The sequence below is a fragment of the Peromyscus californicus genome, unplaced genomic scaffold, assembly GCF_007827085.1.
Source record: "Peromyscus californicus insignis strain IS unplaced genomic scaffold, ASM782708v3 Scaffold_6__1_contigs__length_162567912, whole genome shotgun sequence".
Lineage (NCBI taxonomy): Eukaryota > Metazoa > Chordata > Mammalia > Rodentia > Cricetidae > Peromyscus > Peromyscus californicus.
In genome coordinates this window covers 39,686,424-39,830,602 of record NW_026294584.1, presented here as the reverse complement: position 1 = coordinate 39,830,602, position 144,179 = coordinate 39,686,424, and positions in this window count along the sequence as shown.

Genomic DNA, 144,179 nt, shown 5'->3' with positions numbered 1-144,179 from the left:
AACAGTTAGCAAGAAGCCTGCCACGGCCATATAGTTTGTAACCAATATAAGTCTCTGTGTTTACTTGGTCGGGTCTGAGTGGCTGTGGGACTGGCAGGTGAGAGAGATTTGTCCTGACTGTGGGCCAGGCAGGAAAACTCTATCTACAAATGGTGTCCAACGTGGTGGCAAGAGTTTCCACCTAAAAACTGAGAAAAAAGATTCTAAAACGGAGCTAAAAACAGTTCCTAATTATCTCTCTCAAATGAGTGGCAGCTGCTGGTTTGAGCTATTGTGGGTTCCTAGCATAGGCCCTGTGGCGGGAATGAGGCCTCTGCAAGTGGCATATTAAGCTGCATGGTGGATTTAGACTTTGCTAGTACAAAGCAAAAAAAAGAGGTTTCTGGGCTATACGCTGCTTGGCTAAAAGCATAGACCCACGATAGCACCCAGAGCTGGCAGTAAACCACCGCCATGTTGGGAAGCTGAGGTGGGCAGAGCCAGCAGCCACAGCTGCTGCAGTTTAAGGCAATAGATTCACAATAAGACAGATTCAGATGTAATAGTTTACAATGTGTGTAAAATATACATAGGCTTGAAAGAGACAAAAAAGGTGATATATACAGTTATATAAACAAATACATAGTTTAAAAAATAAAGTCTTTAAAGAGACAGTAAAATTAATATAGAAAATAAGCCACATAAAGATGAGTATTACACAGAGAATCTGGATTGTGTTGTCTTTGGGATTTTTAACTGCAGAAAAACATTTGATTGTAAAAGTTGTTGAGTTATGCCAAAATATATATTTTAAAGATACCTTGACTTCAAAATTTGGATATAAGGATATGTTGCTTTGGAAAAGAGTCTCTTTTGTTTCCACAGAAAGCCAGAGGCTATGGATTTGTTCAAGATTAAGATACATCAGGTTTGACCAGCCAAGACCCCCTGAAAGGTCTCCGATGACACCATGACCCAGATGATCCAACATCCAGAACAGTTTGAAGGCATCTGGCTCAGATGATACAGCCTCATGGACTATTCCATAATCCTAAAATTTTCTTTGTATCCCCATAAAATACAGAGCCCCCCTCCAGCAGGAAGTAGTAAGAGAAGCTACGCCCAAATTCCCAAATTATATGTAATTTTACTTTGTTAAGGTTAAAACCTTCCTTTTTGAAAAAAAAAAGGTGGGGGGGAAGTGCTGTGGGATGTTCTGTATGGCAAATGTGTTGCTAATTAGTCAATAAATAAAACACTGATTGGCAATTGGCTAGGCAGGAAGTGTAGGCGGGACAAGGAGGAGAATAAAGCTGGGAAGTAGAAGGCTGAGTGAGAGAGACACTGTCAGCCACCACGATGAGAAACAGCATGTGAAGATGCCGGTAAGCCACGAGCCATGTGGCAAGGTATAGATTAATGGAAATGGATTAATTTAAGCTGTAAGAACAGTTAGCAAGAAGCCTGCCACGGCCATACAGTTTGTAACCAATATAAGTCTCTGTGTTTACTTGGTCGGGTCTGAGTGGCTGTGGGATTGGCAGGTGAGAGAGATTTGTCCTGACTGTGGGCCAGGCAGGAAAACTCTATCTACACTTAAAAACTGGATAATCCACAAAGAAACAAGCCCACACTGTACAATGACTAAATTTCCTAAACTGTGATCTGAGCTCTGAGCGCCTAGACATCCTATCACTTCCTAGATCTACACAGAAAGAAACCAAGTCTTCAAAAACATGAACCTTTGAGTCATATAATTTGCAGAAAATAATATCTTTATTCTATAAGATGCTTTAGTCATGTGCTTTATCATCGAAAGAGAAAAATAACCAATAAAATATGTATATCAAAAATATCTTCCACCATGATCAAATTGTCTTTATCCTGGAGATGGAGTGATATTTCATCATATATAAGTCAATATATGTAACAAATCATATAAATGTACTGAAAGATGAAAATCACATGATCATCTCAATGGATTTAGATAAGGTTGTTGACAAAATCCTACAAGCCTTCATTGTGCATTTCAGACATGCTTAAAATGTAATGTTTTGGAATTATTTGATGATAACTTTACCTCCCCAAAGAATATACTGTTTCCTCTGATATCAACTTCCTCTCAAGATGATTCCATTTACCTTTTCTTGTTAATTTCTGAATATCATGTCACTTCTGCTTTTCAATGATTTCTGTCTTTCTTCTAGTCCCAGGACCAAAAAAATCATCCTCAGTATGCAAGTGTGGCCCATCTCCAAGAACAGTTAAAATTATCTTGTTCCAGTCTACATAATTCAACAGGAAATTCTATTCCTTTAAAATAGAATGTACTCCAGAAGATAAAGTAATATATACTTGTGTTTAACCAAATATATATGTTAAGAGACGAAAGAAAGCATTTGATAATAAAAGTTGACAATTCCTATGAAAGAGTAATGCTCTACCAAATATAATCGTTTAACTCTTTGTCATATAAACATCTGATCTACTTTTCTTTGGGCTTCTGTATTTCGGCTCCAGCTCTCAGCTTCATTTTTCCCCCAGGGTCCCTGAATATGTCAACATTTAACACAAAAATTGATTGAGTGCTACCTTTCCTCTTACAAAGTCAAAAATTTTGTAACTTTAAAAAATTAACAGAGTTGAAGTTTATTAAAAGAGACATGAATATAGCTTTTTAGTGTAAGGTTTGTTTGAGGAAAGAGAAGAACTTCAGAAAGAAGTAAGACACACTCTGTAGATGGGTGTGAACAGACTCATCAGAAAGTCACCAGGACTTGATGTTCTGTAAGAACATGAATTACAGGTTGAAGGGATACCTTAGTTGTTAAGAGTGGGTATTGCTTCTATAGGATCTGGGTCTGGTTCCCAGAATCCACCTTTGGTGGTTCACAACAGGCTGTAACTCTAGTTTCAGAGGACATTTTAACCTCTTCTTGACTCTATAGGCACCTGTACTCACAAGGTGCACATACAGACAAGTAAGTATATACTATTAAACATAAAACAAAAATTTTTACTAATATTTATATGTGACATGACTCACCTTTGGACTCATGCCTGATATAAATTTTGGTGTATCGGCTATGTACAACATATTCTGATTCCTGTGAAATCTAGTATACATAATAATATCTAGTACAGAGTCTCTACCGTTGAGTAATTTTGTCTGAAGAAAATCTTCAACAACCAATAGCTGCAATGCAGTACACTTGTAATCACCTGCATGAAAAGTCATCCTATCTTTCAGTTTTTTGCAGTCATAGAAATGAATATGGAGTTGCCAGTTATATGTCAACCTGGATACAATGGAATACTCAGGAATTTAATCAAACACAAAATCTAGATGTTGCTTTGTTGGTTATTTGTAAATAGGGTTAACATGTTCTTCAGTGCTAATGTTAATGCTAGTTGACTGTGAATAAGGAATATTGCCCTCTAAATTCAAGGGTATTTTTTGACAGATTTGATATTCAGTAAATGAATACACTTGTTATTTCCACTTAAAATTAGAATATTACCCTTAATACTTTAAGTGAGATATAGCCCATCAGTTAAAAGTTTTAAAAGAAAAAGCAGAGACAGAATTATAATATTTTCTATATTTATAAATATATTAATACAAGTAACAAAAAGTAGTTTTCTTTTCCAAGTTTGAACACAAACATTCTATCAATGTAGAGTACATTGAAGGCAAGGGAGTATTGTACTGATTTAAAAAAACAAAAATATCGTATAACAGACATATGGTTTGTACTTCTAAAAGCCAAGAGATTCATGATGAAATGGGTCATAGATGAATGGAATTAACTATCTCTCCAGGTAATAACTATTTCCTCAATTAATTTAAACAACTAATCTAATGCTGCATGTCTTCTTCTTTGGCTAGTATTATTAGGTATGCAATAATCACACGATGGATTAAATTAAAAAATTATCAAGAGAATTTTAATATGGACTAAGTAACAGGTAAATGACTATAGCATGGAGTTAAAGCTTCCAAATATGGCTGTTATTGGGCATCTCTTACTATTTAACTCAACATGATTTTATATGTGATTGGTTAACCATGATACTGCAGTAAAAGACTTTTCTTGTTTCCACTTAAAGGAGTTTTAATAGCATTCATGATAACACAGCACCATCCAAAGAATGTATCTGATTTAATTTAGGCATATAAGAAATATTAAGATCCTCAAAGCTGCATGGCTGAAAAATCAGTCTTTGCAAATCTAAGTTATTTAGTTATGTTTTCACATATTTATTTCTATCTCAATGCAATGATAAATGTAAATTCATCAACATTACTAGTGGAAAACAGAGAAGACATAATATCATTACCCACAGTGTAACATTTATCTTCATTTAGTGAATGGTATTAGAATGCAGACAAAGCACATGAAATTTATATAAAGTATCAAATTCAACAGATAAGCTATGTCTCTCCTTAGAGAAAAAAGAAAAAAATTCCTTTGGAACATGGCTCGAATTAAACATTTATACATTATAGCAGTCTGAGATTTATCTATCACCTCTACCCCTCATTATCTCTTTGGTGTTTTAGCCACAGAGTGGATTACAGCAAGAATCACCAGATGAATTAAATCACACCTGTGATAAAATGAAAGTCACAGATATTACGAAGGAAATGAAAAGAATGTCTTTCCCCAGAGAGTCTCTGAATTGCTGGCCTGAGACTGCTTTTTCTGTGCTGATTACCCTGTCTGTCTTTCACTTTTTGATTCAGTAGATTTCTGACTGTTAGAATCACACTTGCCAATGAAAATCATTAAAATACTCAAGGAAAAAAGATGCCCAAATGAATGAATGGAATTTGTAATTAAACTTTTATGACTAATCTAAAAACTTCCTCCTGCATAGATCTGATCTCATTATTCTGCATTGCAGCTGACTGCCACTTAATTAATTGAAATTCCCCTGCATTGCTGGTATTGGTAGACTACAGGACAGCATACTATTCAGTATTTTTACTGCACTGCCAGATATCTCTATGGATCAGTATAAACACCATCAAAAGGACTTCTTATAAACACTTCTCATTACTACTTGAAAAAAAAAATGACATACTAAAGCTGTATATGTAGTAGTTGTGTTTTTCTTTAGAATTCACATTTCATAAACTCAAAGTCTGGAAATTTTTTTTCTTTCCCTTTCTTACCTATATCTTCTATTCTCTCCTTTCTCCTTGCTCACACATATATACATTCATAAACAGCCTTGTTTTGTAACTGTCAACGAAATCGAAACCTTATCCAGGTGTTGTGACTCATGTCTTTTAATTTTAGCACTTAGAAAGTGTAGGCAGGTTGATCCCTCAGTGAGGGCAGGGAAATCCTGGTCTGTACAGTGAGTTCCAGGATATCCAAGGCACATAGTGAGCTCCTGTCCAGAGAGACAGACAGATAGATAGAAAGATCTATCTAATCTATCTATCTATCTATCTATCTATCTATCTATCTATCTATCTTTCTCTCTCTCTGAGAGATTCCTCTGAGAGAGAGATTCCTCTCCCCACACCCCGTGCCCCGTGTGTGTGTGTGTGTGTGCATATTGTGCACCCTAATAAACTTATCTGGGGTCAGAGAACAGAACAGCCACTAGATACAGAGGCTAGAAAATGGTGGCACTCATGGCTTTAATCCTAGCATTCCAGAGGCAGAAATCCATCTGGATCTCTGTGAGTTCAAGGCCACATTGGAAACAGTCAGGCATGGTGACACACGCCTTTAATCCCAGGGAGTGATGGCAGAAAGCAGAAAGGTATATAAGGCGTGAGGACCAAAAACTAGAAGCTTTTAGTTCATTAAGGTTGTAGTTGTAGGCTTTTGAGCAGCAGTTCAGCTGAGACCCATTTGGATGAGGACACAGAGGCTTCCAGTCTGAGGAAACAGGATCAGCTGAGGAACTGGCAAGGTGAGGTAGCTGTGACTTGTTCTGCTTCTCTGATCTTCCAGCATTCACCCCAATAACTGGCTCCAGGTTTGTTTTTATTAATAAGAACATTTAAGATTCATGCTACAGGACTCTATTATGGTGACAATATATAATGGGGTATGGGAGAGAGAGAGACAGAATGACCCATGTCTGGTGGAAAGAGGTAGATCCAAAGGGGCAAAGGCAGTGAAAGAGTGGGCTGAGGTGGGTGGTCTGCTTGCCACCCAGGTCCACAGTGATGTCTGGGCCTGAGCTGCAGCCAAGGGCCATGTCTGCACCCACGGCCCTGCAGCAGCTGTGGTCTGTGTTCATGTCTGTGGCTCCTGTTACCACCGAAGGCCTAGAGGATAGGGGTCCTTAGAATTGAACCCATCCCTGGGTAGCTGCAATACTTAGGAGAGCTGGTCTTTTTTTTTTTTTTTTTTTTTTTTTTTTTTTTTTTTTTTTTTTGGTTTTTCGAGACAAGGTTTCTCTGTGTAGCTTTGCGCCTTTCCTGGAACTCACTTGGTAGCCCAGGCTGGCCTCGAACTCACAGAGATCCACCTGGCTCTGCCTCCCGAGTGCTGGGATTAAAGGCGTGCGCCACCACCGCCCGGCTAGGAGAGCTGGTCTTATACCTCACTGACTACCACACTCCAGAGATTGGATCCTGAGCCTCTCCTTTGCAGTATGACAGAGCTGACCCTGTTGGCCAGCTCTTACTGAGGGTCTGAGAGTGGATGAGCTGGTTCTGCCCCCCTTGTCTGCAATGTGGTAGCATGAGCAAGGGAAAAATTACCTCCCCACTTGATCCTTGCCACCTGTGGCAGGAGGGAAAGCTACCCAGCCCCCTTACCGACTGCAGCGCTCAGGAGAGCAGGCCCCGCACCTCACCTAGGCAACACAGTGGAGCTCACCTGTTGATGGGGGCATGGGTAAGCTGGCACCAAGAATGTGAGCCTAGAGATCTGGCCTTGCCCTCATCTGCCATAAGGGGGTGTGAGCGAGGGGGAGATGTTCCCCCAACCTTTTTCACCAATGGCAGGTGGTAAAAGTGGCCCTGACAGCATGAGAACAAGTGAGTTGGGGCAACACAGTAGAGCTGACCCTGCAGTTGATAGCATTGGTGATCCAATCCTGAGGGCATGAGCATGGGAGAATTAGTACCACTACTCATCTGCTAAGCAGCATGGTGGTTGGGGAGAGGTGCCCCTGCTTGCCCCTCACTGCTGGCAGCAGGTGGGAGAGTGGGCCCCTAGGTCGTGAATGTGGAAGAAAGAGCTGGACCTGCCCCTCACTATCTGCAACATTCAGGGGAGCAGTCACTGCACATTGCCTGGGCAGCGTAATAGTGCTGACCCTTCTGCTGGCGAATCAGGGAAGGCTTGAGAGCAGGAGAACCAGTCCTGCCCCTCATTGCTTACTGCATAGAGTGAACTAGCTTAGGTGGTGCTGGAGAGCTCACCCTGGCATTGAGAATGAGGGAGAGATTGCAGGGTGACCAACCCAGAACCAGCGCTATGAGTTGGCCCATACCAGCATCCACCCCATCTATGATCTGCTGTAGCACGTGAAGGGCCTGGTCCTTCAGACCTAAGGTGGCAGGATCTCCATGGCACAGGACAACAGCAGGATATCCAAGAGAAGCTCTAGTGAGAGCCCAATATTGATGGTGTAGCGCAAACCAGAGGCTTTGAACCAGACCTATGACTCATTGCAAATAATACTTAAGTTATGATGTGTGGACTAAAGAGAATATGGTTTGACTCACTGTGTAACACTATAGCTTCCGGGATGGGATTTTTCTTTTCTTTTTCCTCTTTTCTTTTAAATTTTTTTTTTTTTTTTTATCCTGGGAGTGGGGAGGAGCAGAGGTTACAAGGGTAGAGACTGGATGAGAAGGGATGGAGAGATGAGTGGGATCGAGATGCATGATATGAAATCCAAAAAGAATTAATAAAAATTAAATTGGAAAAATATTTTGAATGGTCCATTTTCTCATGTTTTTTTTTTTTTTTTATTTTGCAATACAATTCAGTTCTATATATCAGCCACGGATTCCCTTGTTCTCCCCCCTCCCGCCCCCCTCATCTTCCCCCCAGCCCACCCCCCATTCCCACCTCCTCCAGGGCAAAGCCTCCCCAGAGGACTGAGATCAACCTGGTAGACTCAGTCCAGGTAGATCCAGTCCCCTCCTCCCAGGCCAAGCCAAGCGATCCTGCATAGGCCCCAGGTTTCAAACAGCCAACTCATGTAATGAGCACAGGACCCGGTCCCACTGCCTGGATGCCTCCCAAACAGATCAAGCCAATCAACTGTCTCACCCATTCAGAGGGCCTGATCCAGTTGGTGACCCCTCACCCATTGGTTCATAGTTCATGTGTTTCCATTCGTTTGGCTATTTGTCCCTGTGCTTTATCCAATCTTGGTCTCAACAATTCTCGCTCATATAAACCCTCCTCATTCTTGCTAATTGGACTCCCAGAGATCCACCTGGGGCCTAGCCATGGATCTCTGCGTCCAGATCCCTCAGTAGTTGGATGGGGTTTCTAGCACGATAATTAGGGTGTTTGGCCATCCCATCACCAGAGTAGGTCAGTTCGGGCTGTCTCTCGACCATTGCCAGCAGTGTGTTGTGGGGGTATCTTTGTGGATTTCTGTGGGCCTCTCTAGCACTTTGCTTCTTCCTATTCTCATGTGGTCTTCATTTACCATGGTCTCCTATTCCTTGTTCTCCCTCTCTGTTGTTAATCCAGCTGGGATCTCCCGCTCCCCGAAGCTCTCTTTCCCTCGACTCTCGCCCTTCACTACCCCCACTCATGTTCAGGCTGTTCATGTAGATCTCATTCCATTTCTCTGTCATTGGGCGATCCCTGTGTCTTTCTTGGGGTCCTGTTTTCCAGGTAGCCTCCCTGGTGATGTGAGTAGGACTGCTACTCACATTTTCTCATGTTTTTAATAATTTTGGCTTACATCGAATATTTTATAATTTAGTTTATTTGTAAAATTAGTTATCTGTTATGTGCTGTGGTATGAGGAGAGGGGACCAAGCCGGGACAGGTAAATATAGGACCTCTCTCAAAGACAGCAGTGGCAGCACCTGTAAAAATTGTCAAAAATCAACAAACTGGAGAGCCCTGGAAGTATTCCCAAAGCCCATCAAATTAAATGGGAGTTGTTTCAGAAAAGGAGCAGTAGTGCATGACATGACTTCTGCACATTGAAACTCCCTATTCACGTGCTTAGCTTTTCACCTTTTTGCTAGGGTAGGGCATAAAAATCTTAGCATGCAAGGAAACTAAGGAAATCCGAAGCCAGCAGATCCAGAAGTAACAAATAGACCTGGAGCTGAGGGTTGCTGTTCCACATGTCAGCTATTCCCTTTAGGGATCCCATTGTTCCTTTGATCTGATGCAGATACAATCCAATAGGTCCACCCTATTTCTAGCACACTTCTTACTCCTTGGTAACAATCAGTACCAATTGTTTAGCAACACTGTGTTACTTAAACAATGACCCCAGTTGGAGCTAAAAATAGGTAGCTGACCTAATGTCATTAAATACATATCTGGAGAAGAGTTTCAGATAGGTAGCTTAGCAAAGCCCAGATATATCTTGGAAACATTAAGGTCACATGAATACTAGGCTGTGTGTGCACATGCCCAGGTAAAACCTGACCTGGAAGACATGCGCAAGCTAACAAACTCAGGGATGTAAACTCTGGGTTGGAGCATTAAGTTTAGTAACTGAGCCAGGTGTGAAGACCCACACCTGCCATAATCCCAGTATTTCTCAAGCTAAGGCAGAGTGATTGCCCTAAATTCATGGCCAGCCTGGACAGTATAGTAACATAGTGAGTTAAAGCCTAGCTTGGACACAGTGTGTTTGTGCTCTCTCTCTCTTCCTCCCTCCCCCTCTCCCTCGCCTCCCCTCTGGCTATCTCCAAAACACAAGTAAACAAAAAAAGTGGCTAGGCAGTCAGGCAAATGTGGCACACTCCTTCGATCCCAGCACTTGGGAGGCAGAGACAGGTGGATCACTGTAAGTTTGAGACCAGCCTGGTTTATGAAGTGAGTTCTAGGACAACCAGGACTGTTACACAGAGAAACCCTATCTCAAAACAAAAACCGAGCAGAACAGAACAAAACAAAAAAGTGGCTAGGGTGTTGTGGTGGTTTGAAAGAAAGTGGCCCCCAAAGGGAGTGGCACTATTAGTAGGTTTGGCCTTGTTGGAGTAGGTGAGATCTTTTTTTAGGAAGCATGTCACTGTGAAAGTAAGTTTTGAGGTCACATATATACTCAGGTCATGCCCAGTGAGATAGGTTACTCCCTGTTGTCTGCATATCAATATATAGCAGCTATCTTTCTAGGATCATGTCTGCCTCCAGGACTGGACTGGACCTCTGGGACCTCTGAAGTGTAAACAAGCCATCACAATTTAATGTTTTCTTTGTAAGAGTTGCTGTGGTCATAGTGTCTCCTCATAGCAATAGAAACCCTAAGACAGCTCCAATTCAAATCTACTTCAAAAGAGCATCAATAAGAGTAACAATGTAAGTCATTGCTAAAAGTGTGTGTGTGTGTGTGTGTGTGTGTGTGTGTGTGTGTGTGTGTGTGTGTGTGATATTTGTATGTAAACATGTGCATACCCAAGATCTGGAGTATATTACTTAGTCATTTTTCATCTCATTTGTGAGACATAGTCTCTCACCACCTGAGGGCTCACTGAATTGGTTAGCTGCCCATCAGTCTTCAGAGATTCCCTTGTTTATGCCTCTCCAGTGCCATGATTTTGTGAAACATTTTACAGAAACATGGGACCATGCCTGTTTGTGTGTGTGTGCTGGGCACTTGAATTAGGATATTCATCAATGCATAACAAACACTTAACAGACCAAGCTTGTTCCCTGACCACACATACATATTTTTATTTATTAAATTTTCAATTTTGTCTCTGTTATAAAGAGCATTTATATAAAAATTATAAAATAAACAATAGCCTTTAAAGTGTAACATAAAATTTTAAGATAATCATACAAAAAGGGAAAAGCTAAGATGGAGTGAAATTTTACTATTGATGAAATTAAGTTTGTCTGAAATAAAATTACACTCCTTTAATTTCAGGTGTTAATTGCAATCTACAAAGCAGTAACAAATTATGTAACTTTAGAAACATACTAAAAATATTGTGAGAAGGAATTGATACTTACAGAGAGGAGAAAGTTGGGAAGACCTATTTGACTTCTAGTACAAATTGCAAGATCACTCTCAGGTTTGATAATTCACTAGCAGAATGAGTAGAATCCTGCAAAAATTTACAGGTCAGTGCAATGAAAGTATATAGATTAAATTTTCCCATCACAGACATGTGTGGGCCACAGTTCAGCAGCACTCCAATTAGAGAGCTTCTATTAGTTCTCTTCCAGTACAGTCATGGGAATTGTGGGTCCCTCCTGACAGCATTATCTGGCAATATTCATGAATCAGTGCCAACAAAGTCGGCTCAAAGGAACTGAGTTTCTATGGTTTTTATTGAGCCTTTGCCATGTACACGTTTGATGGTTGTGTGTGTGTGTGTGTGTGTGTGTGTGTGTGTGTGTGTGTGTGTGTATGGTTTTAGTGTTCACCTACTGCAGAGGTCAAACTGATGCTGCATGACCCAACATCCTCATGAAATCTCACACTGATAATGACTGTTGAGTCTCAAAATTCCCACATGAATGAAAATACTCTATTTCAGAATACCTAAAACCTTCAAACTTTAACTCCTAGGAATGAACAATAAAGGGTAGATTGCTCTTTGGGAAAACTAAGTTGTTGACTACACAGATACATTAAAATAAATTATTTAGTACAAAGAAAGGCAATAGTAAAACAATTGAGGAACAAAGATTCCCTAAGTCATATAGAAAATATACATCAAATCGCTGACAAAACACATATTTACCAGTAACTAAATTAGAGGTAAATGAATAGGGTACTGAGTCTGGAGATTAGCAGAATGAAAAAATTCAACCAACTATTATACAAGGTTATATGGCATGTTCCAGGGACAAAATAAATTGAGATAATTAAACTTAGAGAAATAAGATGAATAAAGATTTGTTATGCATGCTATTGATCTTCACTGTTAACCTCACTTGTTTAAGAAATGCCAAATATACATCTGACAATGGGTCAGTATTGAGAATAAACAAATATGTCAAAAACCGAGCAAGAAAAAATTACAAAAATCAAATAACCTAATTAAAAAGGGAGTATCGTCCTAAACAGAGTTCTCAAAAGATCAAACACAAATGGCTGAGAAACTTAAGAAATTTATAGCATCCTTAGCCATTAGGCAAATGCAAATTAAAACTACTTGGGATTTCATCTTACCCGGGTCTGAATGGTCCATATTAATATAACAATAACAACACATAGTGGTGAGGAGGTGGGAAAAAACAAAACATATTCATTGCTTGTTCAAGTGCAAACTTATTCAGCCACTATGAAAATCAGTGTGGAGTTTACTCAAAAGCTGAAAATAGAACTTCCACAAGATCCTGCTTTGATACCCTTAAGCATACACCCAAAGGACTCTGTGTCTTACTCTAGAGATATTTGCTCAACCATGGGCATTGTTGCTCAATTTCTCATAGCCCCAAACTAGAAACAGCCTAGATAAGTATCAGCTGATGAATGGATAATGAAAATGTGGTAGATTTACACAATCAAATATTACTCAGTTGTTAAGAAAAATGAAATTATGAACATTTCAGATAAATGAATAGAGTTTGCAATAGAATATAATGTTCACTTGGGCTGGGGGAAACTAGAATATAAGGAAGAAGTGGGGAAGGAATGGGAGGACAAAGATAAGAAGGGAATATGGGGAGGGTAATTAATGTTAAAGGCCATTAGAAAAGCCTTATGGGAATCTCTATGGTTATTCCTCTAAAAGATGGGAATTGATCTATCACAAGCTATACCATTGCCATTGTCTTAGGGTTTCTATTGCTGCAAAGACACACCACGACCACAGCAACTCTTATAAAGAAAAACATTTAATTGAGGTGGCAGCTTATAGTTTCAGAGGTTAAGTCCATTATCATCATGGCGGGGAGCATGGCAGCATGCAGACAGATATGGTCCTGGCTACATCTTGATCAGAAGGTAATGGGAGATGATCTATGACACTGGGCAATATCTTGAGCATAGGATACCTCAAAGCCCACCCCCATAGTGACACACTTCATCCAACAAGGCCACACCCCCTAATAGTTCTACTCACTATGAGATTATGGGGGCCAATTATATTCAAACTACAACAACCACTCTTGAGCATATACCCAAAGGATGCTTCATCCTATGGCAGGGACACCTGTTTAACCATGTTCATTGCTGCTGTCTTCATAATAGTTAGAAATTGGAAGTGACCTAGATGTCCTTCAATGAAAGAATGAATAATGAACACATGGTTCACTTACACAGTGGACTATTATTCAGTTCTTTTAAAAATATTACATCATTAAATTTGCAGGCAAATAGATTGAACTAGAAAAAAATCACAATGAGTGAGGTAACCCAGACCTAGAAAGATACATATGCTATATACTCACTTATATGTGGATATTAGCAATTAAGTAAATGGTAACCAGTTACAATCTACAGACCCACAGACATTAGACATAGAGAAAGGGACTCGCAGGGACACATGGATCTCCCTGGGAGGGGGAAGCAGAATAAATTGAGTTGTTGGCTGAAAAGGTCCTGTGGTAACCCCCAAACAATCCAGGCTGTTGCCAAGTAAATATTGTTTGGTCTCCTCAAACTGACAGCAAGGCACCATTGCTGAGAATGACACCCACACAACTCACTGAATATGGAGAGGAAGATTTGGTACCTACATAGAACCTTCTCTTCCATGTTCCAATGTTTGACATGGAAAGATACTCTGTAGACTCCCAAAAGAGAAAATAAAACACTAACCCATCCACAAAACCTTGGATCTGAAATCTTTCCTTCCTGCAAAATATGGTAGGGCAATGGTGTCACAAATTTTGTGGGAGTAACTAATATATGTCTGAATTGATTTAAGGCTCTCTCCATGAGATGGAACCCATAACTGACACAGTTGGAGTGATCAAGAGCCAGAGTCCAGGTATTCCAGAAACTTAGGGTAAGACAAAACACTATTGCTCTAAAAAAATAATAATAAGTAAAGTATCAACAATATGACTCCTAATTATATTCTGCTATACTCGTACATGAATGCCTTATTCAGCCATTAACAGAGATGCTTCCTCCTGTAGTAGATGTGAATAAATACAGAGACCCAAAGCAAGACATCACACATACACACACACACACACACACACACATACACACACACACACACACACACACACACACACACACAGAGAGAGAGAGAGAGAGAGAGAGAGAGAGAGAGAGAGAGAGAGAGAGAGAGAGAGAGAGAGAGAGAGAGAGAGAGAGAACCCTTGGAACACACATAGGCAGTGGTAGCACACGCCCTTAATCTTAGCATTACAGAGGCAGAAATCCATATGTTCAAGGATAGAGCCAAGTATGGTGACTCACACCTTTAATCTCAGAAAGCAAGCGAGCCTTTAATCCCAGGGAGTGGTGGTAGAAAGCAGAAAGGTATATAAGGCGTGAGGACCAGAAACTAGCAGCATTTGGCTGGTGAAGCATTTGGCTGGTGAAGCATTTTGGCTGGTTAAGCTTTCAGGCTTTGAGCAGCAGTTCAGCTGAAAGCCATTGGGATGAGGACACAGAAGCTTCCACTCTGAGGAAACAAGACCAGCTGAGAAGTTGGCCAGGTGAGGTTAGCTGTGGCTTGTTCTGTCTCTCTGATCTTCCAGCTTCACCCCAATACTTGGCTCTGGGTTTGTTTTATTAATAAGACTCTCTAAGATTCCTGTTACACACATCTCTAAAGAAGATGTCTCTATCAAATCCCCTCAGAGCTCAGGGAACCCTGCCAAAGAAGATGTGGAAGGAGTTGAGGAGACAGAGGGACAGAGGACACCAGGAGAGCAAAGCCCTCTAAAACGACTAAGCAAAGCTCATGTGATCTCACAGAGACTGAAGCAACAGTTCCAGGGCCTACATGGCTCTGCACCAGATCCTCTGCATATAGAGCTTTCAGTTTAGTGCTTTTGTAGGAATCCTGAATGTGACCTCTCCTGGGGCTCTTTTATTATTCTTGTCTTGTTCATCTGTAATATAATGGTTTTCATTTTATCTTATATTTTATTTTATTATGTTTAAAATGTAAAATAAAATAAAAGAATTTCATTAAATTGTTATAAACGTGTGTACAGTATCTCCTTGTTACTAAATTAATAAAGATAAATAGTCCTTCCATGGAAAAAAGCTATGGCAACCTACTACTCTAGACGATTTCTCAAACATATAAAAGTAATTAAAATGGAGTTACCATTTAATCAGGGAGACAATGCCCCAACTAGAAATTATATATTACTCAGTATAACTCCAGTTCCAGGAGTGGGATACATATTGCTAGGTAATTGACCCAAGGGCATCCCATATGCCCCCTCAAATTTTATAGGTTATTGTCAGCACTATTAGTTACCTTATACAACATCAAATTATGGCCCTACTGCTGAAGATGCAACTTACCTAAGGTGTAACATGGAGAAATTATAACAATGCCCTATTAGAAGATTCACTTCCACTGACTAGTATTCATAGTACTGAAAAGTATTATTCATGCTCCTGAAGGTGATAAGTAGTCTTCAGTCTCACCTAGTTATGAATAGTATGACTAACAACATTCCTGTAATATATACAGGTACAATAGAGACATAAATTTTATGGGAGTAATTGATTTGGGTGTAAAATCTTTCCTTCCTGCAAAATATACTAGGGTAATGATGGTACAAATCTTGTGGGAGTAACCAATAGATGTCTGAATTGATTTAAGGCCCATTTCATGAGATGGAATCTCTACCTGTTACTGTTAATGAGACCAAGATCATGAGACTAGATTGGTCAGGCCTCCTTGGGTGCACCTACTATTATTATTCTCTTAAAGAACACAGCAATAAAATGACTCTTAACAAAATATTGCTATACTCATAGGTTAATGCATCACTCAAGCGCCATCAAAGAAGCTTCTTCTTATAATAAGTAGTATTTACCACAGAGACCCACCACTGGACAATGTATGGGCAGTGAGAGAGACCTTGGAGCACTTAACTCTAAATGGGATAGCTGGAGCAAACCTCTCCACTCAAGGCTCAGGGAACTATTCAGAAGAGAAAGATTCTAAGAGCTCCAGGCGGTGGATGAGTCCAAGGTAACAGTCTCTTCCAGACACAAAAGGAAAGATGTATATTTGAATTATCAGAGACTATGACAGTGTGCACAGGGTCTGCACAAATTCAATCCAGCAAAAATCCTAGCATGGAAAAAAGGAAGTGGGTGCAATGTCCCACTCCCAAGCAAGAAGATATTTGCAAATGGTACTTGCTGGGAAAAAAGAAAACCAGCTTTCCCTATTGGGGTGATACTGGTTGTATCAAGGTCTCTGCAGGGCTGGCCTTATTCTCAGGAGTAAATGACAAACACAAAATTACTCAGTGTATTTTGTGTGCTTTTTTTGCTTGTAATTTGGTGTTTGTTTCTTTGCTTTGTTTTTCTTTTTGTCTTTTTAGGGTTTGTTTTTCTGGTTTTTGAAGGAGTGGTGTTAAGAGAGAGAAAAATCATGGTTTTGGGTAGATAGGGAGGTGGGTAAAAGGAGTTAGGGAAGAGAAAAGAATATGATTGAAATATACTGTATGTAAAATTTAAAGAACAATAAGAATGTAAGAAAAATAAAATAAAGTCTCAAAAAAAAGGAAGAAAGAAATATCTAAGACATAAACATTCTCTTTAATGTGCCATTGTTAGGGTTCTTCTAGAGAGAATTCCATTAATAGGAATGGAAGATTCTGCAATAAGACTTATGTCATGATGGTAATAGTTGAGCTACTAAATATTGAGAGATGACTGACTGTCCTGAGCTCTAATCCTATTTATCTCTTGCTTGCTACATAGTCTTAGGCAGTTGTCATCTTATATCTACCTAGGAAGACAGTAATCAGTTGAGTGTGATAGTGATTCAGTGCTTATATCAAATAGTTTCCATAAAATCTGTCAAGTACTAAGTGCTCAGAAGTTAAAATGTAATTGTTATTATTGACTTCCTTTATCACCATTCTCACTAGTCTAATATCTAAATAAACTGACATCTGACACATCTTAATTTTATTGAATGACCATGGGAACTGAGGTTTTGAGAAGTGAAAAAATATGCAATTGTGTACAGAACAAATGACAGAATACTAGAGTTACTACATTCTCCTATGTTCTCGAGTAGCTACTTTACTAGTTTGTAGTTTTAATACACTTATAAAACTAACATTAATAAAGGAAATAAACATAAATGAGTACAATAAATACCATTTTTTCTTGAAAATAGTTGTCTATATTTACTTCAACTTTAGATTTCCCTGTAATTCAATTAATAAGCAATGAAAAAAACATAAATATTCATTCCTAAACTCCTTCAGCCTCGGTTTTCACCCATCTTACTTTGTACCTATAATTTAGTTGTCTGGATTCCTGAAAAGAAAAAGATTTTTAATCAAAACTGTCCTATCCAAATGAAAAATTCTACCGGAGTAGGAATGGGCCATTTCAATTAATTTTCTGTGTGTTTTAGCTACTTAATTTTAATTAATTATGACTTATTTAATTTTTTACAGTATATTTTTGTCATATTATTTTCTCTCCCCCAACTCTTTCCAGATCCTCCTTACCTTTCTATCCACACAACTTCGTGTTCTTTCTCTCAAATATAAAATGAAAAGAAAAGAAAACTGACAAAATATTAAAACAAAACAAAAGGCACACAAAGATAACATGGAGTCCATTTTGTGTTGGCCGACTATACCTGGGCATGTGACCTGCCCTGGAGTGTCGGTGATACACATTGTGACACTGCATTGTGGAAAACTAATATTCTCTTTTTGAGAAGGTATTAATTGCAAATAAATCCTTATTAGGGATGGAACTTTGTGTCCATCCCTCCTTCTCAGTGCTTGGATTTTGTCTTGTTTGAACCAGTGCAGATCTTGTTCATACTGTCACAGTCCGAGAATTCATGTGTGTCTAGCATTTTTGTGTCAAAGCTACTTGTTTTAAATCCATCAATATTCCCTATTCAGTTATACAAAAGGTTAACCTGTGGATAAGTTCCTGAGTACAGACTCCATAGTAACTTGTTCACTGTTTCAGACACATAGTTATGATAAATAATCCTTAGGGCTATGCTAGTTCTTTGATCAGCATCCACTAGAAACTGACTGCCTAAAAATGAGCTAAAGGTATGTTATATGCAAAGGCATGAATACAATGAAGGTCAGAAAAGGACAAAATATAATAAAATAAAATGATCTAAATATTTAGTGTGTAGAAGACTACCAGGAAACTGATGCAATAGATGTTCTTTCATTCTTTGTCAAGAGGGCTTCATATTTAGAGACATGTACTGAGAGAATCTAAAGCTTGAAAATGGTTGAATTTACATTTAAAAATCCCTGTAACCAATAGTTACAGTAAATTTGAAGATTGTCTCCAGGTAAGGCATAAAATTATCGACTCTTTCATTCCCTCTCCATTCATTCCTTGGCTCACATACATAGATTAAACATACTTAATCATTTTCTAAGAGAAGTTCGTGGGTAGCATGAAAAAGATTCCAACACAGGACAGGAAATAAAAACAATTAATTTTCCTATTAAAATTATATAAGGATTTTGAAAAAGCAAGAATATAAGTGATAGGCTACTATTTATTCATAATATAACACAATTCTGTCATTTGTGACACTATGAATGAACTGGATGCCATTGTTATAAAGTGAAACAATCCAGGTAGAGGGAAAAATATTGTAAGTTTTTTTATTACTTATTTATTTTATTGAAAATAGATTTTTCTCTCATATGATACATCCTGACCACAATATGCCCTCCCTCCACTCCTACCCGGATCCACCCTGCCCCATCTCCCCGAACCTTTAGGCAGAACATGACAAAGTTGTAAAGATATGGAAAATAAAGAAGGGTTTTTTAAAGAGCTTGAGAGGCTAGAAGGAAACAAGCATATGAAGAGATGGTCATCAGTTCTAAATTATAGCTGGATGGAAGTAAGTCGTTCCAGTGCATAGGTGGATGTGACGATGGTTGCGCTCTACATTTAAAAACTAGGATAAAAGATACACAAAGGTTTTCATCACAAATAGTAGATAAACATATTGGAGAAGAGTTTTGAGGGTGGAAATTTTGCTGAACAGAAACTGATAGTTAACAAGAATCCAGACACAAGAGATTTATATAATAATATTATATAAATCCATAAAATGAGCTGTGTTGAGTAAGAAAGTCAACAGAGTTCAGAAAGACTATTAGTCATTTTCAGAAGCTTGGCAAGGGGACGTGAATAAAAACAGTGAGTGCTGATGGGCTTGGGAATTAAGGCATCATTAAATGTTATAACTTAGAAGGTATTGATGAAAGTTCAACTCAGAAAGTATACCCCCAAACTCTGAATGGAATATTTTTTCTTCTTCTCCAAGGAGGAGCCACCTTGGCTACCAAACTCCAAATGGTCTGCCTGAAATACACATACATACACACATACACACACACACACACACACACACACACACACACACACACACACACACACAAAACACATACACACACACACACACAGTGCTGGGGGGATGCCATGAATTTGACAGGGAGTTTGGGGAGCTAAAGAGAGGAAGGAAGGGTAAATGATGTTATTGGGTTTAATATAAACAAATATTTCAAAATAATGGAATTACAATATTTCTTAACGGTCAAGAAAGGTGAATTTTATAAACTATGAAGCATTTCCATGGAGAGATTATAAAACCATGCTTATGTGCATTGCTACAGTTGACACATGTCTTCTTAAGAACCCTGTAGGCAATGTGTGCTCCCACTGTTTTACCAGTTTTGTCACCAAATAGCTTTATGGAAAATCACCAGGAAGTTATTCTTTTTCAAGAGAGGCCTTAAAAAAGACATATGACCTTTCATGGATTGCTCTTCTTGACAACCTTTCTTTCCTTTAAATAGAGTATAAATACCTAAGTTCTCAAAACTAGATTTTAAATTGGATGATGTTGAACTATATCAATTTTTATTACTGTGTAAATATCTTCAGCCATGCTATTGTGCCCCACCACAGTGGTATTTTTCTATGAAGTAAGGTAATGCCTGCCTAGAGGTTAGATGTAAAAAACTCTTCACAGTCCTTCAAATTGCTACATATTCATAAACATGCCTTTTACTGCAAGATTTATGTTAACAACACTCAGTTTGATGCTTTATTTTTTTTCTTTCCCAAATGAGAGAGAGATTTGGAATTTTCACTTGCCTAAAAAGCTGTTTTCAAAGGAAGTGGTACTTTACTCATACGCTTCAGTTACTTTGAATAACAGCAAGGAGGAATTTAAAATGCTGGGGAGAAAAGCTCAGCAGGCACTAATAACAAGAGGCAAGTCCTATGAAAGCCTTGTGAGAGCAGACAGTAGGATGTAATTACTAGTGGCATTATTGTGGTAGGTGGGTTGTGTTAGAAAGAGCTAACACGCCATAGTGGGAAAGTCAGGGACACCACAGGCTCACAGAGCTTTAGGAAAACAGTGTACCCTTCGCACTAGTTACTGTAAAACCGAAATGGAATTTTAATCAGCTTATTTCACAGATGCCAGGTTTACTTCAATATAATATTTACAACCTTAATTTTCCGTTAAGAAGAGGTTAGAATTCACTTTGCTTTTCTGAATGCTGTGTGATATTTCCTTTAAATACAGAAGATACAGTTATGATTCACACAGCCAAAGCATCAGATACATAAGTATTTGTTATAAAACCATATGGCATTAAAATAGTAATTCTTCTTATTTTTGGAATGGAGGTACAGGGGTGTAAAATAGAATAGTCACATTAAAAATAACTTTCTGTATTATAACAGCTAAAAATTATATATTATCAGTATAGAGAAGAATAGAATATATGTAAAATGATGAAAAGCATATGTAACTCGGTGGGAAATGGAAAACAGCAAAATCAAGAGAGATCTATTTTGTCAGAAAATACATGTTGTAAGATCCAAGCTTGGGAAATTGCAAAAAGACACAGCCATTTATGAGAGGGGGAAATTATAGTGATTGTGGCAATGATTATGCTTAGACACATATGTTAAAACTTATCAAATAAAAAAAAAAAAACTGACAAGCCGGACGGTGGTGGCGCACACCTTTAATCCCAGCACTCGGGAGGCAGAGGCAGGCGGATCTTTGTGAGTTCGAGGCCAGCCTGGCCTAGAGAGAGGTCCAGGAAAGGCGCAAAGCTACACAGAGAAACCCTGTCTCGGAAAACCTAAAAAAAAAAAAAAAACTTATCAAATAGTGTGTTCTAATAATGGTAGTAAAAATATGCCAACTACAGTTCAGTGCTGTTATTCACATATTTATTGGCTAAATATGAGTACATTTATGTATGTGTATGTATATACACAACAATTCCTAGAGTAACTATAAAAAAAATCTCAAAAACAAATGAGAGCAATTAATCACCCAAGTTAAAAGACAGAAATCTTCAAAATATATTGAAAATCAAGACTTTCACAGATATTATCTGAAAAGTGGCACAGATTTTAATTCTGAAGCAAGAAGACATTGAAAGTCAAAGGCTGAGGGATAGATGCCATGTAAACAGAAACCCTAAGAAAGTTGGAGAGCCTGAATTAATGTCTCACAATGTATCATCTCAGGAAGACAAAATTCTAGAGACCAAGAGAGAAGTCTTCAATGAAAAGAGTCATCAGATTATGAATGCTTAGAAATTTTTATGTATAGTTACCTAAGAACACAATTTTATAATACATAATGGAAAATTAGATAAAATTGACATAGATGGTTCAATAATTCTATACTTAAATGTCTCATCATTAATAATAACAGATACATTTGATAGGAAGCAGCAACTTAATTTATGACTGAGGGGTTCACATTCTTTGGAGTATTCATTTCTTTGCACAAACATACACATGGACATTATTATTGAATTTTGGAAATTCATAGAATGCATATTAGTTTTGCTATTGTAGACATACATAATTTCCTAACATACATAATAGAAACAGGTCTCGCTCAGGTAAAAACATGATACAGAGCTGGTTTGTGAGAATGTCTAACTTTGTTGTTTACTTAGGTCCTGAGCCCAATCCAGAGATAACAGCATTCTATGTGACAAGTAAAAATAATCTCTTCTGAGAGTAAAATCAAGCATTCATCATAAGGTTTCATGAATTGGCACAAGATGACACTATGTTTTTTGGTATCAACATTTTCTAGAAAAAAAACCTTAAAACAATGGAGAAAATATAAAGAATATTCATATAAAATTATCATTTTCTTTAATGGAGTATCTAGAAAATTGCTCATGTAAGAAAATGTTTTCTATATTTTTGTTTGTTTGTTTAATTTTGAATTATACTTTGTAAAAATATGTCAGAAGTAAACACAAATGTATCATTGTCTTGACTTGCAAGAGAATGAGTAAATATAAAGAAAATTTAATATGAACAGAATCCACCTCCTTATTCAAATCAAAGGCTTCATTGACTTACTCCTGAGCAGAATTTGAGATAATTTGGAAAATTCTATCTCAACAGAGTCCCACATATGTTTCTATGATTATTAAAGGATGTAGAAGTTCGATTATATTGAACGTATCCTTTGAGATCTTTCTTATGACTTATTCTTCAAAATATTTCTGAATTAATTTTCATTCATTATTCCTCTCTCACAGAATTTTGTCTGGAAACATGGGAGAAAAATGTAATAAAAAGAAAAGAAAATCTGTTTGTAAAGTTTTCTAAGCTTCTTGCATATCACTGAGGACCTCAAAGGCAAAATAATTGGAAGTCACTCTACATACCTGCATTAATCATCTGCCCTAGGGCTGAAAATTTACGGACTGAAATATCTCTTTCCATTTGTTGTATCAGAGTGTCTGAAATCTGTCATTCTGTTTAGCTTTCAAAACTGCATCACCAACTGATTATTAAGATTGTTTTTTCAGCTGCTGTTGAATACTGTGAAACAAACATAAACAGACTTGTGTTGCAGGATATGTGATTGCACTGTGAACCCGAAGTTTGTGTTTGTGTCAATGAAGTAAAATCAGCCTTGGGTCAGGAGGTGGAGTCAGCAAGCAGTTGACAGAAAGTAATCAGACAGAGGGAGTCTGGAAAACAGAAAGACACACAGGAAGTAGGAAGGAGGGACTTTGAGGTATGACAGTCCTTTTTGGTTTGGAGCAATAAGAGAGACTCTCCTTTTCTGAGACACCAGTGAAGAGGGAAGGTCAGTTGTTACTCTACCTCTCTGAACTAGCAGATTTTTAATCCTAGCCTCTGACTTCTGAGTCAATATTAGTAAACAGAATGATAGGGATTTAGTTAAAAACTATGTTTAGTGCCAGAGGTAGGAAGCAGATCCAGTGGGACATCAAAATCCCTCCAGCCACTGCCTGGTAACTGCAGAGCCACAGTTACTGGCTGAAAGAGCAGTAGATTCAGATGCAGCCGTAGTGCTGGTGATAAAACAGCCTTGTAGTAGTAGAGATAGAAGTCTGGATTCTAGGTGAGCTTTATATAGGTGCAGAAAGAACCCCTGTGTTCCTGCTGTGTATTCTGCATACTCTGCTTTAATCCTGTGGGTCTGTGAGGTAGCTCCCTTTACTCTAAAGTCAACATTGAGTAATGAAGGAAAATGCACAAACAAAATACTATCTAATTCATGAGAAACATGTCAGCTAAAGCAGTACAAATGTTAAAGTGTGATATAACTGGCTATGGCTGGAAAATTAAGAAACAACTTCTACCTGTCTTTGTCTAAACAGAGATTCATTTATTTCTAGTGGATCTTTAGGAAGGATTGGATCTGTGCCAAATGTCACTAAATCCAAAAAAAAAATGTCTAATACAAAATTTGAATTTATTTTCGGGTAAATATTGATTTTTTAATACTAGTCATGAATTTATAATTTTATATTAATATGTAGTTCTATTAATAGATGCATTGCCATCTTAAATGAATTAACTGTTAATGCATTACAGGTACAGAAACTATCTAAACCAATTTTATGATTTAAGCATGGATAGTGCAATTCCAAGAGGCTTATTTGAACTATGGGTTAATATATATTAACCCATATATATAGTGGATGAGGGCAAAGTTTTGAACTAAGATGTTTCAATTTGTGTCATTTACACTTCAAAACACTTCAACTTCCTTTATCCTGTGTCAGAGATTAGATCTTCTAGTTGTCAATTTGAGATAACACAACTGGTTTTTAAGCATGATAGTTACAACTCACAATGAACTATTTGGATTTATATAACAATGATCTGTCATCCAGTATTTTGTGTATGAGTATGTTGAGTATGGCTATTCTATTTTCACCTTTGGTGATAGTAGACATGTTATTCTAACTGTCAATATGTACAAAGTAGTCCTCACCCTAGTGATGATGGTTGGTGAAATAGTGACAAAGAACATTCATTTTAATGCATTAAAATTATTCATGTGTAGTCAATGCCTAAGTCCCTAACTTGCAAATGATTTCATACATCAACATCATTAGAATGTATAGCTCCTGTTGAGACACCAAATTCTCTGCAAGCTACCTTACCAATCAAATGAGATATTTTTCTAAGTCCTTCATACCTTTCATGAAAGACAAGCACAAGTGTGGTGATATTTTATCTGTGTACCCCAATAAAGTTTATCTGAGGATCAGAGGAAAAAGCCAGCCACTATAGAGGTCAGGCAATGGTAGCACATGCCTTTAATCCTATCACTCAGAAGGCTGAGTTCTGTCTGGATCTCTGTGAGTTCAATGCCACACTGGGAACAGAGCCAGGCATGGTGGTACATGCCTTAAATTCCAACACTAGTTAACCATGAAGGTCTGAAGGTCTGTATAGACATACAGGAAATGACAGAACTGGGCAGGAAAAGGAAGTGATGTAGCTGGATGGAGAGAGGAAATGAGATGGCAGAACAGAAAGGTATATAGGCGTGGGTATACAGGAAGTAGATCTCTTTGGCTGAAGATTTCCAAGTGGTGAGAATGTGGCTGGCTTCTTTCTGCTTTTCTGATCTCTGGGTTTTAATTCCAATATCTGACTCTGGGTGTTTTTAATAAGACAGTTTAGCAATTCTTCTACACACAAGTGTTTTGTTTTGATTTATTCATTTAGTATTCAGTATTTTTTTTAGTGTATATATATTTGTGTGTGTGTGTGTGTGTGTGTGTGTGTGTGTGTGTGTGTGTGTGTGTGTGTGTTTGCTTGTACAAGGCCATGATTGCAAGTGTGGAAGTCAGAGGTTGACTGAAGACTGTAGGTGTAATTCTCAACTGTCCCCCGCTTTACCTTTTAGAGATAAGGTCCCTCATGGAAGCTGGAATTCACTGATTGGTTAGATGTTTTGCCTAGCAGACCTCTAGGCTTGCCTGTCTCTTCCTCTCAAATCTTGGAATTATAGACATGATCTGCTGCAGCTAGCTTTCCACATGTGTACTGGAGATTTAGACTAATTTTCCACATTTATGAAGTAGTAATCATTCTATACACTAAGCCATTTAATCAGTCCTCAGAACAGGCATTTTTAGAGCCAATCTAACTTCATAAGAAATGTTTGCAGAGGGAAGTCATGACTGGAGCTGGAGTTTTCTCCAGTCCTGCCCATGCCAGCAGCCACTCAGACCAAATAAATACACAGAGGCTTATGTTAATTAAAATTGTATGGCCTAATGGCTCAGGCTTCTTGCTAGCTAGATCTTACATCTTAAATTAACCCATAATTCTTATTTATGTTTAGCCACGTGGCTTGGTACCTTTTCCCAGTTCTGCCTTCACATCTTGTTTCCTTTGTGTCTGTCTGGAAACTCCTGACTCAGCCTTCCTGTTCCCAGAATTCTCCTCTCTCTTTGTCCTGCCTATACTTCTTGCCTGGCTATTGGCCAATCAGCACTTTATTTATTAACCAATCAGAGCAACACATTCATAGCATACAGAGTAATATCCACAGCAGATGACCTCTCAGGGATATCAACTGAATATGGCATAACAAGATACAGTAAGACTAGGCACAAAACCTCATATTAAGGCTGGATAAGGCAACCCAGTAGAAGGGAAAGGGTCCCATGAGTAGGCAAAAGAGTCAAAGACATTCCTAGTCTCACTATTAAGAGTCCCACAAGAACATCAAGCCACAAAAATCACAGCATGTATGCAAAGGGCCTAGCATAGACACCTGCAGCCTTGATGATTGAGGCTTCAGTCTTTGTGAGCCTCTATGAGACCTGCTTAGTTGATTCTATGGGCCCTGTTCTCCTGGTATCCTTGACCTCTCTCATTCCTACACTCCTTTCTCCCCTCTTATTCTGGGTTCCCTCAGTTCCACCTAATGTTTGAGTGTGGGTCTCTGTATCTGCTCCCATCAGCTGCTGGAGGAATCCTCTCTGATGACAATTTCACTTTGCTCCAATCTATGAGTATAGCAGAATATCATTAGGAATCATTTAGTTGACTTTTTGTTTGTTTGTTTAGTCAGTTATGTTTGGTTCTACCCTAGTTCTCTGAGCCATCCAGCTTCTTGTTCCTGGTCATCCAGGCTGGGGCATGGGCTTCAAGTTAGGCTAGTCATTGGTTAGACATTTCCATAAACTCTGAGACATGAATTCTCCAGCACATTTTTCAGGCAAGATAGGTGTGGGTCAAAGACTTTGTGGCTGGGTTGGTGACCAAGAACCTTGCTTGGTCACAGAAGGTGGCTGGTTTAGGCTTAGTAACCTTCATTACTAGGCATCCTCAGTAGTCACCCTTGTAGGATTCAGGAGGTTTCTACTGTACTAGGTTTCCATATCATCCTGTAAATGCCCACCTATTCTAGTCCTCTCTCTCTCCATTTCTTCCTCCCCCACCTGATACATAGGATATCAATAACACAGACACAGGATCAACAATTCATAAATAGGGCCTCATGAAACTGAGAAGCTTCAGTAAGTCAAAAAACACCATCATTTAGACAAAATGACAGCCTACATAATGAGAAAGATTTTTATCAACTCTATATCCTATTGAGGACTAATATCCAAAATATTTAAAGAGCCCAAGAAGCTAGACATCAACAAACCAAACAATCTAATTAAAAATGTAGTATATATTTAAACAGAGAATTATCAATAAAGGAATCTCAAATGGCTAAGAAACACTTAAAGAAATATTCAACACCCTTAGCTATCAGGGAAATGCAAATCAAAACTACTCTGAGATTCCATCTTAAACCTGTCAGAATGACTAAGACCAATACCACAAGTGACAGCTCATGCACGTGAGGACATGGAGCAAGGGGAGCACTCCTCCACTGCTGGTTGGAGTGCAAGCTTGTATAGTCACTATGGAAATCAACATGGTAGTTCCTCAGAAAATTGGGAATTGATCTACCTTAAGACCCAGCTTTAGAACTCTTGAGAATAAACCCCAAGAATGTTCAATCCTATCTCTAGGACACTTGCTCAACTCTGTTCATAATGGCTTTATTCATAATAGCCAGAAACTGGAAACAACTTAGATGTACCTCAACCAAAAATATGGATATAAAAAAGTGGTATATTTACACAATGGATGATTACTCAGCTGTTAAAAAAAATGAAAATATAAAATCTGCTTGTAATTGATTGAAACCAGAAAAAGTCATTGTGAATGACACAACCCAGATCCAGAAACATAAACATGGTATGTGCAGTGGGTAGCCGTTCCAGCTTTGACCTGGAAATACCACCCCCTTTGAGTTTTGGTAACTGTCATGCATACAAGGAGGAGCTGAGAGAGGACCCCTGAAGCCCCAAGAATCAGGTGGGGGAGCTCTCTTGGTTCCTGGACCCTAGATGCTGGAGGTAGACCGAGCAGAGTTCTCCTGACAACACCACCAGACTGCGCTAAACCTTTTCCAGACCCTGTTACCTAACCCTTCACTTGTAAGTTACCTCACAAAATAAACCTCCCTTTTAACTACGTGGAGTTGCCTTAATAATTGCACCAATAGGTATGTGCTCACTTATAAGAGGACATTAGCTGTTAAGTAAAGGATAAGAACAGGAGGGATTTTCTGCTTTCTTAATCAGTTACTGTAGCTAGAGTTTTTTGCCCAGCCCACGGTCAGGACAAATCTCTCTCACCATCAGTCTCACAGCCACTCAGACCCGACCAAGTAAACACACAGAGACTTATATTGCTTACAAACTGTATGGCTGTGGCAGGCTTCTTGCTAACTCTTCTTATATCTTAAATTAACCCATTTCTATTAATCTATAAGTTCCCACGTGGCTCGTGGCTTACCGGTATCTGAACATGTTTTCATGGTGGTGGCTGGCAACTTCTCTCTGCCTCAGCCTTCTACTTCCCAGAATTTTCTTTTCTCCTTGTCCTGCCTATACTTCCTGCCTGGCAACTGGCCAATCAGTGTTTTATTTATCAATCAATCATCAACAGCAAGTTAAGACAGAAGAATTGTAGTCCTCAAAGTGCTTTGACAAAATGTTGGAAACACCAGGTAGCAGACTTTGGTTGACATATTGCCTGGTACCTTATCTCTGTTGAGTCAGATGTTCCTACTTTTCTTCTACCTGATGTAAAATTAAGGTGAAGCATAACGGAAGGTTTTTAGAAGCAAACTTCTTTCCTTCTGGCTTCAAGTAGGGGTAAGAAAGTCACCCGCAAATATTCAACAAAATATCAGTAGAATAAGGTTCTCAAAAGTAGACTTAACACCTGACAAGGAGTCTTATAACATTCTCCTGGTACACGATTTTAGTTGCTCCCCAATTAGGAATAAGAACAAACTTTGAATTAGAAAAAGTAGCTCAGAAATGCCAAAAAATATTTTGTCAGTGTATATGGCTCACATTTCAGTGACCTTTCTGTTCCTTTTTAATTGTGGTAATCTCTTAGGTGGAGGTCTTATCTATTGATGTCCTCTGATGTATAAATAATAAAACAATAATGTACTCCTTATCTCATTATAGTTGCAGTTATAAATACATAGTCTTATTCAAAGATATAAGATTCTCATTGATAAGTTTACTTTATTGAGAAATAATGTTAAAATTGGCTTCAAAATTCAAAACATTTTTAATATGTTGAATTTTCCCAAAAATAAAAGAAAAATGTAGCACAGTGTTCAAATTCTTAAAAAAAAAATATGTGCACTCAATTTTGTAGCAGATGAAAAGAAATTTGATTAAAGGTTATTGGTATTTATATAATTATACATTAAGGACAGGGTGTTCTTTAATAGTAGTTTATATCTTTTATGAAAAAGACTAATCAGATAATATTAGAGATCAAAGAAAAATTGGAAACAATGTACTTATTATTATGCAATATGGAGAATATTTTTCTTTTGTCAGAATGCTTCTACTCCTTTGTTCCAAGTTTTGTATAATCCTAAACTAAAAAAGGAAATATTAGATTAATTTTCATACCAGACACATATAATAATGAACACATAATCATTAATGATTATTGCATAATAAATTTGAACTTTCTTGTCATATTCATATACAATTCATGCATAATTCATGTGGGAATCTATGATACAAATACATTAAAATAATATTAAGTGATGTTTTTACTAAAAATTGAAAATAATTGTATTTTATAAACTATAGCTAATTCACCTGAATATTTTTTTCTAGTGGGGAAAGAAAATAAGAGACACGATCAATGTATTATCTACCTGTATCATGCTGCCTTTTGTAAGTATGTGGAGGTATATAACATAAGTGCTTATTTTTATCTCTAAGATAATTTTTGAGATGTCTTAAAAATCTGATTACTTGGGGCCTGGAGAGTTGGATCAATGGTTAAGAGTATTTTGTACTCTTATATTTCCCTCTCCCAGGGAGATCCATATATCCCCCCCTTGGGCACTCCAGGGTGGACTAGGGGTGGGTGGGGATGGCAACTCCAGGGATGGACTGGGTTAGGCGTGGATGGAGGGGAGAGTACTGAAAGAGATAACTGGACAGGGGTGCATTTGGGGATCACGAAGAAACTTGATGAAAGGCAAACTTCCACAAATCTACAAGGATGACCCCAGCTAACACTCCTAGCAATAGTGGATATGTGGTCTGAACTGGCCATCTTCTGTGATTAGATTGTTCACTACTCCATCTGCCATCAGTGAATGAACCTTCATCCAATAACTTATTGAAACAAATGGAGAAACCCACAGTCAAACAGTAGGCCATGCTAGGGGAATACTGCTAAAGAAGGAGGAGGAAGGATTATAGGAGTCAGAGGAGTCAAGGACATCACAAGAAAACCCACAGAAACAACTAACCTGGCTCATGGGAACTTTGAACCAACAACCAGAGAGCCTGCATGGGACTGATCTAGGCCCTCTACATATATGTGACAGTTGTGTAGCTTGGTCCACTTGTGAGACTCCTAACAATGGGAACAGCGGCTGTCCCTAGTGCTTTAGCTGTCTCTTGAAAACCTATTCCTCATACTGTGTTCCTTGTCCAGCCTAAATACAAGGTGTGTTGGGGGGAGTGCTTAATCTTACTGCAACTTGATATATTTTGACATGTTTTGTTGATACTTTGTTGACACAAAGCTTGTCCCTTTCTGAACAGAAACAAAGGAGGAATAGAAGGAAGGAGGGCTGAAGAGGATGAGGGAAGGAAATGGGAGGAGAGGAGAGAGAGGAAGCTGTGATGAGGATGTAAAACAAACAAACAAACAAATAAAAAAGAGTACTTGGTGCACTTCGGATGGACCAAGGCTCAATATCCAGTAAACACATGGCACATACAACCATCTATAACTCCAGTTCTAGGAGATCTAACACTCTGTTCTGGCTTCTTGAGCACCAGACACTTAAGTAGTGCACAGACATACATTCATTCAAAACACCTATACACATAAAATAAGAAAAATAAATAAAATATGAATACATATATGAACTCAAATATGTATATAAAAATCAGATAGTCAAAGCTATTTTAGTAGTAAATATGAAAGATAAGAGACAATTTTTTTTTTTGGTTTTTTTTTTTTTTTTTTTTTTTTTTTTTTGGTTTTTCGAGACAGGCTTTCTCTGTGTAGCTTTGCGCCTTTCCTGGAACTCGCTTTGTAGACCAGGCTGGCCTCGAACTCACAGAGATCTGCCTGCCTCTGCCTCCCGAGTGCTGGGATTAAAGGGGTGTGACACCACTGCCCGGCTGATGAGAGACAATTTTACCATTTGATATTAAGTATGGGCACATGGGTATGATAATGATGCATTTATATTTAAGAACATAAAAAGAATTGCAGATTGTTGGGGTCCAGGTAGTTGGCTGCTCCTTTCTCAGTCACAAACCCTGACCCAAATGTCTTCACAGGACTTTGGAAAACTGCAGGCAAGAGATAAAGCTGAGGAGGAATATCATCTGGGACAAAACAAGTCCATGTGTGCAGGAAAATACAGAAGAAAGAATTCAGGCGAGGGGGTAAAAGGTACTGATTGCTCAAGCTCTGTTTCCTATATACTCTTCTAGGTAGCTAAACAATACATGAACAACAGTGAAAAAATGTTCATTATTCAGGTGAACCCAAAATCTTCTGTCTCTCTCTATCATTACTCTCCTTTCTAGGTCCCTGTGATGCCCACAGCCTCCCTGCCTTCAGCAAAGATGAGTAACAAAGTATTTAGAAATTGATCTATTGGAATATTGGTATTTGAGAGTTGGCAAAGTTACACACTAAATCCAAGGGAGAAAGAACAAGAAAGGATCAATAAAGTAACAGTTGGATAGATGCACAAAAATGGACCTTGAAATGTTCAAACCTTTACCCAAATTCACTCCAAGTGGTCATTAGTCTAAAAATAGGAAACAAAATCATTAGGCATAAAAAAGTAGTGAATTTTAGCAAAACAAAAATTTCTTATGCATGATAGAAAACACAAAATCACAAGAGAAGAGTAGCGTTTCACCAAAATAAGAGACACAACAAAATAGACAAAAGTGACACTAGTCAATTTGAGAAGCTACATGGATGAATGATAATGAACATTTAACAACAGTGCTGATGAACACCTATCAGAATAGTTATAATAAACAAAATCATCAACACGAAGTGCTAGCCACAAGATAAAGCAAGAGGAAGTCTCAGCTGGTTAGTATAAATGCAAGCATGTCACAGCCTCCTGGGAAATAGTTTCATTATTTCTTGAAAATTGACACAATAGCACTCTTCAACCTCACATTTAGGTGTTAGTCCTAAAAAAAAGAGAGTCAGAGAATGAGAGAGCTTTTGCTTAAGCAAAAACATCAAGGTTTTTATTACTGGCTTTGTTATTAGTTGTTCCTGTTTAATTTAAATACCATCAGTGAGTGTTTAGGCAAATTCATACAATGCAAAAACCATTCAGAAGTAAAAAGTAATGCCATATATATCCAAATGGCATGGCTATATATCAAACGTATGATATTGAGCAGGGAAAAGCCAGTCTTTGAAGCTTATATACCATATAATTCTACAGATAAGGAATTTAGTGAACAGAACAACATAAGCAACAGAGAGACGTTTGTCATTGCCAAGCATTGAGGTAGAAGGTCATTTGGTCACAAAAGACATAATCTTGAGGGAGTTTGGGGCACAGTGACATGATTATTTTATATTCATGCATTGGTGGTATTTACATAAAAACACAAATGTGCAAAATCCATAGCCTATAAAAACAATGTCAGTTATGCAGAATAAAATGAATCACAAATTATGATATCATTGATATTAAATTGGCAAAGAAAAAGATTTATTCAGGCCATTGTTCTTGTGAACTTGACAAAATCTTAGACACACCTGTGAAGAGGGAAGTTATCAGATTGGCCTGTGGGGCATTTTCTTAACTGCTGACTGATGCTGTCCGACCTAACCCTCTGTAGGCAGTGGCATCCTTGAATAAATGGGCCTGGAATACATAAGAAAGGTAGCTGAATAAGGCAGGAGACATAACCTGGGAAACAGTGTTGCTCTGTGGTATCTACTTCAGTTTTTCCTCCAGGTTCCTGTCTCGTGTTTGTGCCTTGGCTTCTCTCCACAAAGGACTATAACCTATAAGCCAATAAACTCTTGTCTCCAGAAGTTGGTGTTTATCCCAGCAGCAGGGAAGCTCATTACGACAATACACATCTTTTAAAAAATGAGGAAAAGTGTGTATTCTAAGAAGATGTAAATAATGAAAATGTTATTTATTTTAAGAGCCTTTGAGAGCAGAGTGTGGAATTTAATAACTGACATATTCATACTCATCTCTTCAGACAAATTTTTACATAGGCATATCTGGGAGCATGGTTCAAGGTTTCATAGATGTGTAGTGTGCAGTACATAGACTTGGAAATCAGTTGTTTCACTTCCCTCAGTGTAGTGGACTTGAAATTCACTCAGTTGTTCAGCTAGGAGTGCTTTCCTCCTTTCCGTTTTTTAGTAGTTTTGCATAGTATGGTTTACTACAGTTTGTTTTCCATTCATTCACTGACAGTGCTTATTTAATTAATAAAATAAAATAAATCTTACATGCTCAATGAAACAATACTGAATTGAAATAAATTCAGTCATGGAAATTTATTGTAATCATGAACATACTACTGAGCTAAATAAAAGTTAAAATGAGCCGGGCGGTGGTGGCGCACGCCTTTAATCCCAGCACTCGGGAGGCAGAGCCAGGCGGATCTCTGTGAGTTCGAGGCCAGCCTGGGCTACCAAGTGAGTTCCAGGAAAAAGGCGCAAAGCTACACAGAGAAACCCTGTCTCGAAAAACCAAAAAAAAAAAAAAAAAAAAAAAGTTAAAATGAAATAAATACAGGACTAATGCATATCCCCAAATATTATTAAGTAAGGCATAGGTATGAAACTCATGCAAAAAAGACATATATGATACCCCCAACTATAATGTTGAGCATGGATGTTACCTGTAGACTATGGGATAAAATATGGGCATACTATTAAAACAAGGTAATCAGAAAGGTTTACATACTTATTCACATGGTGAATATCTGATTATTATCACATAAATTAACAACCTAAAATATTAAATAAAATGTTTTAAAGAACAAAATAACATGTATTAAGCTGCTAATCTGCTAGTGATTTACTTCTCAAAAACTGCTTAATTTTAAATACCTATATTAGTAGAACCTTAGGTCTGTACCACAGAGCCCACCCAAATTCCAAGGGGCCTGGGAGAAGGGGCTCAGGAGGGCAGATAGCAGCAGTTTTATCAGTTCTGGAGAGATCTGAATGGGTGAGGGGAAGAAGAGAAGGGCAGTCTACCTGTGTCACGTTTCAGTGTGGTGGCTGTTGGTCTCTGGTAGAGAGTGGGTGTCTGAGTTGGAGGAGAGTTACAAAGCAAAGGAGATGAGTTAGAAAGCAATGCTGAAAGGCCCATTGGGGAAGAACTAAGGAGAACGTAGGTCTACACCAAGAGGGCATTTCCAAATGGTCTTGTATTGTTTATGTTAACTATTATTTATATAACAAAATTTCAGGAAAAAGCAATAAGAAAACAGAGGAGAAATAATTGAGGGAGAGATTTCTTCACTTGATACTTATTATAATCTAGTAATTATTTTTCTAAGCTGCATCTGCAAGGAACAGGGTTACAGTAGTATAATTTGCACATTGTTATAAAAAAAATCCATGTTTTCTTTTTTATTATCCATAAGGACCTAGAGACTATTGGATTCTAAATATGGCATTTTCAGTTCTTTGTTACCATATATTATAGTTTCTTATTACATGTACCTCTATTTATTTATTTATTGGATATGTATATGTGTGGGTATGCATATGTAGATCAGAGGTCAACTTGTTGAGGAGGCTGTTTGATTCTGTCCTACCATGAGGGTCCCAGCAACTGAACTCAGGTCATCAGGTCTGGAGTCTTCTACCTACTGAACCATCTCATTGGCATTCTTATGTATTCTATAGGTTGAAAAAACAATTAAAAAAATCATTTTTTTCCTAGCTAATATTTCATGTCTCTATGTGTTCCCAATAAATCTCTTCTGAATTACAGACTTCATTAATACACATGAAGATAAGCACATTCCTTTCTATGTATATTTAACTGCTTACACTACATGATGTTGAAATAATGTAATAACAATGTAATGATTTTCCTATGTTGCTGTGACTTTTAAGATTAAAATGAATGATTTATTTTCCAGGAGAGTTTTATAATATTTTATAAGATAAATAGTATATTTTCTTCTATATGGGGTAGAAAAGAACTTGGTATCAGCAAATTCTGCCCCAATACAGACACTAGAAACTTGCATGTATTTTATTATTAGCCAGCTTTAAATAATTTTACTGTCATATAAAAATGAGTATTTTTAATTTACCAAAATCCCTCATACAGGGGTTCAATTATGTAAATGGTCTTTTAATTGAATTCAATAATTTTCTTTTCTTTGTTGTTCTATTTTCTTGATGGACCGAAAATGGGAAGAATTGGAAGAGGCAGAGAACATAGCTATACACAATGTATGAAGGGGGTTATAAAAACCAACGAATGATAAAATGTTCTTGCCTGTGGAAGCTTGTAAAACAGTAACATAAAATATATACTTTGTGCTTTTAAACTTGTGTATTATTCACCTGAATGAAGGTGATGAATAAAAATTTCAAAGATACTGAAATTGGTATTTTTACTGCCCTCTTGCAAAAATAAAGGCAGACAATGGAAATCCTGGCATAGGTTCTATGCTTCCATTCTTCCAGAAGGATTTCTTAGGAAATTCACAGTCATTAATTTAGTGTTCTTGGAAAATTTATCACCAAAGTTAAATTGAAAATATAGCTGTCTATTATAGCTATTATAATTTTGGAATTATTTTATTCATGGGGTTTAATACATAAAACACAGTAAAACCCTAAGACTATGCAAAATTCAAACAATGCATACTAAAAAAATGAGAATAATACCAAAAACTATTGCTCTAATATTTAGTATTTCTCAATCTTTATCGCATTGCCAGACTTTACTCTTGATTACGCATACTGATCTCCTGGAGCTGTTTTAATTCTCTGTCCTACCCTCACATTCAGATGATCTTTGTAAACTCATATCCACTGCTTCCCCAGTTTTAAGTTAGTTGTTGATGCTAAGGCATTTATATAACAGAAGACAACTTCGGTATCTTCACAGGCACCCATGAAGCTGCTATTCAGTCTTTGTGATTGCTGTATATTGTTGGCTATCACCATTATACATGTACACAAACAGAAGAAGGGTAAAAAGAGAGAGGGAAATAATAGAAATGAAATAAAATAAAAATAAAAAGATTTTTTAAAAAAGGAAAAAGCCATGGCCAACATTTTGAGACAAGAAACCTCCAAAGCTGCCGTTGAGTTCATTTCCTGCTGGCTGTCTACTATTGGGCATGCAGCCTACTCTTCAGAGTAGTTTGTTTCCCCAGTGAGATTCCCTTAGATAAAACTAAATTTTCCTTTGTAAGAGGTTGTCAACTGGAGATTGTTTCTGGGTTAGGGATGGAGGCATGCATCGAGGCATTCTTTCAGCTCTAGGAACCCATCTGAAGCAGACCTGCACGTGCAGGTCCTGTGTATGCTACCTCAGTCATTGTGAGTTTATATGATCAGTTCTCAGTTGATTCAGAGGATCTTCTTCTCTAGGTGGTCCCTGTCCCCTCTGCCTCTTACACTCTTTCTGTCTCCTCTTCCACACCCTGCTGAATGTCCCAAGGTCTCGAATTCTCTGCATAATATCTGGAGTGGTTCTTTGAATTTGTTCCCATCTGCTGCAGAAGGAAGCATCTCCGATGTTAACTGAGCAAGGCACTGGTGGATGAGTATAGCAGAATGTTATGAGGAGTCACTCTATTGTTTTTTATTTGTTTGCTTTGTTTTGTTGAACTTTCCCATTTGATTTTACCCCAAGTCCATGAGGTATCTCGTATCAGTTCTTGGTCACCGCACCAATGTGAGGCATGAGTTCCATCCCATGAAGTGGGCCTTAAGTCAAATCAGATATTGGTTGGTGACTCCCACAGGCTTTGTGCCGCCATTGCACTAGCATATATTGTAGGCAGGACAGCATTATACATCAAAGGGTTTAGCACAGTTTCTTTCAATAGTGCTTAGCTATTAAATATGGTGATGAAGTTTTTTGTTTTTTTTTTTCAGAAAGAGATGCTATTTTGGGAAATTTTTCAGAAAAAAAATGTGATACAGGAACAAGGTTCCCATATATATTTTTATTGTCTGACATTGCCTATAAAACACATACATGAGAGATAAAGGCCTATTTGGAGGGGAAGATAAAGCCTTATTTTAAACAAAATAAGATTCATGGAATTAAGGCTTCTGCAACTGCTTGAATACAGTTCAAGACTCTACACTTTCACACATTTCTGTAGCATAGTTGAACACTAAAGAATATGCAGGGTACCATTGTCTTCACATATTTGAAGCTGTGTTTCTAAAATGTTACGAATAAAACTCAAATCAACAAATAAATCCCAAAACAGAATAGAAAAAGCATCACACAAATAAAAACCGAAATAACTACGAAGCATGAGAAAACCAGTTGTGGAATGTTAGATTTCTGGGACAACATGAAGAGACCAAAGGCAGAAGGAGACCAGTGCCTGCCTTTCAACCAACAGAACCATGTTTATTAGCACATACACCCAGGGATGCCTCTTTCCAGTAGGAAATTTAGAGGTCTGCCAGGGGAAACGTCTGGCTACAGCTTTTTATTGGCTGAAGGTTTTGGGCCAAAGGAAATTATTCTAGCCATAGAGAACTCCCCTGCAGCCCCTCCTCCCTGAAATTTTTTGCCTGCAGTGAGACAGACCATCTTAGAAGACAGGCTCTCTCAACAGGTATTCCTTGTGCTGACCAATAAGGCTGAGCAAGATCTCCTGAACTCTTCCAGAAATCCCACATTACAGCTGAGACTTCTCTCAGTTACTAACTAGTAAGCTATTTGGAAACCAGAACTGTTTACATTTAGAAATTTTATTTGAAGCCTTAAGCGACAGGAGCCATGGGACTTGTTCAAGGGAACAATGCCTGAGAATAGCAAGAGTGGCTCTCCTTGGGGCAAGGTCCCGGACACACTTGGCAAGAACCTGTGGACAATTTGCTGCGTAATTCCGGCATGACCTCTGGAGTATGTGTGTTACATGCTCTCCTCGCTTTCACCATGCCAGCCGTACTACTGGCCTGAACCAGTCACGGTATCATAACTTTTAATGACACCTATTTGGATAACTGTTCTAGAAAGAATGGTTTTCACCATTAGAGCTTTAAAGAAATGGTATTAAATAGATGATATCAGGAGTTAATGGGAACATTCAAGGAACAGGGAATAAAGCAGACTCTTAGAAACCTTCTGTTCCCTTATTTCTAATAACTGTGTCATTACTCCAAGTTAAGAGAGAGACATAAGGACAAGGGATGAACAGGACCAACTATTAAATGTAAGTCTCTAGGTTATGTTGCTTATAGGATAAATGGAAAAACCTGTATTGCCCCCAGAGGGGATAGAGTTCTACACAATATAAAATGGATTGATCCATCTCTGGCTGGTGAGTTGATCATGAGAACCCATAATGCAGATATAAATATTAACCACAGGAGACAAAACTGTCTCTCAACCTGAATGATGCTGTAACCACATATGTTGCTAACTGGTCATATTGTTCTACCTGTAGGTGTGCCTAGTTAGAACAATTCCTTTGCAACTTGCAAAAACGCTCATACTTCTGAAGATAGAGATAGAGTTCAAAAAGGTAACGTCTACCAGTGAGAAAGTTGGGCGATAGGAAAGGAAAGAGGCAGGAACAAACTGGCAATTATTGTAACCATTTTTAGAAACTTACTAAGTAAAAGCTGGTTGTAAAACTGTTCATGCAAACTTTTGAAACTGTATAAAGATGGCTCAAGCTATTGGGGCCACTTGTTTGAACAACAGGTGGTCACAATTTCTTCTTGGTTTTGACTCCACACATCCATCCCAAGTCCTCCTACCAGTCTGGAGCAAAGCCTCTAGCACTTAAGGACTTCCCATTGGTTTGTCAAAAAGGTCCCTGTTGCTAAGGCTTCAGCTAAATTTTATTTGGCTTCTTATTGGGCACTCATCTGTTCACATTTCCCAGACTCTACTGTAGTTAAAGTGGGTAAACTACTGAGTTATTGTCCCCCTGTCACATGACCACAAAGTACTTGTTTTACATGCATAACTCAGATTATTTCAAATGAAAATGGTGCATGATTTTTTAAAGGCATAAGGTCAAACTGACATACTTTAACAGCATCCCATCTGCAAAGACACACCAGAAAACAGCTAAGCAAAACCCATGTGGGTTAACTGGCTTGGAAGGGTTTAAAATAATATTTAGGTTGCCATTTAAAATCCTTGCTCTATAACACATGTGAACTCATTAGGGCTGTCATCTACTCTTTTTGACCTTTATATATAATGACAACCATTCTCTTAATTAGTGTCTGAAAACTGTTTACATAGAACATATTCCTTCCATTTAAGCAGTCATAAAGCTTGAACTATAAATTAGAAAAAATGAATAGTAACACTCCATTCCTTTTATGTGTTCAGATACACCTAGCATCTTAGATATACTTAGCATCTTATTTAGCTTTCATACCCTGGATACTGAAAATATAATAGCCCTAATTTAATAAAACTCAAATGTATTTTGAAAATAACTATTTTATAAAAACAACTAATTTTTCTAATATTTTTTCCTAAATAGAAAATATAACTTATAAATCTTTTTTTGGATTATTTAACACAAAAATTTTCTTTTTCTTTCTTTTTTTTTTTCAAGACAGAGTTTCTCTTGGCCTGGAACTCACTCTGTAGACTAGGTTGTACTCGAACTCACAGAGATCTGTCTGTGTCCGAGTGCTGGCATTAAAGGCATGTGCCATCACCTCCTGGCCTACAAACAACTATTAGGGTTAAATGGGACAACCATATCTTCTGCAGAATACAGGCCATCAATTCCAGCAACTCTTTTACCACTGTCTCCTTCTGCTTCATTTCCACAATTCTTCCATAGTCTCAGTATTCTACTTTGAGGCTGACATTTAGGAAAACATGCTGTACTTATCTTTCAGAGTCGTTTATTTCACAGACACAGTGAGACCTATCTCACTGCAAATAACTGGAATTTTGTTCTTTATTAGAAAATAATATTTTTTATATAAACAAAATTTTCCATAACTATATTTAAATTTCTACTAGCAAGTAGCAAAGCTCAGTCCACACCTTAGCAATTATGAACAGGTCTGCAATAATAATAAGAAGTCAAGTAGCTTTTAGGCATGCTGGTTTCATTTCATTAACTATATAGACTCATAAATTGGATAGCTGTATCATATGGTAAATCTAGTTTGAGCAAATATTTTTAACTTTAGGAATAATGTGTACAATGCAATTCTACAATAATGCTAAAAACATTATATAGAAAAAGTTGTTTTAAAACATAATAGCATATTTTTCTTGAATTTCTGAATTCACCAGCTTTTAGACTCTAGGTGAGGTTCTTTTCTTAAATTGTGGTAAGTAACTCAGTAACCAAATGTGACGCCTTTATTTCTTCAACTCTAATGTTTCTTTTGAGGTCTAGTATAGAAGAACCGAGGCGTCAGGACCAGTGAATGTAAGTAGTTAGTATTTACAAGTTTAGAGTCATTTCAGCCCCTTCTCTAGTATCTAGAACCCATAAGAATCCACCCCCTTTGTCTTCTTACTTGGGCTGATGTCTGCTTCTCCACTATGTTGATGTTATTGATTTAACCATAGATCCTGAAATGTCCATGTTTCCACCATAGGTATTTTCTTCTCAGTAACCCCCTTAACAGCGCATTGCATTTATTTATTTTGTTTACTCTATGACAGATGCTGTTAAAATTAAAAGGAACAATAAGTTTCCAGAATTAATGAACATCTTGTGGATTGTCCAGAAGGGAAATTGGCAATGATAATGATAACTCACAATTACTTTAAAAAAAATCAAATGGATAGAATTAATATATTATGAAGTAAATTCATATCTACAGATACTTATTGGAAAGAATAGAAAAATTAAGGGAGCCAGACTGACACTCTGTATACTAACATAGATTTTGTAAATATATACCTATGTATTTGTATCATGTAATTTAATAATCCAGTTGATTTAATTAAACATTAGAAAAGGTCTTCTTCTGTGGTGAGTAATAAAATGCTGGAAAGTTTACTCAAGGCACTTGAGGGGACACCTCCCTAGAGCTCATTAGGCAGAGGATGACAATATTCTGACTTAGATAATTGTTATTCATCTGCTTTAAGGAAGATGGTAAACTTTGATGAAATATCGATGTTTGTCTTAGTGCTGAGAATGGAACAAAGAATCTTAGCAGAATTCTTACAACAGAATAAAGCCCCACTTCTACAGGAAATTGTTCTGGATTGGTTTTATTTTAACTTCTGGACATAAAGATGTTAGGAATAAAATTTGGAGGTTATATTCTGCCAGGAACTTTCCTAATGTTTCTAGAATATGTCTGTAAATGGTGCATGTCATCTGGACGTGTTTGTTTAAATTTAAAATTCGTTTATTTTATATGATAGCCAAGAATAATGTGAACACTCCAATTTAAATTCGCAGATGACATTTATTGCAGCAGCTGTGGATAGAACACATATTTTTATTCTTTAAGCAGATGGTTGAATATGCATTTTATGATAATATGGCTGGGTTGCTACAGGAAGGGGATCACCATAATTGAATGAGCACTATTTCCCTGGTCTCTTAAGTTGAGTAGATTACACCTTTTTCTTATTTATTTGGCTTCTTCTTCTCTTTACTTTCTGTTGGTATTTTTATTCTGAATATAACAAAAAGCAACTGTAGTTTTTAATTTTTCCTATAGTCTGATTCTTCCTGTGTAAATGTGAAGGAAATTACAGAGAAGACAATTAAATGATTTGGCCTAATATTGATTAAAAAAACTGAACTGAAAAGTCATATCGGTGAAATATCAGATATATTTTATTTATATTTATGCATGCATGTATATGCTTACTTAATATGAAAGCAAATAAAATGGTATAGAACAGAAATAGCTTCAGTGTGAAAAAAGTAATTTGTTTCAAGGTATGCTTCTTTTCATAGGAGTAAACAACAGTTATTGATGTCATTTATAAGAAAGTCAAAATATCTGATGACACATGTTTACATATTACTGAAACATTTCTTTTCCTAAAATGTTTTTTTCATTTTATTAATAGATCAGTCCAGAATGACAATGTAATATTATATAAGGCAGAGAGGAGATTATTCTGTACCTAAATGAAATAATTCTTTAAATGTAACACAAATATTAAGAAAATAAAATTGCAGTGCATTAAAATTATGAGCATTCATTCATTCATTACAAATTGTGTCTTAGAGAGAACAGTGGCCTCTTCTAGGAGGAAGTATACATGTCAATGTATTTATGAAAGGTCTTATTTCTTTAGCACAAAAATGATTTTTCAAATTAACATGTAAGGAAACAAAGAAACAAAAAGACCAATGGAAAGCACTTCAAAAGTGAATCTGAAGGATGGAGAGAAGGTTCAGCAGCTGTTCATCAGCACGTGTTGCTCTTGCAGAGGACCTGGTTTGGTTGCCAGTACCCATACTGGCACTGTGCAACCACTAGTACCTCCAACTTCAGGAGACCCAACACCCTTTTCTGGACCCTGAGAGCACCTGTGTATGCACACACACACACACACACACACACACACACACACACACACACACACACACACGAGGAATGAAAATGGAAATAATCTTTTAAAGCAAGATAATACATAAATGGCCATAGAAGTAGTTCCAACTATATTAGTAACCAGAGAGTAAACATTATAATATCCCGACATTACTAAATAACCAAAATTCAAAAAGTAAGATGACCTTCAAAATTCAGTTCTATTTATATTAGTAATTATATTGATCAGTTACAAGCTCAGTCTGAAATTGTTAGTTTAAATTGAACATTCACTCTGACATAGAATATTCAGTAACTTTGTGACCCACCATAACAAAAGATAGCAATATATACAAATAGAAATATTAGATATGTTCACAGATCTTCATCAAAAACAATAATAGTGCAGCTGTCATACAGTTTATGCTGTCAGCAAACTAAATTACAATTAACAGTGAGATAGATTAGTACATTTGAAAATTTTGTTTATTTATGCAATGGAGCTCAGTATAGTGATCTCTCCTGTCTCTGTCTTCTATCTCTGTCTCTTTCATTTATGTGTGTGTATCTCTGTGTGTGTGTGTGTGTGTGTGTGTGTGTGTGTGTGTGTGTGTGTGTGTGTGTGTGTGTGTTGGGGGTTTGTATGTACATGTGATGATTACTTGTAATGCTCTTAATGTTCGTCTTGACGCAATTAGCATCACCTAGGGAAAGACTAAGTGAAAAGTTGTCTAGACTTGGTTGTCCTGTGATTTTATCTGTGGGAGATTATCTTGATCACATTAATTGAAGCAGGAAAACTTGCCCACTGTGGATGGTACTAGTATTTTGGACAGGGCACTCTGAGTGATATAAGAATGTAGAATGTCAGCTTAGTCCATGCATAAATTCATTGTTTTCTGCACTTAACTGTGACCAGTTCTCTCAAGTTGTTGCTGTTGTGACTTCCCTGTAATGAAGGAATTGTGAGCCTAATAAATTCTTCCTTAACTTGTTTTAGTCAGGATATTTATCACAGCAGTAGGTAATAAAACTAAAGCAGCATATGTATTTTAAATGTGCTTAGCCTCATAGGTACTATTTCTTGGCATCTGGATTCCAAATTTGTTGGTCCATCTAGTATTCCTCATCTTTGTGTGAGTCTCTCATGAGTTTTAGCTCATGTTTCCTATTCTACAGTAGTATCTCAACTTTGTTTCTCAGAATCCTTCTCATTAAAATTAGCCCTTGTGCATGCAGTTTCTCAAAAGTAAGTTAGGGAGTCAATTTTAGTCCTTCTAATAAGCTCTTTGTCATTCTGTCCAAAAGGAATACACTTTGGAATGTCTGGGTCTTAATTCTCATTAACTTATTCACACCATTTTCTGACTAATTCTGAGATGTGTAGCTAAGGATAGCATGAGAAAATAATTCGTATTTGTGGGTAAGGTTAAAAGCAGATCTTCTTAGAAAGTCATGTGCAGCCAACAGCAGTAATGACTCCATGAATTCAATTACCTTATTTGCAAATCTGTCACTATTTTGACACACTGACATTCAATTATTCCTTTCTTAGCACTGCTATGATCTTAAAGTGCAGGGCAATGAATCCAGGATTTATGGTTCTCAATGCTTCTACAGAAAAAAAGACTATTCACTAATAAACATTATAAATTGATAAATAAAATATAAAGCATGTAGATGAATATTCATTCAGAATGAAATCATTTTCCCTATACAGAGTCTGTGAAAGGAGGACTATACAGTTAAAAATCAGCATCTCATGCTAACACTATTTCTCCTACAGTAGCATTTTTTGCTCTAGTGTAGAAACTTCTTCACTTATATGCTCTAGTACTGAACCTTGTGATCTTTCTCTATGTCTTATTATTCTCATTTTAAACACTCTTAATTATTTTATTATTTTATGCATATTGGTGTTTTACTTGCATGTATGTCTGTGTACCACATGCATGTAGTGCCCTCAGAAGTCAGAATAAGATATTGTATCCCCTGGACCTGGAGTTAGAGATGGTTGTGAGCAGCCATATGTGGTCTGGAATCAAACATGGGTTCTCTGGAAGAATAGTCAGTGCTCTTAACACCAGAGCCCCATATTCTAAACACTCAGACTGAAGGTTTCCTTATTTTTAAAAGCATCCTAGCCATGGCAGAGAGATGGCTCAGTGGTTAAGTGCACTGACTGCTCTTTAGGTGGACCCTAGTTAAACTCCCTTCATGTCAATGGCAGCTAACAACCATCTGTAATTAAGTTGCAAGGCAACTGGCGCTCTCTTTGGTCCTCAGGGCAGCAGCATGCAGGTGGTAGATGTATGTAGGCCAAACACTCATACACATAGATAAAAATAAATAAATCTTACAAAAAATAGAAACTAGCAATCATCATCCCATTTTCTACCTTTGATCAGCCAGTGTGGGTTATTTCCAGCTCTCATTCTCTGCAACCTGCTTGGTTTTCCTAACAAAGTTTCCTCCTGTTGCCCATGTGTCTCTTTTATTCTCTTTATCCCCTAGGACTTTGGATACACTGGTAGTTTTATCTAAAATGCCATTTTTCTTTGTCAAATAAGAAGAATTTTTTTTTTTTATAGTTTTCAATGCTTAGCCTAAGCCATATCTGTGGATAAGGAGTTTTCTCTGGTAGCAAGCTACACTCTCCACATGCATGTTTCGAATTCCCTGACTATGGTTATTTTTATCCTCAAACATTGCATAGTAGTGCCTCAGGAGTAAGAACTGTGCCTTTTTTGCCCTATACAGTGTCCTAATGGCTCATACCAAAGCACTAGTATTTCAGTGCTCTCTGGTTATGTATGTCTACAGTTTAAATCATAAGTTACCTTTTTTTTTTAAAGTTTGGGTAAAAATTTAAAGCATGGCTTGTGAATCATGGTTTGTTTCTTTGTCATCAATGTTGAACACTGAGTGTTTGTTTGTATGTAAGTATGTATACACACACACACACACACACACACACACACACACACACGTGTTTGTGTGTGTGTGTGTGTGTGTGTGTGTGTGTGTGTATGTGTGTGTGCACCTATGTTTTCTTGTATCATTGTGACCTTGCTCTGGGTATTACAGATAAAATATGAGATATATTTTATAGAAACTTGGTGAAGGTATACATAACATTGTTGAATAAAGAATATTTGGAAATAATGTGGCTAAAACTGTTTCCGTAGTTCCAAAAAATTATGTGAATAAAGAAGTGTTTGTTGCAGAATCAGCTGCAGATTCCCTTGAAAACAACCTTAATCCAACTATCTGATAAAAATAATACAGTACCATATATGCCTCAGAAAAAAAGGGAAGCCACCCTGAATTAATACATTATAAAAAGCAATGGTAATTATTTGATACTAAATTTTTGTGATCACACAGCTCCAACGTCTTTTAGAATTACTTCATGCTTGGAACAGCACATTCAAAAAAGAAGGTGAAATGGAGTTATATTGAAGGCTCTGGGGTTTTAAAAAAAAGTGACTGTCTTTTAAGAATGATTGAATCTGATGCTTTGTTCTCAGCTTTACTGACCAGCTCAGTAGCTTTGAAGAACGCCATTTAATAAAAACATTATGGAGCCCAGTAGCCATTCAAATATAACAAAAATATATTTGAACACAGCTTTCTTGCATGGGTAGGCAATACATTCCCCTCAAGATATGGTCTATTAAATGAAGATTTTGGTGCCATTCACAGTATACTCCCTACTAGATATTGATCAGGGAGGCTCTGGTGGCTCAAGGGTACGGACACATTACAGCCACCGACCTTGCTTTTGGTTGCTCACCATTACTAGAAAGCAAGACCCTATTAATGAAGATAGAATGCACTTTAGTTGCAGGATATAGAGAAATCAACTTAGGACTGACCTATAACTTCCTTTCTTTGCTGACTAGTACCAGAAGGTGCTGTACAGGTCACTGGGTGGAAAAACATGAATGGTCTTATGCAGTACTGGTCCATGCATCCTACAATACCAACTTACCTGGAAAGATAGAAGCATTGGAGGAGTGGTAACAGAAAGGTTCTGAGGGTGACCAGCCACTATTTGATTGGCTGTGAGTCTTACTTCACAGGAGTAGATTCATACATAGTATGGCAATCATGGTGAAAATTTATGTCTCTGAAGATTTTAGCCCCAAGATGGAAACTACTTCTGTTGTTTTTCTAAATGCACATATCAAACTGTTTTCAGAATATTTATGTTTATAAGTTAGTGCTGCTCTCAACTTTGGCCAGAGAAACCTATTCCTTTTGTGGGTAGCAATGAAAAGATTGAACTGGCCAAGACATTGATAACTGTGGGATGATCATTCACAGAGGGTATTTTGGAATGTTCATTTGTAAATCTTTATCAACCACTCTGACAATCAAGGTCCAGAAAACATCGTGTAAGAAGGAGTAGAAAGAACATAGGAGGCAGAGGATGGGAAGATTTTGTGAAATTCTGTCTTCTGGACATGGCATGGCTATTGCCCTCATCAATTCACTGCATTTATGTTTACCTACATAAGACCTGCATAAGGCCAAGCCAACAAGATCCATTAAGATACCACAGAAAAGCACTCAATAGCTACAATGGGTGACAAAATTAAATAAATAAAAATGACATAGAGGTTGTAAGGTAATATATTTGGGGAAGTCTATGGGGAGAATAAGTTTGATTATGATTAAAATACATGTATATGTGTATGAAATTGCCAAAGAACAAATAAATATATGTTTAAAAAGAATTATGTAGAGAAGCAAGTTGTACGGTTCAACTCCTAAATGGATCTGAGAAAGAATGCAGTAATTCTTTGCAGAATGTTGTTTGAAGCAAACAGTTAAAGTCTGACAAACATCTGTGACACTTCCCTAGACTTGAATTAACTTCTCTCACAGAAGCCAAACAACTCATTTAGTCCTTTTCCCCAGATAGGACTTTTAAATATGATGTAATGCAAGTCAATCAAGTGGTTTTCTCTGCTTGACAGAAATAGATGACATAGTTGATGTCCTTGGGCATATTCCACAGACTCTTGAAATCATATTCACACTAGTGACATGAAATCTTTCTGACATCAAGAGACAAGAAAAAATGATACTGCCCACATATTTTATTAAATACCACTAGTTTGGAAGCCAGTCTTTCTTATTATAGTACTGAGGATTTAAGAAATATTTTGTGTCAAAGTCCTTGAAGCTGTGTTAGGTAGTAGAGGAAAATACACTTAGTTATTATTTGCTTAAATTAGAGTACCTTAACTCTTTGTCAAATATAAATGGCTGAGTAAACATAAATATTTCTTTCTTTTCTTTTTAAGAAAGATAAATATAAAATAGAGACTATTCTAGGAGGACCAAAACATCATCTGCAAAATAATGATTATAAATAATAAGTACCAGGCTTATATTGCCTTAGTGGTGTGTGTGTGTGTGTGTGTGTGTGTGTGTGTGTGTGTGTGTGTGTGTGTATCAGTTACTGATTTTATACTTTAATCCTACCTAGTTAAATGTTAGTTGAACCAATTTTTTCACATTCTACATGGAAGGTTTTATTATTTTTTTAATTTAACTTTATCTGGGGAACTTTCTGCTACTGAATTCAGCCAAGCATAAGAAATAGTTCTGTATTTTATGACAATTATTGAATCTTTACTAACTGTTCATAAATAGAAATTTTAATTCAAATCACTGATCATATGTCTTGCTTCACCAATATCACTGGGTCAATGGAGAAATTTCAGTGTCTCAAATTCAACAATGTGTTTTTAAAAAGCTGAGGTTTCATTTCACTATATCTTCAGAATCTTAAGCAATAAACTTCCTCAAAATTATTGACATAAATATCCGTCTATCATCTATCTACACACACACACACACACACACACACACACACACAAACTTGTGATGGTTAACCTTTACTGTCAACTTGATGGGATCTGGATCAACTAAGACACAGCCATCTAGGCAGGATTGCAAGAGAACCTTCTGGAAGGATTAAGTTAGAGAAGGCTCTCACCAATAGTAAGGGGAACATTCCAATGATGGCTTAGCTATAATGATGTCTGATGAAGGAACCATGCTGTTTGCTTGCCTGGCTTTTGCTGCTTGCTGGTGAATACATTTATCATGTTGGTGCTATTGTCTTCAATCTTTGCTGTTATAGGAACCCAGCTCTTTTGTGCTTCCAAGTGTTAACAGAAGATGTACAACTCTTCAGGAATTCTCCAGGTCTTCAGTGACAGATCGATACTGCTGAGACATTCAGCCTCATAGACTAGGCAGCTAGTGAGTTTAAGCATCTCCAGCTTTCAAATTGGACTATACCAATATAATAAAGGCACCTTGTCATATATATTCATGGTATTGGAGTTTTTCCTCTAGCGAATCCTATCAGTCTCTTTATTATGACATCATATTCCAAGTACTTTGAAAGCATTATCTCTAACGCAACTTGTTTCTAATACATCATGATATACTTACTTATGGATAAGAATGTTTAGTCTAACTGAGTTTAAGATTAGTAGCTGCCCACCAGTGATAAAGATGAGTGGTAAGAATGTAATTATCAGTTATTGGCCTCACTTCTGAGACTGGGAAAGGCTGACATAGATGAAAAGTAGAACTCATTACTCAAAACTTCAGTAGAGGCAAACATAATAGGAAGCACACAAGTGATAATTCGTATTGAAAAATCTATAATAAAAATATTTTCCCACCTGTATTAATTGCAAGGACCAAACTGTTTACACTTTAAAAGTTGTAATGTTGGATGTAGATTCTCTACCAGATATCTACAAACATGCACCTAGTTAAAACCAGGTTATACATAATTGCTCTCTAGTATCTATGTTCTGTGGGCTAATTCTCTTTGAAATTTGTAAATATTAGAATTAAATAAACTTCTTAATCAACTAACTACAGTATGACACAACTATAACCTTGGCATAGGACACAAGAATAAACTGTGTCAGAAGTGTTGGCAATAACATACCATTTCACATTAACACAGTAGCAGCTACAATTCACCCACCAATGCTCATTTATACTGTACTGTTGTGAGGTATCCACCAGAGAAGTCCACTCAGATATCAGTTCAAGCCCAAAGAAAGCACTTATTAGCTGGATGGCAACTATGCTAGGTGTTCCAGACCTGAGTGCAGTCCTGAGCCTGAGCCTTTCTCAGGGTGAGCTTTTAAGCACAAAAACCACTTCCTCCCAAACAGTTCAAGCTAATCAACTGTCCCACTTATCCAGAGGCCCCTGTCCAGTTCCACAGGGGCTCCTCAGCCATTGGTTCACAGTTCATGAATTTCCACTAGTTTGGCTATTTGTCCCTGTGCTTTTTCCGACCATGGTCTCAATATCTCTCACTCATACAATCCCTCCTCTCTCACAGATTGGGCTCCTGGAGCTCCACCTGGGGCTTAGCAGTGGATCTCTGCACCTGCTTTCATCAGACACTGGATGGTGGCTCTATCAAGACAGCCTGGGTGTTCAGCCATCCAATCACCACAGCAGGTCAGCTCAGGCTCTCTCTCGACCATTGCCAGTAGTCTACAGTGGAGATATCTTTGTGGATTTCTGGGGACCTCTCTAGCACTCTGCTTCTTCCTATTCCCCTGGCGTCTTCATTCATCATGGTATCTCCCTCCCCATTCTCCCACTCTGCTCCTGATCCAGCTGGTGCCTCCCACTTCCATAAGCTCTCTTTCCCCTGACCCTTGCCCAGCATTACCACCCCCCGCCCAGTTTGCTCATGTAGATCTCATCCATTTCTCTGTCTTTGGGCAATCCCTGTGTCTTTCTCAGGGTTCTCTTTACTAAGTAGCCTCCCTGGAGTTGTGAGTTGCAGTCTGTTTGGGAGGCCCCCAGGCAGTGGAGCCAGGACCTGTACTTGGTGCATGGGCTGGCTTTTTGGAGCCTGGGACCTATGCTGGGACACTTTGCTCAGCCTTGGTGTAGGGAGGAGGGGACTGGACCTGCCTAGACTGAGTCTACCAGGGGAGACCTTGCCTTGGAGGAGGGGGGAATTGGGGGTGAATTGGGGGAGCTGTGCTGGGGGGGTGGGAGGAGTGAAGATGGGGGAATCTGTGGCTGATATGTGAAATTAAGTTAACTATAAAATATATATATTTATATAAATTTATATATATACATATATATAAATTAGAAAATATAGATACATCTGAAGATTAGTTATCTAATATTAAGAATAAAGCAAACCTAAGAGGGTCTCTAATATATAAAAAAAACCCACTTCCTCAGTTTACACACCTTAGTCAGCAAGAACAGTTACCCAGAAGCAGAACTACAGAAGCAAAAAAGCAAAGTTAGTACATTTAGGGACTTTCCCAGAACTGTGGACTTTGACTAGACCTTTTTTCTTGTTTTTTGGTAGGTGTTTCTGCCTGTGAGCTGTATTTCAAGGCCTCAATAGTACTTCTATCATGGTCTCTGTCATGGTAATGATTTGGAACTAAGGTCTGGGGGACTATTACAGTGTTAGCCAGGGTTCACTTGAAGAATAAAACTGACAGAATGAATATGTATATATATTTAAAATTGTATTTTTGGGTTGCTTACAGATGGTGGTTTGATTACTTTAATAATGGCTGTCTCCCAATAAAGAGCAAAATATTCAGTCCTTGAGGCTGGATGTCTCAACAATTCTTCAGTCCACAAAGAAGTCCCAAGCAGAGGCATACCTCAGCAGCAGAATATACTAACTTAACTGCAAAAGAGAGGGCAAGAAAGGAAAAGGGAAAGTTTCCTAATTCAATGTCCTTGATATAGGCTGCAACTAGATTTGTCCTAATTTATTGGTATGATCTCAGTGATCCATATTTAGGGTAGGTCTTGCTGTCATGTCAAATAATACCCAGTAAATTCTTTGTAGCTCTTACCAACTGCTTGGGGTTTAGTTGATTCAGATGTGGTCAAGTTGACAACCAATGTTAGCCATTACACTTGTTAAACAAGTTGGCTATCCAACCGTTTTGTTTGTTTGTTTGTTTTTAAGCTTTTAGATCATATTATTCATTTTTACTTAGAAAACTGAATATATAAAGGAAACATAAAAGGTCAAGGATTCTAATGATATAGAAGTTACATATTTAAAAGGATCAAAGTAAGTAGTTCATTGGTTACTTTTAGAAGACTCATGTAATGAGAATATAGTATCATTTCAAGTAATTTATCCCTTAATACCACCTTAAGGAAAATTGAGAATATTTCAAGTGCAAGACAGTAACAATTCTTAAATATGACTTATGCCAACAAAGTGATTCACTTTATTTGCAGAAACTTCACAGTGTTACATATATAATCACTATAAATGAATTGGAAATATTTTATGTACACATACCCAAAGAGAGTGAAGAACTAATTATTTGGGAGAATTGCTTTGTCCTGTGTAGATGTAATTCTAAATGGTCTTATTAATAAGAAACACAGAGCCAAATAAAGAATTACAAGTCCAGAGATCCAGCAGTAGCCAAGAGCTAAGACCACCTTATCTTACCACTCACTGTCATCCTTCCCCTGAGAGAGGTCCTTCTTCTTGTGTCCTGTCTTTTTATTGCCTTTCTGTTCTGCCTTCTCATTGGTTTTAAACCAACCACATGATTTCCTCGTCACTGCCTATCTATACAGACCTCCAGGTCTCTATGGTTCATACTGAGATTAAAGGTTCAGATCACCACTTGGCTGTGTTCTTGAACACACAGTGATTCTGCCTGCCCTGTGATCAGATTGAGGGCATGTGCCCACACTGCCGTACTCTGCCAAATGGCTTGTTTTTAGCTCTGATCCCCAGGCAACTTTATTTGTTAACATACAAATAAAATCACATTTCAGCACAAATAAAATATTACCATAGTCCTGTGCTTTGTAAAACTCATCTTCAAAAAGACCAAATCTACAAATAATAGGAATAGAATAAGGAGAATAAAACCAGGCAAAGTCATAGAAATACTTACAACAAATAGTAGAATTAAAAATTGTTACCTAGGAGAAGGAGGAGCTTATCAAGTTCAAGAAGCATAAAGAACACCAAATAGACTGGAGCAGAAAATAAATTCTCCATAAGACATAATTATTAAAATACTACTTGTACAGAATGAAGAGTGAATATCGAAAGCTTTAATGGGAAAGACCACATGACATATCAATGCAGATCTATTAGAATAACACCTGACTTTCCAAGAGAGAATATAAAAGCTGGAAGTGACTAAACAAATGTTCTACCATCTCCAAGAGACCATAGATGTCAGTCCAGACTATTATACACAACAACACTTTTGATAAAAATAGATGGAGGAAGAACGATATTTGATGGTAAAACCAATTATAGTAACTATCTATCTACAAATCCAGCTCCACAGAAGGCACTGGAAGGAAAACTTCAACCAGAAGATGTTAACTACACCCAAGAAAATACAAGGAATAAGTAACCTATACCAGTAATCAAAAGAGAAGGAAAAATCTACACTACCAGAAAAAAAATAATGTGACTCAACAAATACTGTTCATTGAATAACCTCAGCATCAGTGGTCTCAATTTCTCAATAAAGAAACACAGACTAACAAATTGTATTAAAAAACACAGCTGTAGTTATTCTCTTGTATCCAAAAAATGCATCTTAACATCAGGGATAGATATCACCTCAGGGTAAAATGATGGGAAAACATATCCCAATCAAATGTACCTAAGAAGCAAGCCAGTAGCTATTTTAATATCTGACAGATTTCAAACCAAAACTAATCATAAGAGATTGTACATACTCATCAAAGGAAAAATTCACGAAGATGATATTGTAATTCTAAACATATATGCACCAAACACAAGAGCACCCAAGGTCATAAACAAAATATTACTACATTTAAAATCATATACTGACATTCACATAATGATAGTAGGTGACTACAATACTGGACTGTTACCAGTAAAGAGGTAATGCAGACAAAATTTAAACAGAGAAATGCTGGACATCATAAGCCAAATGGAACTAACAAATATTTACAGATAATTTCACCCAAACAGAAAACCTTCTTCTCAGCAGCTCATAGAGCTTTCTCAAAAATTGACTACATACTCAGACACAAGGCAAGTCTCACAAGATAAAAAATAATTGAAGCAAGACCCTGCATCCTATCTGATCACCATTGATTAAAGCTGGATATCAACAAGAACAGAAACAAAAGAAAGCTTACAAACTCATGGAAAGAGAACAATTCATTACTGAGTGAAAAATAGATCAAGAGAGAAATTACAAAAGAAATTATAGACTTTTTGAATAAAAATGAATAAGAAATATCCAAACTTATGGGACACAATGAATATGTGTATAAAATTGAGGCGAATTTATAGCACTAAGAGCCTATATTAAAAAAGTAAGATCTCATGTTGGTAACTTAATTGCAGAACTGAAAACTCTAGAACAAAAAGAAGAAGTAATACATAAAAATAGTAGACATCAAAAAATACTCAAATGTAGTGATGAAATAATAAAATTGAGACAAATAAAACTATATGAATAATCAATGACACAAAGAGCTGGTACTTTGAGAAAATCATCAAAATTAACAATCCCTTAGAAAAATTGTATAAAAGGCAGAGAGAAAATATCTAAAATAAAAAAAACAGAGATGGAAAGTAAGATATAACAACAGATGCAGAGGAAATCTAGGGATTCAGAAGGACATATGGGCCACAAATACTCTTATACCCAAAGCACATACACATAAAGATCCAACAAAGAAAGAGAATTATAAACCTATTTACAATATGAATATAGATACAAATATTCTTAATAAAATACTTGCAAACTTAATACAAGAACACGTAAAAAAAGATCATTCATCATGGTGAAGTAGGCTTCATCCAAGAGATGCAGGGATTGTTCAAGACTTGTAAACTGGGAAATGTAATCTACCACACAAACCAACTGAAAGTAAAAACCCATATGGTCATGTCATTAAATGCAGGAATGCAGGGAAGAACTTTGACAAAAAACAAAACTACCTCATGATAAATGTCCTGAGTAGAATAGGGATGCAAGGGACATACCTCATCAAGCCCATAGCCAATATCAACCTAAATGGAGAGAAACACAAAAAATTTCCTCTAAAATCAATAATAAGACAAGTTTTTCCATTATCTCTACACCTATTCAATATATTAATAGAAGTCTTAGATAGATCAATAAGACATCTGAAGGAGTTTAAGCAGCTACAGATAGGTAGAGAAGAAATCAAATTATTTTTATTTGTAGATGATACAATAATATACATAAGTGACCATAATAATTTCATCAGGGAACTCCTACAGCTGATAAATACTTTCAGCAAAGTAGCTGGATACAAAATTAACTCACATAAATCAGTAGCCCTCTTGTATGCAAAGGACAAACAGATTGAAAAATAAATTAAAGAAACAGCACCTTTCAAAATAGCTTCAAACGATATAAAATGTGTTGGAGTAACTCTAATCAAGTAAGTGAAAGACTTGTTTGATCAAAACTTTAGCACTGCAATGATAAATTGAAGAAGATATAAGGAGATGAAAAGATCTCCCATGCTCTTGGGTTGGTAGGATCAATATACTGAAAATGGCCATCCTACCAAAAGCCATCTACAGTACAATGTAATTCCCACCAAAATTCCAACACACTTCTTCACAGAACATGAAAACACAATTTTCTACTTTATATGGAAACAAAAAACCCAGGATAGCTAAAAAAAAAATCTGAATAATAAAATAATTGTTGGGTGTCACAATCTTCATTGAAAATTGTACTACTTAACTATAGTAAGAGAAACTTTATGGCATTGGCATAATAATAGACAAGACGATAAAAGGAACATAGTTGATGACACAGACATAAGTCCACAGACCTATGGAAACCTGTTTTATATATAAAGAAGCCAAATATACACATTGGAAAAAGAGACTGCATCTATAACAATTGGTGCTGGTCAAACTTGATGTTTCCACATAAAAGAATGCAAGTAGGTGTACTTATCACCCTGCACAGAACTCCAAATGAATCAAATACCTCAAAATATCTTTACAATGCATTAAAAATGAAGAAGTTGGACTGGTGCCTACCTAGAACCTTTACTCCTACTGACTCGTGTTCACGTTATTGGAAGGGGTTCTTCATGTTACTGTGGGAGAAAAGTAAAGATCATCCTAGCTACAAGTGCTTTCCATCAACAATGGTTGACGTGCCTGCAACATGAGCTAGTCAATAGAGGCTTAAAGCTTTGCAGTCCATCCAACCTGTATCCGATTGGGTTTAAGGCCAACTCCAGGAGATGGAAACCATGACAACACTGCCCAGGTGGAAACAGACAGACTAGGAAACAGGTCTAGACAGACCAGGAAAATAAAATACTACTGTTTTGCTAAAGGTATGTAGCAACAAAGCTACTCCTAATGACATTTTGCTATACTCATAAGTAAGTGCCTTGCTCAGCTATATGAGAGAGGCTTCTCATTATAATATATGGGGACAAATACAGAGACACACAACTGAACTTTGTGCAAACAGTGAGAAACCTTGCAACACTCAGTCCAAAATAGGATATCTTTGCCAAATCCTTCCCATCAAGGCTCGGGGAACCCTGCAGAAGAAGGGGAAGAAAGATTCTAAGAGTCAAAGGGCAGGGTTCAGATGGAGTCTTAGCACTGAGAAGGGAAGTGGATACAAGACCCCATCGCTAACCTCCAAGCTATCTCTAATTGATAACTGCTTGTAAATGAGAATTTAAATTTCTCCAATGGAGCCTCACTGGGTTTACTAAACATTCTTATGGGAAGGCTCCATGCCCAGCAAAGATGGCCAACATAAAAGGAACTCAGTGGAATTTCTGGAGGTCCCTTGTTTCATAATGCTTTGTCATCAGAGAATTGTTTCTTAAACTGACAGTCCCTTTGAGTGTATATTATGGTTTCTGGTTCTGTGTTTTTATGGGATTCCTGTGTGTGTGTGTGTGTGTGTGTGTGTGTGTGTGTGTGTGTGTGTGTGTGAATATATGTGTCTCTGCGTCTGTATGTGCTTCTTGTGCTTGTTTTCTTTTTCTTTATTTTGTGTTATTCCTGTTGTATTTCATTTTATTATTATTCTTTAGATTGTTGTTTGTTTCCTAACAAGAGAGAAAGGGAAAGAATGTGGTTTTAGATGGGAGGGAGGATGGGGAGCAACTCAGAGAAGTTGAGGGAGAGGAAACTGTGATCAGAATATTGTATTCATTTCTAGTAAAAGAAAAATGTTTCTCAATCTGTCTCTTTGTGCTCTCTCCATTGTCTTTTTGTTCAAGATAGGTAGGCAACATAGAAAAAATTATAGATGGTAGACAGAGACAAATGGAAAAAAAGAAACTTCATATTCAAGCTACACAATCTATGCCAAGTGACAAATGACTCCATGTCTTAAATATCTCTTGAATGCATTAATTGTTTCCCATCTTTACTGCTTGGATTTATCTCTCCTTATCTCTCATTTCTTTGCCTGGATTTCCATAATAAACAGTATTACCTGAACTCCCTACTCTTAAAAAATTTCAAAACTTTGTATCTACTATTAGTAAAGATGTAAAACTGTTAATCTTTGTCAGGAAGACTTCCTTTTGTGGTTTAGATAAAGTTTGAACTCTATGATGCACTTTATAAACCCACACATAAGTCAATGCCTGTTCCTCGCTCTTGAGCTTTCCTTCATGGGACCCCAGCTTTCTCAGTGTTGGTCAGCTTCTCTAAACTCATTCATCATTGTGTTTTCTGCCATGTCTTACTCCTAACTATTTGTTTTGACTAGAGTAGCCATTCGCCTTCCTCTTCCCCAAACCATATAGTTTTAAGTAACACACCCATTTTCTAGAGCGTTTCTATTATTCTATTTATATATCTTTGACCTCACATGCCCGGAGGGGGGGCATCAACATGTGTTTCTGTTTCCTATGCCACATTCAAGAATCAAATATTTCTTATTAGATTTGGTAAAACCATCACAGTGCATGGGTCATTTAAGAACTAATTCATTAAATATGTTACAAGGGTACAAGACCTCCAGAATTCTTAATGACTAGCAATGGTAAGGGCTTTTCCTATTTAGTGTTTCACATTTTACAGTTTTAGTGCATTACAGGTGAAGAATGTGTAGTAATGAATTACCACATAGGCATGTATTCTAGGTGGTTGAGCAAAATTCTTTGCATAACAAAGTGTTTCTGCTACAAGAAAATTGAAATGAATAATAAAAATATGGGCCTTCATAAATTTGAAAGAGAGTAAGAAAGGGTGTATGGGAGGGTTAAGAAAAAGGAAAAGGAACTGGGAAATTATGTCATCTTACTATCTCAAGGATAAATGAAAAATTAAAACAAAAATAAATTACTTTTATAATACTAGAAAATTAAGATTTTTGTTTCAAAAACATTATATCTTATATTGATAATTACAATACTTTGGTAATTTTGCATTTTAGGTATTATGCATGCTTATGAACATTTTCTTTGGTTAAGCCAAGTGAATGTTCAGAAGATCAAGAGTCAAATGATTGAAAAGATTAAACTTTTCCAGTAAAATACTTATTGAGTAATAGATGTGATAAATAGATACCCATAACTTTTACTCTGACAATTTTCATAATTCAGTAATTTTCATAAAATACCTAGAATTTGCAGGTAATTTGGCTTCAGATTAGCAAGGCCATGAGTTTTCATCCTAATAATCATAAGAATAGGCTTCCATTTCAGAGTTTCACTGACAGATCTCAAGCTTCTAGCTTACCTTTCTATAATAACAATGAAAACTTCCAGACTTTGAAAATTGATAAAATAATATCTACAAAGCCTTGAGTAAGACTGTCAGAATAGGAGTGTACGGTGTGCGTGAACATGTGTGAATTTGTGTATAGATAGGTATTGGACATAAAGGGATAGAGAAAGAAAGGAAGAACAAAGGAAAAGATAACATATATCTGTCAACACAATGCATAGAATATAAGTAGATATTCTATGATTAAATACAAATTGTCTTACCTAAGACAATATCATTTGACAATGATATAATGAGTTTATTAATTTATTCATCAACACTAAATTAAGAAAAGCACAGGACACATGCCATTGTGAAGGACAGAATATCTGAGACACTTAAGAGTCTCAGCTGTATTCATCTAACTTCACAGTTTCCTTCCTCATGGAAAAGGATAAGCCAGATTTCCATGCAAAATTCTTTCAACTTTTGATATCAGTAACCATGTCTACCTTTACAATAAGTATGTCAACATGTCAACATTATTTATATAATTAAACAAAATATATTAGATGTGAATTTTCATGATTACCAATTTGAAGTAATAGGAAGAGAATAGCATGTACAATTGTCTATATAAGTTTTGTAATTTCATTTTTGTTTCTGGCTGAATAAAATTTAATCTCTTGATGGACATTAAGACAAATTCCATCTCTTAGTTGTGAGAAGAGAAACAATTAATAAAGACGCCCAAATATCTGTGTGGCAGTAGTTATGTTAAGTAGTACTTTACTAGGTTAGCTCTTTACTTTCTTTTTTTTTTTTTTTTTTTTTTTTTTTTGGTTTTTCGAGACAGGGTTTCTCTGTGTAGCTTTGCGCCTTTCCTGGAACTCACTTGGCAGTCCAGGCTGGCCTCGAACTCACAGAGATCCGCCTGGCTCTGCCTCCCGAGTGCTGGGATTAAAGGCGTGCGCCACCACCGCCCGGCGCTCTTTACTTTCAAAATTTTCTAACCCTTGTCAATTGTTGCATTTATAAAACAATACTTCAATAAAAGTGTTAACATTGGATTTTAGCTCACCAAGAAGCTAACTTCAAAAATTTAATGCTCGAATCACAAAGAACTTTATGAAAATGAGAAAGGAAAGGTGATAAAAGGTGCACTTACTGCATTGCATCCATTTATATAAAGCCTATGGCGTGGAAATTAAATTTTAAATATTCAGAGCCATATTATACCATACTTGTTATTCCAGGGAAGTAGACACTTGTTTTTGGAAACACTGGTTGTTTAATGATCTATCTGCCTGGGGGGAAAATTGAAAGGCAATTTAATAGGGTTCTGCTCACATACAGGAATGGTTCATAGCCTCCCATGTTATAACCTTAACTGCTTTCTCTCTTCTAAGAAGTCCCTTCTCTCCCATGCATATAAGATTCCTCCTCCTGTTCAGCTGGGAGTATAAGAGTAGGATTTACTTCCTATGGCCCCTTATTAGCAGTTTCTTCATGCCTTGTTGGCCAATTTGACCCTAGCTATACCTCTATAAATACTCCACTTAATAAATTCTTTTCTGGTTGTTATCATGAAGATTGTCAACTACTTTTTTTCTTCCAGGAGCCTTATAAATACAGTTTATCTCTTAAGAAATGAACTCTACAAAAATAATAAAGTACTGATTTGTACGGAGGAGCATACACTAAATTATACAGGACAGTTAAACTAATCAGAAGACATTCAGCTCTGAATGTCATAAAATCAACTCAAACTGAGTTACAAAACCACAATAAAATAAAACAAAATAAATGATATCTATATCTATATCTGTATCTATCAATGTATGCTCTCTTAGCTATGAAGTTGTGACTTTTTGTTACTCTCTTCTTTCACTGTGCCTTCAAGTGCATTGGTTTCATTTCCTATGCAGAACTATGCACAGGACTAGAAAGATGCTGCAGCCAATTGAGCTTCCTTGATATTTACAGCTCACCTTCTCAGAAGGAACTCAGCATTATCAAGGATTTAGGTATTTGTGATTTAACTTTCTTAACCACTATGCATAGTCCTGTACTAAAAGTCTGCTTCAGTGACAAACAAGGGAATGCATTTGGGTACTTAGATAGGAGGAGTCCCTTACATATGTGTTTGGGATCAGACAGTCTTTCCTTACACTTAACAATATATAGGTGAGATTCCACCATGCTGTTCTTGACCTGACAGCTCATTGCTTTTTAGCACTGAGCAATATTAATTAGATGTTCTGCAGTTTGTGTGTGTGTATATATATATATATATATATATATATATATATATATATATATATATATATATATATAGTTTGCAGGTTTTGTGTGGTATAAGTTACTAACTAATTCTGGTAAACATCAAGAAGCTCATCTCCCATATCATGTAGCATGTTGTATATCAAGACCCAGCTATACCACTCTTGGGCATGTACCCAAGGAATGCTTAATCTTACTACAAGGACACAATCTCTATTATGTTCATAGGAGCATTATTATTAATAGCCAGAACCTGGAAACAACCTAGATGCCCCTCAACCGAAGAATGGATAAAGAAAATGTGGCACATATACACAGCAGTAAAAAACAATGACATCATGAAATTTTCAGGCAAACAGAAAATATCATCCCAAATGAGGTAACCCAGACTCAGAAGGACAAACATGATACATACTTAATCATAAGTGGATACTAGATTTAAAACAAAGGATAACCAGACTACAACTTTTAGCTTCAGAGAAGTTAGCTAACAAGGAGGTCCCTAAGAGGGACACATAGATAGCCCAGAGAAGGAGAAATAGATGAGATCTACATCAGCAAACTGGGGATAGGGAGAGGGGTAATGGAGAGCAAGGAATGGGGGATGAGAACATAAGGAAATGGGAGGTTCGAGCAGGAATAGAGACAGAGTGGGAGAGCAAGGAAAGAGATACCATGATAAATGAAGATATCATGAGAATAGGAAAAAACAGAGTGTTAGGGAAGTTCCCAGAAATCTTCAAGGATGACCCCACCTTAGACTACTAGCAATAGTTGAGACAGTGCCTTAACTGGTCTACTCTGGTAACCAGATTAGTGAATACCCTAACTGTCACTGTAGAGCCTTCATCCAGTTACTGATGGAAGCAGATGCAGAGATTCACGGCCAGGTGCCAGGCCTAGCTCCAGGAGTCCAATCAACAAGAGAGAAGGAATTCTATAAGCAAGGGACATCGAGATTATGAAATGTACAGAGACGACCAGCCACACTAGTGGAAACCCATGAACTGTGGACCAATAGCTGAGGAGCCCCCATGGGACTGGACTGGGCCCTCTGGATAGGCAAGACAGTTGTTTAACTTGAACTGTTTAGGGGGCCCCCAGGCAGGGGGATCGAAACCAATCCATGGTGCGTGAGCAGGCTTTTTGGAGCCCAGTGCCTAAGGTGTGACACCTTGTGCAGCTTTAGTGCAGTGGGGGAGGGGTTTGGACCTGCCTCAACTGAATGTACCAGGCTCTGCTGACACCCCATGGGAGACCTTGCCTTGGAGGAGGTGGGAATAGGGGGTTAGGTTGGGAGGGAGGGCTGGGCAGCAGGGGGAGGGAGGAGGGAGGAATCTGTGGTTGGTATGTAAGATGAATAGAAAATTTCTTAATAATAATAATAATAAAATAAATAAAATAAAATGTTTCTATACAGCTAATATTAAAATGTAATATAAAATTCTAAAAAAAAATCCAAGTAAACAAACAAAAAAGAAATGAACGAAGTGCTCCTTTGTCTGTATCATTTTACATTTCCATTAGCAATGCCTGTGAGTTCATCCTGCCCAAATACTTGCCAGTATTTGGTGTTGTTAGTCTTCTGGTTTTCAGCTGTTCTTACAGCTATATAGAAGAGTCTCATCATTGTTTTAGTTCAAATTGCTTTTATAATTTGCCTGACATATATTTTGGAACATTTTGTATTTTCTTATACTTGCTTGTCTTCTATGAAAAGAAGTCTATGTTGGTGATTTTTCCATTATAGTCTTTATTTGGCCCATTTTAAATATGGGTTGTTCATTTTATTTTTGCTCAGATGACCCTTCAGTTCATTTACGTTGTCCACTTTATTACAGTTAAATAGTTATTTAAGCTTCTCTCCCATTAAAGTGCCTTGACAATATATTATTCTGTTCCTGAATCTTCAAATAAGTCTTTAAATACTCGCTCCCCATCCTTCCCTATCCACTATCTCTATGCTTCATAAGTCATTTTAATATCATCTATCTATCTAGTGGTGTGTTTTTTTTTTTTTTGTGTGTGTGTGTATGTGTGTGTGTGTAAATCCAGGCACAATGTGCTAAGAGAAGAAGAAAGAAAAAGTGGTAGATATGTTCTTTGGGTCTATATTGTCTCTGTCTTTTATTGAATCTATGTTCCTACAATGTCAACTCTGAAGTATAGCTCAGATTTTCCCTTGCCTTAGGTAGAAAAAAATGCTTAAAGTGGACTGCAGTTGTACATTGACCTTCAGCTAGAGAAGGGTGGTTCTGATAAAATTCCAGTCATGTTTTTAAAGGAAAGTCTGATTAAAAACAAGTGCACAGTTGTCTTTCAAAGCGGCCATGTCCCCTCCCTGCTCCTTCTGTAGACAGCAGGTGAAGATTTCTCTGTGATCACCAGTTAGACCTCCAGGAAGTAAATTGCAAAAAGACAGAAAACATCCCAAAGTCTTTAACTCTCAGACTTATCTATTCTGAGCCTCCGGTAATTCTTCAATTACAGTTTAGAGTTGACTGAGTACTGGATCCTACAGAGACTTTTGGTATCGGCTCCTGTGATGGATTCTGTTTCTGGTTTTGTGACTGCCTACCTATTTATTTCTATGCTTTGATTCTGTGCTTGCCTATTTACATTTTCCAGTTTGTGAGACAATGTTGTGTGCATTGTGACCTCCCACCTTCTCTCTCTGCCCTCTCTCTCTCTCTCTCTCTCTCTCTCTCTCTCTCTCTCTCTATATATATATATATATATATATATATATATGTATGTGTATATATATATATATATATATATGTATGTGTATATATATATATATATATATATACACATATATATCTCCTTTCTTGATTTACTTTTCTACTTACCCTTTTCAGTTCCTCAGTTCCCCATTTCCTGCTGTTGCTGTCTTGGTATTTTCATTGAGTGCACTTTTAAAATTCTTAACATTCTTTTTCTATACCTGGGTTTTTGACCAGGTTTATTTTACACCTTCTTTGTTTATCTCCTACTCATACTTATTTTGTCATGATTATACAACATATATTTAACTGAGTTCATGCCTTTGTCATCCACTTCTAGCATACATGTCACTAAAATGTTCTCATCAGGGAGGTCAGAGTTCCCTACTTACCTCAATGTTTCTTCTTTTCTCAGTCTCTTCTTGTGAGAGATTGTAGTTTCCCCTTTCTTAGTTCAATATATTTTAGTGTTTCTTTAAATAATGTTGCACTTTCTTTTGGGATGCAGCTAAGTAGTTTAGCTAAGTACTATTTGTTAGTGGGCTTTGCCCTTATGATCCATCACTAATTCATCGTACTTGTAAGTCAGTGTCTGACTGACTATAACGGACCCATGTCTTATATTTTGCCACTCTACTCTGACTCTGGTGCCAACACAACTGTTCCAGAACTCTCTGAGTGCAAGCTTCAGTTCTGAGTGCTTTTTGTGTACTTTTTTACCCTTTGCAGTTCCCAGTCAGCACAGTTTTCACAGAGGCCTATGCTGGCTGGTCCTCAGAAGATGTCATAAGATGCTATGGGGATTTATTCTGGGCGTCTATAGCTACAGACATTGCTTTTTCCCTATAAATGCTCTCTGCGTATTTTAACCATGATTACCATAATCTTAATTTGCTTTAACTATCAAGTCTTCTATTAATTGTATTCTCTCTTCAATGTGTTCTGAGCTTATAGGAAACTCCTCAGGCTATAGTACAGGTAAGGTCGGCTCATTTTCTGTTATGTGAAGCCCTTCTCCACTTGGCCTTGTGGACTAATGTATAGAAGCCACTGTTAAATTAATTTGGCTCATCTTTTTATCTGATTCAGACAGAAGAATAAATCTGGTCTATCTACCTCATCATGAACAGAAACAGAAGGCTTATCTTATTTGTTACTATCTTTATGCAGAATATTTCTCCTTAAGTAACATATTCATATATAAAACCAGTCTCCTTCATAATTTCTAAATGCAGTTTAGATATAAGATAATCTAACATTAATTTTGATTTTTCCCTCTCATTTCTTCCATTTAGTGCGAAACTGAGATGAAAATAGGTACAGAGTTTAGAGAATAGCTAGCTCTGTTACCCACGATTATAATATTGCTCTATTGGCTGCACTTAATGTTTTTCACCATTGACAAATATAAGGATATCACCAGTACTGACAGATAATGTTTTTCTGAAAGGTAGAGACAATAAAAGTTATTTCCTAAAAGTTGGGGCTCTGTCTTGAGAGAACATTTTGGGATTATTTGTTTCATTGCATCATAGTAACAGTGTCTACATCTTCTTCATGTGTTCATTGCACATAGTCAAAAAGAAATTATCCTACAGGCACAGGAGATAAGCTTAGAATGGGGCAGCACATGTTTCATACATACACACTATCAGGAAATTCTGATCATAAAACAATATCCATTTCTTCATTTGTTGGTGGAAGGCAGGAACCCACCTTTCATAGGAACTCTTGAGGAGAGAGGGATGAAAAACTTGTAGATAGAATGATAAGCCTAGCCAACAAGAGAAAAGACAGAAACACAGGATATCTTTGGGAGGACCTGGATCAACACCCATTGGCCCAGAACTTTATTCAAAAGGACTTTTTATAACAATGCCAAGGGGAGGGGCAAAATACCCCCCCTTTCTAGATTCAACCAATTGTAGACCTTTCCAAATACCTGTTAACTAGGCCTGTGGTCCAATCATCCTCCTATGTAGTCCTGCTAGGTAAAGCAAGCTCATATTTCTCGAAGAAACCTCTGTGGGCTCCCACAATTTTTGTGTATGGGTGTGTAGTGTGCATATATGAACCCATGGCACTTGGGAATAGACTTATGAGCTGGCATATTGCTGCCTCCTTTTTCATACTTGTGGAGTCCTGAGAAAGATGTCAGGTATTATTTGAGACAAGGTCTGTTAGTGAACAAACTGGATGACCATTGAGATCTCAGAATCTTTTTGTCTCTACTGCACTGCTTGTATTATAGTCAAATGAAACCACTGCCACCTTGTTATGTGAGTGCTAACAATCACAATCAAGTTTTTATGCTTATAGATCAAGTACTTTTACTACTAAGCATCGCTATAGCTCCTATTTTATTCTTTAGAAAGAATATATCTATAAGAACCAAGATCTGCCAGCTACAAATAAATATTCATGTCATCAAATAACACAATAAACGAAAGTTGTTTAGCTTTTGTTAATGTTGAGACTTTGAAATACAGCATACTTTATATACTGATCTAGGAAACCTAGTGGTGAGGACTTTGTTTCAGGAAGACCTAAATGAGAGAAACCGATGCTATAAAGATGCACTGCTGGGTCAAAGTGACCTGATTTGAAGAAAGAAGACAACCACATATTTTATATGCTTATGATCTAAATGTTTTATCTCTTTTGAGTTATGCATTTCGATTCAGATAACTGAATTCAGAAATTTCATCTCAATCCACATACTCTCATCATTATTATATTATTATCATTGCAGTCGTTCATCAAAGCATAACATTGAAAGCAAATATGCCTAAAGTATATCATGACATGGCAAATAAACTCTCCTTGGTATCAAAGTCATTTCAATGAGACTCATATTTATCTTAATGGTAAAATTCTTAATGTCCTATATTCTTGTACATGAAATAGTGTTATCAATATGTTTTTTGCAATATCTTGTATCTCATCATGTATAATGGCATTACTTTGTTTGTTCTGTTGTCAAATATGCTGTTATTATGTTCAAAATCATCTAACATTGTTCCTTGGAGCACTTTACAGTACTGCCTACCTGACAAATGACTGTATATCAAAAGCTTTACTCTTTCTCTCATTCATTATAATTGTTTAATTAACCATAGTTAATTTTCAAAATTTTCCATATGAGATGTAAGTAATATGGTTATTGTTTGATAGACATGAATTTAGTAGACCATTTAATTCTCTCAGGAGTTCAATGATCCCAGACAAACTCATTTTATGTAACTTTTATAAGGCTTTTGTCATGCCATGCACTCTCAGATAAAGAATTTTGCATGAAGACACTGAGAGAAATCTTATTTTCTTTAGAGAAAAGGAGAATTTAACTTTTCAGAATTGCCAAAGTTTGTGAATTATTGCCAACTTAACAATGTTGAAAAGCCTAAAACTTTATTACAAATGAGTATATCTCTGCCATGAAGAAATTTGATGAGTAAAATCTTCATAAGCAAATTTGTGTAGGTCAAAGTAAAAGTAATTACCATAAATACTAATGTCGAAGGAGAATCAGATTAATGCATCTTAAGTGCTATCATCAGTTTTAATTTCCTCTAAATATTTTTCTGCAAAAATATAAAGTTACAGTCTTTAATATGACCAATGATTGGGAAAAGAACAATATTGCTCCAGAGAACCACCTGCTGTTGTCAAGAGTGAGTGATGTCAGGCAAAGATGAGGCATAAGAAATACCTTTCTAAGACTTCAAAGAGAATATCACAAACGTGTATAGACTAGGACATCATTCACAGAATTTGGTGTTTATGGAAAATTGGAGAAAGAGAAAATGTGAATATGTCTCAGATGGGGCTGATGTTTCATTTGTGAGAGACTTAGTTGTCTAATATATATATATATATATCAAAAATGTGAGTGGACCCATGGGCCCTAATGCAATGTTAAGGGGAAACTTCTTTGTTCGTGGAATCCATTGGAATAAACATATTGCTTTATAAATGGCACAAATCACAGTGCTACATGCACTTATAAATGGACGGGTTATTTTATCTTGATGGATCAAAGAAGATCTGCCATTGAGTTAAAAATAGAACATTAAACTGTGAGTAACATAGTAAACTAGCAAGTATAAATCAAGTAGAGGGAAGAGTACTGAGATTATTAGAATAAATAATCCAAATACCTGAAACAAGCAATGTTTAGTGATATAGAGAAGCAGAGGCGGTATTCCTTCCTGTCTGTCCTACAAAAACATTAACATTGATACCCATGTTCTTTGATGACAACAAATTCCTCCAGGAGATCAAAATTCAGAGGTTCAGAGGTTCACTAAAGTGATCCTAGTAATAGTAATAGCATCTTTTAAATATATTATCACTATATTGAAAGTTTATAAAATTTTCATAACTTAATATCCACACATTTTGCAATGTGCATTTTTAGTTCACATTGTATGAACTAATGTTGATAATCATTCATTTTAAGCAGAAAATTTCCCATGTGAAATTGTGCATAAAAGGTCTTAGTTTGCATTTTTTATGTTTCAGAAAATCATGTAAATGTTCTGTGGGTATGTGTCCCTATATTCTTCACCCCACTCACTTCATCCTTAATTATCCATCTTCCTTAAAATAAGGCTTTGCTTTGTGGTAACATAAGGAGTCAGCCACTTTATCCTTTTCAAAGGACACATTGCATCCAAGATTACTCTCAACTGAATGGAGGGTAGTGGCCTCTCTCGTGGCTTCATTATTTTCCATCATTGCTCACTTTGTCCTGGAGCATGTTCTTATCTGTAGCATCATTCTTTTTTTTATAATTATAACTACCTGCTTGTGGAGCTACTAGAAGCCATCAAAACATGAATTCAAAATCTCCATAAGTTGTACCATTTTAATAGCACCTCAGTTTGAGAGCCTTTGCTGTGATATTTAGTTAGTATGCAGATGGGGTTAAACAAAATATAACTAAACATTTATAACTAAACATATACACCATTTATTCTTTCCACAGTTATTAGTAATATTTTATGTTAAAATACAAAGTCCTATTTCCCAGTATCTCCTTTCTGGTATGCAGCTCTACAAAGTTTGTGGTACTAGTAACTAGCATTGTTTAGCTACTGAAGATGTTGCCACATAGTTATGACTAGATTTACATATAACAGCATACATATATGCAAACTCAAAGTGATTAAAATTATACTATTCATATATATATACTATAAAATTCATAACCACATATAGTAGACTTATGGCAGCCTATAGAAATATTTAAAAATCTTTTCAATAATTTTATATATTTTAGTAATTTATTATTTTTGTGGTGCTGAATATTTAAGCCAGGGTCTCATATACAGCAATCAAACCCTCTACTACTATGCTACTGTCCCATCCTTTGATAAAAAAGTTATATTGATTTTTACAAGCTTTAAGAAGTCAATGAAATCAACTCTAGGCTGTATTACACATTTTTACAGACTTTTTTAAATGTGATGCTCAGCTCTGTAATTCTTAACCAAAATATGTTCATCTCTTTTCCATGTAAGTCCAGAGAAATTTGGATTTCTAGCTCTTACAGAAATGTGGCTGAAGTACCATTCAGGGCAACTTAATTCACTCTTGTGGTAAGACCAACATTTTCTTTGGCATCTCAATGTGTCTGTAGAAGTGAATGGGCTTTTTGGGCCAAGTACAAGCTGATATCACTAGCAAGGACAAATGCAAGTTAGAAAGGGTGACAACGAAATTCTATGCAATGCTTTCATGAGGGAGTTTTCTAGTTTTAAACTGTTAAGCTCAGGACAAGCAGCTTACCACTAAACATGCAGCCTTAATTCCATTAAGAGTATCCATGGGATGAAAAGTCTCACTGAAGCCACTAAGCTCTTAAGGAGGTTAATCGTATTGGGTTTAGCCTGATTTCAAGGGAGACATATGAACTCTTGTGAAGGGCTCAACTCGTGGAGTATGGTGGTAAATGCCATTAATGATAGCCCTGGGGTGGCTGAAGCAGGAGGATCACTTCAATTTGAAGCCACCCTGGAGTACTGAGTCACTACCACGAAGTCTGAGCTACAGGCCACATTTTGTTTCAAAGAAAGAAATAAACAAATTATACAAAAAGGTACATCCAAGTTTTTAAATGCATGATATTAAAAGGTTAAGCCCAGGACAGGCAGCTTCACCGCTAAACACGCAGCCTTGATTCTATTAAGAGTACTCAGCGGATGGCATGTCTCTCTGGAGTCACTGAGTTCCTAAAGACTTCAATCATTTTTGGTTTTTTCCTGATTGCAAGTGCCACACATGAACTTTTGTGAAGGGTTCAACCAGCAGAGAAATCATGGGATACATAGTAAGTGTGCAAGGATCCTGACTCCTCTCACATTCACATTCAGGTCACCTGCTTGGCCTGTGCAGAAGTCCAACGTACTTGGGAAGTTAACAGTACATTTTCATGAATTTAATGAGTTGGCATTGACAGTGGCAGCTGCTCTAGTGGAAACAGCATTTTACTGGGGGAAACACTTATAACTCTGGCACCTGGTATGTGGCTACAATCTTGCCAAATGCTGCCAGTTATATCCCATAAGTTAGGAATATCAGAAGAAACTTGGAGATACGTACCATATATTTATTTAATTATTTATTGCTTTTCCCCCCTCTTTCTCTTATAGTTAGAGGGGTTTTTATTAGCACAGTATATTTCACAGACTCTTACTGATTTATTATACTGGTGATACTTTGCTAATTAGACATAGTAACTAATAAGTTCCAAAAATCCTAAATGCTTTGCTTAGGTTTATTTTTAAGAGTGTGGAAAACAGATCATACCTTTTTAAGATCTATCATATTGGTGAAGTTTTAGGGATGAAATTGAGTAAATCATATAGAGACTTTCCCATGATGATTGTATAGGATTTTCTTTAACTTCCAATTGCAATAGAAAGAAGCACATATTTGGTATGATGTTTGAGAAGCAAGATAGTATGCAATTTGATCATTCTTGGTGATTACCCTTTTCCTGTCTTAGTGTGTAGTACCATGAACATCAGTCAATAGGGGTGAAGGCTCTAGGTAGGCACTACCTTGACTTTTTTTATGAGTTGTGTAGCTGTTGTCTTCAAAAATAAGGCCTTACTACCAGTTTGTAGAAAGTAACCAATAGCTTTGGCAATAGCCCAAGTTGTTTATGGATTTCTATGGGGCTTCTTTGTCCAACTAGCTGAATGGATGTAAGCCATTCCTGGAAATGAAGATTTCATAGTTGGTGATCTAAATCGAATTGCCTATTAACAGGGAAGATGTTAGATATTTTCAAGAAAATGATGAAAAAACAATGCAAAAACATTATAAGAAAAGACTATAATATCAGCTGCTCCTAAAATGTAGACAGAATATAATGTACCTGTGCCCTTTGCAAAAGCCCAAGATATATCATTCATCACAGGAGAGATTTGCAATAATCAACTCATTAAGATGGCCCTTCTCCCAGATAGCCCAGTGTTTCGTAGTCAGTTGACATGCCATACAAGGTATGGAGAACATCAACAAAGGAGTTGGGCATTATATTTATTACTTTTCTTAGTGTTAAGATAACATGCCTCGCAAAAGTAACATAGAGAGAGGAGCATTTGCTCATGAATTGAAGATACAGCCTATCATGGTAGAAAGTGTGGTGGTAAGGTTGTGAGACAGAAGATCACATGGCACCTGCAGTCTGGACACTGCAAAAGAAATGCGAGTGCTTTGCTTGGCATCTCCTTTTGACTTTATCCAGAGCTAGAGCACATGGTGTTGCCCATAGTTCAAATAGGCCTTTCCATTTCAATTCACTTCATATAGAAGCTCACATATACATCTATATCACTGCTGTATGATTTTAGGTCCCACCAATCTAACAATGTTAACCATCACAAGAATTAGTTCGACAACACAAACTTTATTTCACAAACTATTACACAAATATTGTTTTCTTTGCATTGAACTTCCTTATAGCAGAGTCCCTAGCATGTAACCATTTTCAGAGATAATGAGTTTATCTCATGGGGTGGGTTCACTATGCTTGACTCATTACACAGGAACATTACACAGGTTTCTAGCAGTATTTCAGGCAGGTATTTGTGCTTTATTTCCTTAAGTTTTTTTTTTTTATATAGCATTTATATAATATTGCTTTGAAGAAGAGGATATGATTTACTTTAATTAAAAATAATAATGTGATTGGTGTTTTGGATTTCACGTTTTGAGTACATTGGCTGTACTCAAAACCTTGGAGATGGTATACCTTGCTGATATACCATCTTTCATGATTGACATACAGTTGATGCTGAAGATACGATGACTTGTCCCAAAGAAAGCTGGTCTGTGTGCATATAGAGAAAGTATCTATGTTCCCCTTTCGGTTCTAATTCAGTCTACAGTGAACTCGGAAAGAAATCATAAGGAAACAAGACAATTATGGAGAAGCAAAGATTCTTTTTCTCTCTTCTTAAGCTGGTTGAACTTTGCTTTAATTAGCTCATTAACTTTTAAATGTTTGTGACACTTTGTGTTGAGCCCAGGGCTTTCTGTATGGTAAGAATATTCCCTAACACTGAGCTATAACCCCTGTATTAGTTTTTGTTTATTTGGTTGGTTTTGCTTTTTAGTATTTGAGGCAGATTCTCACTAAGTTCCCTTTGCTGGGCTTGAAATCAAGGTAGTTTGTGACTCTCTGTGCTTAGATAACTACACCATGCTTTATAACGACAGCACAAATACTGTTTTTGGTTTCTGCCTTCAATGCTTTCAACTCCTCTCCTCTCCAGGTGAAGCTCCGGTTTGGTAACAGTCTACTACTGTGTGTTCTGTCTTTGCACCTTGTCTCTTGTGGTGCACTTTGTGCTTAACTATTGTAAATAAATCATCTAAGTTTATTCCTGGTGTCTGTTTTCTATGAAAGTTGTGCCTTAGTAGCTGCAGAGGCCAGTGCACACTCAAAGGGACACAGAGGCTGTGCCTCAGAGTTCACCTTAATGCACCCCAAAGAGCTGAGGAAATTATTAAGATCTGCTTCGTAATTCTACAGGGAGAAAAATCAATGGAAACCTGAATCAGTTAGCATGCCTTATGGATTTAGACTGACAAACGAATAGAAAAACATGCAACACTTTTTAAAAGAAAACATAAAAAAAATCAACATGAAATACTCAAAGCATTACTGGGAAAATGCCAATGTAATATAACAGTTAGGAGGTGGAACTACAGAGGCTCCCTGGACTTTAGAGCGATATGAATGAGAGTAGAAGAAACTGTACGTTAAAAATGAAGTTTATTAGTGAGGCAGACAGAATGATACTCAACAAGTTGAAGCTAGACCCAATGATTCAATTTTAGAGTAAAATTATACTCTTTAGAAATGTCAATATTAGAGAGGTTAAAATAGACAAGAAGGTTTTTTTTTTAAAAAATGGGTCATTCTAAGAGATTAAATTTTTTCAAGAATCTGTCACTGTGAAACACACATCAGTGAGATTATATATGCAATACTTTCTGTAAGGCAATTCCCTTCCACCTTAAAATTTAGATCAGTGTCTGAGCCAGAAATTAAATTAATGGGGAAAATGGATTTAATATTTAGCAAACTGTATGCATTTCTATAGCAAGAAAAGGAAAATGGAAAATTTAAAGTACAGAGGAAGGAATTATTTTGGTCTCAACTAAATTTACAGTAGAAAGAAATAAAACAGTTGTCAAAGGAAAGAGCAGAGAAGGTGAGCAGAAGGGAAGAAACTGCTTGGGTCTGGGAAGGGCTAATAGGGAAGGGAATAAAAGGGAAGGAGAAGGGAATGGAGGAGAGAATTATATTTTATGTTATCTCTTCAGAGATATATCTGATTTGATGTTAAAAAAACTATTGTTCTACCTATGAAGGAGTCAAATGACATTTTCCTATTATCTATTTATCTGTTTGTTTGTCTATCATCTATCAATCATTGCCGTCATCTATTTATTATATTTTCCATCTTGATACTATCCTGTGTCATGAATCTATTATCTGCCATCTATCATAATTTATTGTCTATTGCTCCATCCATCTATCATCTGTTTTGTATATATGTCATATATTATCTATCAGGACCTATCTTGCTATAACCTAATATTCTCTAACTTCAACTAAAATATTCAACAACATGTGTATGTATGTATATATCTTAATCCATACATCTATCCATGTATCTACTAATTTACTAACTATTGCCTACCAATATAGCTATATTATATACTGTCTATCCATTGATCATCAATTTGTCATCTTTTTTCTGTGCTCATAAGCAATCATGCTCAGGGTTCAATGCAGATTCGGATGCAGTGGTAGAAGGCTGACATGAAGTCACTATGACTACTTCCCTTGCCACAGAGCAGAACAATATGATTGGTAATACCAGCTGAGGCCCTGGGTGAGCAGCAAGAGAGCAATGATTGGAAATTTAAAATAGGGAACTGCCATTTTTGAAATGTGGATACACTCTGGTTGAACATAACTGGGGCTTTAGAAAGCCTTTTTCTGTTTAAATTCACAGTACTTGAACTCCTCGTGTCAACTTTCCTCTCCGCAGGCTAAGCCAGCATGGCCACTTTGAAAGATTTGCTCCTCTGTGGCCTGAAGAGCAACAGACATTTCAAACAATGGGCTTAGAGGCAAAGCACACAGTGCATAAGAAAAATGACTTAAAAGTTCTGAAAGGATTTCCACTGCAGGGACTTTAGAGAATTACTATAGCCTATGTGTGGGATTCCTGAAACAGAATCAGAACTGAACACTGAGAAGCCCAAAAAAGAAAGAGAAAACACACACACACACACACACACACACATACACACACACACACACACACACACACACACACACACACAAAACAAATCCTGCTGAGAAAAAAGATGAGTTTAAATTATCATTTGGGTTTTAGTTTGTTTGCTTTACTGTGGGATCCCGTTTTCACGTTCCTGGTGGCTTTACTCAGCAGATCTGCATAGAGAGGATGATTGGACCACGGGCCTGAGTGCAGGTGTCTGGGATGGTCTGCACTTGGCTGTGCTGGGGGAGGAGGTCTTTTGCTCCACCCCTTGGCTTTAAATACCCTGGGGCCCAGACAGTCAGGGCTTCTTGGAATAGGATCTAGACCCTCTGGAGGCGGTCTTTCATTTTCTGTTTATCTCCACAATTTAAATTCTTCTATTTAATATTTCCTGCTGCTCGCACTCAAGAAAACTCTGGGGAACTGTGAGGTTGGTGGGTAAACGCCCCACACTTTACAACCCATTATTTAGGGGTATTAACATTGAACGCCAAGTTAAAACAAGTTTAACGGACACAGTTCTATGCACAAGCTTAGGGCAAAGTCGTGGGGTATGCTCTGGTACCTTCTGTCTCTTTTGCTTCCTTCCTCAACACATTTTTTAACTTTGAGCTCATGGAATCCTAATAGCCAAGCCCAGTTGACCGTCACAGTGTACTTCCCGTCTTCCCATTCTGGGCACCGTATGGAAAACCCCACTCCCGCATTTCGCTGCAGACTTTGATAGTGCTGCCTGTTTCCTTTCTGACTTCTAGTTAATCTCATCTCCATGGTGGGAATAGCTGTGCTCTTTGCCAACTTATTTTTCTCTTTCTTTCCTACCCCTTCCCTTTTATCATATTATTGTCCTTTTTCTTCTCAATTATGCTAGATTAGGACAACTGTATTCAAAACCTTTAATCTACTAAAACGAGGTTAACTTGTAATACATAAAGTAAAATGAAAATGAAAAGAGATACATTTCTTGTTCCTTAAGATTTTCCCAGCACCATTCATACAAAATATACTAGCTTGTGGTCTATTTCTTTCTTTTTCAAAAATAAAAATTCACACATATCTATGTAAGTAAATACTGCTATATTATGTATCTTGTTTTTATTGTATTTATATTGTAATTGGTATTTCTTTACTTATTAAATTATATAATTTTCACTGATGCATGAGAACAAAATGCACATATTAATGGTATCCTATCATGATTTAATACATGTAAACCTTATGTAATGTTTGAATTGGAGAAATTCATATTTCTTTCCACATATAATTAGCATTTCTTTAGTGAAAACCCACGGCTCAATTGATTTGATTTTCTTGATGTAATCCTCAGATTTTTTTTTTTTTTTTTTTTTTTTTGGTTTTTTGAGACAGGGTTTCTCTGTGTAGCTTTGTGCCTTTTCCTGGAACTCACTTGGTAGCCCAGGCTGGCCTTGAACTCACAGAGATCCACCTGGCTCTGCCTCCCGAGTGCTGGGATTAAAGGCGTGCACCACCACCGCCCGGCAATCCTCAGATTTTTATGAATGGAGGCTATAGGATTTATATTTTTTTCATATGTGAATTATGTACTGTTATCTTTACTAGTGGTATTATTTGGTAAAACAGTTCTTTGAATTTTCTTTTCCTCACACACGTTTCCCAAGATTGGTAATAATTATAACATGCTCATTTCTTTTTTTAAGTTCATTTTACATACCAACCAGAGTTCCCCCTCACATCCCTCCTTCTGTTTCTCAAAATGGTAAGGCTCCCATGGAGAGGCAACAAAGCATGGTACATTCAGTTGAGGCAGGACCACCCACCCCCGCCCCCAGAATCAAGGCTGAGCAAGGCATCCCACCATAGGGAATGGGATCCAAAAAGGCAGCTCATGCACCAGAGATCCTGATCCCACTGCCAGAGGCACCTCAAAAGACCAAGCTTCACAACTGTCTTATTCAGAGGGCCTAGTTTGGTCTCATGCAGGCTCCATAGCTTTCCGTCTAAAGTTCATGAGTTCCCATGAGCTTGGATCAGTTGTCGCTGTGGATTTTCCCATCACGATCTTGACCTCCTTTGTTCATATAATCCCTTTTCCCTCTCTTCGACTGGACTCCTGGAGCTCAGCTTGGTGCTTGGCTCTGGATCTCTGCATCTGCTTCCATCAGTTACAGGATGAAGGCTCTATGATGACAATTAGGGTATTCACCAACCTGATTACAGGGGAAGGCCAGTTCTAAGACCCTCTCCACTATTGCTAGTAGTCTTAGAGGGGGTCATCCTTGTGGATTCCTGGGAACTTCCCTAGCACCAGGTTTCTCCCTTGCAACATATTATCACCCTCTATGAAGGTATCTCTTTCATTACTCTTCCACTTTGTCCCTCCCCCAGTTCTACCATCCCTTTCCTCATGTTCTCATTCCCCATCCCCTCCCCTCTACTGCCCCACCTCTGGCCCCCAGCTTACCTAGGAGATCTCTTCTATTTCTCCTTCTCAGGGTGATCCCTACATCCCTCTTAGGGTCCTCCTTGTTTCCTAGCTTCTCTGGAGCTGTGGGTTGTAGTCTGGTTATCCTTTGCTTTACATCTAGTATCCACTTATGAGTGAGAACAAACTGTGTTTATCTTCCTGAGTCTGGGTTACCTCACTCAGGATGATATTTTCTAGTTCCATCCATTTGCCTGCAAATTTCATGATGTCCTCGTTTTTTACAATGTCCATTGTGTAAATGTTTCAAATTTTCTTTATCCATTCTTCAGTTGAGGGGCATTTAGGTTGTTTCCAGGTTCTGCTATTACGAAAAATGCTGCAATGAACATAGTTGAACAAGTGTTCTTGTGGTTTGATTGAGCACGACTCTGAGATACCATCTTACACCTATCATAATAGATAAGATAAAAAACACTGAGGATAGCTTATGTTGGAGAGGATGTGGAGTAAGGGGAACACTCCTACACTGCTGGTAGGAGTACAAACTTGTACAGCTAATGTCTTTCTAATAATTATATTTTCCCCAAACAATTAATTGTCAATGTTCTATGATCACCGAATTCCCCTTCTCGAGGGTGGGAATTCATAATTTCTTCACATGTCACAATGTTTCGCACTGTATCCACTATGTAAGGTTCTGTTACAGAGACTCAATTATGCTAATTCAGAAAATTAGACTTTTGTATCCTATTCTTTATGTGAAGTTTTTCATTGAATGTGTGCAGGGGTCTGTGATGTGATGTGTGTGTGTGTGTGTGTGTGTGTGTGTGTGTGTGTGTGTGTGTGTATGTGTGTTCAAGACTATCATTTCTTAGTTTTTTCCCTAATACTTAAGTCTCTTGTGTATTATACTTTGAAATATTATGCCAAGTTCACTACCAGATAAAGATTAGCTAAATCACATAGATAAACATAGGCATAGCTCAAAATCAGATATTTTAGAACACATCCAGCAGCTGTTGAAGCTAAGAGAAACAAACTAAATATAATTTTGAAAAAAGGAATTTAAAAGAAAAATATATTCTGAGGTAAATTGACAGCTGCTGTCTCTTCCTTTCCTTCTTGAGGCTTTTTAAAAAATGATTTATTTTATTTATTTTTAACTCTCTCTCTCTCTCTTTCTCTCTCTCTCTCTCTCTCTCTCTCTCTCTCTTTCTCTCTCTCTTACTCTGTGTGTGTGTATGTGTGTGTGTGTGTGTGTGTGTGTATACACATGCAGTTGCCCATGGAGTCTAAAAGATGGTATTGGATCCCCTGAGGCTAGAATTAAAGGCATTTGTAAGAAATTTAGCATGATAAATTAATAAAGAAGCAACGAGTAGTAGTTTAACTAGTTTAATTTTCTTCAAATAATTTCCACATTCAGTCATAGAAATTATTCAATTATAATGTTGATTACTTCCTTCAAAGACACAATATCTAACACAAGTACTCATATGTCCTCTTGTTTTCTCTCATAGCCAAATGTATTCAACACCAACAAAAATGGCTGGCTACCAAGTCCTAACCACTATTTGGACATGGGAAGTTGGCTGACATGGAAATACATGCATGCATTGCTATTCTTGGCTTCTGTAGTAGTACATGTATACAGAACTGATCTGACCAAGGGTGCTTCATGAGACTGTGAAACCAAGCTCTGTAGATATGTGTAGGTCTAACTATGGTCACAGGTCCCATTGCCATAAAGCACTGCCTATTGCTACTAAACTCAAAAATATCGCTGAGAATCACTTTTCACCCTTTAGCTACTATCAGCCAGGGCCAGGCATATGCTGACATTATTGACACCAGTCCTTTGAGATGACCATTTACAAAACTTCTCCAATTTGGAATCACTACACATTCCTTATTGGTATCCACTAATATAGAACAATTTAATAAATTGGCTTTATGCCTATCACCTCATCAGAATAACTCAAAAGTTCACAAATTATTCAAATATGAAAATTTCTGTGCAAAATTACAAGAATCATGAAGAACCAGAGAAATGAACCATCACCAATAAACACAACAAACTTAAATAAACAAAGCCAACAAAATGTGGAGAACAAAACTGTCTGACAAAGTATTAAAAATAATTATTTGAAAGAAACTCTGTGTGCCACAAGAAAATACAAATACTTTAACATAATCAGAGAAAATACAAGAATAAAATGAGATAACTGAGATAATTTTATTGAAGTAGGTGTGGCCTTGTTGGGGGAAGTATGTCACCATAGCTGTGGGCTTTGAGGTCTCCTTTGCTTAAGCTTCACCCAGTGTGACACTCAATTCACCTCCTGTTGCCTGTGAATCAAGATGTAGAATTTTCAGCTCCTTCTCCAGCACCATGTCTGCCTGCACACTACTGTGTCCCATCATGGTGATACTGGACTGAATGAACCTCTAAACTGTAAGTCACTCAATTAAATGTTTTCCTTCATAAAAATAGAAAAAAATAGCTAATGGACTCAGTGATAAAATTAATAAAAGAAATCTTTGCCGGTCATCAGCAACCAATTCTATCAAATAGAAGCATCACAGAACTCAACAGCAGTTGGTTTTAAATTATCTAAACATGCATTATGGAATCCTAATGAATAATGATAAACTATTTTAAATGAAGAAAAATATTACATGTATAATGAAAGACATTTCCAAAATCTGGGGAGAGGCATAAACAGCCAGACATATGAAGCTCAAAGGTATCCTGATAGGTTCCACCAAAAATATCCTGTGTGTCTTAACAGTGACCATGTTTACTGTGAAATGTCATTCTTTGTACTAATACAGTTTTATTTTCTGATGGGTACAATCAATATGGGGAAATAGCATGGGGGTTTCATTAAAATATTAAATAGAAGAATAGCCTAAGATGTAGAAATTGCACTTCTGGATACATATGCACATCCTGAGTTGCCAGAAGTGCAGCCTCTCCTGGAGAAAGATAAGAAGAAGACATTTGGAAAAAAAAATTCACTTTGATTGAATGCTGCATATAAATAATGATTGTGCTTGTAACAAAGCCAGGTTGAGATCACGTTTCAGAGGATACCCAAACTTAAGATGTTCATAGTGACAGTGTGTATTCCTGTTGTTTTAGGAAATCATGGTATGTGTGTCCTTAAAGCTGAAGTGAGTCTTTTAAAGGCAGCTTATAGTTGTCTTGTCTATTTATATGGTGATCAACTATATCAGCCTTTTCATAGGATAATCAGTCCTACTTTCACTTAACATAAACATTACAAAGGGCAATAAAGCATTTTTCTACATGCTTTGCTAACATATCACTGTCTCACAACTATTTTCACTATATTTAAAAAGCAGATGCAGGCCACTGATGAAGCATGCTTTTCTCAGCTGACAGATTCAGCAGTTCATGAAGGTCATGATGTGGTAAGGACCATCTTTGCTCAATGACAACATGAAGGACTGCAGTAACAAGAGCCTATGCAGGAGTAAAGGCTACATCTAGAGTCAGAAGTTAGAGAAAGCAGAGTGTTCAGGCTCAAATTTTAAAAATTATTTCATTCTAGTATAAAAGCTCACTTTAGGGACCCAGAACTCCCTTCTTAGGGCAGCATCATCAATGACCAAAACACATTACTGTAGATCCCATCTCTTAATGGTTTAACACCACTTCCACCACCACACTGGGTATCAAGCTTCTATTACATGTTACTTTGGAAGACAATCTGCAACCAAATCAAAGCAAATCCATCTTTAATTGCTATAAAATTTATAATAGCTAAGATGGAGGCAGAATATTCATTGATAGGTGAATAGAAAATTAAAATGCATTATACATGTACAGGGAGACTATGACTCAGTCTTAAAATGGACATTCTTCCATTTGCCATAATGTTTATGAAATTAGAAAGTGTTATACTAATGGAATACATCAGCCTGACACAGACTGATAGATAATGAAAGATCTCATTGACATGTGCAACCTAAACCACAAAACCCATAGTAATATGGAGTAACTGGTAATTATCAGGACAGGAAAAAAGAGGAGGTATTGGTCAAAGGGTAACAAATTTTACTCAGAGGGTAAATAATTTCTCTAAATCTTAATATATAGAATAGTAATTCAAGAATAATATATTACATATTTGAAATTTTCTAGATTAAATCTCATGTGTTCTTATCCTGTCTTATCATATAATTATCAATATGTGTGTTAATTAACATAGTTAATATTATTCTGGGAATCATTTTATAGTACATAATAAAACAACACCTTCTGTACTCTAAATATAATTTGTAACTCAAATCTGAAAACAGAAAAATGAGAAAACAGTACAAATTCATTACAAAAGACAGTGTGCACATTCTTCAATATACCTAAAGAGAATGTTTTGAGACAGGTTATGAAATAAAGACAAATCGCTGGACATTGTAAAATCATAGCAACAAGAACTGCCAATCGAATAGCATTTTGATCTGTTCAAATAATAGGATGGAAAAAAATTCCAGGTTCGTGTACAAGGTATACCCCACTGAAGGGCATGTTTTGAAAAACTCAGTCTGGCTCAGACAAGCTTGCACAGTCTAGAATGAGAACACTTGTATTTAGAGGTAAGAGGCATATTTATAGGATTAAAATTAGATTCTTGGGGAAGTATTGGCTATCACAAACTCAGGCCAAGACATTACTATTGTTTCTAAAGATATTCTTGTCCAGTCCAAGACTTCCTGAACCCAATATTCCCTTCATGCCAACTCTACAAAGCTTGTATGGCCTTGACCACGCCAGACTTTTGACAGAATTTTGGCACACCTCGATAAAATGCAGTGGGTATTCTTCACTTACAAAAAACAAATATCAAACTAGAATTTAGTGTGTGGGCATTTTTTGAAATCTAAGCAGTTATTCAAATTAATTCATATTTATTTATATTTTGGATTAGAACTATTAGCTTTCTTTGTAGAGTTTTCCCTATTTGCAGACTATTAAATCTAGACACAGACATATTAATTATGAAGGAATTGTCTGTGCCATTGCAAGATATTTATCAATATTCACAAAAGAAAAATTTCCAAAAGTACACATTATAAGATAAAAATCAAGCCCTGTTGTTATTTTCAGATAGAAAATTTTAGTATATTTTACTTTATTCCCAAACTGTGTTGTATATGTATGAAAACATTTCACTATATACCAAGTGTTTCTAAAAAAAAAACCCTTCACAATAACACACACACAAGTGAAATGTTAATGATGATATAGCATTTAAATGTTGTAAAATAAATAGTGATATAGCAACATCTGATACCATAGTAATGTTGGATTTATCATGTAATGTTTGAGACCTAACTTTCTTATTTCCACGATGCCAAGAACTCAGTGAAAGACTCTGAATCCAACATTTTCTATATATTTTTCTTTAATTTTATATTACATAGATATACATAGAACTGATTATTGAACTTTGGATATTAATATTATTAAACAACACAGATTCTTATAATTCAGCTTAAGGGAAATTGCACAATTGCCATAAAATACAATTCAGAAGTCTAGTAGAAGGTTTTGAGAAGCAATTATACTTAAATTGCAGTTCATTCTTCTGCCTGATTGCATGAGTTGATTTGAACATGGTGCTAATCAAACCAGGTAAGTACACACAGTCTTAGTTGGCACTACTTTAATTCCCATTCCACTGGTGACAGACCACAAACTCTGAGTTACAGAGCTTACAAATAAGTTTCATTACCTGTATAAATGAAGTGGTTAGTTGAACACAAAATCAACCTTTCTAAAAGCACATCAAAATTAATATGTACTGGATGTTAATAATATCTTAAGTTAAAACATAGAAGTTCCTCATGTGTGTCTACCTACTTCATACAGAAGAACTTCTTTTTCTCCAGTTCAACCAAACTAAAAATATATTCATTATTTGAATGGGCTTTTTTAACTACTTATGTACAAACACATATTTATATGAGTATCTATTTAGGCAAGGTGGCAACAAATAAAAAATATTTTCTTCTTAAAGCAATTTTATATACACATATGAGTGCTATGGTCAGTGGCTGTCTTTGTTAGTTAGACTATCTGTCTTACAATGCCTTGGTTAAAAGGCATTAAAAGTCAAGATACAATTAAAAAGAAATAAAAATATGCATTGCCATATAGAAAGTGGGTCATTAAACAGAACTCCAGTAATCTCACAATAATTTGTCAGTGTTATTACTTTATATGCAGTGCAGGCATCCAGGGAATATTTGTAAAAATAACTGTAATCTCTTAAGCACTTGTAGCTAGAGTTTTCCTGACTGGCCCACAGTCAGGACAAATCTCTGACACCCACCAGTCCCACAGCCTCTCAGACCCGACCAAGTAAACACAGAGACTTACATTGGTTACAAACTGTATGGCCGTGGCAGGCTTCTTGCTAACTGTTCTTACAGCTTAAATTAATCCATTTCCATTAATCTATACCTTGCCACATGGCTCGTGGCTTACCGGCATCTTTACATGTTGTTTCTCATCATGGCGGCTGGCAGTGTCTCTCTCTCTCTCTCAGCCTTTCACTTCCCAGCTTTATTCTCCTCCTTGTCCCGCCTACACTTCCTGCCTAGCCAATGGCCAATCAGTGTTTTATTTATTCACTAATCAGCAACACATTTGCCATACAGAACATCCCACAGCAAGCACTTGTGTTTTAAAATATCCAACCAGATTAGTTTAACTTTTATCAATTTCATTGTTCACTTTGAGAAATGTAAGTGCCTTCCTCAGTTCAAATTATACCAAAATTATGTTATAAATATATTGCTGTGATATATATTGAGTGGTACTACATACAAGGCAATGTTCATTTATGCTGACTAAAATATTGTATCTAACATAGAGTTGATTTTCAACCCTGGCATTTGTCATTTGTATTTAGGACTATTATATTAGATATTGTTTTTTTTTTTTCAGTATTTCTTTTCTTTTATGATGGATAAGAAAGTTTTTTTTCATTTTACATACTAACCCCAGATCCCTTCTCTTCTCTCCTCCTGTCCCCCAGCCCTCCTGTCCCCCAGGCTTTTCTTCCCAACCCAACCCCCATTCCCTCTTCCAACATGGTAAGGTCTCCCATGAGTAGTCAGCAGAACCTGGTATATTCAGCTGAGGCAGGCCCAAGCCCCTTCCCCTGCATCAAGGCTGTGTAAGGTGTCCCACCACAGGTTGTGGGCTCCAGAAATCCAGTTCATGTACCAGGACTGAATCCTGATCCTACTGCCAGGGGCCCCTTCAGCAGACCCAGTTAAACAACTGTCTCATTATGCAGAGGGCCTAGTCCAGTCCCATGCAGGCTCCATAGCTGTTGGTCTAAAGTTCATGAGTTCCCACTAGTTTGGTTTGAGCAGGCTCCCCACCATCATCCCCCATCCGACCTTGCAATCTACAAGATCCACTCCCTACCACATACCCACCCATCCCCCTGTAATCTCAGTGGCTTCCTGAGACACAGAATCTGTAAGCTCCAATTAGACCAAGAGCTACAAATGGACCAAGAATGGCCCCCTGAGAGACAGACACAGCCATCACAGATTAGACCAAGGGCAGCTCCCTCAGACACAGGTACCTCTTGCATCTATTGAAGGAAGAGATGGCTAGACACCAGTGCAAAAATACATAAAACAACATAAAGAGCAATATGGCACCACCAGAACCAAGAGGTTCTACAACAGCAAGACCTGAACATCACAACATAGAAGAAGCAGAAGAAAGTGACCTTAAAAATAACTTTATGAAGACGATAGAGTTCTTTAAAGAGGAAATGAAAAATTCCTTTAAAGAAATTGAGGAAAAGACAAAAAATTGGAAGAATTCAATAAATCTCTTAAAGACAGTCAAGAAAACCAAGTAAACACAATTAAAGGGTGAAGAAAAAAGTTCAAGACATGAAAATTGAAATAGAAGCAGTGAAGAAGACACAAACCAATGGAATGCTGGAAATAGAAAATTTGAGTAAACAAACAGGAACCACAGATGCAAGCATAACCAAGAGAATACAAAAGATAGAAGAGAGAATCTCTGGCATGGAGGATACAATAGAGGAAATAGTTTCGTCAGTCAAAGAAAACACTAAAGCCAAAAATGTCATAACACAAAACGTCCTTGAAATCTGGGACACCATGCAAAGACCAAACCTAAGAATAACAGGGATAGAAGAAGGATAAAAATACCAACTCAAAGGCACAGAAAAAATATATTCAACAAAATCATAGAAGAAAACTCTCCCAACTTAAAGAAGGAAATACCTATGAAGTGTTTATTTTCTGTAGGGAAAGTGGCCAATCTCTCAGGCCTGTCTTCACTTAGTTTCCCAGTTACAACAGTAGCACTTATACCTCTCTCACTGTGTTGGTTGTTAAAATTGTGAGTGTCTAGAAATTAGCAACACATAGTTTTAGCTCTGTATTTACTAGAGGAGTGAAACTAGAGTTCATTGATGTACAATCTTTATGAAAAAATTCAAGGCATTAAGCAAAAAAGACACGTCCTTGGCCGTATTCACAGGCACACAGTTCAATCCCCAGCATTTAAATATAAGTTAAAGGTGGACACACATTTGTAATTTTAGTAGTAGTGAGGCAGAGATTACAGAATCACTGGGGCTGACTAGACACTAGACAGCCTACCTAGCCAAACTGAGAATCCTAGATTTCAGTGAAATACCCTATCTTGAAAACCAAAGTGGATGCGTCTTGAAATATAACACCAGTAGTTGACTTCTGTCCAACACACACTCACACACACATACACACACACATGCATGCACACATGCACGCATGCACACACACGTACATGCACCCAAACACACATCTACACCAACACACATCTGCTCCAACACATCTATAAAGATGAATTTATACAAAAAACATACGTACATAGACAAATTACTTGCATACATAAAAAGGGAAATTGAGCTCATTATTCGACATTCATCTTTCTCTGTTTCCTGATTGGAGATGCAATGTGCTGACAAGCTGTGTCATGCTCCTTCTACCATACCTTACCTGTTAAATGAACTGGATTTGCTCATACACTGAGCCACAATAAGCCATCCCTCTCTTAAGTTGTTTCCTTTCAAGTGTTTGGTCATAATAGTAAGAAAGATAAATAATTCACACAGAATACAGAATTCAATAAATTAGGATACAAAGGGGAGTAAAATTAAATTACTCACCTGTTTATTTACTTCCTTATATATAACAGAAATTTAGAAAACATTGATACGTTTATTATTTTCTGCTTCTTTTCATTTGAATATTAGGTCAAACCTACATCCTTGAAACTTGGATAGCAGTTCATGGTCTCTTCCTGTATTTTTTGGTTTTCCATTTATTTCCCAATCTGTTGCACAGAGGACAGCAGACTGTCCATGAACATGGAATTCAAAACATTCTCAATGAACTGAAACTTAGAATGTGCAATCTTGCTCTTACTGCCCTTTAAACATGCCTTATACATCTTTTGTACTGAAAGTGTCCCCTATCTTGATGAGGGAAGATAGTAAAGATGTATAAAAGTTGTCTCTTGTTACACTGATCCAACACTGGACAAGTTAAACGGTGAGGCTGTTTCAGACCATTACAATGACATTCTGATTCTGATTTCACACAGATTGTTGACTCCAGGGTAGACTACTGAGTTGAAACACTGTCTCAACCTAACGTTGCACATGTACAATCACTACTACTTGCAGCCATCAGTTTTTTTAGAATGGAGAGCTTTTCATTGGCCAAGTGTCTACTGATCTTTCTCTATGAGGGGCTGCTCATCTGGCCTAAGATACAAACTTCTTTCTGGCTGGAGGAAAAACAAGTTCTCATTCATAGTTACTGCAGGTGAAACAAAAATGTCAGAAGTGTGTCCATTCCTGGAGAGCTTTTCATTGGCCAAGTGTCTACTGATCTTTCTCTATGAGGGGCTGCTCATCTGGCCTAAGATACAAACTTCTTTCTGGCTGGAGGAAAAACAAGTTCTCATTCATAGTTACTGCAGGTGAAACAAAAATGTCAGAAGTGTGTCCATTCCTGGGGTTACCAGTCACACAGAGTCACTTTCAAAGCCACATCAAGCTCTGTCAATACTTTAGATTTAGTGTCAGTGATGACACACAGCTCAAGCATGTGTACTGAACTCACAAGTGTATATAAACTGATGTGACCCCTGCTGTCCTCAATAGGGTAATAGCTTTTTAAAATAAAAAATTAAAGAACAAGGTTTTAAAAAACAACTGCATTTAGTACATTTCTGAAGTTCACTACTACTATGCAGCATAAATTGCATAGAAAACATACATTAAAATGTATTGTTAAACAAATAGTTGTTCTCTCCACCTCTATTTCTACTTTACTCAGAGTACCCAATGTTGTTAAAACTGAGCACCATTTTTCCAGCTGGCTAAGCCAAAATCCATACATGTTTTTTTCTTTTTGCTTTGACCCCTGCATAAAGTCAGTTGCCTTCATATCCCTTCTGTCATGGGGCATCTAAATCTGCCTGTTTCTGTGTTTCTTGATTCTTTGCATCTAGTGTCTGATCACTATACAGACTGTGAAATCAGTGCTGAGCCATTGACCTAACATTCCAACTTTCCAATGACAATCTCCCTGCCTCTGTCTGTCTGTCTGTCCCACCCTTACCCTTCACCTTCTTCCTCTCCATCTCCGCACCCCTGTGTGTGATAGGAAACTTAAATTCCTACATTTAGTTGAAAAATAAAAGGAGCAGAGATCTCTTTGTGACCACTTTAAATTTTCAGTACACTAACCCCTCCCTTTTCTCACATAGCCACAGTCCAGGTCTCCAATGTGGCAGATCTTCCTGTGCTGTGCTAGAACTGAGAGCTGCTCTGAGCTGCTGCTGATCATATTGTCTACTTATGTCACACTTTTCCCATTTTAAAACTGAGGGAACAGAAAAACGTTATTCTACTACAAGTAAACCATTATAAAACATTATACAAATCTCAATATAGCCTAAATAAATCAACAGAAACTACATATGCTTTGGGGAATGCAGACTATTCCTACATTTTTAATACATAAACTTAGAATATCCATAGTTGAGATAATAAAATTGAAGGTACCATTATTTTACTTGGACTGTAGGCTTCAAATATCCCTCAAACAATACTTTATCTATAAAAACACATGCAAGTATATTATAGTTTGGGAAAGCAAATTAAATATACTATCTTATTTGATCCTCACAATTCTCAGAAGTGGAAGACAGAAAGATATTTAATGAAATTGCTTGTGAAAGCAGACACATTGTGTAATAATGTAGAAATACATAGTGGATTATAAATTCTCCTGCTTAAATTTTTTCTATGTCATTAGCCTATGACATGCATGTCCAATAACATCTCAGTTATCTAAATGTTTTTCCAACTCTTTTCATATTCACAACATAATTAACTCAGGACTTTCAATTTGGGGCTCAAATACCTTACCTATCTCATAGACTTTTTATCTGAAAGGGTATGGTGTGGTTTTAATGAAAAGAATGCACTTTTAGGCTGAAATTCCAATTCTGAGGTCTGGCATCTCCTATGCAACATAAATAGTTTCATGAATTCAAATTTCTTTACAAGGTTAAGTAAGATAATGTAAGGTGGTTCCTCTTTCCTTCATGTGGATGCCTCATAGCCTCACTAACCCAATGCAGTCTGTAAAAATGTATCCATGCCTGCAAGACCATGTGAAATTTCTTAGACCACAGCCACAACAATGCTGAAAAATTTTCTAGCTGTTTCCATAAATTTGGTGCTTCCAAAAATTGATGAACCAGTATTATGTATAAAGTGTAAGATGAAACAAAAGATGTTAATATTATAAGCAATAATTACAGTGTAAGGATTTTTAAATCCTGAGTGTTGAAACTTATAATACACATAGGTCTGCATACACATACACACATTATGTACATACATGCATGCACACACACACACACACACACATACACACATGAAATTGCATCATCTGGGATGACAATATTCCCTCTAAGTGTCAAAGACAACCTAACCAAAATCCATCTCCATGCACAAGAAGCCTTCTTTGGAGTTCCTGGTCAGGGTTGTCCAAAAGACCAATAAAACATTACAATCTATTTGTAACCTGTCTTTCTTTGGACCACCATCTCCTGAAAAATGACACGAAGACTTTTATAAATCATGAAAGCTTGGCCTTAGCTTAGGCTTGTTCCCAACTAGCTCTTAAAACTTAAGGTAACCTGCTTATATTAATGTATCTTCTGCCACAGGGCTTGCTGCTACCTCTCTCTAGTATCTGATGTCTCTCTTCTCCTGTGTCAGGTTGGTGAGTCCCTGCCTCTCAGATTCTTCCCATGAGTTCATCTCTTTCCCTACAAGTTTCACCTATCCTTTCCTACCTAGGTATTGGCAAGTCAGCTCTTGATTAGGCCAATCAGAAGGTGCCTTAGGCAGGTGAGGAAGGACAGACACATCTTCACACAGTGCGATCAAATTTCAACACCTACTGCAATTTCCTTTGGAAATCTTCAGAGGAGGAAGGTAACTCCCTATTGACAAAGACACCATAAACTTCAAACATAAGGCCTACAGGCCCTTAAAATGGAACTCTCTCGAAAGCCTCCTCCCTGAGTACTAGCCTTCACAGTATCAGATAGTACCATGCATGCTTTCAAATGAGAGAAGCAACCAACTGTCCTACCCAGCTAGCTCCTATGAACCACAATAACAGCATGTATTGCACAGTAACCATAAGGGTGCAGTAGAGATACCTGTACCTTGATAGTAACCAAAAGTTCCGTAATTGGACTTAAAACCTGGAGAATGAGGAGAAAATCATGCCAAGAGTCTGGAAAAACACTTATACAATACCAAAGGTCAACCCTGAAAACATACAGACAAATAATATTATATAGACTGAGCTGGTTATATCTAAGAATATATATATATATACACATACATCAACAATTAATGAAAATGGGTCATGAATTTGAAAGAGAGCAAGGGTCATGAATTTGAAAGAGAGCAATAAAGGGTATATGGAAGGGTTTGGAGGGAGAAAAGATAAAGTAAGGGGAATGGTGTAATTATATACTAATCTAAAAAGTATAGAATTAAATCCTGAGTGCTGTCAGCTGTTTTCCAAATATTTTATTCTCCTTTAAATGAATCTTAGTAATGCCCTGAATTTAAACATTACCCATGGAGCTATTTATTTTTATACTCTGAACCTCTATTCTCTAAAATCAAAATGCAGATATATAAAGTAGTAGGGCATTTCCTATTTCAGTTTTTATTGAAAACACAGGTTGAATTTTAAAATATTTACTTACTGTTTTGTTTAGAAGAGAAAATAAGATATTTTTGAATTTATAATCAGTTCCAGGGACTTGTTGTTCAGTTTATAGAATTTGTTTTAAAGAAGTTGGGTTACAGGTACATTTTAAGATATTGAAGCATTCCCTAAGTAGCATGGCAGAACTGAGGGGACGGACATAGTGTAGAATTAACAAAAAGGAAGACCAGTGCTAGTCCTGGTTTAAAAGAAAGATACTACTTTTATTTAAAGTATACTTTAAAATGAGAAGGAAGTTTCTCTTTACAGGAAATGGAAACCATTACAGAAAACTACAGCTGAACAGAGTGCAGACAGTTAATGCATAGTGGGGATCGCAGCCACAATGGATACATGCACATCACAGCTCCTGCATCTATAGCTCAGAGAACATCTCAGAAGAGACTGGGGAAAACTGTAAGACCCAGAATATCACAAAGTCTGCTCTGAAGCTGTCTCTCCTAAAAATGTCTGCAAAAACAAGATTAGAAAAATAGCAGCAGCAATAGACATGTTAATTTGGAAGTGGGAAAATTCCACAGGGTCCCACCCCTACACAAAGAAGTACAAGCAATTAATTACTGCTGGGAGAAGAATTAGCTGCTCCAGGGATGAACCCTTCTTAATAGTTATCCATTGTGAAGTGCTCATCCAGGAGAGCATAATCACACACACACACACACACACACACACACACACACACACACACACACACACACACTCACCACACAACAAACAAAAACAGACTTGGCAGGTTGGATTTATTTTAATTGTGTACAATATACGTACATACAAACATGTGTGTGTGTGTGTGTGTGTGTGTGTGTGTGTGTGTGTGTGTGTGTGTGTATCAATACTAACCAAAAAAGAAGCTATCAGTGTGAGAGTGGAGGAATTGCAGGCATTGGAGGGAGGGTACCAGGAAGGGGATAGAGGGAGAAAAAGGAATGGGAAAGTGACAGAATTTTATTTTAGTTTAAAACGAATACAAATAAAAATTAATTTCCCCCAAATGTTAAAACAGTATCTCAAAACAAGATATTTGCTCAACCATCTCTAAAGTTGGGAACAGGGTGGGAAGAATGTAGAGCCTGAAGATAAGGAGAATTCTGTAAGCATGACACACTCACTGTAATTATGAACTGAAAGCCATGGCCTCCAGTATGTCTCCCTTCATGAATGATTCCTCCTGCTGCTATTATTTGCTCACAACATAAAAAAAAAGAAATTGATTCTGCAATGGAGGGTGGAGAGTTCCAGAGAGGGAAAGTTGAAACACTTGCGACGGTTGCAGAGAAGGCATCCTAGGATGTGTACGTGACAGGCATCTGGGTAGAATAGACTGCACCTGAAGGGGATTGTCAGGAAATGTGATCTGTTTGATGACTTTATGCTTGTACACCACTTAAACTTTGAAACTACAATTGTAATTAATGAAATACAATTTCATTAATTTTGTAAAGAAAAAAAAAAACAAAGCTATCTGTAACTGCTTATACCAGGCCTGGATAAGGCTGACTTTGTTGTTGTTGTTGTTGTTGTTGTTATTGCTGCTGTTGTTTTTGTTTGGGGTTGCACTGTGTTTGTTTGTTTTTCCTTTTTTGTCTTTTGTTTGTTTTTTTTTAAAGTAAGACCTAGATCTGGAAATAACTAAACTCTTTATTGGCTAGTGATAGATTCTGGGAGAAATTGATTCTTTATCTTCAGTTCTGAGCCTGCCACAGCTGAGCCTGCCAGACTCTAGTGGATAGCTCCAAACCCCTGTTCCCGGAGATGGCCCTGGTTCAACACAGTGGGTCACCAAACAAAACAAGTATACAAGAATATGACAGAGAGATTTATGGATATAGATAGGAAGAGGAGAAAGAGAAAACATGATGGAAGATGGGAAGGTGGGAAATGTCGGTGTTCTCTCTCTCTCTCTCTCTCTCTCTCTATATATATATATATATATATATGTGTGTGTGTGTGTGTGTGTGTGTGTGTGTGTGTGTGTGTGTGTGTGTGTAAAAATCTACTTTTCAAAGAACAAATTCAATTAACAGATTCTAAGAATGAAGCAATCTTTTAAGAAATATATACGTTCACATACAATTATGCAGTATATAAAAGATATGTGCTATATTTGTATGAAATGAACTCTAAAGACATAAGTATTGTGAGTCAAAAAAAGGATATGCCAGTAAAAATATATTTTATATGCTATACTTTAAAACTGACTTTAAAATGCAGTATTAAATTCATTCTGGAACTCCCCAAATTAAAAGAATTTAGACTGAAATTCCACAGTAAACAATTAAAATTGAAAATTTCTCATTCAAAGCTGTAAGTTGAGATGTCATGGTGCTTGCAATTTCCTTCGAAACTCTCTTGTGTCAATTTGCTGCTGTTTTCATTCTTGTATCTCAAAATGCAAATAGGCAAGGTACATAAAAAAAAATCTCTTTGAAGTGGGATAAAAACCAACATTTCTCAGAGCAGATTTTGATTGAAAATAGCTTTTGCTTATTTAACAAAGCACAGTCTTAGAAAGATTTTTTTTCCTTCAAACCCATTTGGCAATGCTACTTTGAAGAGAGATATTGCAGAAGAAGCTCTTTCTGAGTTGACAATCCGACATTCTCTTCTCACTAAACACTCTACTTTTCATTTCTTGCTGTGACAATGGTGTTAAAATTCCCAAGGTGATACTTAAGCTGCTCTCAAACCCTTCTATTAACTTAGGAGCCTTAAAAATCTTTCTAAGGAAACAAAATTGATAAGGTATTTAAGCTAAAAGAACAGTTTGAATTTCCATTGAATAATGAATGCATCAATACATTTTGCAGACATGCAATGTTTGTCTAATCCTTTGATGTATTAGAAATTTAGAAATTATGTATAAAGAAAAGACTGGGGTTTAATTTTCCAGATTTTAATGCATATAATAATATAAACAAGTTGAGACATTGCCAAAATTTAGAGATTGGCAGTCTGTTGCAAAGGGTTCTTGTCCTTTGCCTAGGCTCAAGATGTCTGACCCATCTGTTAACAAGGCACACTGTAGGGCATGCAGAGGTCTTTGTGTTCTCAAGGCTACTGTGTCAAATATATTTACTCAATTCTGCAGCCACATCACAATCTCAGAAGGCATAAAGAGTCTTATTATCTTCCCAGGTCTCTGATCCTTTTCCGAAGCCAATCAATCCAGCACAAATACTATGATGCATTTCTTACCAGATATTTTCAGAGCATATACACCTCAGAGGATCTTTGACAATTTTCTACTTGGACTTTGGACTTGAACCCACAAATTGTATGTGCTCTATAATCTATGTGAGTGAATTAGGAAACATTTTCTTTCTTTCTTTCTTTTTTTTTTAAAGATGGAAGCAGGACAGGATTTATATTTTATTTACCAATTAACTGTATTGTTTTTGAAATAACAAACTCCAGCAGCCAATAAAGGGGCACAAACATGACACATTACAAGGCTTCGTTATCCACAAAATAGAAAATTTAAAAACAGGTGCAAATATCCCTGTCTGAGATAGAAGGAGGTAATATTGGAGGAAGTATCACTTGCTAAGCATGGTTCTCTCATGACCATTATCTTATACACTTTACATAAATTAATATATTATATTTTAACAAAAATCTTAAAAGAGAATGCTGTGACATTCACTTACAGAAGAGGAAGCTGAATCAGCAGGGCCAAGCCTCAGGTCTCCTGGAACAGACTCTAGGACAAGGATTAAAACGCAGGCAGTCTGGCTCCAGAGTTCATCCTTTTAACCACTATGCTAATAAGGTGCCCAAAATAATGAGCAAAATGTTCCTAGAGTAAGCTTGGAAGTGAGATCTATAGCCACTTTGTGTTGCCGAGTCTATGTCACTGGGCCAAAGACCAAATACAAAATATTAATTCTAAAAAATGAAATCATCTGGAGCAGGTACTACGTTCTTTGTTCTTGTGGCTTCATCTAGAACTGCGGTGTTTTGTCAACAGGCTAGCTAGCTCTGTGAAGTAAGGCAGGAGCAAGGAAAGGAAGGAGATAAATAGAGTGACCACAAAAGTCCTCAAACCTGGGCATTTCTTTCTCTGTAGGGATGCGTTCCTCACTAGTTAGGCAGAATTTTAATTTTTAAGAAAAGTCAGTAAGTTTATATTTCTTTTTAAAAAGTATTTATTTATTTTACCTCCCAATTTTACCACAGTTTCCCCTCCCACCTCTCCTCCCAGTCCTCCTCCACCTCTCCTTTACCCCCTCCCATCCACTCTTCCTCCTTTTCCTCAGAAAAGGGCAGACTTCCCGTAGATAACAACAAAATATGGCATACCAGGTTGCAGTAAGACTAAGCATCTCCCCTCATATTAAGGCTAGGTAAGGCAACCCAATATGAGGAATCGAGTTCCAAAAGCCAGCAAAAGAGTCAGATACAGCCCCAGCTACCACTGTGAGGAGTCTCACAAGAAGACCAATCTACACAACTGTCATATATATGTAGAGGGCCTAAGTCAGTCCCATGCAGGCTCCCTGGTTGTCATTTTAGTCTCTGTGAGGCCCTAGGAGCCCAGGTTAGTTGGCTCTGAGTTTTCTGGTAGTGCCCTTGACTCCTCTGGCTCCTACAATCCTTCCTCCCCTTCTCTCACAGGATTCCCTGAGCTCTACCTAATGTGTGACTGTGGGTCTCTGCATTTGTTTTCATCAATTGCTTGATGAAGCCTCTCTCCTGACAGGCATTATTACATTGACATTTTTTTTTCTCCAGTCATGTTCCATTCTTTCCTAGGTATCTTGGGGATTCAGCCTCTGGGTTCTGGCACTCCAGGAAGTGTTAGGGTGGGCTCACTCATGGGGCTTATGCTGGACCAGTCAGTGGTTGGCCACTACTACCATCTCTGTGCTACACTTACCCCAGCACATTCAATGGGCAGGACAGACTGTAGGTCAAAGATTGTGTGGCTAGGTTGGTGTCCCAATACCTCTACTGGAAGTTTTGCCTGGTCACAGGAGATTGCCAGTTCAGGCTATATACAACCTAAGGCTACAAATCTTAGCTGGAGTAATCCTTGTAGATTCCTGGGAGTTTCTGCATGACCCCAAAATGCTACCCCCTTTCCAGTCTTCTCTTTTAGTACTCCACCATCCCACTTGATCACTTATGTTTCCATCCCTAGCCTTCCCCCAGTCCCCCATCAAATCTCTTCTATTTCCTCTTTCCAGGGAGATCCCAGTCTCCTCATTCATGAGCCCTCCATCTTACTTAGCCTCTCTGGGGCTATGGATTGTAGCCTGGTTATCCTTTGCTTTACAGCTAATATCTTCTTATAAGTGAATACATACCATGTTCATCTTTCTGGGTCTGGGTAACCACAGTCAGGATGATTTTTTTTTTTCTAGTTCTATACCTTTGCCAGAAAATTTCATGATTTCATTGTTTTTCAACAGCTGAGTAATATTCAATTGTCTATTTTCTTTATCTGTTCTTTGGTTGAGGGAAATGTAGGTTGTTTCCAGGTTTTGGGTATTACTAATAAGTCTGTTATGAACATAGTTGAGTAAGTGTCCTTGTAGTATAATTGAGAATCCTTTGGATATATGCCCAAAAGTGATATAGCTGGGTCTTGAGTCAGATTGATTCCCAATTTTCTGAGAAACCACCATAATGATTTCCAAAGTGGCTGTACAAGTTTGCACTCCTACCAGCAATGGAGGAGTGTTCCCTTTGCTCCTCATCCTCTCCAGCACAAGCTGTCACTGGTAATTTTTGTTTATTTGTTGGTTTTTTGAAACAGGGTTTCTCTGTGTCCTTTTTGTGCCTGTCCTGGATCTTGCTCTAGTACTCACAGAGATCTGCCTGGCTCTGCCTCTCAAGAGCTGGGATTAAAGTCATGTGCCACTGCCGCTCCGTTTAGTATAAGATGGAATCTCAGAGTCTTTTTGATTTACATTTTCCTCATGGCTAAAGATGTTGAACATTTCTTTAAGTGTCTTTTGGCCATCTGAGATTCTTCTGTTGATAATTCTGTTTAGATCAGTACCCATTTTTAATGGGATTATTTGGTTTTTTTGATGCTTAGTTTCTTGAGTTCTTTACATATTTTTAGATCAGCATCTGTCAGATATGGGGTTGGAGAAGATCTTTTTCCATTCTGTAGGCTACTGCTTTCTCCTATTGTCAGTGTCCTTTGCTTTATAGAAGCTTTTTAGTTTCACCAGGTCCCATTAATTAATTGTTGCTCTCAGTGTCTGTGCTATGGGTGTTCTATTCAGGAAGTGGTCTCCTGTGCCAATGCATTTCCTACTTTCTCTTCTATCATGTTTGCTATAATCTGGGTCCACTTTGAGGTCTTTATTCACTTGAACTTAAGTTTTGTGCAGGATGATATATATAGATCAGTATGCATTCTTCTACATGCCAACCTCCAGTTATATCAGTACCATTTGTTGAAGATGCTTTCTTTTTCCATTGTATAATTTTTGGCTTCTTTGTCAAAAATCAGGTGTCCATACATGTCCAGGTCTTCCATTTGATTCCATTAATCCATCTGTCTGTTTTTATGCAAGTACAATGTGGTTTATATAACTATAGCTCTGTAGTAAAGCTTGAGTCAGGGATGGTGATACCTCCAGAAGTTCTTTTATGGTATAGGATTGTTTGGGTGATCTTGGTTATTTTGTTTTTTCATATGAAGTTGAGTACTGTTTTTTCCATGTCTGTTAAGAATTGTGTTGGGATTTTAATACAGACTGCTTTAAATATGTAGATTGCTTTTCATAAGATTGCCATTTTTACTATGTTAATCCTACTAATCCATGTACATGGGTGATCTTTCCATCTTCTGATATTCTCCAATTTCTTTCTTCAAGGACTTGAGATTCTTGTCATATGAGACTTTCACTTGCTTAGTTGAAGCTACACCAAGATATTTTATGCTATTTGTGGCTATTGGGAAGTATGATGTTTTCCTAATTTATTTCTCAGTACATTGATCCTTTTTATATAGGAGAGCTATTGACTATTTGAGTTTATCTTGTATCCAGCCACTTCAGTGAAGATATTTATCAGATGTAGGAGTTCTCTGGTAGGATTTTTGGGCTTGCTTATGTGTACTATCAGATCATCTGTAATTAATGATATTTTTACTTCTTTTCCAGTTTGTATCCCCTTGATCTCCTTAGTTTTTTTCATTGCTCTAGCTAGAATTTTAAGTACTATATTGAATAGATATTGAGAGTAGAAAGCCTTGTCTTGTTACTTATTTAATGGAATGGTTTTGAGTTTCTTTCCATTTAATTATACATTGACTATCAGCTTGCTGTATATTGCCTTTATTACGTTTATGTGTGTCCTTTGTGTCCCATATCTCTCCAAGACTTTTACAATGAAGGGACTTTGGATTTTGTCAATGGCTTTTCAGCATCTAATGAAATGATCATGTGGTTTTCTTTTTCTTTCAGTTTGTTTATATGGTAGATTACATTGACAGATTTTCATATGTTGACCCATATCTGCATCTCTGTGATGAAGACTACTTGACCATATTGGATCTTTTTGACATGTTATTGGATTCAGTTTGCCAGCATTTTATTGAGTATTTTTGCATCAATACTTATGAGGAAAATTGGTCTGTAATTCTCTTTCTTTGTGGAGTCTTTGTGTGGTTTGAGGATCAGGGTGACTGTGGTCTCATGAAAAGTATTTGGCAATGTTCCTTCTGTTTCTATTTTGTGGAATAACTTGAGGAGTATTGGTAATAGCTCTTCTTTGAAAATCTTTTAGAATTATGTGCTAAAACTATCTATCCCTTGGCTTTTATTTTGTCTGGGAAACTTTTAATGACTGCTTCTATTTCCTTAGGAATTATGAGATTATTTGTTTTTGTTTTTGTTTTTTTTAACTGATCTTGATTTAATTTTCATAAGTGGAGTCTAGCAAGAAAATGTTCTTTTTCATTTAGATTTTCCAACTTTTTGGAGTAGTTTTTTGAAGTAGGACCTAACGATTCTCTGCATTTCCTCAGTGTCTGTTTTTTCCCCACCCCCTTTCTTTTCTAATTTTGTTAATTTGGATATTCTCTCTCTGCCTTTCAGTTAGTGTGGATAAGGGCTTATCTTTCTTATTGTTTTTCTAGAGAAACCAAATCTTTGTTATATTGATCCTTTGCATTGTTTTCATTTCTATTTTATTGATTCCAGCCTTCAGTTTGATTATTTATTTCCTGCCATCTACCTCTTTTTGGTGTGTTTGCTTCTTTTTGTTCTAGAGCTTTCAGGTGTGCTGTTAAGTTGCTATTATGAGAGTTCCCCAAATTCTTTATGAAGACACTTAGTACTATGAACTTTCCTCTTAGCACAGCTTTCATTGTGTTCTGTGTTCATTGGATATGTTGTGCTGCAACACAAATCTTAAAAGGTCTTATTAATAAAAAGAAACCTGAGCCAGTTATTGGGGTGAATGCTGAAAGAACCGAAAATCAAAACAATCCACAGCCAACCTTACCTTGAAAACTCCTCAGTTGATCCTTTTTCCTCAGACTGGAAGCCTCCTGATTTCTTATCTAGAAGGAATCTCAGCTGAACTGCTTAAAAGCCTAAAAGCTTAAAGGTCTCTAGTTCCTGTTCCTCACACCTTACATACCTTTCTGCTTCCTACCATCACTTCCTGGGATTAAGGCGTGTGATCTTCCCAAGCAAAGACATGAGATCTCAAGTGTTGGGATTAAAGGCCTGTGCCACCTCACCCTGTGCTGTTCCCAGTGTGACCTTGAACCCCCAGAGATCCAGATGGATCTCTGCCTCCCAATGATAGGATTAAAGGTGTGTGCCACCACTGCCTGACTTCTATGTTTAATCTAGTGGCTCTCTGTTCTGTGACCCTCAAGCAAGTTTATTAGGGCATATAATATTTTGGGGTACACACTATGTATCACCACATTTCTCCCTTTTTGTCTAAAATAATAAAAGAACGTTAAAACTAATATAAGAAAAACTATATACAATAGGTACCTTAAGTATATACAATATATGCAGTCAGGAATTGCATTAACAATGTCCAGTCCATTAATATTTGACAAGAGCACTTGTTCAGCTATGTTCATATCAGCATTGTTTGTAATAGCCAGAACATGGAAACAACCTAGATGCCCTTCAACAGAAGAATGGATAAACAAAATGTGGTACATATACACAATGGAATACTACTCAGCAGAGAAAAACAATGACATCATGAGGTTTGCAGACAAATGGATAGATCTAGAAAAAATCATCCTGAGTGGGGTAACCCAGACTCAGAAAGACAAACATGGTATGTACTCACTCATAGGAGGATACTAGATGTGGAACAAGGATGACTGGACTGCTACTCACATCACCAGGGAGGCTACCTAGAAAACAGGACCCCAAGAAAGACACGGGGATTGCCCAACGACAGAGAAATGGAAGAGATATACATGAACAGCCTGGACATGAGTGGGGGTAGTGAAGGGCGAGGGCCGAGGGAAAGAGACCTTGGGGGAGCGGGAGATCCCAGCTGGATCAACAACAGAGAGAGAGAACAAGGAATAGGAGACCATGGTAAATGAAGACCACATGAGAATAGGAAGAAGCAAAGTGCTAGAGAGGCCCACAGAAATCCACAAAGATACCCGCACAACAGACTGCTGGAAATGGTCGAGATACAGCTCAAACTGACCTACTCTGGTGATGGAATGGCCAAACACCCTAATTGTCGTGCTAGAAACCCCATCCAACTACTGAGGGATCTGGATGCAGAGATCCATGGCTAGGCCCCGGGTGGAGCTCTGGGAGTCCAATTAGTGAGAATGAGGAGGGTTTATATGAGCAAGAATTGTTGAGACCAAGGTTGGATAAAGCACAGGGACAAATAACCAAACGAATGGAAACACATGAACTATGAACCAATGGCTGAGGGGTCCCAAACTGGATCAGGCCCTCTGAATGGGTGACACAGTTGATTGGCTTGATCTGTTTGGGAGGCATCCAGGCAGTGGGACCTGGTCCTGTGCTCATTGCAAGAATAGTCTGTTTGAAACCTGGGGCCTGTGCAGGATTGTTTGGCTCGGCCTGGGAGGAGGGGACTGGATCTACCTGGACTGAGTCTACCAGGTTGACCTCAGTCTGTGGGGAAGGCTTTGCCCTGGAGGAGGTGGGAATGGGGGGTGGGCTGGGGGGAAGATGAGGGGGGCCGGAGTGGGGAGAACAAGGGAATCCATGGCTGATATGTAGAACTGAATTGTATTGCAAAATAAAAATAAAAAAAATTTTTTTCTTTATTTATCCTATTTTGGTGAGTCCAAAGCAATTTTTTTCACATTTTACAAAAATCCAATTCAATGTAAAATATTTAAAACAAGTAGTTCCTTTATAAAGTAGATTCAATATTCTACCTTTTTATTCATTGTGCATTCATTTTCATTGAATTCTGGGAAGCCTTTAATTTCTTCCTTGACCCTGTGGTAATTCAGGAGAGAGTTGCTCAGTTTCCATGAGTTTGTAGGATTTCTGCTGTTGTTGAAATCCAGCTTTAATCCATGATAGAATACAGGGAGTTATTTCAATTTTCTTGTTTGTGTTGAAACCTGTTTTGTGACCAAATATGTGGTCAATTTTGGAGAATGTTCCATGATGTCCTGAGAAGGTAGTGTAATATTTTGTGTTTGGGTGAAATGTTCTGTAGATATCTGTTAGGTCCATTTGAATTATAATGTCTGTTAATTCAGTATTTCCTTCTTTAGTTTTTGTCTGGATGATCTGTCCACTGGTGAGAGTGGGGTATTAAAGTCCCCCACTATCAATGTGTGAGGGTCAGTGTTTGTTTTAAGCTTTAGTAGTGTTTTCTTTACAAATGTGTGTAAAGGGAATTTTCCTGCCTAGACCACTCAGTCCCAAATGCCTAGCAGCTCCTTCCCAAATTACCACACAGAGGCTTATATTAATTATAAATGCTCGACCAGTAACTCAGGTTTATTACTATCTAGCTCTTAAACTTAAATTAACCCATAAGTCTTATCTGTATTTAGCCCCTTGAGTTGGTACCTTTTCTCAGTGTAGCATTTTCATCTTGCTTACTCTGTGTCTGATTGGTGACTCCCTAACTCCATCCTTCCTCTTCCCAGCATTCTTAGGTTGGTTGCCCTGCCTATGCTTCCTGCCTGGCTACTGGCCAATCAGCATATCATTAAACAAATTCAAATTACAAATCTTTACTGAAGATTACTCCACAGCAAATGTGAATGCCCTTATATTTGGGTATAGATGTTGAGAATTGATACATCATCCTTGTGGATTTTTTCTTTAGTGAGTATTAGGTGTCCTTTCCCATCTCTTTTGATTAATTTTTAGTATGAAATCTATTTTGCTAGACATTATAATTGCTATACCAGCTGGCTTCTTGGAATCATTTACTTGGAAAATCTTTTTTCCCTTTCTCTGAGGTAATGCCAATCTTTGATTTTGATGCTTTTTTCTTGTATGTAGGTTTCCATGTGCATCATAACTAAATTGTAGCTTTAAACAATGATTTAAGGTTAGGTTAAGATGTTTTTGTCAAAGCCTATGACGTAAAAAGTCTTGAAAAACAATTTAAAGGCATACTTTTAATAGTTGAGTGAGGGACTCATTGAGATCTACCTTTCTTAGTAGGGTGGGCTGATAATTAATTTCTTGTACCCATTTCTGCCCTTGGCTTCCTTATATAAAAAACACTGTTGATAAATGGGTATGCACCCTGAAGATTTAAAGTAGAGATGACTGACTCTTCTTCATATAGAAAGTTTAGATTTGTGATTCCTTTAAGATGCTTTTTTATAAGATTACCTTTCGAGATAAATAATAAAGTGATTGGTTCTTTCTTTGTAGCCACAAAACACAGCCTGCCAGTAAAAGAAGTGACTGAGAAAAATACCTCTCTTGCTTACACTCTATTAATCAGTAAGTTGCTTGGATATAAATGTATGTGATTTCTTGGGATAATTTGTTTCAGCTATAATATGTAAAATGTTTAATCATGTGAGGGATACGGAAAGCATGGTTTTTTTTACTTGTATTCATTGTAGTCATTCACTTGAAAAATAGAATATAACCACATTTTGTTTTTATATTACTTGAAAGATTTTGCTGGGGTATATAAGCTGTAAGGGAAAAAATAAAATTAGCTAGAAGGAAAACATCAAGAGAGACAGAAGGGATACATCTGGAAAGAGGTAAGAAAAGAAAGAACAGAAAGAGAAGATGATAGAGAGACCCTAAACATGTATGTGTGTTTTTTCCCCATTTTCAAAAGCCCTAGATTGTTAAGTTTAGCCTCCCCTTGCTGGCCACAGAGAATTAAGTTTTACTCCCTCAGATAGAAAAGTCAGGTTGAGTGATTAGTTTGCTGACTACTTTGGCTCCTGCTCAAACCCTGATCTGCTTGAGACTGGTACTCATGGAAGTGGTAGGTGGTGACAGACTACTTTGGCTGCCGTTGTTTGTGTTTTTACACTTAGGTTTAGTCATCCCCAGTTGGAGTGATTATAGGTCTAGGTGCCAACTTTTGAATTTGTCTTTGTTAAGTGGATGTTTTCTTACTTGGTGTTTGTTTCCTCTTTTGTCTTCTTGCTGCTGTGGCTTGTGATTGAGTAGAGGGTGTCTGCCAGCATTGGGGGCTGGATTTCTAATGGTCTGGATGGCCTCTGGTACAGAAGGTGATAGCTGTCCAAGTTTGTAGTTTGGAATTCTGGATGTGTGTGTGGTTTCTGATCTAGCCAGGAGTCCTCTGGGATTTAGGATGCTGGTCTGGCCACTGGGTTTCAGAATGCGGTCCTGGCCTCTGATGAGGTTGAAGGCTTCAGCCAGAGATGTGGGCTGGTATATTATGATGAGGAGGGAAGAAGCAATTGGAGTTATGTTGGGTAAGTCTAAGGGAAGACCTTGTCCAAAAGGAGGAGGACTGGCAGGGGGAGTGGGAGGAGAAGGGGACAGAGAAGGAGCAGAAGGAAAATACAGATCGGAGAAAGGAAAAATCTTTGGATATCACCTTTTCAAATCAAAATATAAGTATAAATATAGTTGATAAAGTTATAAATAAAAACCTGCCCTGTAACATGTGTTAAAATTTGATAGAGCAATGAGTTCTTGTGATACGTTTTCAGATATCAAAATAACTACAGTATACATTTCAAATGACTTCCTCTCTTCTAATCTTTACATTTAAAAATGTCTACAAAATACACTAAATAAATATGTACCATTTAACATTTTTGAAAATGCTAGGTATCTTAAGGCTAGAGTGAAATGTCATTTCCTCATGATGAAAATCTCCTGGATTATTGAAACATGTTCTGTTATCACATGACAGAGGACCACTTCTTTTTTTTTTCAAATAGTAGTATTAAAATAGTAATGAGCATCAAAATGTAGGTCAGAAACCCACTTACACCTCTGTCATTTTAGATAGTGATTGTGATTTGACAATAGCCAATGCTTTTCATGATAATCAGTTTATTCACCGTGATGCAAAGGAAGTTGCATGCTCTGCTACATTCAGCTCATTGTTCTGAGAGAAGAAAAAATTACTATTTTGTGACTGAGTTCTCTGACACTCAGTGCCATCATCCTCATTCTTTTCTGTATTAAATCATTAGCCATTGGTCTTTCTAAAAGTCCCCTTTTCTCAAACAGAAGAATTTTATGTATCATCCATAAATAATCAAGAATAATTAAGCAAGTGTATCCAGTGGTACTTGTCTCCTAAGATTTGTATATAGAGTAGAGCAATTTGGAAAAAAGGAAATTTTCCTACCATAAATTGCCATATAACACAAATTTTAACAAGTATCTCAACAGGAGAGATATAATTCCTTCACTTTTATTTCTAGAGAAAAACACAGAGAAAAAACATAGCACACTAAACAGATATGCTTCTAACGAATTTCTTTTGAAAACTAAAATTGAAAAACGGAACAGGAAATTCTGAGTATATACACAGAAATGTACAGAATGTACATATCCAAGTGCCAACTGTAGAATACAGCAAGAGAAGTGAGGCTACATCACACTTCTTTCCTTTCTGTTATATTTTTGTTCACTGAATATTTCATTTTCTTTGTTCCCTTGGCCCCTCCAGTTTTTCATTTCTTTAACACTTTCTCTTTTCCAAATGGGTAAAGAACTAAATGGAGAAGTAAGTAGCAAGGGTGATAGTCTGCTGAAGGAATTTGTTTTGATAGATTTTTTTCCCAAATAATATGAATAGTAGTTTATGTGTTTTAGGTACATTTGTTTTGCATTGAAGAGAGGATGTTTAATTTTCAAAGTCAAATATTTTGTATCATGGCTGCTAATTGTTAGTGTTTTTGCTTTTGGTTTTTCTTCGTTAGAACCACAAATATTTTAACAGGGATAGATATATTATTTTCACACACACATGCACAGCATTTCTCTTTGTAGCTCTGGCTGTCCTGGAACTCTTTTTGTAGATCAGGATGGCCTCAAACTCAGAGAACCACCTTTTTCTGCCTCCTGAGTGCTGGGATTAAAGGTGTGAACCACCACCACCTGGCTCCCTTGTATCTGTTTTGTTAGTAGCTAATTGGTCTTTGAGTGTTAGAAAACATCTATATTAGAAACAATGGAGATGCAGCATTCACTCCCATCAATGATGTTCACAGAGCCTAGCCAGATCTTTTGGGCTATGTCTTTTCTTAATGTCTCTAGAGAGATTGGGACATAATTACAATTAAAAGAAAATCTTTAGAGACAATACTCAGTGAACACAAACTTTATAGTTGTTTTTCTTGGTTACAAGTGAAAAATGTTCACATTTATTTGAATAGACAATTTGAAAACAGAAAAGTTAGAAGATCTAGACCAGATGGGCTGCGTTCAGCATGGTATGGCTTAGACTCATGGGGATGTAATATATAAGAAAAGAATAAATAAATAAATGAGCACATAAAATTGTAAGACTGTATTTAGTGGTGTACCTGAGAAGGCTTGGAGGTATGAATATGGTCAAAAATATTAACTCCCAAAGTATTAAAATAGTATTTGAATTTTAAAAAATAATACAACTATAGATTCAACTTTACCAATACATATGGAAACTCTATTGTTTAACTTATTTTCTTCAAAAATGGAAAAGACTGTGGATATATTCATAAACTACTCCCCGAAATGGAAATGATGTTGTATATCTTACCCATTAGATCTTTGCACATCTCTGCATTGCAGACTATTAAGACTTTCTTGAGTTTGTTATATAATAGATTGTCTTTCTTACTCATGTGAAACAGAAAAAGAAAATAAATTCTACTCATTCAGGAAAATTAGAAATGCAACTATGCTGGAAATCAACACAAAAACCCTCACACACATGCACACACACACATACAAACACACACATACACACTGGAGAAATAGAACTTCCTAAACACCTTCTAGATATAAAATACTATGATTAGAAGTAGAAGTATCATTAAAACAGAAGCTCCAAAACTTAAGTAATCCTAAATGTTACCAAACGTGGTTTGAAAACTACAAGAATTAGTTACTTAAAATTGAGACGTTACATAAATACAATACAGTTAGCTGGTGGGAAAGTGCTTTTGTGTATCCCTCAGTGTCTGAAATGGATCAAGCATAGAAGTCACTTAGGAGTTTCAATACCCAGCATGGGCTACTTTGAGGTGAAATATAATGAAATGTGGGTTGTGGGAGAGTGTTGAAAGAGAAGATTGGAAAGGGTATCATTTCAGGGTCAAGTAGAAACCTGGTACAAGGGAATCTGCAAGTTTTCCCAGCTAAGACTCTTAGCAAAAGGGAATACATACCCTTAACTAGCCACCTCCTTTGACCAGGCAAGACTGCCAGTGGAGGGATTGGGATCGGAAAACCAACCACATAACCTTTGACCTATCCAGCCTTGTCCATCTCATGGGTTATGGGATGTGATGGGAAAAGAGTGGGACAGATTGTGGGAGTGGCTAACTAATGACTGATCCAGTCTAAATCCCATGTCGTGAGAGTCAGTCCATCCCTGCCACTGCCTGGAACGCCAGGACCCAGAGGCTGTATGGATGGCCCAGTCACCTAGATGGAACCAAACAAGACTGGAGAAAAAAAACAATCTGACAATGTAACGATGCCTAATGGTGTTCTACCATACTCAGAGATTGTTGCCTAGCCCAATAGCCATCAGAGAGGCTTCATCCAGCAACTGGTGGCAACAGATTCAGAGACCCACTGCCAAACATTAGGTGGAGCTCAGGGAATCCTGCTGAAGAGAGGGAGGCAGGATTGTAGAAGACAGAGGTGTTAAGGATATCACACAAAAACCTACAGAATCAACTAACCTGGGCTCATACAAACTCACAGCCACTGAACCGACAACCAGGGAACCTGCATGGGACTGACCTAGGCCCTCTGCATATATGAGACAGTTGTGTAGCTTGGTCTTTTTGTGGGACTCCTAACAGTTAGGGCAGGGACTGTCTGACTCGTTCTGCTCACTTTTGGGACCCTATTCCTCACACTGGATTGCCTTGCCCACCCTTAATATATATATAAAGTGAGGTACTTAGTCTTACTACAACTTGATATGCTATATTTTGTTGACATCCATGGGATGCATGCCCATTTCTGAATAAAAATGGAGAAGGAATGGAGTGGGGGCAGAGTAGATGTGGGGGGAGGGACTTGGAGGAGAGGAGGGAGGGGAAACTGTGTTTGGCATGTAAAATTAATTAATTAATTAATTAAAATTTTGAAATAAATGGTGGAAAGGTTTTGTCTCCGCACTTCTCTGCAGACTTTTTTTTTTTCAATTCATGATTGCTTGGATAATAGAATATCCTGTGGAAGGGTTGAATGTTATTCTTTTAGGCATGCACTTCTTTACCTGTTACATTAGAAATCATATGGTCTGAGCAGGAAGTGCAAGCCTAGGAGCATAGAGACTGGCCTTCCTGGATGGCTTTCCTGAACCCAGGTTCTCAGCTTTCATAACATACAGACTAAGGAATTTGAAAACAAATAGAAGACATGTTATCAAACATGCAAGGTTTATAGAAAGTCATAGCAAACTTTTATGAACATTAAAAAATTAATTTACAAATTTTTATGCTGATAAATTTGAAAAGATATGTCATTCACTGGCACATGTGTTTAAGGCTTGGTCAGAAGAAAATCGCAATGGTGGAGTTTGGAACTTTTATAAGATGGGATGCTTCCAACTATGAGGCAATTAGGTTGGGGAAAAGTTCTAGAAGGGCAGGTTGGAATGCAGGACAGACCATGTATCTGGACTCACTGAACACAAGGCTGAGAAGATTTCGCTTCCACTGTGTTTGTCCACATGGATGGTCATCTCAACAGCATTTATAATCCCCATGGACACCATTTTTTGGAGATTTATGTAAGGTATTTTATACAGAAATTTAAGTGAGATGGAAATAGCCCCTTGAAAAGTGTCACCATTCCATTGGCTGTTTCCTCAGCATGAATGGAAAAGAGAAAGGAGGTGAGCAGCTACACTCATTACTCTCTGATCCCTGACAGAGGACGTTATGGCATTAGCTAGCCCATGCTCCTACAGCCATGTCTCTCCACCAAATGGACTGTAATACAAAACATCAGACAAAATAAACCTTTCCTTCAGCTAAAAAACAAAGTGAAGACTTATCATTGAAACACCTTTCAATAGGACATCAATCATCCTGTTTAACATTCTTTATTTGTTTTGGCTGCTCTTCACATTGCCAGTTCTCTTCCTTAGATACCTATACTTTTCGAAGAACATGTCATTTATTTAATGAAATAGAGTACGCTTCCTCACAGGTACAGTGCCTTTGAATCTACAGCTGAAATGTGAGTGCATTATTGACTAAAGAAATGGACTGGATGTATCAGGACAAAGACTAGTGATTGTAACACTGCAAGATTCTAGGTAATTTTTATGGCAAACAGTGTAGTAATTTCACCTATCTTATGGAGCAGTCAAGAGATAAAATCTTTTAAAATTGTCAATCATCATACATAATTTATTCAATATCATCTTTTATTAATTATACTAGCTTTAAAAGTAAAGCTTTTTATAAAGTATTATGTATAGATTTTGTTGTACAATTTGATGACTATACTCACACATATACATATAACACTAACACATACGTATCTACCCTGGAATGAAAAGAGTACCCAATATACAAAAATGCTCACAATCCCAGAAAGTTCCATGGTGTTCCTTCCTATACATCTTAACCCCTTCTTGACAGACCGATATTCCACTTTAATGACACAGATTTGTTTTCCAGTTTCTTGACCATATTATAAATAGAATCACTTCATGTCATCTTTCATGTCTGTCTTTATTTACTCAATGTACTTGTAAAATTATGTATGCTGTTACATTTCAGTGATCCATCATTTATTTTTGAATCTCAGGTGATGCTAAAATGCATTCATAGTTCTGAACATGGTGTACATACAGTAAGCGGAGAGGTAAATAGATTTGAAAGAAATTTACTAGCCTTAACTCTTAGGCAAATTAAAAATAATTTTCAAAATTACTGAAAAATAATGTCTGTATTTTTCTTTTTCTGGTCATCTGAAGTAAACCATTCTAATTTTGGACAATGGGGATGAAATTACTATAATGTAAATCTCATAGTCAAAAATAGTTGAGTTCTTAGTTTTTTTTTTTTAAGTTACAATTGCATGTGAATTGGTTTATTGTGTGATGGCATTCACACAGGAACTATGTTGTATATATGGAGGTCAGAGCAAAATTTTTCCTAATCTGAATCTGTTCTATCTTTCTACAATATTGGTCCCAGGGATTAAAATCAGATAAGTGAGTTTGGTCAGAAGTGCCCTTTACAAGCTGAACAATCTCACTAGCCCTTCTATTTTATTGCTGTTTTTGTTTGTTTTCTTATCATAATAGATTTGATAATAAGCTTTGCGTGATATATATAGACAGTTGACTTGTGCTGCTATGTAGTATGAATACATTAGTGTTGCTCTTTCATACTTTAGGTGAGTAATCTATTTTTAAAAATTCTAAAAGTATCCAAACCTTATATGCATGTTATTTTCAAATATTTATTTATTAATTTTTATTTATTGTGTATGAGAGAGAGGATGGGAGGAAAAAGACAGCTATATTTTCTTTGTAATACTTAGCTACCATTTACAGCATCTTAGAGTTTATAAAATGTCACAATTGTTTCAAGTATGTTTTTTTGTGTCTTTCAATTATGCAATATTTTAGTAGCTAATTAAGTCAGCCTTTTCTAAAGTCAAGGTTTTATAAGTAGTAAACAGATGTATAAAAGCTTTAGTTGAAAAAGAAAATGAAATATATAAGAATGAAGATTATGTTAAAGTTCTTTATGAAATTTGAACCCACCTTAGTTTTTTCAGTTTATGTATTTGTCTTTCACCTAAAATTTGTTTTGTTAATAATTTTGCAAGTTGCAAAATTTCTAAAATTAGCATAAATATGCAGATCAGTGCATTTTGTCACATGACAGTATTTTGTTGACTATTGATAATGTGCTTAAATCTGAAATGTGCAAGGTAGTGTCTGGGTCCAGCCTTCATATTTTAAGATTAATACTTCAGTTAAAATTTATTCATTAACTAGATTTTATTCCTCATCTAGTGCCCATTTGTTTACAATTCCATGGCATTCCCTGTACTTATCCTATGAATTAAATACAGAAATTTGTAAGATTTCTAATACATCCCATGTATCTTTCTCTTTTTGTGTACTCCTCTTCAATTTAAATCTCACTCACTTACAGACCATGATTAAATGGTAGATATCATCCTATTCATGTGTGTGTGTGAAGTGTGTGTGTGTGTGCAAATGTCTTCATTTTTATTAATGAATTAAAATATTGATTTTGAAAAGATAGTTGTATCTTCCTTGAGTTATTTCTTTAGTCTCAGAATGATTAGTATTGCACAACCTGAGATTCTGCACATTTGATAGCCAGTTGCTATGGTTTTATTATATTTAAGAGTCTTTCAATGTTGCTTGAAGAATATGAGCTTTGCACACACAAGCAAACAAACAAGTCCCATGTGTAGACATGAGTGATTATTTGTTTTATTTCACCTCATAGTAATCAAACAAAACAGAACTACGTAATGGAACAAAACCAATAACTATAAATAAAATCACACAATACAATTACAAGGACATAGGGATTGTAGCTCAAGAAAAGATACTGCTTACATATGGAACTACTGTAACTACTATGAGGGTGGGAGAACCATTTTCTTCTCTTAAAAAACGACTTGTTAGACTTACATTTTCTTCACTTGTTGAAATGCTATTTGTCAGTTTCAGTTAAATGGTCACCTTGAGAGGTCTGCTAACAGCCTGTTTATAGTAAGTAATAATATATACTTCATTTAAATTTGACTTAAAATTTAAGAGAAAAAAATCACTGAAAGGTGCATTTCTGGGTTGTGAAATTGCAATTCATCTATTTAACTCTTTGGCTAAATAGAAGCAAACAAGAGATAAATAGTTTTTTAATTAGTGTCAAAATGGAAATGAACTGGAAAGTTGATAATGAGCACTGGAAGAAATACCTTCAACACACTGTACAAATAGGGAAACTTGATACAAAGCAATCCAGATTCAAACATTTCTTCTTTCTAAGAAAATAATGAAGTATATACAATTATAGTGGGATTTCTTGCAAAGTCAGATGATGACATGGATTTGAGAAACAATGCTTTATATAGGGCTTTACTGAAATTTTGTTTGATGGAGTTTTTAGGTCATCCACAAAGAAAAATTATGTGGAATAAAGTTCACAAGTCACAAGAAGGAGGAAAAATTACATATACGTAGGAAAATTGTTTTATGCAAAGTTTCAGTGATGCATTTGAACTAGTTTATAAACAAGTTCATTTGCTCTAATGATATAATGAAGACGCTAAAATGTAACAGTTTAATTATTGTATATAATTATAGTACAATTATAAGTGACTTTCTTCAAGAAAAATTGTTTGTATTAAAATTATAATTTTTGTTCCTATTTTCCTAGAAGACACAAAAAACAAACAAATATAATATTTATAAATCATTGATTAGATATAGGAATTGGAAATATTCAAACATGAAAAATGTGAAAAAAACATTAACTGCTAGATGAGAAACCAAGTCCATAACAAACCCAAAGACTTATGACAGTAAAGAAAGTGTTCCACAGAGCAAATATCCAAGCAATCCTAAAGAATGAAATGTTAGTTTTATAAGTTGTGACTTATACATCTGACAACGGTTGATTTGAGAATATATGTGTACTTAAAAAACATGGGCAAAAAGCAAATATCAGAGAGAATGTTATTTCCTGGACATGAAGAACCTACAGGTAATGATCTCAGAATTTGAGAGAGGATAGAGCATACCAGAAAGAGAGAGGTTTGAGATGGGGAAATTTTAAGAGATAATAAGTTGCAGGATGATAAATCTAAACAGACATTTTGCAGATGAAACCATAAGCATACAGATGGCCAGAAGAAAGACAGAGAACATTAGTAAATATCAGAAAGATGCTACTCAAACAGCTAGCTGTATCGCCCATGCTTGCCAGTTGCCTTTCTTTTTTTGTTAAGAAATTTTGTATTCTTTTTACATACCAATCACAGATCCCCTTTTCCCTCCTCCCACCCCTCCAGCCTGCCCCTCCTACAACCAATCCCCCATTCCCTCCTACAAGAAGGTAAGTCCTGCCCTGGGAAGTCAGCAGAGCCTGCTACATTCAGTAGAGGCAGGTCCAAGGCCCTCCCCCTGCCTCAAGGTTATGCAAGGTGTCCCACCATACGTAGTGGGCTTTGAAAAGCCAGCTCATGCACCAATGATGGATCCTGATCCTACTGCCAGAGGACCCCTTAAACAGACCGAGCTACACAACTGTCTTGCTTATATAGAGAGCCTAGTCCAGTCCTGTGAAGGCTCCAACGGAGTTATCTAAATTTCATAAATTCCCACTAGTTTGGTTTGGTTGTCCCTGTAGGTTTCCCCATCATGATCTTTATGCCCTTAGTCATAGAATCCCTCTTCTTTCTCTTCAACTGGACTCCTGGAGCTTAGCCTGGTGTTTGGTTGTGGATCTCTACATCTGCTTCCATCAGTTACTGGATGAAGGCTCTATAATGACAGTTAGGGTGTTCACCAATCTGATTACTGGAGTAGGCCAGTTCAGGCACCCTCTCCACTATTGCTGGTAGTCTAAGCTGGGGTTATCCTTTTCAATTCTTGGGAACTTTCCTAGCACCCAGTTTCTCCCTATCCCCATGATATCTCCCTCTATCATGGTGTCTCTTTCATTGCTTTCCCACTCCACCCCTGCAAATGACTAAATTTGACCATTTCTTTTGAGAATGTACATAGCAAAGAATTCATATAAACTGTTGATGAGATGGTAAATTAAGATAACGATTATGGAAAACAGTATGATAGTCCCTCAGAAGTAATAAAAAATAATTGTCATATGGTCCGGTAATTCCACTCATGAAAATACCTCCATGGCAAACAAAAATTGATCAATGAATTCACATTATTGTTTCCATGATGACTGCAACAGTATTTAAATAGCCATGAAATGGGGGAAACAGTAGGTGTGAATGACCTGATGAAGACATAAAAGAAATACAATGAAATATTATTCAACAAGAGAAATGAAATTCTGCTATGTACACAATATGGACATAACTACAGGTCCTTTGGTAAAGGAATAAGTATCAAGTGATTTCTCTGATATGAGGAACCTTTTGTAGAATTTGGAAGTAGGGTAGTGATTCCCAGAGGCTAAGAAGTGCAGAGAGAGGGAGAAAAGTGGGAAAGTGATTAATAGGTTTCGTGAGGCCTCCTGTTATTTGTTAATTTGACAATGTAGGATCTTCTGGGAAATGGGCTGCTGAGCAAGTCTGTCGGGGGATTATATTGATTGTGGTTTAATTGAGGTGGAAACACCCTTCCACTGTGGGCAAGACTATTTTCTGGACAGTATACTGGAATATACAAGCTAGAGAAGCTGAGTTGAACACTAGCATGCCTTTATCAGTGCTTCCTTACCATGGATCCGCCATTGTGATACTGGCTAATGAGAGCTCCTGTTACTGTGACACTCTACTTTCCCACAATGATAGAGCCTAACTTTGAAGTGTGAACTGAAATATACCATCCCCCTCTTAAGTTGCTTATTTTTGATGATAGTCTGATAGTAACAGGAAAAGAAACTAAGACAGGTTTTTAATTGCAGGTTGATGGAATAAGACTGTACAGTGATATGGCTATAGGTAATGATAAAGTACTATGCAGTCCAAAAAACTGAAAAGCATGGTTTAGAATGCTTTCAGTGTAAGGAAATAAGAAGTGTCAGAGTAGATGGACTAGCTGCCCTGAGTTTAAAACTGTGTAATGTATGCATGTATTTAAACATCACATGTTTCCTAAATATGCATAAGTATTGCATCTATATGTCTGAATTAAAATTATTTAAATTAAATTTTTAAAAGCAGTAGAAAAAAATTTTATCCTATTTTTTTTTTGTTGTAGTGTGTGTGTTTGATACAGGATCTTACTGTGTAGTCCAAACTGACCCTGCATATATTACCCTACAATCTCCACCTCCCAATTCCTGGGATTTTTAGGTTTGTGCCATTGTGAAATTGTGTGGCTGTACAAATATTTCTTAGCCTTGGTTCCAGTACATAGGTTCATTATATATGGATGTCTCTAATTCATTTTTGTGCATATTTATTTTATTCAAAGTTCAATTGCTGAAGATAATAAGACATTTAATATAATGTCTAATATATAGTGATCACTTGTGTGACACATTAGTGTAATAAAGCTGTGGATCAGAATAAAAGAGCTTAAATGAAGCTTTAATATTTGTGAAAGTATGAAATATATAGCACAAATCACCATTGTGAATATGTTTTACGTAAAAATTAATGTGATTATGTTCTATAATAATCAAATCCTTATGAATATTTCTAATTTTTGAGATTTGAGAGACAAAATTATTCTTTCTTCCTGTGATGGAATATAATTAAGCTCATGAATTAAGTAATAATCAAACACAATGTCTCATTTACATATATAAAATGAATGGTAGCTATTTTGCTGAAACAGGAAAACATGGATGGAATTGGAGTATGGATATGTGCTGTGTGCATGCATGTGCATATGTGTGTCTGTATGTGTGTGTTTGGATATTTCTGTTTCACCTTCACAAGGATTGAAGTATCTATTAGTTACGTAAGTGAAACAGAAAGGAGACTCTTGGATATAAAGATCTCAGGCTGGATGATACAAAAGGAGATACCTCCCTGAATTTGTGAGTCTTTGGTACACACTTAGTTATTTTAAACATTGTAATTAAGTGAATGATAAAAAAAAATGGAAGGACTCTCAGAAAATGAGACTAAAGGCATTCATAAATTAAAACTATGGTATAGAGAAATTCCTCAAGTGTAAACCTAGATAGAGTATGTCCGGAAGTCCTTGGTGACTCCAATGACTACAATGTCTATTAAGCCTTAGAACTGAAGTCTAAATGGAGGGAAATGAAGGCAGAAGGAATAAAATCTTAAAAATAAGTTTCATCATTATATCAATTAACTTCTTTAAGGAGCTTCACTGTAACCTGAAGTTAGTGTGTGAATAGTGAGAGGAAGGATTTTGGCTTACATATTGAAGCTGAGTAAGAATAAACTGCCTTCTTAAGTTGGCAGAAACCAGCCAGGAGAATTATTAATGATAATGTGGAAGAAAATGGGTCCAATTAGGGGCAAATAGATTTCAGAAAGGTAAGAAGTGATGTAGTTCAATATTCTTAGTAACATGAGGAAAATTTGTAAAGAAAAAGATGAAAATATGAATAAATATTAACACTTGAGTTAGTAAGGATTTTAGAAATGTAACAATAATTTTAAGATAAGCTTTTTTTTCAGTATTAATATATTGAGAATCAGCCAGCATTTAATTAGAGAGAACATTAAGAGGACAGTTTGTATCTACACATATTGGTCCTTTCAGAATGATGCAATGCATACCGCTATAGGCTTGTCATCCTCTAAGTATTAAAGTCTCTTCTGCAGTTGCCCTCTAGCACAGAAGCAAAGGCACAGCACAGTGGGAACATACAGAAGAACGCCTGTATCTTCTCCATGAGGATGCAGCGGGGTCTTTTCTGTGCTGACTGAATGCCAGAATCTAAGGCTTCCCTCCAAAGCAAAGCACGCAAGCCTCTCTGTCAAGAAGAAAAGGATGTCTTTACAGTAACTCTCTGTGCAGCTTTCCTTCCTCTGGTTAGGGCTGCATGTTGGGCTGGCAGGCACTCTTGGCATTTGCTAAACTGCAAAGATGGATATATTCAGAAACTTGCTCTGCGGAACCTGGGCCATCCTGAAATACTCAAATGCACATCTCTCCTTGAGTTCTGGCCAATAGATGGAACTTTGCCCTGTGTGATTGCTTCAGAGACAATGTATCAGATGCCCACAAATTCAAAAGAATGAAAACAAGATTACAGAAGTAAGACGGTCTACTACATAAGGATTTTCCACTGCCTCCTAAACATGTGATTTATTTCTTATATTAGGGGATAAACTGTGAACCACTCTTAAGCAGGGTTAAGTTTAAGACAGTACATACTCTCTTCGAGTAGCATACGATCGTCAAACCTGTTTTTTTTTTTTTTTTTTTTTTTTTTTTTTTCTTATAGTCCCCATGAAAACATTCTAGCTGTTTTGCCTCATTTTGGTACTTGGCGCTGTGTCTTGTCTTTGACTTTGGAAGACTTACAGTTTGGAAACCAGATTTTCTTTGATATCCTTTCTGTAGTCCTTACAGTTTTGTAGCAGATGTAGTTGGTCTTGGATTGAGTAATTAATGCCAAATATTAAATAGGTATAAGAAAGATGGTGAATAATAAGCCTTTATTGTATGAATAAACAAATTCTAGAGATAAGATGCCACTAGTGATTAAGTGCAGATAACAGCCAATATGTATTCCAGGACAGGATCCACCAATATGTAAGCCACTTGAAGACTTTGGCTGTCATATATTTTTATGTAATATTATCTTGTTGATTTATATTTCCCCTGAATAATCTTTTCATTTCACATTCAATCATTACTTTGCTTTTCTTTTTCTTCTTTTGTTCTGTCCCTTGGCCATATGCCTCTCCCTTCAATTCATTTCCTCATCCCACATGTACATATTAGACATGAGAGCCCAAAGCTCAGGCTGACATTTGCCTTAAATTTTCCTTCATCAGCTCCTGTTACGGGTTTTGAGTCCAAGCAGTTAGTTAAATGCTTATTACACATGCAAGGATGCTTGGCTGTTTTCCATTCAGTTACTTTCTATCTGCATATGGACAATGCGGTACTTCTGTGTCTGTATGTGTGCACACAGGGATGATATTGGGATAGTATTAATGAAAAAAGCTATTTATCAATTAATTTGCATGCTTTACAAGGTAAGACATCTTGAAGCCATAAATATACTCACTTTTTCGTGGAGAAGTGTTACCGCTTGCAAGCACTTTATTCTTATCTCATTTAATTAAATCTTTCTCTAATTACAAAAAGTATTCAGGAAAATGAGATTTTTTTAATGTCTATTTGCACTAGACAATTTCCTTTCATTACATTTGGAGCTCAGACTTTGTGATGCAGTAGGTTCTTTAAAATTAGTAATTCAATCAAATTAATAAATTATCTATAGCTTTGATTTTATAAAAACTGGAAATTATTCTAATTGTCACTAAAGTAAAATATTAAGTATTATAATGATTAAACGTTAATTGAATCTTCCTATTTTCTTCAGTTGATAAGTTCATGCTAGCACAAGTATCCATACTTCAAAAATGTCTTGATTATCTAATTTATTTAACAAGAAGTTTCAAAAATGGGAAATAATCAATAACCCAAAAGATAGCACTTTAAAAAAAGGAAGCAGGTAAATAAGTAAATCTCGGGAGAATAATGGTGATATGTTCTTCTAACCCAGTGTTTGAGAGGCTGTATTATGTACAGAACTAGAAGTTCAAAGACAGCTCACCCAATATGAGGAACACCCCAAAAACAAACAGATAAGAAAAGGATAGGTTTTAATATTACTAACTAAAGTACATTTTCAATAATGTGTCACATTTAGGGACAAATTGTGTTATTAATTAGTGCTGAAACCTATGTGGAAGCTAAAGTCTTAATTCTTTGTATATCTAGCAATTTTAATTTCATATAATATGTGAACAATAATAATAAAATGAACCAGATAAAACTAACTTCATAAAAAAAGAATCAAAAGTATATGCCAAAAATAAAGGGAAATCAACAAAATCATTAAATTTAACAGCTCAATAAACCAATTTAATTTGGAAATAATAAAACAGTATACATGAGGTTATAAAGGCATATTTTTGAAAGATTAAAAGGTTGACTTTATGTAGGCCATATTTTATTTGATATGTTGGAACAGAAGCTATTTTAAGATAAATTATTGAAAACAAACACTTGGGTGGAACATTAAGCAAAAAGAGAGAATGACCCTGTTTCAAATAACCTGCAAGATAATGAGCAGAAGAGACATATTACTATAAATCATGGGACAGAGGTAACAATAACAAAGCAGGAAATGAAGCGGAGAAAAGTGGTGGTGCATTAAAAGGAGCCACAAATGTTTTCATTTTCCCAGTCAGGAGACAAGTGTATGGATCAAATTGTTTTTACCAACAGGAAACAACCAAGGTGAAGCTCTGCTTACTCAGCATTTTCACATTTTATCCTCTGAAACATCTGTCTAGGGGAACCCAAGCTCCATGAAATATGACTTAGTGTAAAAGATTATCCTTCTGCAAAGACCCAAATACTGGGAGGAGCTACTCAGCAGGACAACCGGAGAGAAAGGGGGCAATCCTGTGGGAGTCAAGGCCAGTGCAGAACTTCACCTCTCCCCTTCGGCTGAGCCCTTCCCAAGTTTATGACGAACACAACATGACTTAAATAAATGGTGGTTTAAAGTCCCCAAGTTTAGAATATAGCAAGATCCAAGAAAATTATTTACTTAAATGTATTAGAATATTTCTATAGTTAAAAACAAATTGACTCATTTTTGTAAAATCAAAAAGGACACTTTAAAGAAAGAATTCAGTAAAAATCAAATGACAAAGAAATAAATACTATTTTTAAACCATAAAATTTAGTAGATTTCCTTTTAGATGTTAAATTTAGCTAATTTGATAATTTTGGACCAGAAATGGAATGACAAAATAGCCCAAGATACAATTAATCTCTACTTTAAAATATTCTAAAGTAATTTTCTCTATCAGTCTGTGCAGGATAAATTTATTCACATATTTCATTTGTACAATGTTTTCTGTAAATTAAAATCGGGAATTTGTTGAAAAATGAATCTTCAGCATTCATAAAGAAATGTAAGCCAATTTTTGGTTAAATAGTGAAAACGTTAGCTTTCAGACTTATACATGCTGGCACATGTATATCCACCTGACACTAAAGGGAAAATACAAGAATCTATAGCCATCAGTAACTTAATATAAGTGGCATTAACCCTTGAATAAACTATAAAATCATAGATCCCAAACATTGCCATCATTATTGGGCATTTTTTTGTAAACTCTACTCACATAATGAGAGAATTAAAAGAATGAAGTTATAAATGAAAAGAAAAACAAAACAACAGCATATAAATATTTGAAGATGATATGATTGCCTAGATAGGAAATATTGAAGTATAAAATGATAAATGAATAAAAGCATAGCAATCATAAATTATAACCTCCAATGTCCAATAAAACTCAATTAGAAGAGAAAAGCTCAATAATTTGAAACAATATAAAAATTTTTTTTTTTTGGTTTTTCGAGACAGGGTTTCTCTGTGTAGCTTTGCACCTTTTCTGGAACTCACTTGGTAGCCCAGGCTGGCCTTGAACTCACAGAGATCCGCCTGGCTCTGCCTCCCGAGTGCTGGGATTAAAGGCGTGCGCCACCACCGCCCAGCAAAATTTTAATAGCAATTAAAATTATGTAGTTATATGTTACATTATAACATATATTTTAATAAATTTAAAATAAAATGTTAATAGTGTATGTGTATATTGACTTTTCTAATTCTCTAAAAACTGATTTTTAAATAAAGTGTAATATTGCCTTATCATGAAATCACCAACTTCCAAACTTCTACTGACATAAATACACAACGTAATATATGAAAATATTCTAAACAAAACCTTTTGATCTTACTCTATCAGGTACTAAAAGTTAAAATTTTTGATCATTTGAGAATAACGGCATGGGAGAAGTAGGAAAGCGTTATCGTAGTGGAATCAAACTTCTTTCATGTGACCAAGAACACGGGAGAGAAGTGTTCAACCACTCGGAGCGCTGGCCAGTGGCCAAAAACAACTTTGCAAAGTCTTTTGAAGTCTGCATGTCAATTTCTACCCATCATCTTTCATTAGATCCGACAGAGTGTTTTCCATCTCTACTCCTGCACATAATATCACCATCTGACCTTGCCCATCTCACCATAGCAGTACTGCTACTTGAAAAGGCATTACTATCAAAGGTTAGAAGCCCAAATGAGAGATGAAAGTGATGTGTAAAACTGCCAGCTGCATCAGAAAACATCTCTGGGTTTAATGTGGCTTCATCAAAAATTTTGACTTTACAGAGGAAAAACACTATTTCTTGAAAAGTCTTCAGCTTTGGTATTAGAGTTTTTAGCTATAGTCTTATCACAATGAATTCCTGATCAAAGTAGAGAGGGTATAAAGCCCTTGCTTGGTTCTGTGTGGTTAGTCATTGCACACATAGAGATGATCGTTTTAGACTCAAGGTAAATAACTGGAACCGCAAGATTCATCTTAAAGTTTAAATTTTAAAATTAGAACTTCAATCAAGAACACTGAGTTATTGAGCATTTAAACCAGGGCCTTATCTGTACTAGAGAGCATTTTGCTCTGGAGTTTTATCCACAGTCTAAGAACTTTGAACACAGTTCAGTCATAGAATCCTTCTCCCAAACACACCCACACACAAACACACACATACACACACACACACACACACACACACACACACACACACACACACATACACACACACACACACACACCCACACATACACACACACACACACACACACACACATCCCACAAGCACACCACACAAACAGACACCACACACACTCACCACACACATGCATACACTATTCACACTCACCACACATATATCACAAACACATACATACTACAAACAAGCACCACACACACATATACACCACAAATACAACTCACCCCTCACACACACACCATACACAGACACCACACAAACCTATCACACACACACACACACACACACACACACACACACACACACACACACACATCACAAAGACAGGAGCTACATAGAAGTGGATAGTGTATGAGGATAGTTATTCACATTCATTTGGGACTTTCAGACCTAAGTACATTTTGAGAAACCTATATCGCACAAGAAATTGGTTTTGCTAATAGCCTTTTCCTATTACTTTAAGACAGGGTGTTTTTCAACTAATGCATGTATTTTCTGCAAGACTGGACTTTGGAAAACTTGACGTGATGAAATCAAAAACAGATATAGAAATGATAAGGTTTGAAATAAAATTCAAAGTTTATGATGACACTAAATATTACCTATGAGGGATTTGATTAATACTACAGACAGTGAGTTTACAGCCTCCTCTTCAAGTTTGGTGCAGACTAAGCATATTAATAAGTGATATTTATGCTTGTTATTGAATATGATGGACAGTTTTAAATTACATTCTTTATTATTTTTCCTTTTGCATACATCTAAAAGTGTGAAGAAACTATATAAGTATTTGTTTTGTGTATGATGTTTCAGAACACTTTATAATAATAACATTATTTAGGAAATTAATTAGTTAACACTAATGAACTTTAGTGTTGTTACTAAGGACTGCAAATTATCAAAGGACACTGGAGATGTCATAACTTGCCTAAGATCAAGCATCTCTTTTGGTAGAACTCTTACAGAGTGTGTACCGTAAAGTTCCTTTTGCTTACTTCATGTGACTTCCTAATAATTTAGAACCAAACAGAAACTCAAAGTATCCAAACATTTTGCCATACAGAATTTTGATTTAAAAATGTCTTACTATTCTTGCCCAATGCTTATACTAAATATTTATGAACTCTTCTATAGTTTATTTAACAGATAGTGTACTCTTCCCCCTTCTCAATGACTATGTAATTATTATATGTGATCTGCATTAAAAATCAGGTTTATAGTAAGTACATGGGTATATTTACTCAGTAGCTAATATGATATATTTGACGAGCTGTAAAGTCAAAATTTTATTAAGTTCAGTGGTGATATAGAAAACCACAAATCAAAATGACATTAAAGATTATTTTAAATGGTCTCTATAACCCCCCAAAAATCAATCTACATAGGAATGGTAGATAAGATGTCACAGTAAATCCTACCAACTACTCATAAGAAGCAGCAGTTTGAACAGCTACTCACAAGCAAAATATGTCTCCATGAGGTATGAAAACTGTTAAAAATCACAAAACATGTATAGCACAATTATAGGAAACCTGCATTGAAAAGGGAAGGAAGGAGAGCTTTATGTCACTCAAGTCACATACATCTAGATTCTTCAGTCCCAGACAGTTTGGCACAAAAGGAGACACCAGGTGGAGAGACAGAAATGAACATAACACCGGGTCATTGATCCCAAACCCAGACACATCACGATAAAACTTAGCACTCCAGTACAGCAATGGACCAAGTGTCCATGCTCTTACTGTAAATGTGCCTTCAGTGACTTCCTGGCATTAGGGGAACCACACTGTCCCAGGCATCAAGCTTAAAGGATCGACTTCATACAAGCTAGCTCACTGACTAGAACCCTGGAATTGCTTAACTGAAGAAAGGGAACAGTAAGCTGAAGATTACTTGTGATCACAACTGTGCCTAGAAAAAGCAGGTCCAAGCATCTGGAATGGTCCAGTTCTACCATCATGACAAAGACAGACATTCTGACCATGCCAGACAACCAGCCCCCAAACTGTGGACAGACTAAAAGTTGAACAGTGAACTCAAATCACTTCATATACAAAAATTGGAACAAGTGTCTACCTTTTCCATGGCACTGGTAACTTAATATCCCCATAAAAATCAAGAATAAATGGGACATTGAACATCACCAGAGCTACAACCAAATGACAGCAATTAACCCTTAAAAATAGTGTGTGGCCTGTGTGTGTACTTGCATATGTGTGTGCATACCCATGTGTGCATGCATGTTCATTTCTGTGTGTATATGTATATGCATGTGTGTATGCATGTTTGTGTAACATGTTGTGTTTTCATGTATCATGAGTTATGTGTCCATGTGTGTATGAATTTATGTTCATGTATCTGCATTTGTTTTTGACTATGTGCATGCATATTTGTGCTGTGCATCATGAGTGTACAAGTTTTTGTGCATGCATGGATGTGTGTGTATGTATGTGCCTGTTCCTGTAGTGTGTACTTATGTGTTCATTTGTGTGCATGTGTGTGTTCATTTGCATGCACATGTGTACATCACTTGCATGTTTATGTATTGTGTGCCTGTGTGCATATATGTGGGCATACATGCATATATGTTCATGTGTGTGTTTTAGTTTGTGTGCTTGCATGCCTGTGTGCACATGTCTGTGTGTGTGTATGTTTGAACCTGTGTGTGTTTATGTTTCCATGTGTTTGTACATGTGTTTGCTCATGTGCATTCATGTTTTAGTCCTTGCTTTCTACCTGTTTCACAGTCTCTTGTTCCACACTGCATATGCCTGAATACCTGTCCCAAGTTTCCAATATTATCCCATTCCTGTCTCTGGTCTCCCAAAAGAGTTCTGTATTTACTGACATGCTACCCTATTCTGCTTTACATGTTTTTTTGTAACCAAACCCAGGACATTTAAACATGCTAGACAAGTGTTTTACTAACTGAGTCATCCCTGAATCCCCAAAATAACTATCTTAGAAATCCCACCCAACTTCAAGAAAATACGAAGAAACAGTTGATGAAAGGGGAACACAGGAGGCACCCAAGACAAAGATTAATAAAGAGATTAAATAAATTTCAAAAATAAAGCAAAACTTGTCATGGTAAAATTATAGCAAAAAGTACCATGGAAACGTCCATAAAGGAATTGAAACAAAATCTATGAACTCAACAATAGTTTCTTGGAAAATACAAAGAGGAGGAAAAATATGAAAATAATGAAAAGGAATAAAGTATGATAATGAGATTGATAGGACAGTATTAAGACAGACAACAAATCAGAACTTACATAACATGAAAACAAACCTCAAATTAATTAAAATCTTAACTATAATTAAGTAAATGATGTAACTCTTAGTAAGCACTTAGAAGACAACAGAGGGAATACTTTGTTTCTTTAGTCTGGATGATGGTTTTTTAAATCTGATTCCAAAGCTCTAAGGACCAAAAGAAAAAGTAGTAAGTAGAGTTACAGAAACACTGAAAGGATTCTGCCTAGAAGCAGAAACCACCAGCTCTCATGATACCACAGCAATACAGCTGCCTAACAAGACCTGAACAATACAGCAGACATGCTAACATGCAAAAGGGAAATCACAACTGGTCTCACCGTTAGACAAAGAACTACAGACAACTGAGAAATGCTGAAAGCAGGAGAAGGAGTCTTCCTTGGGGTCGAGCCTCCAATTGATAGTGCAATATCAAATGACCAGCCCTGAAATCATATTCATCAAAGTAACACTAAATGGACCTGATTTTTTTTGTGTGTGTGTTAATTAATTAAAGACAAAGAGACCATCATTTCAACAGGGAGCAAAGGTCATGGGAGTACATGGAAGTGATTAGAAGGAGGAAATAAACAGGAGAAATGGATGTAATTATATTACAGTTGTATTTTTAAAGAATAAACTCAGCAGAATTTTAATCCTCAGAAGGGGAGAAATATTTTAAACTATACATTTAATAAGGGGATAATATCAAAATATATCAGGGACTTGATAGGAAAAAAATGATGAGAAGTCAAATAAAGGATATGACAGTTTTCCAAAGACAAACACTCAGCATTGTAAAAATTCTCAAAATCAGGATTCATCAAGGAAAAACAAATCTAAACAACACCTCACATCTCCCAGATGACTATTATAAAAAAGACGGAAGACAAAGGAGTTGGCAAGTCTGTTGAAAAAAGATATCCTGCATAAAATTAGAAGGAATGGGAAATAGTTCTGTCATTTTAGGAAACAGCATTGAGACTTCTCCAGATCCAACATCTAATGCAGCAGCCTTACTACTGAATATATATGTAAAAAATAAAAAAGTCTATGTCAAAGAAACATTTAGACTTCATGTTTATTACAGTGTTATTCACCATAGCAAAGATATGAATACAAGCTACATGTCTATGAATATAGAGTGAGAACAGGATTACTAATACATAAACAATGGGATATTGCTCATCCATAAAAAGAAAGACAATCCTGTATCATCAACAAAATACATAGACCTGGAGAAAACTGTGCAAACAAATTAAGCCAACTATGTAAACAGGATGTCAGCATTTAGGCATCTGTACTGGCCTGCCTTAGGGTCCTGACAGGTTAGAACTCAGCTGCAGCTACTAAGAGCACTCCATGTGTGCATTCACTAGGTTTCCTTACAAAAGGCAGGCCTTGTACACCTCTTGTCTCGTTTCCTTCTCTTCCTTCGCTCTTGTCCTCTGGGACTGTTCTCTGCCCCCTTGTCTGCTCCTTCTCTCCTCTCCCCCCAATAAACCTCCCACATGTGCCCTGATGTAAGGTGTGACTCCTACTTGCAGTTTTTAAAATACAGCACAGGATAACTACAAACTTGCTCATATGTCAAAACTAGAGTGGAATGATAATGTCCAGATGTTTGAGTGAGTGGGGTATTAAGAAGGTGCCTGAACTAGCTTTCCCCTGCACTCAGATTGGTGATTGTCATCATAGAACCTACAACCAGTAACTGATGGAAGCAGATGTAGAGACTGACAGCCAATCACTGGGTCAAGCTCCTGGAGTGCAACTGAAGAGAGGGAGGAAGGATTATAGGAGCAAGGGGGCAGTCAAGATCTTGATGGGGAAAACCACACAGAGAGCTGACCTGAGCTAGTGGGAGCTCACGGACTCTGGACTGACAGCTGGGAAACCTGCATGGGACCGAGCTAAGCCCTCTCTCAGTGTGGGTGACAGTTGTGTGGCTTGATCTATTTGTGGGGTCTCTGGCAGTAGGACCGGGACTTATCCTGGGTACATGCACTGGTTTTTAGAGTCCATTGCCTATGGTGGGATGCCTTACTCAGCCTCAATGCAGGGGAGAGGGGCGTGGTCCTGCCTCAACTTTGTTTGCCAGCCTGTGTTGACTCCCCAAGGGAGGCCTAACTCCCTATGAGGAGTGGATGAGGAGTGGGGGTGGGGGACATAGGAGGGGGTGGAAGAAGGGGATGGAGGGGAAACTATGGTTGGTATATAAAATAAAAAATAATTTAAATAAATAAATTAAAAAGAAGTTTGAACCAATCAATCAATCAATAAGTAGATCATAGTTATATTGATTTATTGATAGAATTGGGTCAAGAGATGTGCTGAATATTATGGTGCCTACAGGAAATAACAATCTACTCTTGATTAATGACAAGAAGACATAAACAACATTCTAAATATGATTCTAAAGGTTTATTATATTGCAATATAAATATTTATGGTATTCATACATTTTGTTAACTTTTCTGTTGCTGAGATAATAATGTCCAGGACAGTGCTTTAAGATAAAAAGGATTTCTTTTGATTCCTAGTCACAGAGTATTCAGTCCATGGTGAGCTTGCTGTACTGCCTTGAACCTGAGAAGGATGAGACAGAACATTGCTGTGATGGAATAAAGATGGTCACCAGGTGGAAGCATGGGCATAGAGAGATAGGAAACCCAGGGAGAAGGTTGCATCTTTGCAGGAAAATTCCCAGTGATCTGCTTCCTCCAAAAACACTTCATCACCTCCTGATATTAACATCAGTCTATGAATCCATCAAGAATATGACCACAGACAAAATGTGAGACTTGGGCATCTCACAATATGTGTCCTGGATACCTGGATTTCTCAGACTCTGTGTCTGTGTCAGGCATCCTTATCTGTTAGCCTTCTTGCTGACTGACTTCATTGTTTTTATTTAATCAATCCAAGATCCTTAAATTTTTAGTTACAATTTACTTCAGTTTTACAGTGGATTCTGGGGGAGAGCATCTCTGAAATTTTTACTATACCATTCTTCAAACTGCAGTTTGTCCAGAAGAAAGGACCAAAATGCAGAAAGCACTCAGGAAACTATTCTTAGGCTTCAGAGGAGAAAGGGACCTTGTTCTCTCATAGTGGTTAGGAGTTTCATACTGCTTACCCTCTACCATGAAGGGAAATGCCATGGTACCACCGTGGTGTTCATCCAAATCTAGAACACTTGCATTCAGAAGAACTTCCTTTTCTGAGCACTCATGTGGGCCTCGTTTGTTTCAAACAATGTCAATAGCTTCAGGATGCTTTTCTCAATTTAACAAAAACAGATAGCCAATAAGTGCTGGCATTAAATTTCTTCCTATGTTAGTGGTTTTGTGATTAAATATCATTTCTTTTTTAGTTGTTTTAAATTTTCATATGTTTATATAATGAATTATAGTCATAATTTCATGACCCCCACTCATCTTCTTTATCCACCCCCTTTATCACTGGCACACTCTTCTTTCTCTCATATATTTCACGTCTGTTTTCTTTGTGTAGTCCACTATGTTTAATCAGGGTTTAAAGAACAGAATGCACAGAACAAAAAAGGCACATTAAGTATTATTTGTTAAAGACATTACATAATTGTGTCATTTTAATCTTACAAGTTGAGAGAAAAATTCAGAGCCATTAAATCTTGAGATATCTAAGTACCAAATTGATGTTTTGTTGCACTAAATCTGATTTATGCATTTAAAGCAATGTTTCATTGGAATAAATCTGGTTAGCAATGTAGAAACACAATAATTTATACATTAATGTGTTTGCAAACAGTGAAATGTGTTTGGTTTACATATATGTGCATATAGGCTTGAAGATAATAAAAGGAGTAAAATTATCTATTGGCTGGTTTTGCTTGCTTGTTTGTTTGTTTGCAAGCCTTGAAAATTTTTCTGATTCCCAAGGTTAAAAAGGCGAGTTTGAATACCCCTTGTTTATTCTCTTTAATTAAACTGATAGATAAGCTTGAGAGAATAACAAAACATTTGGTTCCAAGTCAGCTCACAGACAGTACTCAAGAACTATTTACTTCCAGGATAAAAAATAAAATGCCAGGTACAAAGCCTCAAAATTTTTACTGTAAAGACTCACTAAAATATAACATTATCTTAGAATGGCATACTATTGAAACGTGAGGGTCGAGGGAAAGAGAGCTTGGGGGAGCGGGAGATCCCAGCTGGATCAACAACAGAGAGGGAGAACAAGGAATAGGTGACGATGGTAAATGAAGACCACATGAGAATAGAAAGAAGCAAAGTGCTAGAGAGGCCCACAGAAATCCACAAAGATACCCACACAACAGACTGCTGGCAATGATCGAGAGACAGCCCGAACTGACCTACTCTGGTGATGGAATGGCCAAACACCCTAATTGTCGTGCTAGAAACCTCATCCAACTACTGAGGGATCTGGATGCAGAGATCCATGACTAGGCCCTGGGTGGATCTCTGGGAGTCCAATTAGCGAGAATGAGGAGGGTTTATATGAGTGAGAATTGTTGAGAACAAGGTTGGATAAAGCACAGGGACAAATAGCCAAATGAATGGAAACACATGAACTATGAACCAATGGCTGAGGGGTCCCCACTGGATCAGGCCCTCTGAATGGGTGAGACAGTTGATTGGCTTGAACTGTTTGGGAGGCATCCAGGCAGTGTGACCATGTCCTGTGCTCATTGCATGAGTTGGCTGTTAGAAACCTGGGACCTGTGCAGGATTGCTTGGCTCGGCCTGGGAGGAGGGGACTGGACCTACCTGGACTGAGTCTACCAGGTTGATCTCAGTCTGTGGGGAAGGCTTTGTCCTGGAGGAGATGGGAATGGGGGAGGGGGGGGCTGGGGGGTAGGTGAGGGGGACGGGAGGGGGGGAGAACAAGGGAATCCGTGGCTGATATGTAGAACTGAATTGTATTGCAAAATAAAAAATAAAATAAAATAAAATAAAAATATGGCATACTATTGCTTTATTTGTCATTACACAATACATAAGTGACTATCAGGCTGGGTCCAGTGAATGTACCAAGCAGATGCACTGGAACTGTACTTGGCATATAATTGAGCTTGGCACATGGGTTCTGTAGAAGGATATTACTACTACAGTTTCTTTTTTCTTTTTTCTTTTTTTTATTTTACAATACAATTCAGTTCTATATATCAGCCACATATTCCCTTGTTCTCCCCCCCTCCTGCCCCTCTCCCCTTCCAATCAGCCCACCCCCCCATTCCCACCTTCTCCAGGGCAAAGCCTCCCCTGAGGACTGAGATCAACCTGGTAGACTCAGTCCAGGCAGGTCCAGTCCCCTCCTACCAGGCCAAGCCAAGTGACCCTGCATAAGCCCCAGGTTTCAAACAGCCAACTCATGCAATGAGCACAGGACCCTGTCCCACTGCCTGGGTGCCTCCTAAACAGATCAAACCAATCAACTGTCTCACCCATTCAGAGGACCTGATCTAGTTGGGGGCGCATTGGTTCATAGTGCATGTGTTTCCATTCGATTGACTATTTGTCCCTGTGCTTTATCCAACCTTGGTCTCAACAATTCTCACTCATATAAACCCTCCTCTTTCTTGCTAATTAGACTCCCGGAGCTCCACCCAGGGCCTAGATGTGGAACAAGGATGAGTGGACTGCTACTCACATAACCAGGGAGGCTACCTGGAAAACAGCACCCCAAGAAAGACACGGGGATCTCCCAATGACAAAGAAATGGAAGAGATCTACATGAACAGCCTGGACATGAATGGGGGTAATGAAGGGCGAGGGTTGACGGAAAGAGAGCTTGGGGGAGCGGGAGATCCCAGCTGGATCAACAACAGAGAGGGAGAACAAGGAATAGGAGACCATGGTAAATGAAGACCACATGAGAATAGGAAGAAGCAAAGTGCTAGAGAGGCCCACAGAAATCCACAAAGATACCCCACAACAGACTGCTGGCAATGGTCGAGAGACAGCCCGAACTGACCTACTCTGGTGATGGGATGGCCAAACACCCTGATTGCCGTGCTAGAAACCCCATCCAACGACTGAGGGATCTGGATGCAGAGATCCATGGCTAGGCCCCGGCTGGAGCTCCGGGAGTCTAACAACTACAGTTTTACAGGAACAGGTATGTGCTGTCCTGAATTTAATTAGGTATGTGCAAAGCAACCATTGTCTCTCACCAATTGAATATTGCTGGCAAAGTTCAAATTTGTGCACAGAGGTGCAAAGAGCCTTGTGTTCAGACATTTGTCCCCCAGGTGAGGGAATATAAAGGTGCTTAGTTATGATCTAGCTCGTAATATGAGAAAACTGATACATAACCAGTAATTTAAAAGTACATTGTGTAGTAACAACTATTCATAAAAATCCCCATTTGTAATACAATATATCATATGTTGTGCTTAATAGGGACATTTACTTATTATTCATCCTATATTCCCAAGATGCCACAGAGGACAAGTACTACCACTGAGCAGCCTGACAACCACTCCCACTAAAATTCTCAGAGTATTTACTCAGCACAAAAGTCACAGTCCTCTTTCCATCTTTTTTTTTTTTTTTGCTGTCTTCATGGGTTTTGATTTCATTCTTTTATACTTTAAATATAAAACTAGCAAGGGGTATTACTCTACATGCTTCTGTGTTGTTTAATTGTGATGTCAAATATTGTACTAACTTCCTCCTTTAACTCTTCCACTTTAAATTAACTACCATTAAATATGATCTTTAATTCAGATTCTCAACCGCACTAGCCATGTTTGAAATTCTCAATAGGCACATGGAGATAGCAGATATGACAAAGGCAGAACACGTTTAACATTACAGAAGTCTCTATTAGATTGAACTTCTATGAAGTTTCAAATTAAGAATGAAGAATATTTAGTTTTAGTACTATAATCAATATACTTGCCTTTGTGAGTATATTGATATTTATATGAATGGTTGTAGAGGCTAGTTTTTAAGTCAACTCAACACAAGATAGAGTCACCTGAGAGGAAAAAAAAAAACCTCAGTCAAGAAAATGCATCCATAATATTAGGCTGTAAGCAAGTATGTAAGGTATTTTCCTAAGTAGTGATAGATGTGAGAGGGTGCAGTCCATTGTGTTTGGGACCACCCCTGTGCTTGTGGTTCTGGGTTCTATAACAAAGTAGATAGGGCAAAGCCATAAGTAGCAAGCTATAAGCAAAACTTATAGGCCCCTGCATCAGGTTCTGCTTCCAGATTCTTGCCCTTTTGGAATTACTACCTTCACTGCCTTTGATAAAGACCGGTGATGTGGAAGTATAAGCAAAATAAATCCTTTCCTCTTCAATTTGCTTTTGCTCAAGCTGTTTCATCATGGCAGTAGAAACCCTAAGATAACAAGTATCCTTCATAACATTATTCATTTTTTATTGTTGAACATATATGATTTTCACATTAATTATCATGCATAATTTCACTAATATTAAATAAGTTCTAATTGTTCAGTATTTGTGTTAGGAGACAATGATTAAGACAAGAAGTCTGGTCTGAAGAGATACCTCAGTAGTAAAGAGCACTTATTTGTTCTTCCAGAGAGCCTGATTTTAATTCCTAGAACAGGTCTTGGCAGCTCTCAACTGCATGTAACTTCAGATCCTTGGGATTAATGCTTCCCCCTGACTTCCACAGACCACTGCCCATATACAAGGCATACAAATACACAGACATATACATATAAACCAAAATGTTTAAAAGGTTTCTAAAAAGTTGTCTTAAGATGAAACCCATGATCTTTGCCTTGTGGAGTAAAAGCTTTAACAAAACAGAATAAATATTAACCATATTGGCTAAGCAAATTTAAGAAAAAGGATCACGTGACAGAGTTCGAGAAAAAGGGCTGCTTATGCCTCTGAGAAAGGTTTCCCTCTGGGTTTGAGGATACTTGGTGTTTTAAAACAGAGGAATAGAACAGTTCAGGCAGGTGGATTTGTATGTGCTAAACAATGAAAAAGTCAATACTGCACTGCGGAGTGAGGAGGTCTTCAGACCGACTAAGTCACCCCTTTAACCATCCCTAGACAGAAATGCACCGTAAAGTGGTTAATGTTGGCACTTGTGCCATACTGGTGGTGGCCTGTAGAAAAAGTTGTAGAAGGCTGAGTAAAAAGTAGTAGGAAAGGATTCTAAGTGTTCTCATCTCTGCATTAAAGAAGCCTGATTGTACTTTCCAGATCATGTTACTGTGGTAGTTTGAATAGGTATGGCCCCCATAGACTCAGGTGTTTGAATGCTTGGCCCTTATGGAGCAGCCCTATTAGGAGGTTAGTAGTCGCGGTGTCCTATTAGGAGATGTGGCCCTATTAAGGGGTGTGGCCATGTTGGAGGAAGTTGGCCACTGTGGAGGCAGGCCTTGAGGTCTTATATGCTCAAGCTAGGCCCAGTGTCACAGTCTCCTTCTGCTGCTTGTGAATCAAAATGCAGAACTCTCAGCTCCTGCAGCACCATGTCTGCCTGCATGATGCCATGCTTCCTGCCATGAGGATAATGGATTGAACCTCTGAACTATTAACCAGCTCCAATTTAATGTTTTCCTTTATAAGAGTTGCTGTGGTCATGGTGTCTTTTTACAACAATTTAAAAAAGAAAAGAGAAAATCCTAAGGCAGGTACACTATCAAATTATTCAAAATATAAGCATTTATGATTTGTTTTGTAATAGAATTTTGTTAGGAAATTACACACACACACACACACACACACACACACACACACACACACACACACACAAGCACACACAAACATCAGAACAACACAAAGATACAAAATACAACCCTTTACCAAACTAAGATTCCTTCTATCCTTATATATTTAAATCATCAGAGGTAGGCAGTTTTTCACTGCTATTCATGGTCTTCATATTCTTTAAAACTGATTTGGCTACTCTTTACTTTTCTCTCCTACTCATTTTCTTCCCAACCCTTTTTCCCTGCTGTCTCTTTCTTTACAGTATATTTAACATATAATGTCAAAAACAATTAGGTGGACACTCCCAAAGAGAAACAAACCCTTACCAGAGTTATAGGTGTTCCCCTAGTCTCAGAAAGTGAGATAGCACTACCTATTACTTCTCTCAACACAAGTAATTATTTGTACCTAAAGGTGGCCTGTGGCACAAGTACTCTAGCTGCTACAGAAAGTACACTCTTGAAATATCTCTGCTAATAATGCCAATCCCTTTTTTTATTAATATATCTTAAATAAGAATGAGTATCTCCTCATATATAGAAAGTCATCTTGCCTAAAGATAGCGCCATGATCACAAACCATGGTGTGGATTCTAACCCGCCTCCAGGTTCTACACAGGTGTTTTTTTTTTTTCTTCCTCTCTTCCACTATTTGAAGAGGTGGGTGGTATGTCTTTACTCAGCATCAAGCTTTAATTTTTTTCCTTATATGGAACTATACTGGCAGTAAATCATGTATTAAGTACATGGTATAACAATTCCTGACTCAGATCTTGGCCAGAGATCAAATTTAGAACTTCTTGCATCCCTCTGGGCTTAGATATTTTATTCAGCAAACAAGAAAGGATTTGAAGATTAAGTGATTGCAATTTTTCTAGCAGGTTTTGCTGTGAAAATACCAGATTCAATGTCCTGTAAAGTGCAAAGATTTCTGTTTGTAATTTGTTTTATAGATTTTCATTTAAAGCATGCATGCTTAAAAAAATCATTCTCTGGAAGACAAAGGATAGTGATTGTTTCACTGGTGGTTTTATTACTTTTTTCCCTTGGTTTGTTTGCTTTTAGTTTATGTTTTATCTCCTTCCTTCTCTTCCTCTGGATAGCACTGGCTGTTGAGTCAGCAATGTGTAGACAACTCAAGTAGGACATGATTGCTGGGATTTCTTTTATGTTCCCTCCAGGGCAGCCACCTGCTTTGTCACTGGAAAAAAAAATGACTCATGTGGCAGTCTGACAAATACCTGATTGCTCAGTAGAGCCCTCTATGCAGCTCACTTGTAGCTCTGCTTTAAAAGAGGGTAAAAAATGAAGATTAAAAATTCATTGAAATATCCCGTGGAGTCCTGTTAAAAGGCCTTCACATCATTAATAAAACATGAGTAGATTCGGTACAGGGCCATGGGCCTCTTTTATGATTACTGCACCTAAATGATGCAGGAAAACAAGGTAACAAGATAAAAATATGTCAAAGCAATATCTGTGTCCCCAATGTGCTCTCAGACCCAACAGTCAAATTCTTCCAGGCACTGGTTTCTTTGTAGTTTACCCTCTGAAACAGAAGGGTCTTAGTAAAATCTACATGAACAATTCCAGTGCAGTTGGCATGTGTTGCATAGTTTCACCTGAAACACCTGCCCCTTTCTTCCACATTAGACACTCATAGTGCTGTTTTCAAATGGTCTTTGGCATCCAGATGGAAAGTTTCCAGTCATTTTTCTGTTTTACACAGTACTCCAAAAATTTGAAGGGTAAAAATAACCATTTTGTTACTTACCTGAAACAAATATGAAGAAATTAACAGCAACTTAAAATAGAGTTGGAGGTGAGTCTAGAAGTCAGCAAGAACTCACAGAGTATATGCAGTGGGTATGGAGTGCTTCAAGGCAAAAGTTTCGAGGCTTAAATCTAGATGATGACATCAGTTAGAGTTACAAGAAGTTGGTTGCCTATTATTAGTGCTATTAAAATCCTCTATTAAGCAATTTATACTTTCTGAACGAGTTATTCTCTTACTTGAGGCTGGTACCCAACACTTGTGGGAGAACAATTCATGAGAACGTCCTCTTCTATATTTGAAATGCTCTTTCTGAAACTCCGTTGGCAATAGAGGTTTATAATCATGATAGACCTGTTGAAGAATGAGCTTAGAATGAAAGATTGTTTGCATCTAACATCCTTAAGCCACAATCTAATTGAATCTGGTTGTAGATCTTTAAATATCTCAGTTAATAACTACTCAGGGACTCTAATTTTCTCTAATTTCTTACTATCAGGAACCAAAGTTTTATGGAATACAGTGAAAATGGTGATTATTATTGCTAACATTACTAGGAGTAATGAATTTCAATAATAATAATAATAATAAGTTTTTAAGAATATTCCAAACTACTATTGGTGCTAAAGTTTTAAATCTTATATCCAGGTATTCACAAGACTACAGCAGAACCTGCTGGGCATGCTTTGTTGACTCTCAGACATTCGGTTTCAAAAAATTTTATTGATACTTCTTTTGCTGCAATTTACACAAATGACTTTATAGTGCCTTTCATGTGCTCTTACTATTTTGCTGAAAGAACTAGGAAGAAGAAACTTTAAAATTCAACCCAAAGCTTGCTTTATCATCGACATTATTACAGTCAGCAGACAACACATAACTTACATAAAGCATCACATGTTTTGGGGTTACTCCTAGTATTTTTGTGTTGTGTCTGTAGGCATCACAACACCAAGTCTTTACATTCTGCTACTTTGATTTATGAGTCCCCATTAACAGTACTCAGAAGCATATTTTATATTGCTGTATTGGCTGAAATAATATAATTTGTGGAATTATGTAAATATAGTTATGAAGAAATATACAAAGAGAAATAACATAAGGCTTGATTTTCTTTATTATTACTACTTTTTCTGGTATCACAGTAAGTACTCTTTCTAGCTTGTGTATAATTTAACACAGTTCATAGACTAGAAACACTAGAATAGTAACATAATTTAGTAAGCCTTGGGAAATAGTTGCACAGGTCAATTTAGTAGTAGCATTTCTGCCTACTTCATTTCACAAACTCTCTCAGAATGAGGAATGTTATTTCTTTTTCACACTGCTGCCTATTATATAACATCATATAATTGTTATGTAGTATTTAAATGACTAAGAGTCTCTTCTTACAACAAAAAATTGGGATTGAAAAATCTCTTCTCATGAATCAAAAGGAAAAGGCAAGGGAAATTCTATGCAAAATTTTTATTTTATTTTATCTTTTAATGTGGCATTTAATTTGCACATTTTTTCAAGAAAGGAAATATAAAGTTGCTTGTCTCTTTAACTAATTTAAAAAACGAGGGAGCAAACTTTCAGAAATTAGAGGCCCCAATTATGAGCAAGACTTTCTTACTAAAAGAACTTTATCCAATGTGTCATCCTATTATTTTCTGAGTTTCTTATAAAAACATGGGTAAAAGCATGAACAATATAATTAATTTCTACTGCTTAAGGGTGAAAATTTGTGGAATAGAGAGGAACACACTTGATCTCACTGAAATGTAGTTTTTCAAAATCTGTGCAACTTTACTTGTCAAATTTAATTACTCTATTTGCTGTAAATTTTCACTAAGATTTGATCAAAAGATTGTAATTTTTAACAACAATATTTAATTATATCAAATATACCTTGTCATTGAAAAAAGGAATGGTAATGGCTGTTTATATATAATTAGGAGGAATTAAATGGAAAGGGCATTTTTCAATATGTTCAAAAATATTACCCAATTTTATATAAATAAATATTCCATTTCTTAGCATGATTGGCTTTGACAAAATATAGTACTTTAGAGAAGTTTATGTTTACAAGACCCAAAGGATTTTTTCTACTGACCAAAATACTAACAGGATGTGCCACAGCAAATCCACTTTAAATTAATGGAAAATGATGAGTGTTTTAACAGTGAAGGGCAGAACCTATTGTATAAAGATATACTGTAAAATCCTGCAAAGCCTCAAAAGGAAACTTAAAAAAAATCAAATGAAATATTTGTTACCAAAAATAAGTGTGGCCAATACAAGGTCACAAAATCACACAAAAACATCACCCTGATGCCAAAATCAATACTAGAGTAGTTTTGGATTTGGAGTCAAATGTGCTTTAGCAAAGATGCCTTCAACACCCATGTCTTCTGCACCAAAGAGCAGCACCATGAAGGATGTATTTGTAGTGAACTGAAGAGATTCTCTGAGTATTTTTAAAACAAAAATGCCCCCAAATTGTTAGCTTTCTAACATGACATACAGTTTGGAAAATATTTTTTATACAGGAATGTAAGTTTTAATATCATTGAAAAGACAGACTTGACAGATTAAAAGTCACGGGAATCCTCGGTGTTGAGGAATTCAGATTTCTTCGAAAAAACAATTTGACTATAAAAACCACATAAAATTATTTTTAGTTTAATGTTTTAATATAATGTTGTTCACCCATATGATTAAGTGCACCTGCCCTCTTTATGTAAATAAGTGTAGCCCCTGCTTTCCTTGTCTACTGGGAAGTTTAAATGTTGACATTCTATTTCTCCATCCACACCCTCATCAGAAAGACCTCAATCAATTAAGTCAATTGCTATTTGGGAAGTCTTTGAATTTAAAAGGCACCTAAAGAATCACCAACTTTTTTTGGTTTGTTAGTTTGTTTAGATTTCTTTTGTATTTGTATGACTTGATGCTTTTTTTGTATTTCAAGAGATCATAGACTAGAATAAAGGGACTTTGTTTTAAAATATTAATGAGGTTTGATTTTGATAATGTCATCTCTGCTGTAATGTTACCAGAAAAACATATTGTCATTCTGTTTATCTAACTGTGCTTGAATAACACACACACACACACACACACACACACACACACACACACACATGCTGTCACTCTAAAAGAGGAAAAGCCAGAGCTACTTATGCATGCATGAAGCAACATAACAGCACATTGAATTGAGGAACTAGTCTTTTGGGACCAATTTTATGCCTTCCTCTACAGCTGTAGGGAGCCACTTTGGAACATAATATATTCTTTTGAAGTCAATGATCCCTGAGGGTTCAAAGCAAGATAAGAATTTGGCTCCGGGTAGAGACGATGCGCTGTATAGAATAGTCTTTAATTCCAAGCCTCACTGAGCACACACACTTACTCACACAGAGATGAACAGAGAGGAGGAGAAAATCGCAAGAGAATTCTTAAAAATGATTAGGATCCAGAATATTGATTGTGCATTCAGGAAACAATACAAGAGTTTATGCACCCTTGTATTAGAGATGAAGTTATTCAAGTGTTTATTTATTCATCTTTTTCTTCGAAAAATGAATAAAGGAATAAAAGAGAAATGATTAAATGCCCCAAAGGTGTTAAGTCCACAGAAAAGAGGGCCAAGCTTAGCAAGGAAAAACTTACCAGTGTTTCTAAACTTCTAAAGATTTTATTGGAATAATGTGCAATACTTTGAGTCAAACTAAAGATATACATTTTGATGTATGTGAGCTTATGTATGTATGCATGTGTATGTATATTAAGCTTTGTAATATAAATTATATAAGCCATGATATTTCATTCTGTTTATATATAAAATGCAGTTAAGCAGTAAATTCTATTAGCTGATTATCACTGCTGTAATTAGTTATATTGGGGCATATTTACCCATTTTTTTCTGCCAGAATTATATTCATGTAGAACGTTGCCTCCAATAGCAGTTCAGTACACAACAGTTATCCCAGTTTCAGGTAGTAGGTTTTAGACTCCAGAGCTGAATCCCTTATGTAATATAACTAAAATATGTTTTAGAGCCAGACAGCACACTAATTAGGAAGGATTCTAAGATTCCTATCTAAAATGTTCCATAATTAGGACATAGTTGAAATTGAAAATAATGCTAGAAATAAAGCCTGGAAAACAAGAAATGCTAGGTGTAAGCTGTAGCTCCCATGACTTACTTGAGTCAATCATTCCTGTTCTTGAAAGAGAGCAATGGGAGAAACAAGGGAGAAACATGTTCGAGAAAAGTTGTTCTCCTAGGCATTGATCCCATGAGTTAGAAGTTACAACAGTAAAGGCCAGTTTGAGACCATGTAAACAGAGCTCACTCACTTGGGTGTAAGAGTAATTGTGAAACTTTGTGGTCACTGTTGATGGAAAAGATAACATATTTGATTGTGCAGTGATGGATTCCTTTGAACGCTTGCAGCATGTGGACTATCGGTGAATTTCCTGGTCTCATCAAGGAGTTTAGTTGTATTTCAGCTAGAATTGCCTGACATATCCATCTCAGAACCTAACCTACTCATCTGGAGACTTCAGTTCTACTTCTAGATGCTGGAGGCACGTGATAGAATTTCCAGACTTACCTACCTTATTGGTTCTCCAGCTCTTCCAGGTTGTGTATCACAGTGATAAAATTTACACTTCCAGTTGCTGCCAAGAAACCTTCCTGTTACCCAAGTTTATTCAATTAACTTTCATGTGTCTTGCTACCCTTTTCCCCATACTGATATTGTGAAGTCTTTCTTTAATCCTAAAGTATACTTTCAATATCCAGTACTTTAATTTTCTTTCCATATATAGATTCCTAACATGAGTCACGGACAAAGCTTTACAAGACTTCGTCAATGATTGACTAAATTTCAGTACAATGCCACATGTTAGCAAATCAATATGTGTGCTTCAGAATGCAGTGGATAAGAAGTGAGGCTTAGCTGGGCATGCCATATTGAAACTAGTTAATCTCAAAACAAATATGAAGGCATAATCCATAAGGGAAGAAAAAGTAAAGAGATGCAAAAATAGTTATATTACCTGGCCAGTATATTGAACTTAGCCAAAAGAAATGATGAAATGGTAAAGACAAAAGGGAAGTGGAAATATATACATCTAATTAGTATAGAGTTAGCCACCTTACGTACACTGAAGTGCAAGGTGAACATGTCCCCTGTCACCAAAGGGAACAGAGGAACGATGATATGCACAGTGACTTAAAAGGTGGAGAGTTTGATATCAACAAAACAGTCAGAAAACCACATGCTTGTATAAGGGACCTAGGGTGATATAAATTGCCTCTAACTGAATCCATTTTCAATAGCATCCAGACTAATCATTTGAAGGTGTAAACCTTATTCTCTCAATCTAAACTTTTTGTTCAACCTTATCTATGCAGATATTCAAAAGCAATTTTAAATGAGCTCATGCCACCAGCTCTCACTCTAGCTTATCCCTTCTAATCCCAATGCAATCACTGAATTAAAATTTCAGAAATGCCAGACTCTTAGCTATGCTTAAGTTCACTAAGCCCATTCTGTGATAACTTCTGTCTTTCTGTATATGACTAGACATCTCAAACTCTCCCTGTTGGAATGTTTCCCTTCCCTTTTCAATGTGTTAGGTATATCATTGTTCCTTCAAGTCCATGGCCTATATACCATCCAGTCCTTCTTCACATTTATGTGCTTGATACATTCTACTCTGTTTAGAAAATTTATTTCCTTCCTCTTTCTCCTTGGATGCGGCTGTTGGTGAAGTTGGAGACCTTACTGAGCCTCCTACACAGGATCAACTCACTACGGTTTCATCAGGTGGAATCAAATGCTGCAGAGGACTAGAGGACATTGCTAAAACTTTCACAGGAACTTGAGTTGTAGTAGGACGGTTGCCATCACTGTCAACATGGAATACTCGCATAGCAATAGTATACAAGCACTAATCAATCTGTTAATTTCATCATTTGGCATATGATTCTTATTTTCTTTTCTGTTTTTGTTCTGTTAATGAAAACATTTCGGCAACTCTGGTGGATTACCACACTCACACAACAATATCCAAGATATCGCCTACTATTCCTTCATTTTTGTTTGTAAGGTTATCAGAATTTTGGTAATTTTTCTTTATGACAACAGAACAAAATTTAAAGTCTCTATGATTCAGATACATGTAAATCCTTAACAATGGAAAATCAATAATGCATTGCAAATTTCTTTCTTTGAAGCCTGTACCAACACAATCAAAAACACTAACAAAAATTCTCCACACTAGATTGACAATCCTGCCATACGTATCAAAGAGAAAACAATTTCTGGAAGCTCGGAGACCAGTCTATATATTTTTTTCTATGAAACAATGCTATAAAGTAGGCATGAAATAAAGGGCTGCATTGGGAATAGGAAGGAGGAAGCAAACAAATGTGAATGTGAAAAGGTCCCATTTGCAATTTTTATTCAAGAAATTATGTGTGTTTTCTCTTTTGCCTCTAGCCTCCACCACTGACCTTTGCTCCCTGTTTCTCCCGAGCTTCTCACAACAGAGGATGCGAAGGGAAAAATAAATTGGGCTTGTGGATGCCTGTTCTAAATACCAGTTTGTCTGAGAGAAGATAGACGAGCTGAACAAAACTGCAGGGTTTTATAGATATAGTAATTAGTCAAAATTGTAAGTGACTGGTAGTATGTGGGGAAGGAAACTGAAAATTTGACACTCGCTGGTCATAATGTTATAATTAAAACCTGTAAGCTATACTTTTAGAAGAAAACTTACAATTAGGAATACAGGCATGAAGAAACCTTCTATAAATAAAACCGTAAGTCACAATGTCCTATTCACAATTCCCTATTGTATGTCATTATCATTCATGTGCATCATGGTAGAGGTGACCATTTATTGATTTCCCTTAAAAGAAACACATGAATACATTTTGAGATATGCGATCATGTCACATCTAGTTTTCATTATAATATTTTCCATCAAACCGCTCCTAGCATTTGGTCTAAATTTGAAAATTTTTTCTGAATAAATGAATAGCTAATTAAATGGTCTTTATAAAAGTCAAATGTTTGGGACTAACAATGGAGTCAGTGTAGCTTCTAGCTAGTTACTTTGTTACTCAGATAATTTAGTGTCAGTATTGGGTTAGTACAAAGTGAACTATACATTAAACTATATATACATAAATTAAATATATTTAAATTACTCTACCCCCCTAAACAAAGTTAAACACAAATGGAACTTTTGTCCTGGAAAGGAGGATAATTTTTTCCCTTTCTTAGTTTCCATAAAGATAGTAGAATATTGGGGCCCATCGTAGGCTTCAAGATGATTGTTTGCAGTCACATAGACTCATGAACTTTAGATGCTTAAATGAATTCATCACTTGATTAATGGACATTACTCAGCTGTGGAGATGGGGAAGGACATATAAACAGTAATCTAAATCATCAGAGGTATTGCATTATACATCTCCCTAATCAAGAGGGATATGCAAAACCATCAACTTGGAACAAGTCATAACCCTCATATGCCACTGCCTTTTTCTTCAAGTATTACTATTACAATTTTAGAGATTTTTTAAAAAATTTGTAATCATTAAGAATTAATTTTATGTATTTTTTTCTTGTTTTCTAGAATAAATCTCAAACATAATAAGGAATGGAATGAAACATTCAGTGCCAAACAGTCAGATTCTCAGCCATTTCTATTATAACAGAATCTACAAAGTGTACACTAGGCTTCAAGACTGAATAAATAGCATGGCATTTAAAATGTTTTAGTACAAGAGATATTGCTCAAAATAGAAATTGCAATAGACTCAGAACAGCTTTCTTTAGGATTAATGTATTTTAATAAATTATAACTCTAGGGAATATTTAAAATTGACACAATACTCAGTTTTAACAAAAAAAAACTTATTTTCTTTGAATTTATTAGATTACGCTTGTATATTTAATAATATTATTAAGACAATAATAATATTGTCAGAGAAATAATTGAAACATTTGCTTTAAATGTAGATACATCTGATCAGCTATACGCTTTGGTCTTTGATTGAAGAAGCTGTGACACCTTCCTAAGTACAAGAATATAATTCTGCATCTAGGTCTAAGTAGGTACTTGAGGACAGAAATTAGGCTGGCCACATTTTCAAATTAGATATGAAACAGTTACAACGCAAGAAACAACAGAAAAAATAAAGCAGTTTCCTGCTTAGAAATTAAATACATGTCTAAACAAATGCTCAAAATAGAGAAATCGGAAGTCATCTTTTATCCTAAATGTGAAAATAAGTACATGCCTATGGGAGACATTTCTACATAAGGACAATGTGGGTCCCTAGCATCACATTTAACAACTCACACAAACATGAAAACAGCAACACAAATCTACACAGAATCATTTCCTGGCAACTCTGAAGTGAGAATAAATTTAAACTTTGAAATAATAATGAAGTAAGAAAAGTAAATTCACTGAATTGCTTCAAGTAGCTCCCTTGCTCCTGTCCCACTGCATGCTTTTGGCTAACACAAAGGGCAGCTTAAAAGAAAAATGGAGGAAAAAGAGGAGAGGAGCTAATGGAAAACTAATGCTTTATTTTTTGTTATTAAAAACTGTAAATGGGTGCATTTTATTTCATCATGCCTCGGCAAATTGTGTCCTATTATGATATGAAGTTATGATATTAACAGCAAGATGGAAGGAAATATTAAGTGAGGAAGCCCAAGCTCATAAAGGTAAGTGCTGCATGTTCTCTCTCACACTCAGATGCTACTTCCTAATTTTATATGCCTGTATTTATAAAAGTATAAGTTATATAGAAGATAGGTAACCAGACAGGGACCCATGAGGGGAAAGCCAAGGAGGCTTTAAGGTGGAAATGGCCAGAAAATTAATTGAACATATATGATACGGTACTGGAAAAGGGGAGCAGTGGGTTGGAAGAGTTTAAGCAGAAAGGGGGGAAGAATGAAAAGAGGGAACACAGGGTTGATTGTAGGGTCACAGAAGCTAAATGCATACGACCATGCCAATAAAAAAAATTGACTTTTAAAAACAAGAAAGTGCAATGTACTGGAAAGAGACATGGATGACAATTAAATTTGTTGTGAGGCAAAATCACACTTGAGTCACATGTAAGTGTAATCAAGTTAAAAATCATGCTTTCCTTCAATTTTGTATTTGTACAGCTATAGAGCTAGATATTATTTATTTTAAATCTTCCCTCATTCTAAATGTCTACAATTTTCTGTCCCCAAGAGTTATGATTTTAGAGTTTTTATTTTTGAATTTCAGGTAAAGTGCAGGTTACACTACATTTATATTATCTATTCTTCACTCTTTTCCTAATTGTATACCTGGATGCAGCAGGTTGCTCTCTCATATGTTTCCACAAGGCAAGCTGCATCCTGTCAGCCTTTACCATAAGCTTCGACATAAACATTTCCTTTACAGTGATGAAGTCTGGAGTTTTGATTGCGTTGGTCTTTCTAAACTTGGAACTCTTTTAAGCCTGGCAATGGTGAGGCAGCTGACTCATCACAATCTGATAAGAACAAAGTTCTCAACTGAAGATTCAATTCTCGAGAATTCCACTTCCTGACCAAAAATGTGAAATATCTTAAAAATTGAGAATATCACATCTCCTAAAACATTTTCCTATGTATTTTAAATTTAGATATGACTAATAAGACAAAGCTTACTTTTACATAATTTCAATTATTTACTCAATTTTTATCAGTATTAATAGTAATGTTTTGAAATATTAAACAAAAATATACATACAGTTCTATACCTGTAAGACTTCCAGATACTAAGATTTCTGTTTTAGCCTGAACACCAGTCCCTTCATCATTATGGCTCTGTCTACCTTTTCTCATTCTCCAAATTGTCTAGCAGGACCATTGGTGGACAATTTTTGTCATTCTCAGAAAATCACTCAAACATCTGCCCAGTCTAGCCTCTGTGTACACTTGAAGACACTGTGATCAGAATCATTGTAAGGTGTATAATTGGCAGGTATCTGACCACTGAGGCAGTAGTATAA